This window comes from Sesamum indicum, linkage group LG5 (genome assembly GCF_026168435.1).
Source record: "Sesamum indicum cultivar Baizhima isolate 11 linkage group LG5, ASM2616843v1, whole genome shotgun sequence".
NCBI classification, from domain to species: Eukaryota; Viridiplantae; Streptophyta; class Magnoliopsida; order Lamiales; family Pedaliaceae; genus Sesamum; species Sesamum indicum.
Window position 1 is genome coordinate 17,062,627 of NC_142661.1, and position 121,896 is coordinate 17,184,522.

A 121,896-nucleotide genomic window follows, 5' to 3' on the forward strand; every position below is an offset into this window, starting at 1 on the left:
TTTAAAAATATTTCAAAACTCAAATTTATGATGAAAAATTAATTTAAAAATTCAATTGTTATGTAGTTTATTCAGATTTGTAATTATACTTAATTTCAAAAATTGGTGTGAATAAATATGATGTCCTCTATTCCATTATTGTACTTGACTACAAACATCCTTCAAAATTATTGTTTTTGATATCCAATTGATGCATGTGGGAAGAAATATGCGAATCGCAGAGGGCCCCCCCCCCCCACCCCACCCCACCCCACACCACATTGTGACTCCTACCAATATCTAGTCACCGTAATAATAATTATTAATTAGTTATATATATATATATATGTGTATTTTTATCCAATTTTTTTTATTAATATTAAAAATCTGGTGAATTTTGACTGACAAAAAGACTTATTTGTCAACGACAGTCCTCAATGTGTAGATCTTGCATTTCATTTTATAGGATCGATAATTACATATTTTTTTCAATATCGATAATTATAAAATAAGTCCCTCAACAATATTTAAATTAGAATCAATGATAAAATAATAAATTACAATCAACTTATATAAATAAAATAAATATTTAAAAATTTAATAAAATTCAAACTTAAAATCTCATATTTATTAGTATTTTTAGTGTAGAGAGAACTCTAAAAAAAGTATAATTGTTCATTATGATTAATTATTATAACGAAAAGAAAAAAATCGTGACAAATACAAACCAATCAGGATTTTGCAACAGCTAATGAGCATTGTTTCTGCAAGCGTAGCCAAAACATTAGTTATAGTTAAAAAAATACTTTGTCTATGGGTAGAAATCATGGGAATTTGATTAATCGTGGTAAAAATTTAAATTTTTGCTTTGATTTTATTAACCACAGTTAATGGTATTGATTTAGCATGATTTTATCCTAATTAAATTTTAACGAATCAAATCAAATTTTTTTTTTTGAAAGGAAAATCATATCAATTTCAAGCATAATACATTTATTATATAAATAATTAAATTTTGACTAAAATTAATTGGATTAGAATTTCCCCTCAAAATCATGTGGTGTCGTTTTCTCGGACACATTATGGCCCCCTTTACGTGCGCAATTGGGTCGCACTTTTTTCACTAATCAACTTATCATCTCTGTCTATTTTGCCAGGTGCATTTAACTTCCCCACTTTCTTTTTTTATTTTTAATTGTTTTTTGGCTTTAATTTTATTGTAATTAGTTATTTTATTCCTCATGGCTTTTATAAATAGATTTAGTTTTATAAATAAATTTGAGATCATGAGTTCAGATTATATTTAATGTATGGGTATTTATCTCAATTTATATGAGTTTATTATAATTTATTTTATAATTCTTTATTAGGTAGATGTACTAATCAAGTCGATGTATTTCTTAGTTTTTCAATTATTAAAATATTGACGTAATCACGTAGCGCGTACTGAAGTCCAATAGCACCACAATGGTTGAAGAATTTTCGATAAAATTCTAAAATTAAAAGAGGACTACCCTGCAAAACAAAGATTTAGCTCTTTGATCTCAAGTCAGTGAATCTTTTATTAAATATATAAAGGAAATGCTTGAAATAATGTGAGATTAATGATTGAATATGCTTACAAGATGATGAAATTTGTGTATACTGATGAGAGCAAGAGCATGAGATATATGTTATCAAGATGACTAAATAGAGTGTCCATTTGTATAGGTGTGCAGCCCAAGATTTGGGAAGTAGTTTGGCAAATGATATACTGTTGGAAAGCTGCTCGCATTAGCTAATAACCAAAAAAAAAGGGATTTGAGATTTAGAAAGTGTTATGACCGTTTAAGGAGGTCTTGCCAGCTCCATCCAAGAATCCGAGAATCGATTCACCTGCTGCTTGAGAAGTTTATTTCACTCAGATTACTTGGTCAGTTCGAACTCTTTTTAATATGACTTATCATAGATACCAGTAACCTTGCTCATGGCCAGCAGGACCTGACATATTAGACTGGAAGGTAAGAGTTTACTACCTTAGCTTTGGGTTTTCAGAAAAAATAGTCGAGGGGGCATCATCAGTACTGTTTTAGAAAAGATGATCATTTTAATGTAGTATCCAATAAAAACAAATTTAACTTTGAATTTTACTGGAAATATTTAAATTTGAGGGAAAGATTCCATATAAAAGTCTGAAAATAAATTTTATATTAGGTGAATTTCAAATCTACATGTTTTTTAGATAGAAGCAGTAATTATATTGTTACATCAGTATTTGAATAAATTGAGCAATACATCGATTTAATTAATATTTTAATAAAACTAAGAAGTATAATAAGTTAAAGTAAACTTACAAAAAAATAAAATAAGCTCCCACACATTCTGACGAGATCCAGACTCAAGACCTCAAAATAATATATAGATACCCTTCTCCTTTTCAATCTCTCGTCCATTTCACCTTTTTCAATTTCACTTTGTTCTGTCACCTGAAAAAATAGCAGGATAGTGAACCGCACGAGGGACCGTGGGCTTGTTGATGGGGGCCACGTTAAGTTGGGCCCAAAAGGCAGATTTGCAGGCCCACACACATGGGCTGGTCGTCTACCACTCTCCGCAACCACATAACTAATCATGCATTTGAATTACAATTTTTCCATTATCTTTTTTTTTTCAAAAGAAAAATAGATAATGAAACAATCTATTATTCTTTTCCATGTAAACATCATTACCCGAAGAATAAATATTTAAAAAATTAAGCACATATTAATTTGTGCATCTATCCCCTTTATTTTTTGCAATAGAAACAACATCTCACGCATACAGTGGGGTTTGAACTTATAATCTGAAATAAAAATATTATTGAAAATTTATATTTTTAGGTTAATTTTTACGTGCATATTTTAGACTTCAAAATCATTAAAAAAGTTTCAAAATATATGTTACTTATGTGTACAATTAAACCTAAACTATTTTAAATTATTATTTTAATTTATAAAAACATTAATTTTGTAGTTGTGTGTAAGTATTAATAAAATATACACATGTTTTATATATGTATAATATGCTTCATATAAATATAAATAAAATATATAAATAATATTAAAAGAACCAAATTGAGACCAAAACACCAAGATTTGGGATGACCAAATGATGGATTCAGATGGGCTGGACTTGAGGCATTACCATTTCTAATTAATGAACATAAATAAGTATTTTATTTAATATCATATGTAACAAATAGAATGGAAATATATAGGAGTTTGGTGCATTTTAGGTGGACATGAAACGGAAAAAGATAAGGGAGGGGGAAGGAAGGTTAGGTGGTATCTAAGGTTGGCTAATTGTTGTTGTTAGGGTCCAAAAATCATTGTTGCTTGCCAAATTTGTGTTTGCTGCCAACTATTAAAGACAAAAAAACAGCTCTTCCCCTTGCTTTACCAACATCCCCTAATTTAATAACTATCAACATTTCAGATATTACATATCAATTTAATATTATTTCAACACTAATAAAATTTCTTAATTAGGACATCATGTACTTTCTATTAATTAAAAAAAGGTAAATTACAATGGGCTTTCTTAAAGTTTGTTATAATTACGATACTCCCTCATTGTTTGATAAATTACAAATATCTCTCTGAAATTAATTGTCGTCTTATAAGTACCATCGTGACAACCTAACATAGGAGGTATGATAAAGTTTATCTCAAGCGATGCCACGAAAAATATTAGTGTACGGTAAGAAACTTCTTAGAAGGAATAAGTTAGGTCATATTGCACCAAATATATTGTAATAATACTATTACACTTGTTATGTAATTAATTACTCATTTATTCCTGTAACGGCACAACATTACATATAATTTGATCTACATTTTTGAGTGGAGTGGATGGGCAGCCCTTAAGCGTACGAGGTCATAAACAACGTTAAGGGCAGCTTGGTAAGGAAGTAACGCGTTACAGATACAGATATTCTTAGCTACCAAATGCGTATATGTATATGTATTGTGGAACATTTCTTTCTTGTGTCGTGTCTGTCATCCACCAATTAATAATAATTAATAATGTAAAGTCGTGTTCCATGTCTAACAACAAACAAAGAGAGCGTGTGTGAGTGTTAAGAGCGAGAGATAGAGAAGATTGAATCACGATTCACGAGACCTACCTACTTTCCCTAACTGCCCAATCATTACTCTTATCCACCCCCACCGTTTTAATTTGGATAAATTACGATCTTTTTTTAGATTTATCATATTTATTAATAATTTTTATTATTTAAAAAATTATAAATATATTTTTAATATTTGATGAAATCATGTAATTTTTAAATGAACGTATAAAATCGTCATAAAATAATTTTTTGACCTGCAATAAATTTGTAATACATTAATTGGGATAAATATAAATTTTCATTCAACTTTTGTGCCAATGTTAGCAAATTTCGTCTATTTTATTAATAGCGGGATCTATTTATTGGATGAATACAAACCTCAAAGATACTAAGGACATGATTGATACGTAGGAATGAAATTAAGTGGGAATGTAATGAATAAAACATTTGAATAGCAATCCTATGATTGGAATACATAATAAATTAAAAGGTAGTAAAATTATCATTTCTTAGTTGATTCCATTCACATAATTGATAATTAAAAAATAATTATGAATAATGTATAAAATTATTTTTTAACAAATTTGCTCTTATGTATTTTTTTAAAAATATTTATTCACATTTTATTGAATATGTTGAATTCAATTATACGACAATAATGTCTTCAGAAGTGCGTACGAAGGTTATAAGCAATATATAAAACATCTTATATATTATTGAATATATATATAAAAACTATTTATTTACGAAATAAATAATTATTACCTCGTTAAATATATAAATTATATTTTTTCTACAAAAATATAAAAAAAAATGATTCGAAAAATCAAATGGACTAATTTTATCTAATCAGTGCATCTACTATTATTTATTAGTACTCAGCTAAAGAAAATTTTGAAATTAATAAAATAATAAAATATCAAAGTAATATCACTTTTTTCTTACCATGCATGCATGATTATTTCTTGATAACAGATACAAAAAATACTCAAATTTAATAACAATAAAAATTGAATATTAAAAATTAATACAAAAAAGAAAAAAAAATTCATTCTCTAAATGTTGGGAATAGCTAATACCATAGTTGTAGAAGACTCATGGGAATACGCATTCCCATACCTAGAGAATACCAATCAAGATATAGGAATGAACTTAGGAACGTTCATTCGATTCCCACTCCATTCCTACATACCAATCATACCCTAAATATAATTTATCAAACTACAAAGAATTTACGTGTAATTGTTCCAATCTTAGAGAATGACGTTGTAGTTATCTGAAATTGATTTAATTTATATGCAAGGCTTTGCTTTAAGATAGTGGGGATCAATATTTTTAGATCTTTGCTTTATGAAATTTTTAAAATAATTTTAATATTAAGAAAATTCGATGCATTTAGTCCTCTACTTTATGGGATCTTCAAAATAATCCCAAAATTGAGAAAACTCGGCATTTGGTCCTCTGCTTTGTGGGGTTTATGGAACTAAATGTGTTTAGTTTTTTTCAATTTTGGAACCATTTTAAAAATTCAATAAAGCATATGACTGAATGTGTCGTGTTTTTTTTTTTTCGATTAGATCATTTTGAAAATCACATAAAATAGAGAAGTAAACGTGTTGAACCCCATATCCTGTGAGACTAAAAGTGTAATTTCGCGGATATGCGTACTAGAGCGTCTGTGAAATATTATAAAATTTATCACTAACAAAAAAAATATTGTGCTCTGATCTTAATCGACGAGCTTAGATTCAATGTTCGAATCAGACTCCACACGCTACTAAACCTCATTAAATTGTCTATTTTATTTTAATTGAAGCAAAAAAGAGAATATATAATTTTAAAACACACACACAAAATATATAATATATATTTGATGCAGCTGAGTTTATTAATATTTAGTGGTCCAGCAATATTTTGTTTGACCGGCTGTCCAAAGAACATATAGAAAAGAAAAAGAAACATTTGGGACGTTGTCGTTTCTGAGTCATCCATTTGTTTAAACTATATTAGGCTTCAAAGGAATCTAATCCTCTACCAACTTATGCTTTAACCTATTACTTAACTGCATTTACCAACTTTTTTCATTTCTTCTTCATCTTATTCAACTGTGTTGATTTTGTGTTACATCGCTCGTCTTTTCAATTAATTGTCTGTTGTATTTAACCCTTCATTTTTATTAATTCATAACCCTTTTTTTATGAAGTTGAATTAATTACATTAGACTCCCTAAAAAGATGTAAAATTACACTTTTTTCTATAAAACTTTTAAAATTACATTTACACCCTCTTTGAAAATTCTGCATTTATATCTGATATCCTTTCGTTAGGGTTCAGAGAGAAAATGTTGACAATCCAAAAAAAATATTATATAAGTTTTCAATTTTGCCCTTATTTAACTTTTCCATATTTTAATTTTTTCCTTTATAAGTATAAAATTATTGGGTAAACCTATTTGTGTTATGAAAAATAGACAAACAATCCCCTTATAAAAAATAAAATAGCAATTTACCTCCCTATATTTTTAAAATTGAAACAACTTACCTCCTTAGTCAGGGGCTAAATTGCTTCAATTTTAAAAATAAAGGGGATAAATTACTATTTATTCTTCATATGGGGATAATTTGCTAATTTTTAATATTTAGAGGAGGTAAATTGTATTAAATCCTAAAATTATTTCGTGAGAATAGTAAATGATATGTTAAATTAAAAAATATTTTTTTTTCTTAACGACAGTAATTTCGTCCAAATCATAACGATGAGGGGTGCAAGTATAATTTTAAATTTTTTTAAAAATAAAGTGTACTTTCACACATTAAAAAGAGTTTAAGTATAATTAACTCTATTAAATATTAATAACTTGTGGGTTAGCAAAATGGACGTGGTCTCCCATGAATGATTATTTTTGTTATTATACAAACTTTATCTTCACGTCTACTACGTATTATATATATATATATATATATATATATATATCTTCATTAAAACTCAACCACAACTATATATGATTACACCAAAAAGGTCTCACTTTCCACGCCCCTATTATTAATAATAACTACTAAATTAAAAGGCAACAATTTTAGCATATAAAAAGATAGTGTAAAGTTAGTATCGCAATATCAATCATCTCCAGCTACACCACATTTAAAAAGACGTGGACCCCTCCAGTGAAAATATATAAAAAAAGTTATTTTAATATTTAACTCGAGAACGTTGTAAAAGTTAAATATTTATTGCTGTAGAAAATATAATTAATTAAATTTATATGTACTTTTTTCATTCAATAAATTTTAAGAATTTGATATAAGATTGGTTTAATGAGTAAAAGTATGATTCGATTCGTAAAAAGTTAATAAATTATTTGATTGTGCAGTTCATACTCAAGGGGCTGACGCTGAACGGGACAGTAATAGCTATTTGAGACTTCTTTTGTGAGATGTTTTTTTAGAATAAAATTATATGAGTTGTGTAAAGAGAGAATGAATGATGTTTCGTACAATAGAATATCGATCGAGCTACATGACATGTCAATATATGGTATGATAAAGAATAAAAATTAAACCCCAAATACATTTATGAATAGGACAAGAAGTTGAAATAAAGATTGATAGCAGCATCAGTTACAAACACTGAAAAATATTAGTACATTGCCCATTAGGCCCTTTAACAAATCAAGATTAGCCGTGTGAAATGGGTCAATCAATCCTCGCCGTTGAAATGACGAACCAATTTTGCCTCTGAATGTATGATAATTCTACACCGCTAATCATCACGGATTATTAACAATGGGGAAAAGATATCGAGAAATATACAGCTATACACCAAATATGGGGATGACCACACGCAATCGCACCCCGATTTCCGTTACTTTTTTCAGTTATTAAACACCAGCCGTCGCCGTTACCGCCGCGGTGGTCGCCGTCAGCAGGCGTAGAACTCCACGAGTTCGTCCAATGACTCCGGCTGAGGATCGGCATTCTCGAGCATCCAGAGGAGGTGCTCGAAGAGAACCACCTCGCACCCGACGGTGACCGAGTCCTCGTCGTCGTGCCGCTCGACGAGCTCGCGGAAGACGGGGTGGTCCATGACCTCGGAGCTGATGAGGTAGCGCCGCCGAGACTTGCCGACGTAGACTGGGTGAAGGTCCTTGCCGGCGGTGGCGAAGGATTCATCATCGGAAGAGTGATTGGCGGCGATCGAGCTGGCGTTGGAATTTGCGCGGCCAAGCTTGAAGGACTGCATTTTCTTGAGGACGGACTTGATCTTTGTGAGCTTGCCTCCCTTCGCCATTGTTCAAATTGAGGGCGTGTTTGGTGGAGAGGTTTTTGTCGTTGGAATGGAGAATTGTTGTTGGGGTTTTGAGGGGTTTGAGAAATGGAGAGGAAGGTTCGCTATATATAGGTGGGGGGGGGGGGGGGGGGGGGACGGGGGTGGTGTTGGCGCTGGCCGGGGTAAAACTGTGAAAGATAAGAAAGCGTGGAGTAACATTAAATGGGTCGAACAGGTGGGCCCTAAGGCTTTGTTTGGACTTGTTGAGGCAAAACCATCTGCGGCTTTTGAGTTTCGGCTCTTCTTCATTTGTTACAACAATTTAATTTAAGCGTTTTATTAACTTTTCATTATAAATAGGGCAAACAGCCAAATTGTAATTTTATGAACTCAGAGGTCGTCGGTTTAAAAATCGGTTTATGCGTGGAATGTTATTTTTTACTGAATAGCAGGTGTATTATTTTATTGAATAATAAATATTAATTAGATTTAATTTATTTAATATTATTAATTAGAGTATGATTGTTGTAATATTTTTTGTTAAATATTGTTATCCGATATGAATTGTTGTAATCAATTTAATTTTAATTAATAATAATTTATTGCTCTTAATTTAAAATAAATAGGTAAATTACATACGCTTCTATGATATTTGTCGTAATTATAAATATTTTATTATTATTTAAAACTTATAAATACTTTTTTTATTAATGACCATTTAGTAAATCTATTTTGTCATGAGGAGATATTTGTTAAATAATTAATAATACCAGGAGTGTATTTATAATTTTTCAAGTAACGATAAGGTTATTGTAACTATGACAAACCTTAGGAGAGTCCGTTGTAATCTACTCTTATGACTAATATAAAATAAGTATTTTTTTAATTTACATTTTTTTTCAAAATGTTTGAATTAAAAGCTTTAACATTTTGTCATTCGGACTATGACCGTTTTTACACTTTGATATTTTATTTTTTTCGTGTCAACTTACCATCTCAATTTTATGAGATTTTGCACTTTAACATTTATAACTATTTTTCAACCAAGTTTTTTATCGAAAAAACATCACATGCAGTGCACATATAATATTTAAGGTTACGTGATGGACTATTTTTTTTTACATATACACAGCATGTGATGTTTTTCGGGCAGAAAAATCAACTAAAAAAAAGGCTCATATATGATAAAATAAAAATTTTACAAAGCGAAGATGGTAAGTTAACAAAAAAAAAAGTTTAAATCAATAGAAAAGTATAAAAATTGGCGTAATTCAAATGACAAAATATAATATACCCAATTTAATATAATATCTAAAAAGTTATGATTGGAATAATTAAAGGGTAATTGATCACCAAAAACCCAATTAAGAAATGGAAGTAAGCATGTCAATTGTTGTGGCATATGGTGAGGTGATTAGAGACGTCTTAATCACAAAATTCAATGCAATTAATAATCAATTAAATTAATCACAAAAGTCCACACATAATAATAAATTAGATTTCGGTGGTTGGGGCCCATACCTCCAATATGGGTGGCTTAATTTGTTCTTTTTTCTATTTTGTTCCTATTCACATTTAATTTTTATTTTTTTAAATTAAAAGAAAAAGAGCAGTTTGGTATGTAATTTACAATTTAATTTATGTGATTAAATTAAAAGTTGTTGGAGTTAGTGAAAGCGACAGACATGTGCGACCACTCTTCCAATTATTTATATATTTATAATCAAATTCACACTATACTTTTTTAATAACCGATTTCGGAACTTTTCTCCATCCCAAAGAATTAAGTAATAATCATATATGCCCATCTCTTTCTAGATTAAACAGTAACTACCAATTTTATTTTATTTTTTATTTTATAGGAATTTCGATAAAAAAAAATATAGGAGAACAACAACTACTAGTATATGAGCAGCAGACAGATTTAGATCTTGATTTTTGACTGCAGTATATCAGATATAGGAATTCTAGTCGATGTATAATGGTGTTGACACAGTTCTTCTCGGCAGACTTGTAGGGTGCCGCTTGTTGGAAAATAATGAATGGTAAATTTATTCTGATCAGATCAAATTATTACAAGTGATTTGTTATGATGTATGAACACATGGCAGCTTATGACGCGTGGATGATGGTTGATGGCATTTATTCATCGTTCAACTGTGTTCAGTCAACCGCATATGTTGGATCACTGAAGTTGCGTGTTCTTTGATTGAAATGATGTGTCTATTATGGTGAAATGGTGTGTTTGTTCTAGGGAACGGTATGTCCGTTAGGATGAAATAATGCGGCCATTAAGATCAAAAGTCATAACATTTAATAAAGATCGTTTTTAGTGGACGTCTGGCATCAAAATGGAGCAGTAATTCTATTAAAAATAAAGAGTCCAACTCTTATGTCGACTTTCTAATACACAACTATTGATAATCACTTCAATTTTCACAACATCACTCAATGCTTTCCTATTTTTTATTACCCCAAAAAAGAAAAAAAGAAAGGAAGAAAAAGGTCAAAAATGGTATAACATAAAGTAGGTGAGGAATAATACTGTTAGTTAGTAATTAGGTCAAATGATTCTTTTTAATTCCTGATATTCTTAAAAATTTGCATTGATTTAGTAGTCCTTTTTTTATTTTATTTCTTAAAACTACTCTGAAAATGAATGTGGACCAATTTATTTATAATTTCAATTAATAATTCATATTAAAATCAAGAGAAAAATAGTTTAGATTAATGTTAGTGAGGGCAAACTCTAAACTGGGTCTTGGAGCCTTTTTCTTTTTTTTTTAAAAAAAAAAAAAGTATTTAATTAAGAAGTCAACTAAAAGCTACCCAAAAAAAAAACAAAATGTGGAAAAACAAAATTCTGAAAATGAGTGTTTGAATTTTTTTTTAAAAAGTACTTATCAGTTTTAGTTCAAATTAAATTCATTAGAGTGTTTTTTTAATTTTTTTTTTATTTATGCTTTTAGATAATGAAAATTATGCAGCTTTAAGTTGTAACTTCAAATTATAGATCATAGCGACAACTTTTGCAACTTGTTGATAAGATAAAAAATATTTTAAAATTCTTTATGGGAAACAGACCAAAATTTTCTTTTTTTTTCCCCTTCCCTCTCCCTCTCCCTCCCGCGACTCTTTGATTGATATTTTTTTTTCTTTCTTAATTCTACAGCGTCAATTTTGTTTTATATTTCAACTTCCAATTTTTACTACAGTTGAAATTGCAGGTTCGTTACAAAACTTATTCTCACCATAAAAGCAAAGTTTTGCATCTGACGTTGTTTTTATCCTATTCTTTTCGCGGTATTTGCATATACTTCCAAATTTTATCAAGAATTCTTTAATAATCTAGGAATAATTTTTTCTTACCATAATACCTTAATTTGGGGATTTTCGATGATAGTTATATTTAAATTACCATATTTTTTTAGTTGTAGGAGTACATTATCAAAATTAATTTCAATAAGATTAAAATGATTACCTCTTAGAGTTAGTGAACTAAAATTATAATTTTCCTTTTGTGATATTAAGGAAATGTATGATGTAGAAAAAGTGTAGAAGACTAGAGTGTACAGTAGGAAGAACTTGTCATCGATCACACAAACAGCACTACCCTTGTTCTTATCTCCTTAGTGCAACTTGAAATTCAATGTCCAAATTTTACAGCTAATTAACATATGAAATTCCTTAAGGAGAAAATACAACTAATTACTCCTAAGCCTCTTTTGTCTTGATTTAGGGTTTTCAAACATACAAAAGAAATTCGTGCCGTTGCGTGTCTGAATTTGAGGATGATTATATGGGCTTTTATTTTTGTGTGTGTTTGTGTGTGAGGAGTTTCAGAACGTTGAGATAAATCACTTAATTTGATCGTGTAATCTGCAAGAAAGAGCGTATAAGAACAGTAACGTGAATTTTTTTGTTATAATTAAAGAATGCTTGGGTCAGTAAAATCATAAGAGAGATACAAGACTTACGTCTTTTTATAGTGGGTCAGATCGGTTCCGAAAACCCTATATTTGGAACCTTGAAACTGTAACACGCGGAACCATCCAAGGGCATCTAAGTGGACTCCGTGCATTAGTGGTTACTTATAAATAGTGCCAAACATCTCATTCCTATATACTTTTTGACAGTTCAAATTCTGCTTTTTACACTTAATCACTTGACGTTTAGATCGTTGTTGATTTTACTGTCATAATTATTTTTATTAAAGGATTTCAACACCTCTGACGTCTCATATTGGTTTCAGGACTATTTCCTATGACCCTAAGGATCACAACGTTCAATTGTACGACCTCAATCAATTTTAGTTCCAAAGCGCTTCGAGCAAGCAAGCACTCCAAACACTCAACTAAGGACGTCTCTTTATCAAGTTTAGGCATCATCGATAGCAACAACAGCAATCACGATCAAACATGCCTTATCGAACGACATCATTCATCGCCTGTCGTCTCACAATGCGGTCAAGCATCACATACATCAAGCATGCTCATAACTGCACGGACAGGCAAACCATCGGCCGGCCCGACCTAATGGACGATGAAGGTCTGTATCTTGTCAATTGTTGTCACTTTACATCCCACAAACCAACTAAGAAAAATGTACTACGCATACTCTGTTTGGGGTTGGAATGTTGAGAAGAGTCCATACGTCTCTCTCAGCAAATGAACCAAAACATACATAGCTAGCTGGGAATTGGAAGGTTTCGTGCAGATGGTCCAGACTTCAATTCTTCTCCTCTAAGCTCTAACTCTTGCAATATGAGAGAACACGCATTTAATTTGTGTGTGCATATTTTTATGTGGTCCCACTCTTCTTTTCCTTTGCAAGAGAAACGTTAATTAAATTATTGGGTAAATGAATCAGTAATAAGTCAATTCAAAATAAATATGAGTTTTTTTTATCCTCCTTTTCTTTTTTTCTTTGTCAAATGAGATACTTATTTGTTAGACGAAAACAAACATCAGGGATAATAGATATAATTTTCCAAACCAAAGGGAATCCACGTATAATTACACCAAACATTGGGAGAGAGAGTGTAATTATCCTTATTTCATATTAACCAATACACCAACAAATACTAGGAAATATATGACTTTCGCTATGGTTAATTATCATGATTTAAAAAAAAACCCATAGTGAATTCTAATTTAACTACGACTTTTTTCTAAACCATTAGTCATAGGTAAAAACCATGGCTTATGTTTAGGACATTAGCTAAAGTACGATAAATGTTGATTAATCATAGTTGAAGCTTTAGTTTTTTCATTAAATTACCATGCTTTTTAAGTCTTAGTTATATATAATGTAGGAAATTTTTTTTTTATTTTTTGATGAAATACAATGAAATAACACATAGATATTATATAAATATAAAATAAAATATTCACAAGTCTAACAGAATTACAAACGAGTCGCAACCACTAAATCAAAACTCATCAGAATAAGTGGTCCTGTTGATTGATGATAACAAGAAAAACAACAATGTCAGAACAATAAAACTACATACATAGCAACAAGTAATCGACAAAAAACATAACAAGAAGAATTATAAGCAAACATGTGTGTGTGTTGAATCATGGGATGAACAAAGAGTTGAAATTGGTCAAAACAATGGGGGGAAAGGGAAACAGAGATGGCAGCAGTCCGAATTTGGGCAGAGCCATGTGAGCAAAACATGGACAGTAGCAACCAACATCCCCCTCCACACACACACACAAACACACACTTGATTGATACTGTGTCATCATAGCCCATAACCATCCCATGTGTCTGTACTTCTTGTGATTTATTAATAAATCATGTTCTTTTTATCATAAATTGTAATCCGAATTGAGTTTGGTCATATCCGAATTAATTATATATCAAGTGTAATACATTTATTTCATGATTGATCTGCAGTTTAAGAACAATGACCAATCACATAGTTGCGTGTATCATACTTGCTATATGATTGGTCTCGTTTAGCCAAACCTGATTTGAATAAAAAAAAAATTCCATTTTTCACCAATCTTTCTTTGGTTTGTTTGTGATGTAGCAACATATATAGTTGATTGGATTATAATTCGACGTTGTTCCAACCTAGGATCTGCCCCTACGTGGATGTTCTGTCGTACTTTTATATCACACATTCATGTCACACTAATGAGTGATTGATGCACGTTATTTTTAAAATTTAAAAACAATATAATTAAATTAGATGATAAGCTTATGTGATGAAAAATATTTTACTGATATATGTATATATATATATATATATCAAATATGTATACCATAATTTAATTAAAGTTCATGCATCCATCACTAGCTAGTCTTAGGTGCCATGTGATGATGCTACATTTCTAGCTAGGAAAATGACTAGGGATTAGCATTTATTCACTTGTGTGTGTGTTTATATATATATATATACATAGAGAGAGAGAGAGAGAGAGAGAGAGAGAGAGAGAGAGTAAAAACACACAGAAATGCACATATATGTATGTATGTATCTACGTGTGTATGTATTTGTTTAATGGACTAAAACTATATTATTAATTTCGACATTAAAGGGCAAATGGTAATTAAAATAATGTGTTTTACTATTCTGCCCCTGTTATCATAATATATACAATTGTATTATGTTTATACATCTTAATTTATGGTCTATTTAAACAAATCACCCATATATTTTGCGTAATTATAGAAACGGGAAAAGTATTATTTCAGTCCGCTAAGTATGCATAATTTTAATTTTAGTCCGATAACTATGTCCATTTTTGTTTAGGTCCAGTAACTTACGAAATTGCTTACTTTTAGTGTTCAGGCAGATTTTTGGACAATTTTACCCCTATGAGTGCATATGGACTAAAACTGCCTTTCAAAAGTTGCATAGGAGTAAAATTGTCCGAAAATCTGTCAGATGAATTTATGTAAATAGACTATAAGTTTAAAAAGTGCAGATGTAATTATCACTTGTGCAGTTGAAAAATCACTTTTTAACATTTGATCATAATGGGTATTTCATGGGCAAATTTTTAACAATACAAGATATAGTGATTTAAAATATATATTTAAGTTCTATCCTAATCCAAATCTCGGAATACATGGTACGTAACCTTATCATGAATCATACCACAAATTAAACATCCTCGTACGTGTGCACAACTCGTGTATATATATTAATTACATTAATCTTCCACACGTTCTTAGGGTTAATTAGAACCATATATAAATATCAATGAATAACTATTATTACAAAGTATGATTTAAGAAAAACAAATAAAAAATTGAATAAATTACATTTTGTCATTCGAATGGTGTCCGTTTTTACACTCTGTCGTTGATTTTTTTTTTTTTTTCCTGTCAACTTACCATCTCAACATTAAGAAATTTGCATTTTTCTATATATGACAGTCTTTTTATTGATTTTTCTGCTAAGAAAAACATCATATTCTGTATGTAAAAACTATCACATCACATAACCTTTAAATACCACATGTTCACTGCATGTGATGTTTTTTAAATAAAAAATTTGGTTGAAAAATAGTTATAAATGACAAAATACAAAATTTTATAAAATTAAGATGGTAAATTAACATAAAAAAAAGTTAGGTGCTAAAATGTAAAATCGTTCATAGTTCAAATAATATATATAATTAATCGTCAACAATATGTATGAAATGGAAAGATAATTAGGTAGAGGGTAATGACATGTCGATGATCCTGTCTGGATTAAATCATGCGAGTCACATCTCTTAGGAGAACGTCAAAAACATGATAATATATATATAGGTAGTATGTTTGGATCAATTTCCATGTAAAGTCGGCGCTTTGTCCCCATGATAATGCCTGCCTCCTCACATCAACTAAAAAAAATTTAATTCGGATCAGATTTTGTCGAACTTTGATCACATTTTCTTAACGTACATCAATCACACGACAAATATATTTCACTTGCTATATAATTAGTTCATATATGATCGAACCAAGTCTGGATTATAATTTCTCCATCAGCTATGTCTATACATTAAAATTAGGAAGTGATAGGAGATAATTAGCCTTCACGGTTCTTTTGACCTCCTATATTTCTCCAAACGTTTAAACACAAACCTTAATTACCAATGATGTTTTAGTCTGCTGATCAGATCTGAGATCCCGTAAACTAATTGAAAGTCATGTGTTTGAGTCTTATTGGACGTGTGGGTAGTAATTTGTTTCGTTGTATATGAGTTTGTTATAATTTAATTTATAGTTCATAGTTCATAGTTATATTAATGTATTGATCGAATCGATATATTGCTCAATTATTCTATTTATTGAAATGTTGATGTAATTATTTAATTACTGCTTCTGTAAAAAAAATAAAATAAAATATCTATATGTATACATAAGTGTATGTGTATACAAGTGAGGTCAAACTATTAAATTGAGTTAAAATCATGGCAAATATTGATTAATTGTGACGTCCATAGAATTTTATATATAATCGAGAGATTAATTGGTAACTATTAAAAATTTTTAAATTTTATTAATAAATTATAGATTAAAATTCGGATATATTAAAATTTAAACGGAGTAAATTGAAGTTCATTATGATATTTAAGAGCAAATTATATTAATTAAGAAATTAGGTGGGACATAATGAGCATACCTATACACTAATGTATATATTTACATATTTAATGATAAATTAACATTGTAAATTGATGAATTGCACAATATTTCACATATTCACATGCTCACTCTGCTGCGACGAAACAGGGTATGATAATTTTGATTTTAATTTTTATTAATTTATATAATTATATTATTTAATTAAGTTTATTTTACTAAATGTAGTTTAAATTTACCAATATAATATTTAATCGGAGTTATGAGTTTGACTATCTAAATTGGTGTCAAATTAAATATCCCATTTGACTTAAAAATGCTATCGTTGGTTGATTAAATCATTAGATTTGTTAGACTTAGGCTCCAATTTGTTATATTATTAATTTTTTAAATTGATGTAATTATATATAAATTTTATGTGATTCAAGAAATTATATCTAATGTTCCTGACGTTTAATCTATTTAACAGATAAATCCATTCATTAATCAAAATTCATCGATTTTTTTTTATTTTAGCAAAAATATTGAATGTGAGTTCATAATTACCACCAATTAACTTATTACTAACATATTGCATTGCAGGTCATAAAAAGTCGTAGCTGATGTACAATTTGTGATATTGTTGCTACAGTCGCACCACTAAAAGAAATATGATTTTTTACTACGGTTAATTATCATAGTTAAAAGTAAAAAATCATGATAGGTGCAAATTAACCATGGCTGCGCAACCATCACAAGTAGGTCAAAATATTTGCTACAACTAAAATTTGCGGCAATTATTTTGATCATAGGTAAATCATAGTATATCAAAATTTAAGGTTTCTACATTGGGTGTTGTCTGACCAAAATAGGTACTGGTGATTCACTATAATTTAAATTGTGGTAATTTATAATGTAGGAAATAATAGATTCCTTTTTAAAGATACAAAATCGAGTAGAGTAATCAAGTTATGAGTTTGTGATTATAAATGGATGCGCGTCTGAATTCATTCAACTAGATTACTTGATATATAGCCCAAGTTCATATGTACGGGTCGAGTGGAATTCGTGATGACGAAAATAAATAGATATTAAAAATTAAATTTAAATGAGTAGAAAATGAGCTTATAAATCTGAATTGGATTCACACACTATAAAGAAAGATGGTATTAGGAATTGAAAATATTAAAATTTACACTAAATATATATCTTGAATAACAATAATATTAATCTTGCTATAATAATGATTTTTATGTTTTTATTACTGAAAAAAATTGTGAACGAATTATTATTAATGGTACTGATGTGGGCTATTAGCACATGGGCCCAAGAGTCATTTTCTGATAGGCCCAATGGATCTGCCTAGATTAGGCCCAAGGGGGCACGGCCCAGATTCAGTAGAATCCCAGGATGAAGGGGGTAGACAACACGTGTCTGGGCTGAGATTTCATCTAAATAAAATATTATAAGTATTTAAATATGGTTGCTTATTATTATAATATTAAACATTTACTTATCTTATTGTTTTTCAAATCCTTAATTAAACTTAACTACATAAATCTCTCATGAGCCTTTTAATTCATATCGTACATATATCAGCAAGCACTGCAATCTGTATTGTATTTTGAGAGTGAGATCCATTGATAGGTCAGGAAACTCTAACCCGAATCGGGTATGGTCAGATCTGAAACAAATGTAATATATTTATTGTGTGATTGGTGTATAATTCAGAAAAAATTATCAATTACATGACAAATGTATCACTTATTGTGTGATTGATTTGGTTCAATCAGACCTATTTCAGATAAAAAAAAAAATTAGGACAGGCGTACATATGACAAGCCTTTATCCCTTATGTCAGATATAAGAACAACAAAGGAAAGAGCAAAAACTCAAATTTTGATCTTTATTACAATGATTTTCAGAAGAAACAACAACATAGTATCAATTGTATGGGTCCAAAGCCCTCAGACACACTCAATTCAAAGTCATGAAGAGCAACAGAACATAATCTTCATTCACTCAGCAGCCAGTGGAACAGCTTCAGCCTGAGACAACAACAAACAAACACTTCTCCATCAACATTTTTACATTTCCAACCAAAAACTTCTCATCATATTCATAGTCAAGGCACACAAGCACAACACAATACTCTTACCAATTTGCGGTATTTGAGCGCGTAGAACATTTCAAGGTATCGTCTGATCTCGAGACGGTCGAGCTTGGACACGTACTTCCAGAAACCATAAACTCCGGCCAGCGTCAGTAGCCTGTCCGAGTAAATCTGCCATGTATACCTAGAGAAGCAAGCAATGAAGGGATCAGTTTTGACTTCAATGATCAATTGCATGATGAAGAACATGATTCTAGCTTACTTCTCCATGATACGCTTGAGCCCGCCTGCCGAGATCGTCTCCCAGTGAGAAGGGTCCTTCTTGCACTTCTCAAAGAAGTTAACCAGAGTCTCAGCAACCTGTTCCCCATTGTAGGGATCGATGTGGAAGCCCGACTTTCCATGGACGATGATCTCGGCTGGACCGCCATGGACTGTGGCGAATGTAGGCAGGCCACAAGTCATGGCCTCGACGACGGTCAGCCCGAAGGCCTCGTAGAATGCTGGTTGCACGAACGCCCCTTTCATGTCGGCAATGTAACGGTAGAGTTCACCATTTCTCACACGGTTCATTTGGGAAGAAATCCATCTGAATTGGCCATTCAGGTTGTAGGTTTCAATGAGGCTGTACATTTTTTTCATCTCGGCTTGTTCTTCCAAGTCTTTCGACTCTTTTCTCCTGTCGCCTCCGACCACAACAAGGTTAACCAGTTCCCTCAGTTTTGGATTCTTGGCGTATAGTTCGACAAGTCCCGTTAAGTTCTTGACACGGTCCAACCTCGCCATGGTGAATAAGATCGGCTTCTTCTTGTCTTTCAGCACACATCTATCAAATTCAACTTCTTAGGATTTACCATCATATGACAAAGAAACATCAGCTAGTACTGCATAAGGACGGTAGCTTACAGATGTTCCTCATTCTCAACATCGCTAAACAGAAGCTCCTCGATTTCAGGGTGGTATGATGTGAGTCTCTTTTCCTTCTCCGTATACGGGAAGTAGAGGTTCATATCAGCTCCCGGAGAGACAATGTTGAATTTCGGGTCGAAGACGTTGATGCCATGGACAACTCGGTATAGACCAGGCATTGTGAACGCCATGTGGCTCTCGTATTGTCCGACTGTGTCCTTGCTGAAAACATGCGAAGAAACAAAGATTAGGTACACACAAACATTATGTTAGAGATTTTTTATGAGGTATAAAATGCAAACCTTCCAGCAATCTCTTGGAATGTGCTGGTAATGATAAAGTCGGTATGATTCATCGCATATAGATCAGCAGTAAACTGGCACGAGAAGTGATACTTATCATCGAATTTTTTCCAGTAAATGTCTGAATCAGGATATTTAGTTTTCTCCAATGCATGAGCAATGGTACACTGCGAAAGAAACATACAAGAGCAAAAATTAGTCTGCGGACAGTGAATGAGAAAACATTAATTCTGAGACCACATGTAGCTAATAATACCTGTGTCACACCTAACTTGTGAGCCAGCAAGGAGGCTGCAAGATTACCCTCACTGTAGTTGCCGATGATCAAATCTGGCTTGGCCTGCAGTTCTGCAGTAATCTCTTTGGCGACATCCTACAAAACAGTTTAACTCTATTTTAGCATTCATCAATGAACATATAAGCAGTGATGTAAGGACGAAACAACCGTCTCACCTCAGTGAATGTTTCCATGTAAGGCCAAACCTCAAAACGAGAGATCCATTTTCGGACAATTCCCTTCTCAGTTCTAAACGGGACACGTATTATGTGGGAGTGCTCGGTCCCAAAGACTTTCTCTAGCCGCTGACCGCAAGTGGTTCCAACTGCATCCGGGAGCAACCGAGTCACCTGTACACAGCAACAACATCGAGCCTTAGAAAAACGAAAAGACAAAAGTGAAATCCAGCATCATTTAAAATTGCACCGGGGAACTAACAATGAGAATGCGCGGCTTGATATCAAGGCCTTGCTCCTTAATACGTTTGAGCATTTCACGCTCCAAGGCGGGAACTTGATCCAAAATGTAGACAACCTGAAACATAAGACAGGAATGCTCATGAGCATCTGAAGAACTAAATTCCTACTGGGATGTAAATCGGGATCTTTGTCCATACCTGGCCACCGGTGTCCGGATAACCTAAGACGTTTTCTTGAGCAAAGTAACCGTGGGGGGACAGAATGACAACGTTGAAAACCATCGGAATTCTTCCAAGGAATTTCTCTAGTGTGCAAGAATCTGGAGCTTCGAGAAGGTCGAGGAGCATGGAGATCATCTCCGACACTCGCTCTGCTTTATCACCCCATCCTCTCTCCAGGCCAATCTCCTGGAACTTGTGCTCGAAATCTTCATATGGGGTCTCCGGTGGAAGGGTTGAGAGATACTCCTCTGCCTTCCGCAGCACACCTTGCAGAGAATTAAGGTTCCGAATTCTGTCATTCAGCATCATCGTCTGCAAGGACAAAAATCAAACAACCGAATTTAGTACAAAATGTTGTCTGCCAATATACCGGGGATTATTATGTTGTCTTCTCTTAATTATCGGAATCAAATTCACCTTGCCCTTGTAATGATGCATTCGGAGGAAATCAAGAAGAGGGGTCATGCTATCCCTATCATGAAACATTTTTGCCGAGAGATGTCTGTTGAGAAACTCGACTCCATTACCAATCGACTTGGTGAGAGTCGGCTTGGGAAACGAGGAGGTGAATGGTTCAAAATCCAATTCAAGAACGAAGTTGTCATTGGAGCTGGTGTTCAAACAAGACAATCAGATCAGGACAGGGATTATTCATAGTACAAACAAGATAATAATCCATGAATCAAGAAGCTTACGTTCCATTGACAAGCTCTTCCTTAAACTGCAGGTATTGGGACACGGACACTTCCTCGACAACTAATGCATTAACATTGACTCGTACGTATTCCCAAACACCCGGCCTCAGCCGAATCGCAAGCGCGACCCAAGGAGGCAACACAATTGCTTCCTACAACCGCAAGTTACATTGACAGTCAAAAAGACAGTAAGGGATGGAAACAAGAAAACAGGGGATGGTCTGAATTTTACCTGTGTGCTCTTGAGGACTTCTTTGAAGGCATGATCCTGCAGTTTTTCCTTGTCAGCTTCGCAGATTGCTTCGAATTCAGACAGAAGCTGATGAGGTTTCAGAATCCCTTTTCCATGGCCTTCGATCCTGCAAGAATAGTATATCCGTTAAGCAAAACATTTCAATCAACTGATCAATCAAAGATCATCTGTAAAACCCCATGAAACAAAACAAAGTAAAAACAGTAAATTAAGACTTCATTAACCATTTCACCTCGACAGAAACAACAGTATCTCGTTACGATGAGCAGCAAGAGTGGCATCCAAGCGCTCGCGGAGGCTGTGGACTCGAGTCAGAACAGGATCAGCCATTGCAGGTTACTGATGATCAGTTAAACAGATTCTTGCAAGAGTTTCAACTGTAAGACAATTGATAGTTAGAAAAAATTCAGGAAACGCATATTTATACGAAGAAAAATAGCGTGATAAGGAGGAAATGGGCCAGAGTTTAATGAATGAACCACCCTAATCTAAAATTCCTAGAAACTTCTAGCAGGGCCACAACGTACTATTATTGAATTTATCATCGTAATGACAATTATTAGACATCATACGAAATGGGATAAGCAAGTATTCGCGTGCAAAACATGATTATTTCACATGGCTGCATCAAATCAAATTCTTGTAAGAATGCAGCAAGAGACCAACGTTAGTGCTCAAGAATGTTAAACCCATTGATCAGATCTAAACAAATCGGAGAAAATGGGAAACCCCGTTTCCTCCATTAGCAGAAGAAATCAAGAACAAACACCAGCAGACAAAAGTCACAAGCCCAGAAAACCTCAAGTAAAGAAAAACAAACATGGGACTTTTGTTTTATTTCACTACCTTAAACAGACAGCAAAAAAGAACCAATGAAAGCTCAATCCCACCGAACCAATGGGATGAAAAAGAGCAAAACAAACAAAAGGGACACTGTTGAAGAGCAAAAACGAACGAGCTGATGATGGAGAATGAAGCCCATCACTCCCCCTATATATACCCAAGAATCAACGAACAGTAGAGGGTTAAAAATCATTCTTAAAACAATCCACACAGTATGTAAGTAAACCGTTAATTTCAATGGTTTCTGGTGGAACAGTAAGAAAAAAAAACTGGTGGCGGGCCCTCTGGAAATCGTGAAAGTGAATCTTTCTTTATTAGCATTTTGTTTGTTAAATGTAAAATCCAATACTGTTGATTAGTGATTACGATCATAATCCAACACCTGTTATTTCTTGAGTTGGTATTCAGCCAATCGAGTGGACCCCATTCGGGCATTTGTTTGTTCTTGATCATGATTTCTATCCACTTTCCCTTTTTCTTCTTCGCCATTCTATTACAATATTATAGTATACTGTGTGTGCGATGGCGACTTGTGTTGGTGGGGTGCATATATAATATAATCGTCACTGACTTTTTACGTCGGAAGAACAAAGAATTTCTCTTTTTTCCTCCCGTTGATTACGAGTTGATGTATGGGATGAGAGGTGCACGTGTACGGACGGCATTTAGTACAAGTGTTGTCAGAACTTTCCAAGGTTACCTTACTGTTGTTCTCTTTCTTTTTTATTCTTGATGATGATGATGATGCCCGTTGGTCTTGGCGCCTAAGTTGGCTTTGACAGAAAGGGCATCTTTGTTACTACATATGGATAAAGTCTAACCCACCCTCAACCTGCCAAAAGAATAAAATAAAATAAAATAATAATTACATTTACACTCTTTATTTATTATCTTTTTATAAAAATTATTTTTGTCTTTTCAAAAATTATAGAAACTACCCCTCACAGTCTTTAAAATTTAAAAATGCCATGTTGACTAGGTTAACTTTTAAATTAACTTTTTAAGGGTATAAATGCCCTTAGAGGTATTTTTTTTTTATCAAATAGAAGGAGTCAAAATAATATTAAATAATTTAATATTTTAATTATTAAAAGGTGAAATTTTATTTAGAGATTCAATAAAAAAAATATAATAATTTATATTTAAATTATAAATTGGTACAAATAATAAAAAAAATTATATGTGGTCATATTACTCATTTTTCATAAATATTGATGATTACATGAACACCTCTAAGGGCATTTCTGTTCTTGAAAAATTATTTTAAAGGTTGACCTAATTAATAGGAACATTTTTTGGTTTAAAAGGCTATCACGGGTGGTTTCTGTAATTTTTCAAAAGGCAGGGGTGGTTTGTGTAAAAAGACAATAGGTGAGTGGTGTAAATGTAATTATCCCAAAAAACGTGTTTTCAAATTAAGGCCAGTTACACTTATATCCCTCTACAAAATTAAATTATATCTTTTTTAAAAAAAAATTGAAACTATAATTACACTCCTTTAAAAAAAATTATGGGTTTATATCTGATCCACTCCCGTTAAAAATTGGATGAAAAATGCTTATGTAAGCAAAAAAAATTACAAAAAATGATAGAGAGCTACTTATAAATTTTGACTTAAATTCAAAAGCACAAGCTATAAAAGTATTATATTTTAAATACTTGCAGACACCCCTGAGTCTGATATGATTACATGATACTCGTAGTAAAAATCGATTTTATTTTGATATAAAATTTAATAAGGAGATTGACCAATAGTATGAAAAATGTATCGTATGTGCTACGTAATTAATTAATCATATTAGACCTGATCTAGATAAAAACAAAAAAAAAATAAAATCAGCTATAAATTATTTGATTTGTTGAGTGGAGCTCAAATATACAAATAATTAAAGGAGTTTCAAATTACATAAAAAAAAATACTTATTTGGCATCATTAACTTCCAAATAATGTAAAATTAAAAAGAATCTAATTTTTCTTGTTAAAATTCTCATATGCCCAATCAAACTAAATAAATTATCTTTTTTATAATTACTAAATAAATTAAATTAAATTGGAGAAATATTTCTTCTTTGAACGGATCATGATAAAGCTATCAAAATAGGTCATTATGCATACCTATTATGCATAGTTGGAATGCAAATGTGAGAATATGCTGCTCACTCCTAACTGGTAATTAGGCACAACATGCAATAAAGTCAAAATTAGGAGACCAATTTCAACATATTTCATTTGCATAACCTTTTAATTTCAAGATTGCAACATTTCCTACGTACCCCACATAACAACTATTTTCCACACTCTCTTTTTTTTTTTTTTTTTTGTATAAGAATGATAAATAACATAATATAATATATGATAATATTCAAGATTCTATTGAGTACATCAATAATTTTATTGCAAATAAAGAAATAATAAGCAATAAACTATAAATTAATGTGTAAGCAACAAACACGTCACTAGAAAAAAAAAATACTATTGACTAAAATATTAGTGGCTATGGCTAAAAAGCATGGTAAATAATTATTATTAACCACAGTTACGTAAAACCAATGCAAAAAAATTAGTTTTTCCATAATGAAAAAATTATTTATTACAACTAAGAGCCATGGTAAAAGCATTTGTTATGACTTATAGCCTGACAAATATTTTAGCCAGCCTTGCAAAATCCACGACCAACATCCATTGCATGACCATGATCAATAACTAATGACTGTGTATTATTATAGTCATAGTTAAATATTATATTTCTTATAGTGCGCGTACGTGCTCCAACTTGAATTTTCTACCGCTATCAAGTGAAGAGTTTCGAGGCCTTGGCTTTTACAATTAAGATAAATACCTCGTTAGCATACTTTCAACTCATAGTTCATTTCAACGTACGTAATAAAATTAAAATTACGGTGATTTGCTTTTTAAAAGAAAAGGTATTTTTTAAAAAAATCAGTATTTGTTTGATATATTCAAAGAAGTAAATTCTTTACCTAATCCAAGTTCCATAATTCCGTACAATTTTTATGAAGTCATCGTATTTCTCTCATATATCCTAAATTGTTGCTAAGAGATTTCAGGAGTTGGTGGGGACAAGAATCTTACTTCAATTCCAAGTCTTGGTGGGGAACATTGAGAACCATTTTGTCCTTCACCCCGCAATCTGGAAATACCATTATTATCATATTTGAATCCAATACTCGTTTGTTTGAGTTCTGATACTATATTAAACGATTATTTTATTTAAAAATTTAAAATATTAAAAAAAGATTATCTAGTATTTAATATTTTAACAAAAATTACAATATAATGATACCATTTCATAAGTTGATTTATCCTTCAATATTCATTTGCGTCGAATCATTACGCATGCATAATACGTCATTAATGTAGTAATTATTCGATTTATGAGACTTATAACATAAGATCATAGGCATCGATCAGAGATATTAAATATTAAATTATTCAGTTGTAAATTCGATTTATGCGTCTTACAGACTAATTAAGATATGGAAGGTATCAGTTTAAGCTATTAATTATTAACCAATTCACTTCTTTATTGGATCATCAGGTGATTATTTAATTAACATGGTATCAAAATTAAATTAAATAAATGTTTTTGTGTTCAGATTTTACTGCCATCAATTAATGAAACAAAGAGTTCGCGTGCAACATTCGATAAACAAGAACACCACTTGCAAATGAGGGAACGTGCTAGAGATATTAAATATTAAATAAATTTTCTCTGTAATAATTTAAAATTTGAGATAAAATCGGCATTCAGCCGTAAATGATTTTGAATTCCGGATAAGTGCTTTATTTGATTTTTAATTTCAGTTAAAATATCTGAAAAATACATTTTTCCTTCACTTTAACATACTCATTTCTACTTCAATTTTGATATTTTTTTAATATATATATATATATATTTACCAAATTTAAGTTCCAATCATATCATGAAGCATTTTAGGAAAACAAAGTGGTGAATTTTGGTATTCCACAAAAGTTGAAAGTATGAAAGAAGTGAAAGTATCTTTTGCTTTGGGTGTTGAATGGTACCAACAATTCCCTTCACATTCTCATCTATGCTTTTCCATTTTGAATAAAATGAAAGGACTTGCCCACTTTCCTTTTCAATGCTAAATCATTAAATGCATTATTGTATCAAAATATTAATAATTAAATTAAATAAATAAAATTATAAATTTATTATATCCACGACAGGTCGAAAAGAAACTGAAAATATATATGAGAAATTCCCACGTTTATAGGGTACTTAAAAAAATTACAATAATTAACCAATTAATAAGGTATATTTTTTAGTCTCGTAAATATGAAAATACATCTATTTCGATAGTTCTTTATTATTTTTGTATATACTCTTTAATTTTAAATCATTAATATAATAACTAGTCTTTAATATTTTAATATAATGAATTATGTAACCATATAATAAATTATATTTATTGCAAAAAAAACATAATAATTAATTAAGTAGCTATTAAGAAGAATGTTATCAATATAATGAAATAAAAGCACATTTTCTTTTACAATATTCTCTTTTAATTACCTAAGTGGAAATAAGTAATTTAGAAATATGTGAATTATGGGTTACACACACACACATATATATATATATATATATATATCAGTTTGAATAGGGCATGGGGAAAATCCAATTACCCACTCTTGGGGTATGTGGGGCCACTAATTTTAATGACTTCAATTAGAAGGGTTGGTGGGCCCACAATAATCAAAATTTTGTCCCTTCATTACCCTACAATTAGGGAATAGAGAGACATTTAGGGGAATTATATCAAGAATTGAGAATTCCACTATGTTTGGATCATTTCTCTATCCTCCAACATTCTTTTGGTAATTAGTGAGCCTTGTGCCATAAGACATAAAAGGGTAATTACTTCTGATTTTTTTTTTCTGAGAATAATGGGGAAAAAGTATTTTTTTTTTAATTTATGCTTTTAAATTATTTAAATTAAAAGTTATGAGAAGTTCTTTATCAATTTTTGTAAATTATTGGTAGGAAAAATAATACCTTTTGTCCCATAATTTAGTAACTTTTAACATTTGGTTTTATAACTTTTAAAAAGTAGTATTTTTAGTTCCATGATATCTTTTTTATATTTAAACGAAAAATGCACATGGCCGTTAAGGCCTTTTACCATTTTGGTCCAATTGATTATGTAATTCTTTTTTTTGTTCAATAACTTTCAAAAAGTAACTCTGATGAAAATAAAAAGTGTCATAGAGCCAAAAGTGCTATTTTTCAAAAGTTACAGAACTAAAAGTGAGATTCTCGTAACCAGTGGTGATATTGTACATTTTTTTCTTGCAATACTCCAACTTTATTTGTTGTTTTCTTCCTCTTCCACTTTTCACTTTTATTTTCAAATATGCCCGACTTTCACTATACCTAAATTCACAACTTTCTTTGTTCTTACTCTCACTATAAAAGCATATGTTATTACAAATGCTTCTTGCCTTATTGTATAGCTGATATATATAGTGTAAGAAGAGAAACCAATTATATAGCACTGGCATAGTATTTATTCTATATATGATTGTTCGGATCTAACCAAACCTAATTTAAGTATAAATTCTCTTTGATTTTAGTTTGAATTTAGGAAATTTTAAGAATGTTATTTACATATCACTTCAAATGGGAAATTTCTTGCCTAAATCTGATATAATTACACCCAATCAATCATATTTATAACTTTTATTGTATTTAATAATGTGATACATTATTTTTTTTTTAACTTTACATCAATTAATATTTTTTTTGTAACTCAATCCAAATTAATATTCTTTCCCCCCAACAAAATTGTAGATTCAAATATATCATTAAGCATCCTAGATAAGGAAAGTGATCATGGAATTTTATGGTGCTAGGGAAAGTGATAGCAATTGAAAATATCTCTCTTGTATTATGTGTTACATAATAGTACTAATATTCCCCTCCACATTGTAATCTATGTTTTTTCCCACATATTAAAGAAACAAAAGAAGTTGCCTATTCATTTTTTAAAAGCTAAATAATCATCATTATATCAAGAATTAATTAAATATATATAAGAAAGTAAGAATATCTCATCAATTTAATAAAATAAAATGATATATTATAGGGAGAATTCATTATTGGCAAACAAATTCATGAAAGGGATCTCAAATTCCAAGTCCCAAGAATTTGAAATCAAGAAATTATATATATATATATATATATATATATTATTCATCGATATGTAGATGATAAACCTATGTTTATACCATCAATACGGATGTCTGGTGATCACGTGTCAAATTCTTCACTTAGATGCCACGAGGTTAATTCTCACTAAAAATGTGTAGAGCTCGTCATTTTATGTGGATGTATTATAAGATATTTTTATCTTATTCATAATTAATGCTTGATCCAACAAAGGGACCACGGTGATCAAAGTGAATAATGTTTCAACAAGATTTGACAAAAGAGACATTTTGTGGTGTTTAGATTCCCTTAATTAGGGTCTATCAAAAAAAGGAAAAATTCCCTTAATTAGGGCAGCCATAATGTGTGCACAAATTTTTATATAAACCATTCATGTCTTTTGAAAAACCACACATACAACCACCAGAAACGTCAAACCATTTATACAAACTATCCTTATTTTTGACAGAATTACACATACTCTTTCAAAAAATGTCAACATCGATCATTACAAAACTACTTTTGTTTTTTTACTATTAAAAATAATTTTATAATTATACAAAAAATATATACAAATAATTCGTATAAATAAATCAAAGATCATGAATGTGAAGATAATCATCCCCAAATTTCTGACAATTAGTGAAGGTAGCTGTGGTTAAATTTCTTGAAATCATGATGCATCAACATTGATAGCAAGTAATACCAACATTTGCTCAAACAACTTTTTGGGGTGAAAGTTGAAACTATTGGCTAAGAGCTCAAATCTTATCACACGACAGCTGCGAAGCATTAAGACAAGCACATGGCCAACACAATTTCGGGTTATTTCATATTTGATTGAACGTGTCTTGTTTTGCTTTTTTTTTTTTTTAATTATGATATATATCATATTCAAATTAAATAAATATTATGAATTTGAATTTTATTGTCATTCATTTATTAATAAAAAAAAATCTATACCTGTGGGTTAAAATATTAATATTAAATAATTATCTTTTTCATCCATTTAAATTTTTAGATGAGTTGATTAAATAACATAAATGGCAAGTGAAATTTCTACTTCTCATTCTGTTTTAGCAATTGTCATTTGTACGTAAATTGAGCAGGTTTGGCAGCTTTGTCCTACAACAAGTCATCTCATTATTTTAAGGGTAAATTACATTTTTGTCCATTGATGTTGGGACAAAATACATAAATACTCTGTCTTTTTGTAAACTTAGAGCCACATCCTTTGAATTATAGTTGTAATTACAATTACGTTCTTTATTCAAAACTAAAGCTCATGCAAACGGGCTTATGTAATATTGAAAATGAGCAAATTATCCTTTTATAAAAAATAAATAGCAATTTATCCTCATGTATTTTAAAGAATGAAGCAATTTATCTCCCTGTCTAAGAAGGTAAATTGCTTCAATTTGAAAAACATATAGAGGTGAAATCGCTATATTTTGAAAAATATAAAGGGATAAATTATTATTTTATTTTTTATAATGGGATTGTTTGTCTATTTTCTATAACACAGGTAGATGGGTTGCAATTTACTCCACACAAACACTCCATGAAAAAACATTAGGGTGTCCATGTAATTTATCAAAAGATAACAAATATTTGTATAATTGGACATAACTTGAGGGGTGTTTATGTAATTTACTCTTATTTTGGATTGTGGGTTTTGATGGTTTTTATGTATACATGCACGTGTGCGTAGTTTGCTGCCCACTTGTCTTACAACTTCTTCAAGTCTTTCCAGACGGAGTCCAATGACTTAGAGTTGCATGCATATGAGAGACAACGTTAGTTCTTTCATGCTGATGTTACTTTATAGGGGAAAAAGAATTTTATTTTTCGTTCACTAATTTATATTCGATATTTTTTTAGTTCTATAGATTCTAAAAGATAGTCTTTTTTTTTTAAAAAAGAAAAATCTCATTTTCAACATTTTACCAATTTTCGTTAGGAAATTAACGTAAAAAAGTGTAACATGGCCATTTCTCTCCATACCAAAAAGATAATCACCACGTGACTTGCAAGTGGTTTTTACCGTCAATTTTCTAATAGGAGTTGACAGGAAAATTAAAAATGAGTTTTTTACGAGTTATGATATTATTTTAAAAATCCCATAAGCAATGGTATTGAATACTGCTTATTTTATGAGTTATGATATTATTTTAAAAATATCATTATTTTTTAGCTGTTAGGGATCATTTATGTAGTTATGCAAAAAATAAGAATAATTTATTTAAATAAATGATAGATAATGGGCGTAAATATAATTATTCTTAACAATGATTCCAACTTAACCTCGATAATATTCCTAGTGATGATAGTCAGAATTGATGCAGAAGTGATTGCTTCTTGATGTATCATTTTTCGAAACTTTCAAGTCCCTTTTAGTGATTTAATTCCAAAATACCTTATCTGTGAAAATTTTAGTACGATCACGTGTTCCTAATTAGGGATCAAAAGAGTAAAAGATTGAAGGAAAATTGAATCTGATTCGGATTTTGTTGTGGATGATTAAAAGCAGTAAAAGAATTTGGCATTTTCTTACACGCTCAATCTGAATTTAGTGGGTGTTTGGCTAAGTTGATAAACTCTCAAAACAATTGACAAAATTTTATTTTAAAGAGCTTATAACATTAAAAAAATTAGATGTTTTGGATCGTATAAGTTTTTTAATCTAACAATTATAATTTTGTTAGTGTTTCGTTTTTGTCCTTCATATAATTCATGTTTTTTTACCTCCATCAGATTGTTTGTAATAAAAGTACAGAGAAAAATATGAATACATATCTTAACGAGAATAGTAAGCATAAATTAGATCTCACAACATTTAGAAAAATCGAGCAATCATCATAACTTAATCGAAAAATAAGAAAATTAGCCTAACATGCTAATAGAAGAATACACTAATGAGAAGTGAAATTCCGTTAACAATTTGGCAATGTATTAAAACTAGAGAGACGTAAAGAGATAGAATGAAAGAATAATAGATGGTTTAATAGGTGTGAGGTGCTTCCCTATTCATACTATTAGCACCTCATGGATCTAGACATTAAAGAGGGGTAGGTACATAATTGTTTCTAAGAAAATTAACAAATCAATCCCTTGCATTAAGCAAGTCTTCAAAATCAATCAGCAATCATTCCTTTTTCCTTAGCAAAATTCTCTCCTTTTCTTTTCTTTCCTTAGCAAAAGTTGGGTTTGGGCTGCAGAAATAAACCAAGTGTGCTCATGAACTCTTGAGGGCCCAAAATAATTAAGGAGGCCCAAATAGAAGCCCGACCCGTATTTTTCAAAATCGTCCGCTGGTGCGGGTCACAAGGAAACGGCAAAAATAGTAAATTAGTACTATACTAGCCGTTATCAATTTTCATCAATTTCAAAAAATAGAAAGAAATAGAGATATAGAAACCCCTGGGTAATAGTCTCAGGAGCTCTCTTCCCTATCCATTTTTGTAAAAATTCTCCTGAAAGGAATTTGCTCATACAAGTCAAAAAGAAAAGAGTAATCACGTGCTATTTTCTTGATCGCAGTCTTGAAATCTTGGGTTTCCTCCGGTCAATGTTGCCGCTGATTTTCAAGAATTTTGAGGGTGTCTTCTGAATGTAAGAGGATAGTTTCTTGATCTTTTTCTCGGGGATTGATGCATTGTTTTTACGTTTCTGCTTTTTCTTGCTCTTGTTCTTCTTCTTATTTGAGTAGCTGTTAGTCTGAGATTGTTTGAGTGTTGAAGTGTTTGGTTAATTTCCTGAATTTGAATCTATGTTGCATTGTTGGTAAAGAAATTCGGTGTTCCTGGAAAACGGGTTGCATTTTTTATACACCTCCTCGCGGTTTTATTTTTTATTTTTTTTCTTTTAGAGGAACCAAACATGGGAAAGTTGGTGTTCTCTGTTTTTTGTTCTTTTAGTGAAAATGGTTTTTAACTGTTTCCTCTTGATTGTTATAAATTTAGAATCTTGATTCTGTGGAATCATCTGGGTCTTGTCATTTTTGTGACAATAACTTAGTTTTGATAATCATCTGTTTTTTGGTTTTGATTCCGTGAAGAGCGATCGTGTTTGCTCAAGATGACGATAGGGACACCAGTGACACCGTCATCAAAGATCAAGAGGACAACACCGGCATGTACTCCTGGCGGTCCAAAAGTACGAGAGGAGAATATTTTAGTGACTGTTCGGATAAGGCCACTGAGTTCAAAAGAACTAGCTGCTTATGATCTTGTTGCGTGGGATGTCACTGATGAAAATATCATTGTTTCGAAGAATCTATATCATGAGAGGCATGGAGGACTTTATAAATTTGGTATGTTAATACTAGTTCACTTATCATAAATTTGTGCCCGACCATAAAATTACTCATTCATGATAATTGGAAATTCAGATAAGGTTTTTGATCCAACTTGCTCCACACAAAAAGTTTATGAAGAAGGCGCCCGAGATGTTGCTTTATCTGCTCTTAGTGGAATTAATGGTAAACGATAGATGGTGTATTTTGATTAAAGAAAGCAGTTTTGTAAAATAAGACTTTACTCTACACATTTGGTTGCCCTTATTAGCTTTCAATATTTCGTCTTCAGCGACAATCTTCGCATACGGGCAGACTAGTAGTGGGAAGACATTCACCATGAGGGGCGTGGCGGAAAATGCTGTTAAGGACATTTATAATCACATCAAATTTGTAAGATATATTGATCTAAGGATCAATATGAGACTATTTGTGGGTGTATTAACAATTTGGTTGTCAAGTCTGAAAATATTGTTTTGTTTTCTGACAGACTCCAGAGAGAGAATTTTTGCTCAAGTTCTCTGCTTTAGAGATCTACAATGAAACTGTTGTAGATCTCCTGAACAGGGACTCGGGCCCGCTTCGTCTGTTGGATGATCCTGAGGTGACAACACTAATATTTGCATATAGAATCATCTCGCTAGATTTGTATCTTAAATTCTCCATACGCGTGCAGAGAGGAACTATTGTGGATAAGTTAACTGAAGAGGTTGTCAAAGGTGATCAACATTTGAGGCACCTAATAAGTATTTGTGAAGGTATGCAAGAGCCAAATTCTGTAATTCGTTTATTTCTCTAACTTAGGCTTCTTCTTGGATACATTTATTCCACTATTTATCGTTCCACTGTCGCTGAGAGTAATATATTTGCTGCTGTCCAAATTCATATGCTTGCAGCGCAAAGGCAGGTGGGTGAAACTGCTCTGAATGATAAAAGCTCAAGATCACATCAGATAATTAGGCTGGTACGTTTAAATTGTTTGACCCCAGAAATTTGTATCATACTGGTGTATGATGATTGACTAGATAATGTCAAATGTCGGTGCCGTGATTTATCTGAATTTACAACATATTTCCCTCTATATTTCCAGAAGTTTATCTCATTATTATGATTTTCTGTCCAAGTGATTAGCAGTATACTTAATCCATTTCAATCTTAACTGATTAAATTGTTTTATCTATTATAATATCCCACTGCTATGTATTACTCCCAGGATGTGCTTTAAATTACTGTACGTGGCAGCTTTCAGTCACTCACAGTCCCCATCATCTTTTCTTGTGCCAATTTCTTTCACAGACATTATAACTAGAATGGATTCATCAATTTCCAGAATTCCGTTGAACGTAGTATTTAAATTTTGTCGATAAACAGTGAGTTATCTGAACATTGCTTCTGCAATTGCTGTATTTTGTTTGTTTCTTACTATTATAAATATTGAACAGTTTAGTCAGCTTATAGGAATACATGTTGTTCTGATCTGACTGTTAGACATTAATTTCGTAATCTATTTCATGTAGTATATGAAAGGTTACTGAGCAACGAGTAAGATTTGTGTATTCTATCCTGTTTTAACACCTTTTGTTTTCCAGACCATTGAGAGTAGTCTCCGAGAAGACTCGGAGTGCGTGAAATCCTTTTTAGCAAGTTTGGTGCGTACATTTTTTACCCTTACTCCAGATTGTTTAGTTTCTTGTGAGCATTGTTGGATCATTTAATATTAAATAGCAGTACTATTACAGAATCTTGTGGATCTTGCTGGGAGTGAGCGTGCCACTCAAGCAAATACAGGTGGTACAAGGTTGAAGGAGGGGAGCCATATCAACCGAAGCCTGCTAACATTGACAACCGTAATCAGAAAGCTAAGGTGTGCATGTTTACAGCTCTAAGCAGCATATATAAAGTGTGATTTGAGATTGAAAGAAAATGCATCATAAACACAATCAAATATTAGTTTCAGAAAAGTTTCATCCAAGTACTTAAAGTGTTATTCTTGCATGCGCATGATTCACTAGACTGTATGTGAATTGTCTATGCTGCATCAGTTCTACCTTTTGATAAGAGTATGTCGACAGAATGCAACTGCAGCAGGAACTGAGGGACGAACAGACATGACACCTTTCTGTTTGTTTGGTTTGCAGTGATGGAAAGCGAAGTGGTCATATTCCCTACAGGAATTCAAAACTCACGAGGATATTGCAGACTTCACTTGGTGGAAATGCACGAACAGCAATTATTTGCACTATGAGTCCTGCTTTGAGCCATGTCGAGCAATCAAGAAACACGCTTCTATTCGCAACAAGTGCGAAGGAAGTTACAAATAGTGCCCGGGTGAACATGGTATTGACAAAAACTGCCCAACTCACGCGAAGTGCATTTTCTCGTTGCCCATTGTAAAACAAATTTAACTTAGCTGCATACTGTGGTTAACATCTCTTGTCCTTCGGAGTCTTCTCATGAATCATTCTGAGGCATTGACTATATTACTAATCAAATTAATATTTTATATTACGAATGAAATTTTGGCTATATATCATTGAGCACTATTAAAGGGTAGCTATGACTGCAGGACTGATTTCATATTCACAAATTTAAATCAGTGTCTTCTGATCGTTAATCTCATTTATACGCAGTTTCTCTTATCTGATAGGTCATTTGGACATGGTCAAATTTAAATCTGTTGCAAGTATTTCAAATATAAGTTCAATTGTTCATTATTGTCCTGCATCTTCTGGGATAGAAGTATTGTCCAAGCTATGAGCCATCTTGAAATTTTAGGTTGTTGAAAAGAAGCAACTGGTAAAGCAATTGCAAGAGGAAGTTGCCAGACTTGAGGCAGAGCTCCGAAGTCCCGAGCCATCTGACTCTTCATGTTTAAGGTCTTTGCTGAGGGAAAAGGAACTGAAAATCCAGCAGGTATTATAAGCTTCATACTTTAAGAAACTTTAAGGAACAAATGTTTAAGGTCTTTGCTGAGGAAAAGGAACTGAAAATCCAGCAGGTATTATAAGCTTCATACTTTAAGAAACTTTAAGGAACAAATGTTTAAGGTCTTTGCTGAGGAAAAGGAACTGAAAATCCAGCAGGTATTATAAGCTTCATACTTTAAGAAACTTTAAGGAACAATTTGAGAAATTTCGCCTGAAATTTTTCCCAAAGAAATAAAAAATTAGTGTAGATTCAGTGAAAGCAAATTCGTTGCTCTTAAGCTCATTTTCTCATATCCATTACAATGAGTTTCTATTCGACCGATATCAAACCCCTTGAAATGTATGGGTCCTGATCACTCTTTTACATGCAGATGGAGACAGAGATTAACGAGCTGAAACGCCAAAGAGACATTGCACAATCTCAGCTTGAGTTGGAAAGAAGCTCTCACAAGGAACAAAAGGTATGCCTATATGTAGAGCTGTGCGCTCTCTCTCTCTATCCACATCTGCATGAATGTATCTCACCCTCTCTATCCACATCTGCATGAATGTATCTCACCGTATCTATGTGATCATTATATCCACCCCCCCCCCCCGGGGTGCACATGCTTCTCTGTGTTATATTTTGTTCATATTTCAGGCTTCAGATCATCATGGTCCTTCGTGTCAAGCCGTTAAGCGTCTCTCTTTCACCACTGAGAATGACTCGCTTACTCGCAAATGTGATTCAAAAGTCAAGACGAGAAAGATGGGGAGAAAAGCAGCAGCTTCTTCAGGAATGTTGGTCAATGAAATAAGAAAGCTGGAGATGAGGCAAAGACAGCTTGGTGAAGAAGCAAACCGTGCGTTAGAGCTACTTCACAAGGAGGTTGCTTCTCAGAGACTTGGGAGTCAGGATACTGCCGAGACAATTGCAAAGATGCTGTCAGAAATCAAAGTCATGCATGCAACAAGTTGTAGTTCAGAAGAAGTTCAGATAAAAGGTAAACCTACCTTGAGAGAAGAGATTGCTCGTTTGAACTCCCAGGAAGGCAACATCATAGTTTTAGAAGAGAAGCTTGAGAATGTTCAGAGATCCATAGAAAAATTAGTTATGCATCTTCCAACTGGTGGCGACACTCCTGAGGTAAAGACTTCCTCGAAAAAGAAAAAGGGCCTCCCATTCAGCTTGAGCAATACAGCCAACATGCCGAATTTAATACGATCTCCTTGCTCCACGTTGTCTTCTTCTCACAAATTAGTAGAACACGAAATTGAAAATAGAGCCCCAGAGAGGAACAATGTTATTTCTGGTCTTGAAGCAATTGCCCGGCAAAAGAGGACACCTAATGGTATAGAAAGTTGTAGTATCTCAACAAGGGAGAATAGCCCTGCACAAAAGCAATCAAGCTCTATAAATATGAGGAAAATGCAGAAGATGTTTAAGAAGGCCGCTGAGGATAACATTCAAAGCATTAAGGCTTATGTTACAGAGCTGAAAGAACGGGTTGCGAAGCTACAATACCAAAAACAACTTCTTGTTTGCCAGGTAAGATTCTGTTAAGCATTTCCCTTCTATATTATGATTGATAAATCTCAACATGATGTGGTTCGACATCTAGTCATCCCTTTTTTTTAAAAAGTTTTCATATTGTCAATAAAGTAAAACTTACTTACTTGAAATTTAAGTTTTACGGGACAATGCTCAATAATCAGTCATAATACATTGCTTCGTGGATGAGCGATTTGGACAATTGCGCATTTGTTGTTACTGCTTGTCAAATCTTTACAATTTGCTTTCGTCATAGCTGAGTGGTCTGATTGTCTTAGGTGTTGGAGCTGGAGGAGGCCAATGAGGCTTCAAGTAGCGATGAGGCCGAGATAATCGATCAACCTCACATGCCATGGAGTGTAGTGTTCGAGGATCAACGGAAGGAGATCATAATGTTGTGGCACGTCTGCCACGTCTCAATTGTACACCGCACTCAGTTTTACTTGTTATTTAGAGGAGATCCTTCTGATCAGATATACATGGAAGTTGAACTCAGAAGGTTGAAATGGTTGGAACAGCACCTGGATGAGGTCGGCAACGCCAGCCCCGCCCTCTTAGGCGACGACCCTCCTGGCTCAGTATCGTCAAGGTACATTCAAATTTCTCTACAGATCAATACTTTCCGTTCTCTTTGAACCTCTTTGTATGATCACCTACCATCTGTTGCTCTATTTGAATCCAGCATCAAGGCCCTTAAACAGGAGAGGGAGTATCTAGCAAAGAGAGTGAGCTCAAAACTGACGACGGAAGAAAGAGAGCTTCTGTACCTGAAATGGGACATTCCACCTGAGGGGAAACAGAGGAGGAGACTGCAACTTGTGAACAAACTGTGGACCGATCCTCTGAATATGGAACATGTGAAGGAAAGTGCAGAAGTGGTGGCTAAGCTTGTGGGGTTTTGTGAGTCGACGCAGCCCGTTTCAAGGGAGATGTTTGAGCTCAACTTTGTACCTCTTAGTGACAAGAAGACATGGATGGGTTGGAACTTGATATCCAACCTTCTACATTTGTAAGCACACTGGTGAATATAGTGAAACATGATAGCTTTGTTTTGATGATGCTACGGGGTGTTCAACAAAATTGTCGGGCAGCCCCAATCAATCGGTCCAACCTAAACCGTACCGCAAGTAATGGACTAAGGATGGATTGGGTTGATTTTGAGCTAGTAAAAGAAGATCATATTATGATGATTGTTGGGTTGGGTTGGATTTGGCTTGAACTTTCAAAAAATCTCAAAATTGACTGGGGCTAAAAAAATTACCCAAGTTAGTCCAATTTATGTCACGTACACCCTGATATGATGCCTAATGGTGGTGTTCTCCACGCTTTAGCACCCGGTGCAATGGCAATCACCAGTTTAACCTGGGGGTGGTGATTTAGCAGCAATGGGCAGCAAAGTGGCTTTGTACCTATTCCGCTAGGAACCGTGGATTTTTTGGTACATCATACCCATGCACTTACGATTCATTTGTATCTATGGGGTATTAGGCATCAAAAATTTGGATTTTTATAGACAAGGAAGAATAAGAAATTTCCTACCCACCCATTGCGTGAATTTACCTCCTATCCAGTTACTTCATTCTTTGAAGTTTTCTTATGGCAATTAATGCAAATAAAATAAACCAATGTGTCAGAATAACTTTATTTAAACTAAAATGTGAATTCTAGCTTAAAAAACTACTAACTTCAGCTCTAAATTTCACTAATAACAGCTGTATTTGTATTACTAGTGCTTTGATTTAAATATTTTTATATCTATTGTCGAGTGTAAAATTTATGTGAAATATATTTTTATTTTTGAATAAATTACATGTATATATTTTGATTTCAGCATCCATCTAAAAATAAATTCATTTCATTAGCATTCATTAAGTTTTTCATCCAATTTGAATTAACCAAGATAGCCTTTTGAGTTATAAACTATAATTTTATATATTTTTTTTATAATGTTCTATAATATTTTATATATGAACTAGTATGCCTTATGGATTATCTACTTTACTCATCCTCAGTTTTTTTTTACATATTTTTAAATGTTTTTCCAAAAAAAAAATAAAAAAATAACAAAGATAAAATAATGATACATCTCGAATTTCAGGGACTATATAATTATTTTCTTTTAAGAAGGATATTGGTATTTTTGCAAACGAAGGACTGTTTATAATTATTACAAATTTTAGAGGGGTTTAGCTAAATATATTTATTTATCCCTGCTATAAATTCATATTATTTTATTTTATTGGCAACAATATAATGAAAAATTGAAATATTTGAACTAGAAGACCATATCGAGGAGAAGGGTGTATTAGTCTTTTTGCTGCTACTCTATAATACATCATATCCTAAAAGCCCCTACCCAAAAAAAAAGGCCCCACCTTGCAACTGTACTAATCCTTTTAAGTTACCAAATCAAATTTCCCCAATTCCTAATTTAGGGTTATACACAGAGATGGGAAGAGAGATGAGCAATGCGGCGACGAATCAGAACCAGCAGTCGTCGCTGTCGCACACGGTGGAGCAGCTAGTCGCTGTGAATCCCTACAACCCCGACATCCTGCCCGATCTCGAAAACTACGTTAACGAGCAAGTAAGCTCGTGTTTTCGTCTCTAGGTTTTCGTATCTGAAAATTCGCGTATTTTAGTTTTAGTTTTTATTTTCTGATATGGGATTCTTTTCTTTTCGTATTAAAAAATGGGAACTCTTTTAATGTGTAATTGTAGGTGTCGTCGCAGACCTACAGTTTGAATGCAAATCTTTGCCTTGTGCGTCTTTACCAGGTAACTTTTTATAATGTCGTTTAACTGAAATTTGTTTTCTGTTTGATGTGTTTCACTGTCAGTAATATTTTGATTATTGAAATTGTAAAGTATTATGTGTTTTTGAAAAAATGCAGTTTGAGCCGGAGAGAATGAGCACCCAGATTGTCGCCCGCATTTTGATCAAGGTACTACCTGAAGGATATAAAAACACATAAAGTTGTCTCCTTTCTTGTTTTTCCTCTTTTTTTAGTTAGTTTATCTGATAGCTCATGTTGTATTACTTTCTGCAGGCTCTAATGGCAATGCCAGCACCTGATTTCAGCCTTTGCCTCTTTTTAATACCTGAAAGAGTAGTATGTGATTGTTCTTGAATCTAAAATCTAATATCTATTACTTACCAGCAGCCACATATGCCTCAAGCTTTTCATTTTCAACTGAATTGGCTGAATTGGCTTGGGATAAGACAAATGCTTCCATTTCAGTATGAAGTGCCATGCTACAAAAAAGTCATGATTGTTTGCAAATGAGGTCAGGAAACCATTTCCCAAGTGCTAAATAGCTCCCAATAATGTGTTGCTGAGCTGTTGCCTTTAGAAAGACATTCGAATCCCTGGAGACTGCTTAGAGTGATCTAGTGAAGTTCATTTACTTGTAAACCAGAAACCTGTAAGTGTTGTCATTGGTTCCTGTTTTATAACAGTGAGGATGAGCAGTTCAAATCCACTGCTAGCTAGTTGAGAATGGGGACCCCAAGAAGCACATAGGAAATCTCATATCACTAATAGACAACTAAGGGACTTATAATATGCCATTCAGATCTTTTCTCCTATATTATGTGTTCTTTGTGAACCAAGATGCTGTCTCTTGTTTGTGGTCCAGATTGTACGCTGTTCTGTGTTCCTTTTGCGTCTAGTATTCTCTTCAAACTATTGTTGCACATATTGTGGACTTCCATAATTACTTAGTAGTCTTCTGAACTTTTCATGTAATTGCTCCCTATTTGTATTTGCATTCATTGAGAATTAGGTTAAGCCATTGATATTTTGATTTATTCTAATTGGTTGACTCTTCTTTCTCTTCTCTGGCCAGCAAATGGAGGAACAATTTAAGACTCTCATTGTTCTCTCGCACTACTTGGAGGTACTTTTGGCACCTTCTCACTTTTGTTGCTGTTATAGAACAATGATCTCATCATGTCCCTCTATCTTCCTATACAGACTGCTAGATTCCGTCAGTTTTGGGATGAAGCTGCTAAGAGCCGCCACATATTAGAGGTTGTACCAGGTATGTGGAATTGAGAGCCATTTGGGTGTTCTTGTCCATGTCGCGTTAAATTTATGAACTTCTGCCCCCCTTTCTTCCCTCTCTCTCTGTCTTTGGGGCGGCGGGTTGGGGGGGTCACACATGGGAACAGAACCAGTTGTGAGTATGGATAGATTTGACTGCTATAACATTTATAATTTAGAACAGTGTAAGAAAGACTTCCTAATATGCTCTCTACTTATCCTAGTGGTATATTGACCAGTAGTATCTTTACTAGGGACCTGCAATCAGAGCGTGAGTTAACACCGTCTGATCTGGTCATTATATGTTAGGTAAATTCTATATTGCTTCTTACTTACTTTTGACCAGAATTGTTTACTGTACTTGTACAAGATATGAAGTTAACACCTACAACTACAGACAATTTGGTCTAGTTATGCTTCATCCAGTATACTATCATAATCCTAATACAATTTATTTTACACAAGGACTTCAGTTTATGATATTGTCCTATGTCTTCTGTTTCTCTGTAGAACAGGAATTCTTACCCCATTATATCTGTGTACCTGGTATCTTTATTCTCTTCTTTTTGTTGTTCCTGAGGTCCCTATTCTCAACGCCCACATGTTAACTAACAGGTACGTGTGAATTGTACAGGTTTTGAACAAGCAATTCAAGCATATGCCGTTCATGTCCTTTCGCTAACATACCAAAAAGTTCCGAGGTCCATTCTTGCTGAGGTATGGCATTATTCCTAGAATTATCTTTTTTACCAATGTGAAAATCACCAAATTCAGGTGTAGTTTAAATTCTTAATTCATACTCTGAGCTACTAGACGAATTGAAGTTTTTAAGTGTTTCTAGTTGATGAATTATTTCTCAGGCCATCAATATTGAAGGCCCATCTCTGGATAAGTTCCTCGACCACCAAATTGCCAACTCTGGTTGGGCTATTGAGAAGAATCAGGAGAGGGGCCAACTCATCATCCTCCCTCCTAATGAATTCAACCATCCCGAGCTTAAGAAAAGCACAGCAGATGGCATTCAATTGGAGCATGTTGCTCGAATCTTCCCCATTCTTGGTTGACCTCTGCGAACAATGGAACTTAGTTAATATTTTCACTTTCTTCTTCTCCTTTTTTTTTCCTCTATGCGTGATGATAGGATCAATATCCTATTGAGTGTTATGTTTCTGCTCCTCCCAACTACATCTCTTTTGAGCATGCCATTATTCATTGGTGTGTGTGATCGCCACTTATGGGGCTTCAGAATTGGAAGTTCTGCAGTCTAACTTAACATATCCCATCACCAATCTACGGAAAACAATAGCCCCATATCCCATACGCATCAAGTTTCAAAGCTTATTCATATCTCCTTTTTCTCCAGGAGGGTGATGAAACTTCAACACATCCAGCATACGGAATGCAATAATATAATATAAACATAATGGGAAACATCCATTAAATGTAAAAGACTACTTTAGAGAATGAAAGAGGTCAATAGCTTATTTCGATCAAGTCTAAAATACATTGAAAAAGAAGGCTGAACCACGAAAAGGAAACCTGAATATCAACTAGTCCGATCAGTATTCACGAGTCTTATGCTAGAAACTTATGGGGGCTGTCCACTGTCTTTATGAAGCTAAAACCACAAATAAATGTAAAGAATCAATGCCCTATTACTGATACACAAGTGCAGCTCCCAGCTTGGTTTCATATTTACAAGGACGGATCCCTGGAATCCATTCACCAAGTAAAATAGTAAATTTAAAAGGACGATAATTAGAAAAGAAAACCCAAAAAACAAAAGGGAGGAAGAGCCTCAAAAGAATTTTATAAGTGTGGACTATTTACTCATTCAAGGTAAGATATCAGGGCCCGACCTGGGTTTCCAGGATTGAACTGTTGCAAATCACATGGCAGAACACAGGGCAGCTCTTCCTGAGAATATCAACCCCAACTTGCAAGGATGCCGGTATAATATATTTCTTATCTCATTGACTTGATTTCTCAATATACCTAATGTCAGTCGTCCATGAAAGTACCTTGCAAGATGATCTGGAACCTACTGCTAAAAGAACGGGGGACTGAAGTAACCTCCTCAATGACACAGTCCTTCCCCATATGTCACCCAATGCACAAAACTATCTGAAAATTCCTCAAGACTTTCATATTTATGAACTTCACCATAACACAAGTCAGTTCCAGTGTGTTCACTTCCCTGCAAATTTAGAACAGCACCAAGGATGCATCAAATATCTAATCATGACAATGTAGGGTAGAAGGCATGGGGGAAGACGAACATTATTTAATAAAGCAGAATGGCATGCAAATTTAGAGAAAATGTGCTTATTCTCCACATCTAGCAGCCACAAAGCACTGATACTTTTATGTCACCCAGGTAACTTAAACACAACGGTGTTGGTCATGTTGGGGGGTTGCAAGAGCATGCATAGTGCTGGAGATTTGACTGAAGTGATGTGATAGGCTTCGCCAGACATCAAAGAAATGTTGAACATACAATGACCTTTGGTTTAGGACACTTGATAAATTAAAGCAGATCTTTCATGCAGACAAATTAAGTGAAAACAAAAAATTCATGAGAAAGAAGAGTAATAGTACTTAGGATATCCTGTATGACAACTAAATAAGCACTAGCAGGGGAGATGTATCCTGTGCCTACATGTATGAATCAAAGTATCTTTCTACCTCAGATATTTTGCATTCTATAAGATTCTTATGACAAATTCACCAGAAGTCCAATAAAGGGGAGTTAGCTGAAAAGGGGAGCCATTGCAAGAGTAATTTACCACCATTTCTGGTGGCTCCTAAATATACACTTTTTTCATTCGATACATTCTTTTACCTTGCTATCAGATACACCTCAATGCTCAGTTGTTGGAAGCTAAACAAATGGATTGTGAAAAGATACTAACCCTCATGATAGATCCGCATTCACTTGTGGATGGGGTTGTCTCTCCCACCATTTCATTGACGACATTTTCTGATGACAGAGCCGCAACCGAAGAGGCTGTCAGTGGTGACCTGAGCATGAAAAAGTGTAGATGAATTCATCAAACTAATCCTTCAACTAGCATCATAACCAAGGCAAACTTAGATCATCCTCTTGAGATGTGATTCACTAATAATGATTCTGAATTTCATATCGCATAAAAATGTCCCAGGAATTAAGGAGGTTAAAATCCAGGACAAATGAGAGCAGTAAAGAGTACAAGGCAAGATGATCTGTTGAATTCAAAGGGGAAAATATAAGTAGCTACGTGGAAGTGTTACTAAGGTACTACATTGTGTAGACAAAATTACACGAAGAAGACTCAAAAGTTGGAACTCAGATGCTGTTAGAGACCTAAAGACCTTTTTCAAGATCATTGTCAAGAACCGTAGGACATTTAGCAGAGATACAACAAAGAACCAGAAATAACTTCAAGTTGAACTCAGTAACTACATTATGCATAACCTGTGAATCACAAACAGAAACGAGACACATGAGGTTCCACATTCAAAGTTAGTCAAGTTATGATGAGTAAGCCTACCCTACAAGATGAATAAAAACTTGCAAGAATCTAACAGGAATACAATTAGATGTGGACATAAGAAATAAATTCCACAAATAAGTGACACAAGTTGAATATACCAAATTGAGATCCAATAGTACAATTTAGAACTGACGTCTAAATGTAGTCAAAGGGAAATCCAACAGTCTTAACAGATTCTACTACATTTTAAACATGTTCTCACCCAGGCGCTGTAGCAACATGGTCCTGGGATTGTACTTGCAAAGTCAGAAAAGAGGTGCTAACTTCTTTACAATTAAAGAGGTTCAGTAGTTACCCGAATAAAACGATGAAAACAAAATTTGATTTGCTCTCAAAAAAAGAACTACCTTTCCAACAACTCTTCCTCCCAGGAATTTGCAGAGGAAGAGAGCCAATCTAAGTCAACAAAGTTGGAGCAATCAACTGCATCACCATTTTCATTTTCAAGGTATCTCTCTCTTTGCATTTCAGCAAAAAGCTCCCTAGGCATTGGAGGAGTATGTCTGCAGAAATGAAATTAGTACATCTCATTTTTGGTTTCATCTCACAAGGAATAAGAAAGATAAAGAACTACAAGGGAAATTGAAAATAGATGGTATTCAGTTCTCAGAAAACAATATCCACAAACCATCCAGCAGGCATATTTTATGTTCCAATAGATATAGGAAAAACATCTCCAACCAGAATTAGCAAAAAAGTATATCACAATGTTCACCATTGAGTCTATATGGGAACAATGAGGACATTAAGATGCTCTTGACAAAACAATCAGAAAACGCAAACATTAAGGATACAACCAAGTCTATAAAACTTGAAGCATACATAAAACTACTAGTTGTGCTTGTGTTCCAAGTAAACCTAAACGAAGGATAACACCCATGATACTTGATGAACATAAAACAGGACAGCTTTAAGATAGTCTTTCATTCAGGCTTGGAGTGGATTCACACACTCCCTAACAGCTTAAACCCTAATGTACCATCAGCCACCACTTGACTAATAATCCTTCTGCAGGTTAGCACAAAGCCAAAGTCATCATCCGAGTCCCTCCTCCTGTTCGGTCACTTGATTGGTCAACACACACATTTGCTTTAAGTATACATCTAACTATATGTAATAGCATTTCGGCGGTGGCCTGGGTCTGCGGCTGGGATTAGGAGAAGATATCACAAAAGAAAAAAGAAATAGTCCTCCATGTCTCAGGTCTGCATTGGGTCCTTGGATGTAGGACCTCAAATCTGGTGGGGACTGCATATGAGGGACTATTTAAAGTTTCGGTGGTTCTCAGCTGCACGTGGACCTCAGGATGGTCACCCTACCCATTTATAGCCCTAGTCACAGTGGTAATAGGAGGGACCATAATAGATTTATCCATCAGATGATCAGAACTATGGACTACCATTTAGGATAAATTCCAAACAATGGGGAAGATCGGATTGCTCCAGTGGAGAGTTCAATTACCCACTTTCTAGAATACCTCAATGCCAAGGTTGAGTAATCCTACTGTATTGATAAGTAAATAATCCTACAGTAGTCCGATTATTAAAAACTAAATTACCTGATAGAAACTAAATTGACTCGTTAGAAAAGTAAAGCACCTTGAATATGCTAAGTCGCTTTCCGAAGCTGATATTTCTGGTGTTGACTCGGTGAGCATTTTAGTTCCTCCTTTTGATTCACTTGGAAAATCTTTACTGATATCTGAGGCAGATCCGACTGAGTGGCTTTCACGAAGAATGGAACCATCTGACCATGATCTTTGAAAAAGAGACCTACACATGTCAAACACTAGTGTCAACATTAGTACGAGGCAGGGCCGTATACAAGACTATAAATCATCAATTATAACAACATTACGAAAGTAAAATGTCAATCATTATCAAATAAGTGTGTAACTTTTGGCCCTTGCAGGGTCCAAATATCGACTCATCAGCTCATTACAGTGTCAGGGCCACTTACTACTTCCACGCCACTACTAAATGAATCTTATGCCCCTTTCTAACATCAAGAATCATTATGACATGCAATTAAAACAGAAATCCCTAAGTACTAAAGCAAATAACAAATTCCAAGGAACCAATTCTACTGCATGTGTTTTGATTAATACTCCAAACATACCACACTTGAGAAAATCCTAGTCATACTGATTAAAGGCACATAAAACTTAGTAATATACTAGTAGTTGTCATAGTACTGCCTACATTTTTATATCACATAATTATCATTAATGTGATAGGTGAAGGAATACCCTAAATATAAGACTTAAAAGCTTGGTGAGATTTGGCGTAACTACATTGACACCCCAAAGAAAAGACTAAAAAGAAACTTAATGTGTGAAATTGCTTCACTGTACTTATGAAATTCTGGAAGCAATGAACAATTCGCCAAGTAATACTATCAGGAAATTGTTTGTGAAATGTCACAAGACAAGAACTACTTGAATTTTGACATGCACTGTAGATAAACACAACATAAATAAAGCCGACTGAAGGATCAACCAACCATGAGCAAATTGATTCTGTGCATCAAAATTGACAAAAACCATAATTGCATTATCAATTGCGGAAGTTGCAACATATTTAAGATTGAGAATAAGCTAAGAAGTCCATAAAAATAGAAGTTGCAAAACGATTTCGGAAGACTAGTATATATAGGATGAGGGACCCAACCAAATTGAAGTTTGCAAAAATCGAGTCTAGAAGCTTTCTAATATAACAATAACTTTTCTCTGATCGACATTGTAAGAAGATAAGATTTTCTTTTTACCCTCAAGGTACCAATTATCACTAGTGATATTCCTTTTTGGATAAATGATCTTTACAGTATCGAAGTCAAATTCAGAACGGGAGTTGAAAACTTGGAACTTTGCAACAGAGATTTTGTGACAGGTCAGGATATTTGATTCTCTAATATAAGGGAGTTCTCATCAAAGCCTTAGCAATAAATTTCTCCCTAATTTTACAGAGTTCTCATCACTCGGGAATTTGAGAGTCAAATGATAATATAAATGGAAAAGAAAGCGACTTAGGGTCTCTTTTTCCTGATATGCATGAATTCCTGCAAATCTTCCCCAAATCCTGCAGTCCCACTCTAGGTAATACCCCCATCATTGAGATTATATCCCCAAATTTCTCCAGTCAAAAAATTCTCGATCAAGTTTTGTTTTGATTTCCTCCTGCGAATTATTGGTTTCACATGTATTATCTTTTAGAATGTGAGGAAGCAAGCAACAGCAGAAGACAGTGTAAAGATAGCATATTGCATTCTATGTGAATAAAGAGTGACTTTCAATGGTAGTCTGAGGCCTTCAAGAACAAATATGCCGTGAAGGATTAAGGTTGTCATGGCTGTCCTCATGCTACGGCATTGGGGTCGCATCGGCGACAGCTCTGAGCACTATTGGCATGGGCCATGAAGGGAGTCATATTAAAATCTTAACTCAATTTTAGGGCATGGAAGCCCATCTGATTAGAATATCTATAGATCCTAGACAAATCTCACCAATTGTTTATTTAAATTAAAAACCAGATGTCTGCCAAAAACATCCAGGGAAAGTTAGGTAAGGTCACCAGGTATGTAGATAAGGCATGCAGCAATCTAGCAGATATTTAGCCACCACCACCGAATATTGATATACCTTCCATTTTCATCAACATTTGTCTGTCCATTCCTTCCCACTTTGTAATGCTGGTCAGAACTCAGCTCCCACACATCAGGTTTACCTGGTTGAGGTTGAAAATACCCCAAAAATCTGCTCAAAATGCAAAAGAAAAACTAAATAATGTGAACACATAATTTGATTGGACAGGAAGAATCTCATACGACAGCCAACACAAGTAACAAACAATTTTGGAAAGGACAAAATTAGGCTCCACGCATACCGATACCCTACTCAATGGGTAAAGGCTACCCTAGACCCATGAGATTAAATGAGTGGGTATGGCTAGGGTCTAATAACCTCAAATACCCATGGTATAGGTAAATGCTTAATAACCTAAAATACCCATGGGAATTAAAATATTCTAATGCCCTAAAACTTCCATTTGTCAGTTAATTTAAAATTATTGAATTTGTAAACTTTTAGGAAATCAATCAACTAGATTTATTTAACATCTAAAAAATTTTAAATACTATATAATCATTTCAGAACATATTTTTTTTATGTTGACTTTTACCAAATTTACTAGAATTTTTCATCTTTGATTTCTAATAACTCAAAATTTACTTTCTCATAAAATTAATCAATATATATTTGATAGGTTACGAAATAAAAAAGCATGAACGGGTAAATTAGTTAACTTGACTAATATATATAATATAAGATGTGTTTGAACTCAAATTGTCAAAAAATCATTAAATAAAAGTTGGGTACAAATTTAAATGAATAAGAGATTTGACCATAAGTTAGATATGTTATCATACATAACATTTATTTTTATCATTTCTTAGGTTTTCATTCTACTATGAACTTAAGCCGATTTCATAGTCGATTAATATTGGTCCATCATTTTGATAAATTTACGATCATTATTAAATTTCTAACTAATTAATATTGATCCATCATTTAGACAACGTCATGATCATTATTTATATTTCAATGATGATTAATAGCACCTGTTGAACATTTAATAATTAGTTTTATTTGATCAATCGACAGGTCATAAAATGCCTACTAGTAAGGTAACTTAGTGACATATTCTTACAATATCACCATGAGAACACATAAAAATTGCATCATCTATTTTAATAAATTTCATTATTTGACCTTAATGTAAATTTAAAATTTGAGAAAATTTATTATGAAACATATCGTAAAGGAAAGGACAATTGAGTAAGACCCAAACCATAACCCTACTTTTTAGGAATAACTTGGGTAAACCAAATGGTCATTCTATCGGGTAAGGTATGGGTAGCCAGAAATCACTATGGGTATTTGCTGGGTATGGGTCCAGGTAGCTCACTACTCTGCCAATTGACAAGCCTAGACAAAAACCTCTCTAGCTCCTGCAGGAGAATTCAGGGGAGAGGAGCAAATATAACAAACAAATTTTGTAAAGAACAGAAACCTTTCTAGTTCCTTGAGGAGAATTCAGGGCAGAGGAGCATATATGACAAACAATTTTGGAAAGAACAGAACCCTTTCTAGTTCCTGCACAAGAGTTCACGGGAGATGAGCCAATTATCTAGCCTGCTTAAGGCGAAGTCCTTACCAATCTTTTACCTATTTAATCTCTATCCACATGTAAAGTTCCAAAAGCACATTTAAATTCATCAAAAAAAAAAAGAAAAAACCACACTTACACATTAATGGCATTTTGTTTCTCTGCATCCATATATGCATTGCTGTAGTATCTTTGTAGAGTTCGAAAAAATTCCTGCGACTGTATTGCAGCTTTCCACTGACCTCTTCTTTCAGAGAAAATCTATTGTGAATTAAAGTTTGGAAATGTCAATAGCTGCATTAAAAACATCTTAACTAAAAAATGAAATAGCTACTAGAAAAGAATGCCCACCGAACTCAATTTGTTTATTCAGTTGGTGAGGACACTCGGCAAGACCACAGAACAATTTATGTTAGAAACACACCAGGTTTAAGATGATAACACAGTCAACTCAAGTCAAGTCTGGCAGGTCCCATATCAATTTTACTGGATAAGCGACCAAGTACCTTGACTAGCATAAGCCTGATCACCAAGCATGTCTAGGATTTAAAACTTAAAATGTTTTGATGGTTAAAGGATATGGCGATACAATTTTAAAAGAGAAATTGAAACTGCATTCACTTCTACAAGTTCGGTAGTTTACACAATCCTCTGTAGCAAAACCTAGAGGAACATCTTCTAGCCAAGAGTCAATATACCCTTACATAAGAGTTGAAATCACCAATTATCTTCCTCTCAGCAATTACATGAAAGTTTTAAACAGAATCTTTGATATTAATGCCACCCACCTCCAGCAGCTTCTTAGTTTCCAGATAATGGTCCTACTATTGCATCACATGGCTTAGTTCCAAATATACCATCAACCGGGAAATGGGAAAACACAAGTTTACCTAATATACCCAAACTAAAAGCAGAACTCATGCATTAGCTAACCTTGTTGTGCGCAGCTGATCCACCATATTGATGTGCAAGAGTATCACCCATTCTCTCATAACAACCCATCAGTTCTTCAGCCAATGGATCGTCCAGGTCTATTCTTGTCGAGGTTGTTACTCCTAAGGCACAGAGCTGATGCCCTAAAGCAGCCAAGCCATAAGCATATTGTGCCACATTTGTGCGGTCCAAACAATCTATGCAGTTAGTTCGGAGCACCCCCTTTTGAACCATTGGTGGCTTAACAGAAGGATTACCGTTATCTCCAATGCCATTGCCATTGGTTCCACTGGATTTTCTGTCTGAGTTACCTGACTCCTCATTTTCATCATAGTTATGCTCTGCCATATGACACCTCGGATTTTTTGGGGCAGACATATCAGGAGCAACAACATTCCTGTGTCATACAAGCATTTAAAACTTACACTCTGCATCCTGTACCAATTCATAGTAACCAAATTGCCTAAATTGGTTTATTCAGTGATTTTTGACAAAATCAATTATGTGCTCAAAACATACCTTCCATCTTACTGACTTCTACACCTTTTTCTATTTTTTTTTAATTTGAAGGCGCAAGAGTTAACCTCTGTATACTCGGAACACTATCATTATGCAGCACTCGGGCGAGCAAGCTAAACATTCTTCATGACAGAAGTGTCTATTCTTATTTCCAAATTTGATGTGCTTCCACTTTTAGGGCCAGGAACAACCAAAAGAACATAACAGGTATTATTTGAGAGTTGTACACTAAATTGCCTAGCCCTAGTTACACTTATTTTGGTATAGCCATCGGCTTAAAGAAAATATGCTCAGCTTAAACAAGAATCAACCAAGCTAACAAACTGAAGATATAAACCAAACAAAAATTCTTCAAAACTGCCATTAAAGGATGAATTGCTAAGAGTAAAAAAAATTGTTAACATGCTTAAAGCAAAATGATCAGACTTACTCTGAACTAGACCATTTAGGATGCCCCTCTGACAGTAACATAGGTGTTACTTGACAGTAGAAGAAACCTGTCAGCGTCAAAGCATATGCAGCCACCTTTCCCAAAAGTAGCAACACATTTGTAGCTTTGCTGATGGAAAAGTGAGATTAAAAGAATTACAGATCAGAACCACAAACATAAGCTGCAGTACTACGAAGGATTGACATTAGATACCTCCGCGAATGTTTATGCAAATCCCAATGAAGAAATTTAAGTCTGTTCTCCTCGGACAGATCTTTATTGATTACTTCAATGGCGTTGGCAAACTCTGAACGGAGAATAGATTCTCGAGGCTTCTTTTCATTTGTCTGTTGATAAAAATTTCCATCAGGTGGTTCATATGATTGTTTCATTAAGTGGCCATTTCAGGAGAACAAAGAACCTTGAGCTGATTGCCGCCATTCTTATACAATCTTCTTTGGCTTAATATATTTAAGACGCATAAAATAAGAAGAAACATTGCAAACTAAAACATTAAAGTGCAAGCCAAAACTATAAATTCCCCTTACTTTGATCAAATTCAAAATAATGATTGGATTTCCATATCTCTCCACAAGATGCTCAAAATGAAGTCTAGTGGCCTCATAAGTTTGGTCCCTCTTTGACACTGAGAAACAAGAATAATTACACAGAGTAAATACACCCGTACTAAATAAAGTTGCAAAAGTCAAATTAGTTTACTTTTTTCTTCTGGCAACGGAAAGTTATATGACAATTACACAATCATACATATAATATCAGGCTTAAGAATTAGACGTGAAGTTTCTTGTGACCAGAAAAGTGGGATTGAGCCACGATTTTGAACCACAGAACTAATTTGCATCGGCACTCCTTCAGGAACATCCTCAATTACAATCTGCTCAGTCTCAACATCATTTGCCACTCTTCCATTCTCGTTGACACCTCGTTTAAGATATCTACATAGACAGAAATTTGAAGCTTGGTGATCAACAAACTAACCAAATAGCTAACACCTGAGTAACGGAACAAAATAGCAAAGAAAACCAATTTGATCAGGCAAGTATTAAGATGGTAAGAGTTAAAACATCAGTACTGCCAGAATTTATTATGCTCGGCCGTATCTCGAGTCTCAACGAGTAACACAAGTGCCAGGCATATATGGACCACCAGGCGTCTTTGGAGTGTTGCACCACCACAACCAATAAAATAAAAGATTAATATTCACAGATCAATTATGGAAGTTGTAAGAGCTTGAACCACAACATAATGGCAATAGACAGCTATCTAGCATATCACCAAAGCTACAGCAGGTGCATAGAGTATTCATCCACGCTGATTTGAAAAGACAAGAGTATTGCGGAGACAACAATTGTGGAAGTTGTAGAAGCGCAAACCATAACATAATGGCAATAGACGTCTTTCAGCTATATAACATACCACCAGAGCTACAGTAGGTGTATGGAGTATCTATCTACATTCATTATCAACAAAGACAAGCGTAAATTGCAAAGACATAATTTGCATGCAAGGGCATTTTGAAAATGAAAACATTACGCTTGAAATCTGAGTAGTTGTTAGAATTCAGATGGCCAGGCGGTAAGTGATTAAGCAATGGCCATTAACTTAGACAACTCGATATTCACCCAAAATCAGGTTGCCAAGGGCCAATCAATTAATAATAGGAAAGCGTATGTTTGAAGCTTATTTCTGATAAATTTAGGCAATCTTTAGTTAGCGCATGCTTCATGCTCAAACACAGACATACTACTATATAACATTTTGTTCTGCATTACTTATATTCCCACCTCATCAAGAGCGGCACCCTGAGTTAAAACTTCTGTACTTTATATGTAGCTTCCATCTTATAATATATAAGACCTTAAGCTCACTGCCAGTTACAACTATATCAACTGGATTAAAGGGACTGCAGCAACCATTACTCTACAATACTTATGTCTCAAAGACAGTTTGGATTTTTGAACCCAAAATGTAATCTTCCCCATAGAGTTCTAGCTCATGCAAATCAGAAACTTGATGATACATCTGCATCACATTTTATCCCCAAAAGTTTATTGAATCCGACAACTTTAATATGACAAAAGTCCAACCTAAAGACAAGTGAGCACATCATATATCTAGTCGAAGTTCTGCACAAGTTGCTGGTGAACGTGGAAGTGAGAAATGAGGATTGGAAAAAAAAATAAAAATTAGTTCTTTTCTTCTCTGTGGGAGCCAAGGTGAATGTTTAATCTAGGACTGCTCTATGAAAGAAGTCAGTATGCAGCTGAACCATCAGAAAAGGAATATTCAAGTTGATTACAAAACAACATAATAAAAATTCCAGAATGACATGTGAGTATGTCCATTCATGATACAATAAGTTTACATACTATACGGAGATGACAGATATTTCCTACAGACAATTTATCAAAAGATAACTCAGTGGCCAAGCAGTACACTCCTTGTTGGATCCCATGGAATGATGCCTCAAGCATGTGATTAATTATAAGTCAAAACAAAATAACACCTCAGCATACGTGTTTGGAGTAGAATTACTAACAGATAGCTTATGCATAATTGTTTTCTGACCTGGTACCAGCATAATGCCGTGAACGCCTTGCAATTAGAGTCAACCGAAGATCCCGCCCAGATAAAGAAAGTGTTGCCTGGATTGCATCAAGCGTAAAGCAAACATCAAATCAAATTCTTAATGATTAATGATACCATCCAGCTGGCAACATTGAATCATTAGAACACACACTCTCCATAAGGAAATAACTTGAGAAGTCTTTATAAGTTGATTGTATTGGTGAATTATGGAACTCTACATATAATTTAGCTAAATAACAAATGTCAAAAAAGTAAGGCTTGAAGTTAGAGAAGAACCTTACCTGTCTAAAAAAGCCATAAACCAATGCGACAGTCCATATAGTATTCTGAAGAATATTACGTATTCCACGAGTCAGAAACTCATTCCAGACGAACATGGTTTCATATAACACTTGCCCTGTTTTTCTTTCACACATATTTTTCTGGACACTCCTCATAACATGGTAGGAATAACTAAAGTAGAAGTCCTTGGTAAGATCCACCATACACAAGAGTTTCTTGTATCTGTGCAAACAACAATGTTAGCAACCAGAATCAGCCAAAACCAGAAGCAACCAAAAATTTCTTACATGCAGATAGGAACATAAAATTTGTAAAAAACCAATATATTTACGGCCTAAAGTGCCATGTTAATTATTGACTCTATTTATTAAATTACTCTAGCAGAAAGCAATAATATAAAATCAAGTGAAAACCTGAACAAGTATGAACATCTGAAGACAATTTGAAATGACATAATACCATTCGCATATGGTTTTGATGGGCGGTTGTATAAGGATGTCCTCACCTGTAATAGATGTTTAAGTCCATACCATAATGCAACTGTTATGAAACTAAATCTTAACTTGCATAATCGCTTAGCTCTGAGACCACAACTAAAGGCACTAATACTCCATTATATTTTGACTACCATTTCTTTTTGATCGGGAAATACTTCTAACTGAAAATAGTGCAAATAAAATTTAATGGTTGTATAGACTGAAATCCATTAACTAAAGGGAAGTATCGAATGGAGAAGTAGAGAGAGCAGTAGTGATCAATCTAGAGCGTAATTTACAGGACATTACAACTTCAGAAGTGGGTGGCTCTCACATTTGGTTGCCAAGCTTTCAACTTTTTCTAAGGCATGCCAAATTATTTGAATTTTAGGAACCTTACCGCAGCCAACTTGTTTCATTTTTCTTAGTCTTTGTTTTAAAGATATTTCAAAATAGCAAAAGATGTTTCAGATATATGTTTCTGCTTCGCGTCTTCTAAAGATTAGTTTCAAGAAAGATGGAATATAGTCATTTACACATTGTTTCTACTTACTTCCAAAGTTTCCAAGTTAGTGTCTACCACAAGGTCAAGGAATTGAGTCTGCTCATAGAAAAGAGTATGAGAGACTAGAATACCAAACATATCTATTCCCACTGTAGCACAACTCGTGGAAACTTGTGCCTCTCTTTCTCCACTGTAGCAAATCCACAATTGTCTCTCTTCAGAATGTTAAATCTGAATACCAACCCTGCCGACAGTTTTCTAATTCAAGTAACATAATCTCCATAACCATCATTATATCAGCACATCATGGAAGAAGCAAGGATATAAAAAAGAGCTTGGCCAGATGAAGTTATTGTCCAACTTATCTGCAAGGAAATTATATTCCTAGTCTCTTATGCAATAGTTGATTAAATTGGTAAATCTATATTTGCATAGTGAGGTTAAATGATGGTATCTAGGACGTGAGCTGGTAAATAAGATCAAAGATGGATACAATATATTTACTTGAATAAGAGGAACATAACATACCTAATCTAACCTAACCGTTATTCCTAATAAGGCACCCATAGAAATGAATTCCAAATCTTCTTTGATATAGACGAACCCCGAGTACAAAGTTTATTCTTAAAACAGAGAAGACGTAGAAATATGCAAAAAAAAAATCTAAAGGTGATAGAAGGAAAAACATTAATAAACGGTTACAAGAAATGCGTGCTGTCTTTACTCTCTAAGGTTACAAAACGGCACATGAACAAGCACATTACAAATGCAGAAAGGCAATAACCTGTTCTCGTTCTTATAGTTAACCATGCTGGATATAACAGCGGAATGTGGCAGCGGAATTATCTCACTTTTGGAGATAGCATATATATTGTGACCACAGATTACACCAATCTGCCTCCTTTTTGTTATGAGTAGCATGTAGTAAGGCCCTAGAAATTTAATGAATCCTGAGAAAAGAAGGAAAGAGAATTAGATGATCAGGGAGTACCAGCCTTTCTTTGTGTAGGACAGAATTGACACTCATTAATCTACATACCAACAATACCATAACATGTAGTGACAAATTTGAGTCCTCCTGTAGCCCTATTGCCTTCGTGTATCCTTCTTAACAGATCAGAGCACTCCCTTTCCGTATATGTGGTAGAATCTTCACAAATGTTAAGCTCCAAGGGTTCCAACCTGTCAATTTTCAAAATTTTCCAGTATGTTCTACTTTTGTCCCTTCCTACCATATAAAAGTTCTGCAATGAAAATTAGAAAAACAATCAATTAAAACCAAAACAATTTGTCAGCAATAAAATTAAAGCATACGTACTATTCGCAGACTCTAATTCATATAGCATGTGTAAGAGACAAGTAACTCAAGATTCTATGCACTAATTCTAACTACAAAGTCTGTCCCCAGGCCATTGTAGCTTTTTAACTGCATAATCAGACAGCTTGAAATCTGTTGTGGCCAAAAGACCCTGGCATGATATCACAAAGTCCAGCCACGGCACAGATGACAATTAGATAATGATGACAACAAATAAGATTAGTAGAACTGGCGAGCCACATAGCTCACAAGGGCCTGAAACATTTACATGGTTGTACCACATTAACATGACATTGAGCATCCCTCATTCTGAACTAGTACAAGAAAGATCACATATCAAACTAGTAAAGATACTAACAACTATCAACCCAAAAGATAATTATATACCGATCGAGTCTCATAGAGCCTGAATTTCTGCATGAATCCCTCAGGAGGCGGCGAAGGAGGAGGAGAAGCTGAAGAATCATGCGGTACTTCCTGCCATTGTGGCCGTGCATTCCCAGATAAATCTTCCATTGATATTTTTTCTTGCGCGATCCCCGAGCCTCGGGCTCGGGAATCAATCACTTGGGCATTCAATTCTAGTCCAATTCTTTCTACTTTCTCTCCCAACTTCTAAACCCCATCAGCTCCCCTACAGGTTGCTTCAGATATAGCATTACCCGGCAAACAATGGAAAACCAAAGCTCATAAAAAGAACCCTCAGAAAGCCTTGGACTTTTCCGTTTTGCTTCTCTAATTCCAAACCCTAATTCCAATTTGTTGCGTAAATCACCAAAACGCAGCAGCTGATCTTCGATCAGGGTGTCAAGGATTTATAAATCGAGTGATAATCAAACAAAAACTCAAGATTGTCCCCAAAAGACAATCCAAAGCAAAAGGGATTCCTAAATTATTCAGAAACTCAAACAATGAAATATAGATGCGCCTGTGATAATTGCGGATGTACAGAGAGAAGGGGGCGAGACGAAGGTTGTTTCCAGAGAAGGTTAGAAAAATGTGGATATAGAGAAATAGCTGGACAAGTAATTTTTTTCCTTTTTAATACAAATGACGATGATTATGATGTATGGAGATAGATTTTAATTCATTTTATTAAAATTTTAGAGAGAGAGAGAGAGTCTTAGATCTGCAGGGGCCAAATGAAAACTTATCATATACTTATAAAGTAAATTGCATTTGTAACATAACAATATATCTACATCCATAATTGAAAAAAAAGAAAAAAAAAATTAACCAGATTTTATGAATTAATAAACCCGTTCGAGTTCAGAATTAGGTTAGGTTGGCGGTGGATTTGAGGCGATCCAAGGGTCGCTTCGAATTTGTTATGTTATCATCCCACGTTCCAAACATGTATAGGTAGTATTAAAACCCTACATATTGATCTTACAAGAATACTCGTTCCAAAGAAAAACTATTATCGAAACATATAAAAAATTATTTGGACATGTAACCAAATTATTTTGGCAATTCTTAACACGAACAAGTAAATAGGTGGAAACAAGTTGCTCAAAAGGGAACAAGAATATCATATTCAACCATTGTTCAAACAGAAACTCGTCTTACATTGTTGCTATTGTTAACCATACTCCGATTGTCTGTACTTAGCATTATGGAACACAAATCACAACGACGTATTACAATAGGAACAAAGAAGGACATGCTAGGGTCTTTTATTTCCATACTTAGAGTTAAAATGGCATACTCCGTTTAACTCATTCATCAATTAGTAGGACTGTTCACTTTACGGGTAATAGATAATCAATCGTTCAAATCAGTATTAAAAATTTGGTATGTATTGTAAGTCGATTTGATATTCGACACAAGATATTTTAGAATTTTGATATTCAATTTGGTACTGATATTTGATACCAGTATATCGTATCTGAAAGTTTTGAGGTTTTTCCGTTCATTATTCTTACGTTTTGTGGTCTGGTTACATTCAGAAAACAATTGTTACGTAATATATAATTGTGCACGAAGGTTAGAGAAGGCGTGTCTTTACATATTGTGATGATACTTTATAGCTCTTCTTTCCTCTTTGCACATAATGGTGCTTGATCATTCAGCCGCTTCTCTCGTCAGTGTGTGTAGAGCTAGTTCCTGTTACTAAACATATTTAACTTCATGTAGAATTAGGTGCTAATTTGGATGGAATTTGTCTTTATATTTTACATTCTTCATGATTGCTTTATGAATGAATATAAACAAACCTATACTCGAAATTTGGAATTAGGCAACATGTTCGATGTTGAGCTTGGAAAGATCATATTGATGTGGCCCATGACTAGATCAGTTCCCGTTGTGTAAGGTATTACCCACTACGGCAATAAATAATGATGTTTACAACTCGATCGGTGCCTCATTGCACGAGTTATTATTCACTCTGGTTTTATACGAGCCTTATGGTTTTGTCCTGAAAGACAGCTCACTAGGAAGAGAAGATTTTGGGGTTTATAAACCTTTCAAGCTTTTATCTGCAATCACTATAGGACGTTTGCCTACATCAAATATTTTGGTGCTTTCAAATTTCAACTTCTCTTCTCCTATGTCTAGAGCAAATTGCTAAGGATTGTTCTTGCACTTTGGGGGTAGGAAAATGGTTTTCTCATGATATTACAACCACTGTAGTGGTGCACATAAGTAAAATTGATTGTCCTTTTTATGAGGTATTTGTTTTGCTATTTCCCTTTCTGGATAGTAGGCTTTGTTGTGTATGAGAATCTTTTACTTTTGTTTTCGAGCAACAGTTTATTGTCAATTTCGATAATTCAATTGCTAAAATCATGTCAAATGATGATCGGGAGAAGTTGTAAAGAAGAAGAAGAAAGACAAAAGTAGGGTATTCAATTCGATTTAACTGAATCGAATTGAATTTTCAATTCACCGTTTTTAAAAACCAAAAATCAAACTGAACAATATTGATTCGGTACGATTTTTTTGGTTAAAAAAATGAAAAAAATGATTTTGTTTAAAAATATAATATAAATAATTTTAGTATTTTTTAATTTTATTCAAAAAATAAATGTACCAAAATATCAAAATCTAAAAAATAAAATGTATAAGAAAAAGAATATTTACTAATATAATTCAAAATTCGTAACAAAAGAAAAAATATAATATATAATAATATATTTTAATATGATATAATTAATAAAATAATATATATAAATCGATTTTCGATTCCTGTTCGGTCACCTAACAGTTATGCAAAAAAACAAACCGAAAATCGAATTAGAAAAAAAATGAAAACCAAATCGAATTTTGGTTCGATTTTCGATTCCAACCAAATTTTTAATTCGATTCGATTCAGCTGGTTTAACCGAACTGTGAACATCCCTAGACAAAAGGTGCTTTCAGCATGTTTATGCTTCAGTTTCTGAGTTTTCTACATGTAATGTAATATTATGGAAAAAATTACCCCCTATAATATGTGAAATAAGCAAAAAACTCATATATAAAAAGATAGCAAATTACAACATATGTTTTGAAAAATAAAACAAATTACATCCTATCTAAATCATTCTTAGGGGGATAATTTAATTTATCATTCAAAACACAGGGAGTAATTTGCTAAAAAGAATGCCAATTTCCGTTAAATCTAACTAATGGTATTAATTTTTTCAAAAATGATCGTTACACTCTTACTTAATATATATTATCTTTTATTTTAGTAACCATTAGATATGTATTGATTACATTGAGCCGTCAGATCTAATCAATTAATCTTGACAGTTGGATTTTATTGATTAAAAATATATATTATAAATAAAATTATTTGAAAAAAAAATTAATCCCCACCCCCACCAGCTGGCTACCCCCAATCACCACCACCCCCACCCCCAACCCCAACCCCCACTCTCGCCGCCTCCTCCCTCGCCCCCGGTGAAACCCCCTATTGCCTCCCTCCTTCCCCCACCATCCCCGCCTTTGCTCTCCCCCCAAAGCTGAGCGACAACATTGTCGCACTTCTGTGGGCGACGACGATGCAAACCCCAGACCCCTTAGTCTGAGCAACAGTGTCGTCGTCACCATATTTTTTTTAATTTTTTTAGTTAATTTCAATTATATTAATAAATATATTTTAATTAATTAAAAATAATTAAAAATAATTATAATAATTAAATATATATTTTTAGTTAATTAAAAATAATTTTAAATTTAACAATTATAATTTTTAACTTTCAGTTTTAACAATTATAAAACTTATTTAAATTTAAGTTTAATTTAATATTTGAATTTAAATTATAAAATTTCAAAAATTTATATAATTCTTTTCATATTTCTAAATAAATATATTTTAACAAAAATTTTTTTTGAATAGATGAAAATACAAAAAAACACTCAAAATAAACAAAAGATTATACATATAAAATATATAAATACCATGAGGGTATTTTAGTAAAAAAAATATTAAAAAAATAAGGTAAAAAACAGTTAAAGATCATCTCCAAACACACAAGGAACTTGTAATGCACCTTTCATCAATTACCAATGAAAGATGTGTTTTTTACTGATTTTTACAAAATATAAGGAATCTTTTAGCCTTTTTAAAAAAAACACAGCAAGTTTTAACTTTTTCAACAAAATAGATTTGGGTAAATGAATTTTACCCAAAAAAAAAAAGAAAGTGACGTTTGAGCTGAAACAGACTCTTTTCTTCTTCCACCACATCAAAAACCTCAAACAAATACATTCACTCTGGTTCTGATAACTCAAAACCCAAAAATCCTTTCTCAAAATTCTGCAAGAACACCCCAAACACTCATGCCACATTTATTACTATACGTCGTACCCAGACTCCACAACAAATAGCATTTTCACATCAAAATCCCAGTCAAACCTCCAACAGTTGGAGTGGATAATGATCATTGATCAACCAAGATTTCAATGGCAACAGAGGTTGTGGAAATCCTAACTATCCCAGATAGTGCAGCCGACGACGATGAAATCTCCGTTCTGTATGTCAGACCAGTTCCCATCAAGAAAGGCACCAGCAGACTCGACGCCATCCCAGTTGAGAATTATCCTCTTAGACCCAAAGGGGTGATCGATTTATCCCAAGACTCCTTTTATTTTAATGATGAAGTGAAACTGCTGTACTCATTCACAAAAACTCGGAATAGGGTTTTCAAAGGCGAGTCTTCCAACACAAAATCACCCAAGGAGACTGAGTTAAGCATCCCTTCAAGTTTAACCTTCATGTGCGAAATTTGTGCTGATGAGAAGCCTGTTAATGACCTGTTCCGAGTTTTGGGATGCACTCATTCTTACTGTTCAGAGTGCATGGGGAAATATGTGGCCTCCAAGTTGCAAGAGAATATTACTGCTATTAACTGCCCTGTTTCTGGCTGCAATGGGTTCTTGGAGCCTCAACATTGCCGTTCTATCCTGCCAAAGCAGGTTTTTGACAGATGGGGCGATGCGTTGTGTGAGGCTGTGATTCTGGCGTCGGAGAAGTTTTATTGCCCGTATAAGGATTGTTCGGCTTTGTTGATCGATGACCAGAGTGTGGACAATGAGGTTATAATGCAATCTGAATGCCCTGATTGTAACAGGCTTTTCTGTGTGCAGTGCAAGGTTCCTTGGCATTCGGACATGGCGTGCTCGGATTTTCAGAAGTTGAAGGAGGGTGAGAGGAGCAATGAGGATATAATGCTGATGAATCTTGCCAAGAGTAAGAAGTGGATGAGGTGTCCCAAGTGCAAATTCTATGTTGAGAAGTCATCGGGTTGCTTGTTCATGAGATGCAGGTTGGTCTGGTTGTTCGACTCTCATCACTTTTACTTATTAACTTGGCCCTTGGGTGTTTCAAATGTGAATTATACATGTTTTCTGTTGTTGTTGCTGGTAAAGTGTCAGCATACTACTGTCAGAATTACTACTTAAATTTGACCAAAGTGGATTACTTGTTTGAAGATCAGTGAAGAAGCAATCTTGCTATAGGTAATTGTTAGACACTCCCCATTTGTGACGGTCAACTATGCTTTCGTTTGAATTTTCAGTTTTGGGCTGAATGATCATAATTACCATATATGAGTTATACAGTGCTCTCTAAGATGGAAAAGTTTAAGATGATAATCTCTTCGAGTCTTGATGTTTTACAAAGCTACTACACTGCTTAGTGATTGGAAAAATCTATGTCTGTGAATTAGAGGATGCAACTACTTCTGAAAACTCAAGCTACCAGCTCTCACTTTATTGAAGACATGTGATCATCCCTTTTTTCGTGATATTCTCTGCTTCTTGTTACTGCATTTTTGTCATATGGCTACAAGATTGATGATATAAAGCTGATACTTAAAATGCATACAGAATTTATAATACTGTACAATCGGAGAGATCCATAATATGTGCTATCTATGTCGGAAATTTGATATAATCATCTGTTGCTCATATTACTATTTTGACCAACCATCAATATTTTGCATCTGCTACAATTTCAATAGTGAACCTGGGTTCAATATCCGCTTCTTGTGCGTTATTCATCATGTATTTTAGCTAAAAGATTTTAGTTTTCTGAATTATATGTTATACAATTATCAATGTTTTGCAAGGCTTTTGAATAATCTATCTTAAATGGGTCTATAACTCTTACTAGAATGAACATTAAATACACCGTGCTTTATCCGCCAACCCCATAGTTGGGACTAGCTGCCATTTTTTCCCCCTTTAATATCTTGTTCTGTTGATCTTAGGTGTGGATATGCTTTTTGCTACAACTGTGGAGCTCAGCTGCAGACAGAGCACTACTGTCGTGATTGCAAGCACTAAATCCCATATAGTTATTGCTTCATATCTTAGAGGTGCAAAAGTTGGTCAGTCGATGATGTTTCATATACATGACTACATTGAAAGATCAAATGTGGGACTCAATTTCTTCAAAACTGCTCTCTTTTGACATCATGGACAAATGAAGGTCCTAGGAGGTGGCGTACTATATAAGTTCCGCCGTCTAAGTATATATATATAGATAGATAGACATGTTCCAACTTATATATGAATTTAGCATGAAGTGGAATAGCTACGGATAATTCATCAACTGATCTTTTGATATTGCTGGATGGCCCTTGAATGTTCGGACCAATTGTCATATCAGAACGCCAACTTGTGAACCGCTTTGAAAATAGTATGTTAATTACTGTGCAAATAGTCTAGCAGTTTGTTTTCCTCGTCAAAATGGCAATTAGCAGAAATGTTCTTTTTATAATTAGCAAGGCAAAAAGCATGTCCTTTCATTACTTCATCTAAAGTTCCATTGTATACCTCTCTGAAACTTTCCTATTATAAGTTGGATCTAATTTGTTACTATTTTTAATTATATTGATGAATTACTTAAATTAATATATTACTAAAAAGTGACTTGTGAATTGGTTAATCAATCATGGGACTGTTCTAACCATCCTAATTATTTAATCAGATTGATGTGTTCTAGGATTCAAATTTAAATTGGTTAAGCCAAACCAATGGCATTGTGTAAATTACCCTTATCAAGGTCATTGATTCACATTCCAATCAAGTGATGAATCATAAAATAAAAATATAGTTTTAACTGTTGTATTACTGCTTTACATTAACTAGATGGAATTTGCATCAGTGTTTTATAAAATGGTGATAAATTGATTTTCTGGCACAACCACCTACAACTGACATAATTGTAGATAAAAATTCTTGGATGGATCAAACAGAACAGTCATTTTTATCTACCACAATTGGTTTGGAGATTAGTAGATGATCTACAGGAGAGCTCCTTATGAGTACCTGTAGAACCACCTTTTATGTGGTAAGAAATGGATACTTTCAAATCCCTGACATTGAACCGTACAGGCAATACTCACAACAGAGCCGCAATCATACTGCAGTCGCATCGGTATCAAAGAACTGAAGATCAATCTGTTATTCTTGAATTTTCTTCCAGGTCCCGAGCAAAAGATTAACTCAAAGAGTTGCTACAAATGTGAACATGTATATTTTTCCTATAAATTTTTCTATATGAAAGCTGGAAATGAGAAAACATCTCCTCAGGTGTGGGTCACTGTGCATCCGCTGGAACGAGCAACTACAATTTCATGATCGCCTCATTACCGCTTACCAGGTTACCATCTTAAGTTTACAGAAAGAATGTTGGGAAATCCTAATATACAAAAATTATAGGTACATTGGCACTCTCTCCCTCTCTCTTTCTCTAAACTGACCAAAGAAACAACAATATCGGAAAGCAACCCCTAGGACCTGTGTTACATGAGGTTGTCTAGTTGAGCTTGCAAATCTTGTATTGAAATCATATTAACAACATTGTGTATGTCTTCAGGAGAATACTCTGATTTCAACAGAGAATGCACTTGAGAATGAGCTTCGACAATGTTGGTCCTGCAATTAGGGTCGAAACAAGTTTCATCAACATAACTCAACTTGTACTGTGGACAAAATTAATGCTATCCTGTACTGGAGTAAACTGATTTTTACAACACTATGATTTCAGCCAAAAGTCTAATCGAAAAGGTTGAGTGATAAAAGGCGTCACATCTTGATTCAGATTAAGCTGGCTTACACTAAAGTTCAAAAGTATTATAATAAAGATGATAATAGCACATTAAGTGGGAAAAATATCATACTTAATTGGTTTGAAAAGTATAGCTCGCGTTGCAGGGTTCTGAAGATAAAGCTTCATTTTACCCATTACTTTTGGCAGCTCTTGTTGAATAGCTGAAGCAACCTGTCATATAATCAATTGCATGTTCATCACTGTGTCCCAAGACTGTGCTAGGACAATTTTGTGGGTAAGAATTGTAAGCAATGCAATGACCGGCACAAGAAATTAACTAATTTTGAGCTCCACTAATTATTCAGAGTTTGAACATGAAGCAGAGGAAATTAATTAATTGAGCTCAAATTATTCAGAGTTTGAATATTAGCAAAAGAGTAGGTACAAAGATGAGAGGGAATACAAAGAATTCAACTATCTTGAAAGTGTGGTGACAGGGCTCTGGAGAGACCAAAAACATCTTGCTAGCCAAAACTAGAAAAGTAAAAAAACATGCATACCTTCTGGACAAGTTCGGCAACCTTTTCGGGAGTAGCAAAAGCCTGATCTTTGAGAGGCTTAGTAAGGGCAGACTCCTTCTGATTTTGACTGCCGGCGGATAAGGCAACTTTGACTGCAGTGACCTTCACAGATGAATAATTTTAAGTAAAGACTATGCCAAGAAGTATGACTTAAATATTGACGTAAATTGTAACATAGATATGAGTCGCAAATATGAAAAGTCCAAATATGTGTTAGAGATCACTGTGCACTTCCATTCCTCAAGCCAAAACCACCTCTTTGCCCAAACGTGTGGTCAACTAGTGAATGTCTGATGCCAATTTAGGCTGTCATCCAGCTACATCCTACACTCAAGGTTGGGTCATTCTATATCTCTCTCAGTATATACGATGATTTTTTCCTTTCAAGTAGAATACCACGTTCAAAGTAGCTTACTCATATCTCATGAAATGCCTTTTCCACAAACTGTTTAGTCTGCGTGATATGAGTCTATATTGCTATATAATATGTTCAAAACCAAGTATCCATAAATTCGCTGAGACATAAAACACAACAGACCTTGGTGACGAAAGACAACATAGGGTCCACAACCAGTTTAGTCACTGACATAATAAACTCCTCGCAAGTCGCTTTCAGGCTTTTCTCTAACTCCTGCATGTCAAGTGGACATCAACTGAGAATGATCATTAAACAACATTCTATTCAATTATGTATGATAACTTAGCATATACAATCTTATTACTAGAAATATTCAAAGGAAGCATATAGAGGCGCGGATGTAATGGTACTGAAATATTCAACACGTATCTAACTCAATCTCCCAATTCAGAAAAATAATTAAATATGGAAAAACTTCTACATTGACTTTGAACCTTGGGAGGCAGATAAGAATACAGAATCCAAGTCCCTTAACAAATGAGAGACGGGGTAAGGTACCTTCTTGGCATCTATTTGACTTTCCAACACTCGTGGAGAGAGAGTTCTAGCCAAGGAACTGGACCTTGACCAATCAAATAGGGAGGCCTGCCCTCTAAGAATCCGTCGCAAATGCTCCTGGAAATGTAATTTAATACATGTGATTATCATCACCACTAAAATAAAAATATCCCAATTTGTAGAATCTCATGGCTAATTTTATTAATCTTTTAAGATCATAACAGCCATGAATTCCAGTTACACTTAAGTGTGTTAAGATTCTTCCACATCAATCAAATTAGTCAATAGTCTCAGCTAGTCACTGGTTGCCTAACTACAGAGATGAGTGAAGTTTTCCAACTTCTTGATAAACTAGAAAAATTAGTAAGCACTCAGATATTTAAGCCTGTATCAAGTCCTCATTTTCAAAAATGAAAATGTATGACATTTTATTTCCACTGCTAAATTGAATCGAATGTTATTCAGGTGCACAAACAATTGTGAAGCACAGATAATGAGAAGTTGTGATTTTCATGAATGTAAAACATAGAGAAAGATAAAGTCGTGATTTTTTATGTTAATCAGCCCCGCAGAATAAATCCAATCATGACACAAAAATTATAGATGGTTATTGAATATTGATGGAGACAAATACATTATCCATGTTAAGAGCAATCACTCAATATATGAAGAGCGAGCCCAGATTATAATCTTCAATATAGATCAGCTTCAATCATGTGCTTTTCAAATAATAAAACATGATATTTTGATACTCAAGAAGATAATCCGCATCAGGGGAAATCAGTACCAGCAGATGAGAGAAGTCAAGCTCTTTGTGTGTAACTGAGAATTCGATATCAAACGGCGCAATCTGCAAATAAACTACTCGTGTAAGTCAAAGAAACACTGTTTATCATTGTCAATAACTAAAGATAAAACATTACCTGCTCCCTAAGGATAAGAAGAAACTTTATGAGGAATAGCTGCCCATCCATTGCGCTTGATCTTTTTGCGATTAGTTTGCTAGCTTTCTGCACAATCACATTACTTGAGTGAGAATTGTCAAAGAAAATGCACTGGACATGAGAGTACGAACACAAAATAGAGCATAAAAGTCTGGCTAGTTCATATCAAGAAACAGGCTTCCAGATGTAAAAAAGCAAAGTGAGATGCATTGATCTAGGAATGAGTGTCAATGCTAGGAGAAGAATTCCAGAATGGTAGCAGCTCATTTTGCTACCAAACCCAATTCACAAGGGCAGCTATTTGCTTGTTGAAAATTCTAATGTTGTGTTCCCCTTCTCTATCTCCAACAAAAATGAAAACTTAAAGAACTCGCCTGAATGGATAACGAGCAAACTTCAACTGCTTCCTGATAAAAAAAGTGAAAGTAATTAAAATTTAACACATACTCAATCATATCACACAGGGAAGACAGCCAACTATACCTGAGCCAAACCAGTAAAAACTGCTGGTTCTAGGCAACGATATAGTTTGGACAAACAGGATATAGTTTTCTCAAGTGGAGGGTACCAAGTCCTGGAAATATCTGGGCTCTGAGCACTCTGCGATCAGATATGAGAGGTAAACATTACTAACAATTGATTTTGTATTTTATTATTATTATTTATTTTATAGACCAACTGATTTTGTATTCAAAATGAATAATATTCAAGAAAATAAGGTACGTGTGCAGACAGAGACAAAGGCGGGTTGTTGGCGTCCAACTTTGAACTTTGAAATGGAATAAGGGGTAATCTGAGGCCAGAAGGTCTGATCAAACCTTCCAGCAGGCAAAAAAGACAATAACACAGCAAACCTGAACTATGGGGAAGGCAACGACTAACAGCAGCAAAGTACACTAAAGCAACAAAAAGCATTGTAAAACAACATCGAAACACCTTCATAACGCAGACAATGAAAAATGATAGGTTCTTACAGATGATGTCTCCAACTTTGTCTCGGCTGATTGCTCCAGCTTAGCAGGATAGTCTAGATCTTCATCCAAAGGAAGAAAATTTGCAATCTACAATAGAGACAGATATTACTTTTTCTAAGGAACAGCAATTCCTATAGATTGCTAAAGAGTATCTCAAGCAATTTTGAAGGGATACGGTTCCAGTTTTTCCTCTTTTTTGGTTGGTTCAGGGATTTTTTTCTCACTCATTTACATATTTTCATTTGAAAGTGAACGTCCAAAGCCGAACTTAAGAAAAGGCTGGTTCATGTCCTCCATTCCTCTAATTAATGAAATTCAGCTTAAAGCCCCCGTCCCCGTCCCCCGGTGTCTTCTCCATCTCTGACCATTTTTCACATGTCCATTCATCAACAGTCAATACTTTCATCATCCTTCCAGTTCCAGCAAGCAGAGATCAAAATGACATGCAAAAGAATCAATACTCTTATCGCTTCAAGCCATCTCTTCCAGTATCCAGATCCGCAAATCAATCCATTCATTATTAGATTTGGAAAAGGAAGCAAAAAAGAATCAACTGAAACTTTTTGGCAAGCCTTATTTTGCTCACAAAGAGGCTCTGCTCACTAGCAAGAGATTCTTCCTGTAGGAAACTCATGCTTACATAGACAAGGAAAGGGGACCTCAAACATTTAATGGATAATTACACTTCGCTCCCCGAAGGTTTGGTGTAACTACACGTACACCGACTGTAGTTTGGGAAATTACATCTAGCACTCCTGAGGTTTGCTTCCATCTAACAAATAAGTCTCTCGGTTAGTCAAAATTCACCGAATTTGTTGATATTAACAAAAAAAAGAAAAAAATCTATATTTACCCCCAATTGACTTATTATTGGCTTATTGCGTGTCAAATAAATCTTTGTATAACCAAATTACCCTCATAAGTCTTCACACGTTATTAATGCATGTTAGTAGATATATCTTCACCATTATAAGAATAGTTTAGTCCGGAAAAAAATCGTTTGACCCGCAATAAGTTAGTAATAAGTCAATTGAGGGTAAATATCAACTTTCATTCAGTTTTTTGTTAATATAGCAAATTCTATGGATTTTGACCAACGAAGGACTTATTTGTTAGACGAAAGGAAACCTCAGGATTGCTAGATGTAATTTTTCAAATCACAGGGGGTCTACGTGTAATTACACCAAACATCAAGGAAGTGGAGTATAATTATCCCAAAAATTAATTACACAAAGTCCACAAAAAATTGAATGTCTTACACTGAAGTATGTGGACATATAGCTACCTATCATCCCTCAACCAACAATTAAGGTTCTAAAACTACCTTTACCTGATTTTCTTCAAGTTCAGAAATTTTCTCCTCTAGAATTTATCATAAATTACTTGAGCCCTGTCTTAGCTTGATTGTCTTTCTTACCCTCCTTTTCTTTCAACCCCAATCCAACTCTCAAACAAAACAGACAACGCATAAAAGTGTAATTTGGAAACAAGAAAGAAAAGAAAATAGAAGTAAGCCTAATACTTGTCCAGGATGCAGTAGTTACCTCATCGCGAATGTGGGTTCTAGCACGAAAAGTTAAACGCTCATGAACATCTGCCAAGATCCTTTCCAATGTTGGGCGTAATCCCGCTAGCGACTCGCCCCGTCTACTTACTTGTTCTGCTAGGACTTCAACTTTAAGGATATCAACAAGTTCGCAAAGAATATCAAGGTTTGCTTCATGAATAAGTTTTGGACGTAATGTATCATACAAGTAAGTACACCTGCCATAAATGAAGAGCTTGAGTTGGGATTCCAATGTGAAAGAGTATCTAAGGAGCTTGTGCTTCATGTATGGGAGAAACTATATAGCTAAATAAAGCACCGCTCACTTCTGTGTGAGAGAAACATATTGACTCATAATGCAGAACAAAATTTGGTCCCATGTGCAATTAATGATACATAAATTAACACATGGAGGAAATAAGAAAAACTATCAAAGCTTGTCCACAAAATAACTTAATCCTCTTATGAGGCAAATAATATATTATAAGTAATGGTGAAGGAATGTCTGCTATGGCTTTCCAAACATGAAAAACGAAAAGGAAAAGGAAATCTGTTAGTAAGAGGAAAGTATCAACAGCAGAGAACCCTCAAAAAATGGGCAATTCAATGTCAGTTGCCAAATCGCTCAATTATATTTCGTACAAAGATGCTCAATCTGATCGAGAGACCAGGGAAAGAAAGAGCAATGCTATTGACCGACCCCTTTTTCTCATTTTCTTTGAAGTCCGGAATCATTGGACAAAAGGAGGAGAAGAAGGAATTCGACTTGAGCAAGATCTGGATGATTCATAATTTCTTTGTGGATAAAAGGGGAAAAGATAGAAAAGGCTCCTAATTTACAGTATCAGACAACAGGGTCTAATACAGACCCCTGATATCTTCACTTGGTATATATGTTCTTTATTCTTGTCCAGGTTATATTGAGAAAATTCTTGTCCTCAAATATTTCATCCAATGTCTACTGCAAGAATATATCTGTCCGTAACATGCATAAGTGTAATACCAATTCGAACACAATCTCTATTCATGAACTTATTATCATATTGAAGAGGTAATAGCAATGGCAACAAGAAGGCGGCTTTAGAAGTCATTATATCTAATTTGATTGTTGTTCTTACTGATAATTTCCATCTTGAATTATGTGTTAACCTTTTGTGATGTGAATGTAATTTCTCATTCAAAGTAGGGATTCCCCTCCACGTTACAGCAATTTGAATGATAAACCATATTATCGATCAACAGAGACTCTTACAACAACAAAGTTTTCAAAGACCTCCCATAGCTAATTGGACCATGACTGTGTTCAAAGATCACGTGTTATGCACCAAAGAAGGATGAGTTTTCTAGCTCCATTTGGAAACTAGAGAGAGCTCCATGTTGCTCAACAGATATCTAATTTTCAGGACAAAATAATCAGCAGTTATTATCTGTTTGACTTTGAAATGAAGGAAAAATAAGAGAAACAGATGCATAAAACATCATAAAATTAAAATGACTTACAGTGGATCTATTAGAGGAGCCAAACTCGAAACATCCTCTGAAGATGAAGGGAAGAAATGATCAAAGAGTTGATGCTCAAGCTGACACACCTGCAATTTCATTCATCACTAATAATCATTGACCAGATATCTGCCACTTACCTCTTAAGGTAAAAAAAGAGTTAGTTGGCTCCAATATGTTAACTTTGTCACAAGTCAATGATTTAATGACCTAGTATCTTCAAGAAATAGGAGTAGATAAATCCAATAACACAAAGTCATCCAGATAACCAGTTTTGCATTCACAGATAGTGGGAAAATATGAAACCTTTTCAGAAACTGTGACTACCTCATAAGCTGTATGCTATGCCAAGAGATTAAGCATTGAATTATCAGGAAAATATTCTCAGCTTGATCGAAAAGGAAGTAGAAATAAAGAACAAAGTAGTTGACCAGGCAAATTATATGATGTATTTTTCTATTGATATCCCTATATTCTTGTGATATGATACTTGTTGCTTGGGTGTATTTACGACATTTTAGATGCTTTTATGGAATGAAGAAAGTTGCAAAAAAATGGCTAAAATGTGAAAAAAGGAAATATTTTTTTTTTTTTTAATTTTTCACATTTTAGCCATTTTCTTGCAACTTTGTTTCCTTTCATAAAAGCACCTCAAATGTCATAAATCCATCCAACAACAAGCATCATGTCACAATAATATAGGAATATCAATAAAAAAATACATTATATAATTTACCCTAATCAGTAGTCCTAATTAACTTCACCAGAGGCTGAAATGTTTCTCTGAGCAGGAATCGTGGAAGTGATAAATACTAAAGAGGGATGACCATGTTCGTCGGTGTTAAGTTTCTTTGTATTCCTTATCAAAGAAAACATTAAAGTACATCCACTTGAACGAATTTTCTTATAGGGTCTCGCTTGAGTGATGGGCTTACCAAGATGTATATCAGTTAAATAGTGATACCCTAGAGAGACCACGATTGAAAATAACAGCCTATTTGGTCTGATACTCTTGCACCATGGGGAGGGGCAGAACCACAAGTACTTGAGTAAGACCAAGTGAACCCATTGAGCTTCAAATGTCTCTTGTGTGACAAGGAAAGAAAGATCACCATAACTTCTGGTTTTGGCCCCTCAAAATAAAACCATCCAACTTCTACTATATTTACAGAACAGTTATAAACTAATGGAGTGTAGGATAACCTGCATCAAATATGCACAACCAGATCTAGTCAATGACGGCAAGGCTTCTTTCTTGGAAAATTCAGAGATCCGTTGATGTGCTATGCCCCTCACCTGGAGCAGAAGATAAAAAGAATAAAATAATAGAGAGAACCAATATGAACAAAGAAAAGAAATAAAATCTACTTGAGAGAAAGTAATGGAGGGGGAGGGGACCGGGGCAACATAGAAAGATGTAATTCAAACTCACCAATGAAAGCCTCTGTTCACAGTAAAGTTTGTGGCATTCCGTGAGTAACTGGACATATTCCTTTCTTGGTTTTCTACTTTCAATTTCCTCCAATACCGGCTTAAGCTGCAATTTGCACATTTTTTAGCCAAACCGAAATTTCATCCACTGTTCAGCCCTTCATTCAGGTTGAAGAATGGTGTTTAAGAAAAATGCAGAGTGAACAATATTACCTCATTTGCTGCTGCCTTGAACCGGACATATATTACAGATGCCTCCACACCCTCAGAGACCGACGCTTTGTTTCCGGCACTGCTTCTTATTGCTGCCTGGACCTAGAGTGAAACAAGAAATTATAATAGACAGATCCATTTTTTAATATTAAAAACACAAAGATCCAAGTTCAAAGCAAAAGCAGAGCAGGTGTACCTGAGAGGAAGTGTTCTTCAAAACAGAAAGTACATGAGTGCGGATCATTCCTAAAGCTCGAGACTACGCCAAGTTTAGAAAGAAGTTTTAGGTTTTAGAACCAAACGTTGGATCTACTAGTCAAGAACTAAAACTTCCTAATACACATGCTGCTTAGGATTTAGCTATTGGATAGTGTCCAGACCTGAAGTTGTCGGAACTTGACCAAGTAAACATTGCACTCAGCATACTGTGGGTTACTCTCAACATACCTACATACAAAAGGATTTCAAAAGATCAATACAATGGATTTTGGAATCAGATATTAAATGTAATAGCATTCCCCTGGCAAGCCAGGACCCTTCAATTTATTCATGAACCAACATACTTCAGCATCATGAGATGAGTATATTCATGTCAAAAAGCAGATGGTGATATACAAATACTGCCTTCACAACTCTTAACTGCACGTGATATACAAGCAGTACAAAAGAGGACTGACAGTTTTTGCAAGAAAATTAATATTGTTGTATTTAAATAATGTTACTTACGAGATGCAGTCATCAACTCTTTTAAGCAAAGGGAGGAAATTCTCATGTGCTACATTCATGCTTGGAGAATAAAAACTGGCAGCAACCTGCATACAGGACGAATTGCCAATCATGAAAATATGATGTGTCATTCGTGTTCCATATTTATAGTCTAATTTAAGCAGATGTGTATGAGAATAAGTCAAATGAGAGTACTCATCCAGATCCCAACTTGGAAAGAAAAAGGATATGATCGTATATCAATGAAGCTGAACAAGCTCGAGTTTGACTCATTTCTACGAGATTACATATTTGTTTGTCAAGTAAATGGGGAAGTTTAATTTTTTATGACTTATTTGCCTCTTGGGCCAAGCTTGGAACAAGATTTCCAACTCCAGTTCACTGGTGATGAAGATTATACAAGCATCTAAGAGTTTTTATAAATACTGACTTGCTAATACACCTCGTCAGACAACCTTGGACGTACTTTTTAAATCTCAGAGAGAATACACAGTTATGAATGGGCTTTCATGTGAATGTTTGCACATGAAAAGAAGTTTAAGGTCTAACTCATACGATAACATTCACCAATACTTCATTTTAGTTACTTATAAAACCTTTTTGGTTTTCAATTGATTTTTTCAGCAGAATTTCTTTCGGAAAGCATGAAATTTTTCAATCTCACAATGTAATGCCCATCAACTTCAGTAAGTTAACCACATTAATAAAGGAGGCAGTCAATTAATAATGCATCTAGGCGGTAAATACTGTAAACACAACAAGATAGGGATCTTAAGTACAATATTCATATTGTGCATCCTATAGCTTCTGCTAATCCTTTTCAAATTGCAGTGAGAGATAGAATAGTTGAAGCAAAATTAACAGTTAAACCCTAATGCCAAATGTACAAAATGCCAAAACGCATCAAAACAATGAATTCAGGCCAGATAAAATCATAAGCGAGATGACAAAAACCAAAAGACATTGGAGATGCATTCAGCTGGAAAACAATACACCTTTGGATGGCATTGCATCTCAAATGCTCCATTATCTTGCATAGAGTAAGTATTGTAGAAGATAATGTTGTCACATAAAACAGGGATCAGTTCACACAAACAATTCACATAGTTAGATTAGGTGTGATGAATGGCGTGCAAAACCCGAGACCAAAAAGAATGTTGATCAATTCAGCAAAAAGATGATGGCTAATTACATAAAGTATACATCAAAATATTAAATAAAAAATAATCTCTGCAATGAAGAACCAAGAAATGAGAAATAAAAGGCTGTTCAGAGATGGATCATAGATTTTATTCATATGAATCCTGCAAACTGGATACCAAATTTTGACATATCAGGATTCTCTATGCTTCAAATTTTGGAGAAATTCTGGTGGTTGGCCGAATGTGAATGGATGGAAGGATGCAATATTCTTCAAATTATTTTGTTTAACTCTCAAGAAAACTTGAAGCTTTATGTCTGCAACTATGTAGAAAAATCTATTCATGCTATGGGGCTGTTTTGACTTTTCAGACATTTTTTACATCTTCAAGAGAACAATCTGAAAGGTAGACCATTAATACAAAATTCAAGACTAAGAAATCCCCTTAAATTATAGAATGATTTTGTTTATTCACAGAATATGTTTTATCACGCAAAGACAGTATATTCTTTTTGCTTTCTAAACTAAGCAAATAAGCAGTGTAGGTAAAGTATGATAGTTGGCATACAGATCCACCTGCTGCATATTTTGCAAGCAACTGAAATTCTATAGTACTCCAGAACGGTTGAATGTCAAATATGAAAAATCATTAAAGTAATCTCTAAGTAAAAGACATGCAAACCTTACATTCTCCAGTTCATCGAAGTAGTTGAGCTTAGCACGAAGTGATTCGGCAAATTCAATTAGCTTTTGCTTCTCTATTAGCTGCAAAATGAAGAATAAAAGGAGCAGGGTGTAGTCAATAGCCATAAAGTTTATGCCCACAGCTTTCCTTATCTATGATCCATATTTATCAATTTACGGGGATAAAAGATAGGTGGCCCTTACATCGATTACATGGGACTATGATGGGTAAAGGTAAAACCTACCAACCATAATTCAAATGGATAATGATGCTTTGTACAATGGGACTTTCAAAGATAACTAACTTCTTCACAGTAGAAACTTTTCATCAATCTTAAATACACACTTACAGAAAACAAAGTAAAGCAGCATAACTTACCAGTCGATCGCATGCATCATGCAGAGTTTTTGTCTTCGTCGCAACAGCCTGATGCTGCAGTTGTAGTTCATTAAATAATTCAAGGGTTTCGTCCACCTGCATCAAGTCATTTAAATAATAGTTTAGTTGATAAAGATGGCAGGAACATGGACTGAATAAAGACTGAGGAGAGTTCCATAAAGTGCCCATGAGAACATAAGAATATATCTTGCCCGATGGAGTATAGTGTCACATGTTTGTATTCGCTCTGTTAATGTCCTCACGTAATGCTGATATTTCTCTTCAGTCTAAAGAAAGAAAAGAGCATGTGAATAGTGTAACACAAATCATTTTCAACCAAGGGAAGCATGAGGAGACTAAAAAACTGAGGTAACCTCTGATTTCATGGCTGCTTCAAGATCAGTAAACCATTTGTAGAACTGCAATAAAGAAAGTGAACCAAAAAACTATATATTAAAAGAAATCAGATATAATTTTCGGATAAGACCAAATCTAGATAAAGTCAGCAAAACTCAAACAAAAACTACTGTCAACAAATTATCCGAAGGACTTGTACTCCTAAATTCTTATTATGAATCTTAGAGATAAAGGTCTCCACAGCTTAAATTAGAATCTGGTGTGTACCTCTGGTTGCTTAAGCCCAGCTCTTAATCTTTCCAATTTAAAATGTTAGGGTATATTAAAAAGGACTATGCAAATCAACTATAGTTTCTCTAACTATAAAGGCAAAATTTCTTCAATTATATATAAGAACCCATCCGTAATATCTCTAACTACTTAGAGCTTGATTTCTAGATTTCTATATCATGCAAATCAAAGTTCAGCAATCAAGCAACTACATATATCCTCAGAAATTTGGTCATGAATACCAGAAGCACACAACAGTAAATCAAAACACCAGGCACCTGGTTTGTATTGACCAGAACTGCATCAATAGCCCCTGAATCCTCAGTACTGCTGTGCTTGGTAGAAATAGACATGCCATTTTCCAGTCCAGCTACTTTTTCTTGTGCCTTGTGATCACCGAATAACAAGAAAGGAACAAATAAAAAGTCATTCAAATTTTAAAAACAGATTATTGGGGAACAAACAATCTATTGGCAGAAGACTTACTAAATTTGGAGGAAAAGGTCTTTCAGCAACAGCATGGGAAAGAGCTACAATTGCCGCCTGCTGTTGCTCTGTCAATGGAGCATTCTAATAAATGGGGAAAAAGTATAGTCGAGTTAGCAAGGACAGGCAAATTCCAGACTCTATATACGCAATGTACATACGTAGGTTTATAATTGTATACATTGATCAAACTGAAAAACAATGAAGCCATATCAATTTTTAAGTTAAAAGGAATGTGCTGTGTAGATCAAATTACGTCCAACATCACTCATGAAACCAATTTCAGTAAAACAAATCAACTTGTTGTGCAAACATATAACATAAATGGGGCTGGACATTGCGAGATCCAATGTAGTTAAAAACGAACTAAAGAGCAAAGGCAGCACCAGATCTATCAACGCCGAAGCATCAAAACAGTGATCAATTCAAAAATTAAGCATACAGATCGAATTGGAAGTAGGAAAGAAATCGAAAAACCTGTTCCCAGGTGGAAGCGAAGTTGTAGCCTTTGGAGATCGCACCAGATTTGGGGAGGCTGGGCTTTCCCGGACCCGCTGTCCCGGTGGCGGCAGCCATATTCACTCTTCAATAGTGATTAAGATAATTTAACAATCAACAATTTGCTCCGCCTGAATCTCGTCCCTCAGCCGCAGAGCTCCGACGTTGCTCGTACTGAGCAATGATTGGAGATGTTATTCTCTCGGCAGTTGGCAAAATCAAAGTGTTGAGAGAACCATTACGGCAAGGTTTTGCATCAAAATCGTACACTGAGGAAGCTCCACTGGATTGTTAAAAGTGTAGGAAAACCGTGCAAACGGTCTGTGTGCTCTTTCCCATTTTTCATTTTTCTTGTTCCGTTTTATGAGTATTAGGTAATTAGCATTTTACACCCTCAAAACACACCTAATTTGCGTATACACCCAATTTATTGGCTTCATCTAACTAGTTAGTCTTTTTCCCACAAATTATTTCATCCTAAAATTGAATCTAACAGATATAGACTAAAGTCGTTTTTCTCATAAAAAATACGAACGAAATCCAACTGAGAATTAGAATGCAAAATAAGGTAAAATCGCAAACTTGCTCCCAAAATTAATTTTGTTCACGTCATTACTGGTTGATTGTAGGTGAACGAAAGTGTCACGTGTAAAACAAGTGAAAAGGAAAAAAACAAAGAAAAATAAAAAACTAAAGCAAAGGATTATTGAGGACCGAGTAGTAGAAAAAGAGTTTAAAATTTAGGAATTCTTATGTAAGGATGTTGTTAGTTTGTTTGAACTTTTGAGAATGTTGCTTTTCTTTTGAGAATGGGATGAAAGCAACCAATAAAACTAGACAGATAATCATACACTATCACCTGCAAGTTCTGTGGAAAAACGTGACATAATGATAAAGGGTGTAGAGTGCAAACACCATACGAAATAATTTGAAGAAAAAATTATTATTAATTTTAAAATATTTGCAATTACTTCTCTCTTTCACTCCTCTTTTCCCATCACTTGAATCAAACCAACCATTAATTACTTATAAAATATCATAACTCAAATTCAAATATTCCTTGAAACATTAAAAACATCAACATTTTAGTTTCAGGGTGAAAGACTAGAAACACTACCATGCAACCTTATATTCATTAACTTTTTTTTGTCTTTTTTAATGAATCAACTTTACTAACAAAATAGTATTTCCCAAAAGCTCAAAAGGAGAGGAGTTCTCTCCAAGCTTTTATAAAACAGTACATCAAACAATATGCTACATTGATGACAACAAAATTTTTTATCCAAGCAGGAAAATTTGATTTTCCTTCCCAGTTTGTTTGAAACAGAGACAAAGCCCATCATCATGAGTAGAAGATCTTGAAAGATCTAAGCTAAAGCTACTTGTGCAAAACAAAAATTTTACTGAAAATTTCAGGCTAATAGTAATCAGTCCTTCACATCTGTTACGCCATCTACGGATATCTGAAATCTTGCTTCAGCTTCAGCCAAACATGGAGAACTGATTACTTTGCATATTCGCTCCTCTCCTCTGCCTTTCCGCAAAGCTAGCCTGTCAGCAGCAGGTCATACTTAAGCAACAGTGCCCCGTGGGTTAGCAAGAACCAAAGAGAGCATATACAAACCTCGTTGTAGTAGCGTGGGCCATAATGTTGCCACCAATGGGTTTGATTTGTGGCCCAGCGAAAATGGCAGAGCCATCCACTTGAGCAACTACTTGGTTGGTTATAACAACAGCAACGCCAAACTAGATATGTGAAGAAATGGTTTAATCCATAACAGAACTATATGGTACTTTGTTAGCCGTCTACATCTGCTCAGTCTCAATCTGGAAATGGTTTTCCATTAAAGGACAGAGAAACTACCTCATCTGCTAATTTCTGTAGGCTCCTCAAGAACTTTGCGAGATGCATTTGCCTCGCTGATAATTCTCCCCTTCCTGAAAAATCTGTCCTATAAAGAGCAGTAGCACTATCTACTATCATGAGAGCAAACCTGCATGAAGAAAGTGTGTTATGACAGTTGGCCTTAGCATAAAGCATGGAATCCTGTAAAACAGATTCATGTCTACAAAACTGGTGCATTAAGCAGAGCTTGATGCTTTTCTATGTAATCAGTGCAAGAAACTATGCTGTCTTCTGTCAAACAGGATTTTTAGTTTTGAATTTGATATCAATTGACCTGCGAAAGGTGCATGCTTGTCCCATCACATTCTTTTAGAAAATCTCATCTCAATAAACCCCATATGTGATTTTCAAAAGGAGGTACAAGGACAACAGTACCTTACATAATTGTCAGTAGTTGATAAGTTAACAAGAGAATTCAATTTTATGTCCTATCTGTATAATAGAAACCAAGAGTTGAAGAATATTTGAGGAAAACATTGCACAAACATGAAATCCCTCAATCATTGACCTTGAAATTGGAGTAAAAGCATCAACATCTTTCCTAGGGAACCACCTAATATAAGTGTAAAAACTGGGTCATACCGGGTTTCCACCATCATGGACGCAGCTTCAAGCAGCAGCCTGGATTGATGATCAGTGTTATATGCTCGAGCATAGGCCACATTCTCCAAAACATCAGCACCATTCAACCCGAACCTAATTGTTTACAGTTCTTACAGATGATTTAGGCAAACTAATGCAGTGCACAAACAGATGAGAATTGTTTAATTTCAAGGAAGCCAGTCTGACCTGTCTGCTATTTGTAGTAGTCTCTGTGGCCTGAATGTCCCCTCTGCATCAATGTACATAGCTTTTCCCTCCCCACCACCTTGGTCTAATGGGAGCTGAACATAATTGGAGTTGCATGTTTGGTAAGCTTAGAGGTATAGATATGAACTTATACCAAGCAAATAATTTTATTTTCTGATTGAAACCATGTTTTTACCAACTGGCTGGTGAACATAACATGAACAATTAGAATGTATAAATAGTTCTGAGTTGAATTTCCTTCATTTATATCCTCAAAAAATTTCACTTGATTTAGTATAATTCACAAGTTGCAATGAAGCTTTTCTAGTTGAACAATTGGTCATGTTTATTAAATCAAGATGATCTTACTTGGCAAGTGACACAGAGTGTATGGCATAGTTGAGTCTTTCCAGAACGGAACTCCCCATATAATTCAGTTATAGACCCAGTTTCAATTCCTCCTGTCAAAAAGACAAACTACATGAATTGCAAACTGCAAGATTATAAATTGTAGCATGTCGTCAACGGGAAACCACCTTCTAAAATTTTGTCAAGTTCCTTTGACCCAGAAGTTATTTGAATTATTTCAAGCCTCTGAGCATGTAGTTGGCTGGCACTTGTAAAGCCCAGTGGCACCAGCTTTGAAGCTGTAGATAGTTATCACAAAAGAGAAGTAAAAATAAAGCTGTTGATTTCAAATTTAGCAGGACTTCAACAAATCACAAGAATATCAAATCTTGAACAAGAAAAACATGCCTGCCTCGATAATCTTATCTACTTTTGCATCACTAATTCCTTTTATTTGCAAAAGCTCCTTCCTTGGAGAGTATGCCACAGATTCTACAGTGCACAAGCCAGCATCTTTGAGCTTTTTAATGTCAAGGGCAGAAATGCCTGATGCCTTAAAGAAGAACAGGTAAAGCAAACATTTAGCAACCAAAGATGTTCGTGTTCTGACACAATCATCAATAATTACATAGATCAGCAACCTTAAGTCTTAAAACACAAGGGACTATAAAATTGAGCAAACTTTTGTTGCTAAGCTAGGAAATTGGTCACAGCCATTGGTTATGGAAAAGAGCAAGATCATTGGATCTATCCTACTTACCCCATCAGAAGAACCCAATGAATTTTTCTAGTTTGTTCCACTTGCCTATACTGATTGAAGAAACTACATTAACAATATTAAGCTCCACCTTGGTAAGAGAGGCTGCCTAAAATCATAGCAACATTTATTTAGACTGTGTTCGATAGAAGGAAACTGGATCCTTTTCATGGTATCCAAATTCTACCTAATAAAACATAACATCACTCAACTTTACCGAATAAATATGGCAAACCAGGTATTCTATAATCCCTGCTATCATTGTCACCAACATCGATTTGTTTATCAAGTAAACCAGTTTCTCAAGTTCCAACAGATTCATGAACTAGCAGCAGACCAATCAATTTTTCAAACTATGAAACCACATAAAAAGAAGACAAACAGAGAACACTTTCAAAATACATCATCGACAACTAGAAGCAGCTATCAATGAATAACATCGAGTGAGTTCAATAACTAAGAATATCTCAGAGCATCAAAATTTCCATCTTTATGAAATCCAAAAACCCTCTTGGTTCAAGAACTCAGAAACAGTATCAAGAAGTTGCATCTCTGATAGTACCCTATTCTTTTCACACCTCCAAACGCAGAAAAGGCTCTGGGCTTAGAAAGGTCACCAAATTCCAATAACATAATTCTTAAAAAGCACTAAGCAAGAATGAAAAATTTGAAGGACCCCTTTTCCTCAAAATCATAATACAAGAGCGGAAGACTGAAGATCAATAAAAAGAAGCCCATTTTGTCAATCCTGATCAATGAGACGGAAATTCTGTCGCCCAACGCCATGAGAGAGAGGGAAGAAAATAACTTCTCCAATTCAAACCATAGTTTCAGAAACCATGGAATGGAAAAAGGGTCTTCAGTTTCTACAATATCTTGATGAATTAAAAGAAAACCCAGAAACGAAGAGAAGAAACCATCAAACTGAGAGAAGGTAATCAGATGATTGACCTGAAGTTGCTCAACAGGAAAAGGGCCATGCTGAACATCTTCTAGTTCCTCCTGTTGCTCCTGCTGCAACACTTGCTTTCTCTGCTGCTCCATCAATGGCGTCCCTGTGTGTCAATGAGTGTATCTCTGTGTGTGTGAGAGAGAGAAAGAGAGTGTGCGTGTGTGTGTGTGTGTGTGTGAGAGAGAGAGAGAGAGAGAGGGAGACAGGTTTTTGAAAGTGTTTGGAGAGGCGCCAAAAGCAGAGGGGAAAATTGCAAATTCAGATCAGTTGGTAGCTGAGAAACTTGTTCGCTAAGCCTTAAGCTCAACTCTTTGGGCCTTTACAACACTGCAATTTCAGGCCCTAGTAAATCTAACAGGCTTGGGCATGTTCCTGGGCCTGGGCTTGATTAGGTCTGATCGAATTATATATTTTATAAGACTATTTAATAAAAATTAACTTTGTTCACCTCAGTGTAATCAAATTTAACATTTGAAAGATTGGACCAAACCCACGTCTTGAGGTGGTATTTGCTGTCATAATAATAGTATGAATAATATCGAGCCTTAGTTATAATAACAGGTTTTAATCTAACGAAGTAAACATTAAACTAGCCTGTATTGTCAGTCAAAATACTTGCTAATCCAATGATGTAAGCATGCCCTTAGAGGACACATACAAGCGTCTCAATTATATTCATAATTCTTTTGAAAATGTGAAGTTATATCTTTTCTTAAAAAAAAAAATACTTGAAGCCCATGATCTCAAGTTCTACCAATATGTCGGTACCAGTCTATTCTAATTATAGTTGTTGATCTACTGATATAGTAGTTATTTGTTAACTATACATATTTAATACTGATAATTGACATTACTGATTTACATACAAAAGAGGAATCAATGTATAATACAAATTGTACAATACGCCCATTTGACTTACTATTAACATATTGTAGTTCAAACAAATCTTTTATAATCAAACTATCTGTAAGGGTAAAGATGTACCACCTCACATATATTAGTGCATGTGAAGATATATAATGATAGTTTGGTTAGAAAAAAATTAGTTGACCTGCACTAACTCAATAGTAAATCAATCGATAGTAACTGTGGTGTTTGTTCAATATTAATAAATTTCGTAAATTTTAACTGTACTGTGAATATAATTTGGAAGCTTTCTATTTAAATTGTGTGTCTGAGCCTCTCAGGTAGACGTTAGATCCCTGCTTGGTGTATTTGGATTTGTTAAGTGTATATTTGGAGGTGTTTTACTGATCAGATGATGTGTTTAACTTTAACTTCTAGAATCCTTTTCAAATAAGTAGATGGGATGAATTTAGTCAAATGAACTTCTTGTCTTCTTCCATCTTGTCCGGAAAAAGAATAAAGAAAAAAAAAGTCTTCACGAAGAATGTAGGCGTCAATCAATATCACTTCATAGCTCTGGGCGTAGTAGTTTTGTAAACTTGTTTTCTATTATATTTTAACTGATGCAGTTGTTGATGTGGAATCATTTGGACTTCAAACAGATAACATTTAAAGTTATTACATATAAGGTTGATGATTGTTTTTCTTTTTATTTTCTTTGCCCGTTTGATCTTTATATTTTAACTATTCTGACTATTTTCACTTTCATGATAGGTAGTGTCTCGTATCACAAAGGCTCAAGTGTTGTTGGCGGTGGAGGGAGAAAGGGAGTGAAGTTGGTTGTTAATATTTTCCTTTTTTACGGTACGTAGATTGTATTTTTAAATTTTATGTTTGCATTTCTAAGTTTGTTTGTGCATATGAACAATTCAATATGTTGAAACTTTTTTTTGGTACCTACCAATGCAATTTTATTAGTTTTACCACACACATACACACACGCATATATATATGTATTGGGATGTAATGTTGTTATTGATTTATTTTATTGTCTTCATTTTTTACTTTATATAATCTATTTAATTAGTTTATTTTGCGCCTAAAAACTGCAGCAACAGTAGAGGGAGAGAAAGAAGAAGAGAGTGCTAAATAGAATAATAATCGGGACCAGACGCAACCCAAAAGGCCGGGTCTGACATAATGAATTTGTGAGTATTGGGTCGGGTTGGGGCTCATACACCACTTATTAGATCCTGAATTTAGGTAGGATATTTCATACCCAACGACAGATCTACATATAATGCACTATACCTCGTAAAAAAGTAATGTAATTATCTCAAATTTATTGAAAAAAATATAAATATTGTACCAAATAAGTACATAGGAGAACTTGTAATTATGCATTTGAATATTTGTAGCTAAGTCCCTTTTGGCTAATAGTCATTTGACAATTATGATCCCAAAAATAGTGTCCCATCCAACACTACAACTTGCAGCCTCACATCAACCTGCAAATCAAATGGCTCCTTTATTTCTTGATGTTAACTAATACTCTATTATTGGATGATGAAAGCTCAAGTTAGCTTAGCAAATTGAATTATATATATTTTTAATCATAAGATGATGCTGTATTTCTTGGTTTACTCTTTGAAAAATATATAATTAAAATGTTTCTTTCAATGAATAAACTGAGTGAATTTTATACAGATGATTTACATATATTATATATATATATATTAGATGAAAAATGAGACACAACATTAATTCAATGAAGAAAGAGATGTAGAAAAAATGCTATTTTTTTTTTTTTTTGTAATTGTATGGAGTTATAATTGTTAAGACATGATATTGAAATATAAATTACAAATAAAAAAGGGATAATGACACTTACTTTTATTGATTTATGATTTATTTACATAAATTAATTATTCGTGCATTTTGAAAAAAAATATATATACATTTATAAAGAATACTGACATCATTTATACAAATCATTAATGGTTTTCAAAAAATTATATATACACCGCTCAGAAAAGGTCAACGGCATTATACAAATTATTATTTTTTAGTTGTTAGATGGGTAGTTTTTATAACTACATAAAAAAATATGGGTGATTTTTATAAATAGATCATAAATTAGGGGCGTAAATATAATTATTCTAAAAATTAAAGGAGTAAGTTTGTTGTATTTTTGCTTCTAATTATAAGCATCCAAAGAAATCAACCAAAACATTGATATGAAGTCACATATATACATTTCACTCATATTCTCAAACAGGTTGGGCACAGAGAAAGATAAAGAAACATCGATCTTTACATGTATATCATGGAAGTTGCCACACATAGTCACACACATTCAAGCTTAAAACAACATCACGTCAATCAAGAATCTACACTTTTTCCTGTTTTCAATTAAAATCATCAATGGAGGCCCGCAACGAAAGTGACCCCAGTTGAAGGCAACCAGGAATTCCCACCAATGAAACTAGCAACCGTGAATTTCGTGGCCTCCGGCGTACCGATGACATGAAATCCAGGCCAGTTCACCCTGCCGGAAGTCTCGGCTCCAGGCCCCATATTCTCGTACTCAGCAAAATACAGTGTTTTGTACGTGGACCCGCCGGCGCCCTCCCACTCCACCCAGCCCCGGGCCGAGATCTCCCCGTCGATATTCGACTGCATGACCACCGCCCTGGAGTACGGTTTCCAGGGCCTACCCAGATAGGAGTTGTACTTGTCTCTGACGGGGGAAAAGTCGGACCCGACTGTGATCTTACAGTTTTGAACTGAGAAGCCCGTGTTCTGTCCTGGATCGCTGCGCCCGTTCGCCAGGATTGCATTGAAGGCGCCGCCGCTACGTGGGCGGCGGAGGACCAGATTACAACTCTGGAACACGGCAGCAGCGTTGCCGAATATGAAGTCCACAGTGCCGTAAACGTCGCACTCACGATAAAATTGACGAAGGGCGAGTGCATAGAGCGTGTCCTGGTAACCGGCGATGCTGCATCGGTATAGCACGGAATTGTCTGAGGAGATGGTTAGCGCCACTGCTTGATGGCCTTCAGGGCCTGCCGTGTTTTCAAAGCCGATATCCCGTGCTATGAAGCCATCCCCAGTGATTGCTGTAACGTGAAAAAGGTTACTTTACTTTGATATAAACGCACATTAGTTGTTATTTTCGTCAAAATATAACTATAATCCATTAAGTGTGGTAAAAAGCTTAACTTTTTGCATCGAGAATAGAATTTTTAGAGAGAGAGAGGGAAGAGAGAGAGAGCTCACTGAAGGTGGCTGATCCTCGTAGAGAAGAGCCCTTGGCTACACTACTACCTCCAGTGATGATAGTAGAGTATTTTCCATCACCAATTAAGGTAATCCCATCTTTGTTCGTGTTGATTTTCTCATTATAAGTACCAGACTTCACATATATCACGAAACGACGACCTCCACTGGCAGCCTCGATCGCCTCGGAGACTGTTTTGAAGTTCCCACTCCCATCTTTCGCAACCACAACATCTGCTTTTATTTCACTACTTTGGAGCAATTTTCTGTCCCTGGCCGATACCCAATCGGGAAAAACTGGTCGTGCAAGAAGCCGGCGCCCTGGAGGAGATTTGCCTGTCGGGTTTCCAGCGATTCTGTTCACCAGAGCCAGCGGGTTGCTAACCAGTTCAGAAAGATAGTCCATTTTCTTGTAAATTTCTTCAATGTACAAATTTGAGGGCACATGCTCCTCGATTGCGTCCTTGCAAGTCTGTTGGAATGTTAGCGCTGCACTGAGCAACGTTTGGACATCGACCTTGTGCTTGCTGGGAGATTTTTGAAGCAAATCTAGCGCCTGGTTAAGCCTTTTGAGCGACATTTCCATGAGTTCGTTGCATTCATCTGCGTATGCATACATGTTATGTGCATAAAGATTATATAATTTAATTTATTTAAATAAATGTTTTATATATTAAATGAAATTGAAGATGCAATAAAATTTAAAATACTAAGTGCTTCGATCATAAAGGTGGTCTTAGTGCTTATAAACAATACATGTTGCGAGTCTCTAATGTTGACAAAATTTACGGATAAAATGAACTAGTAGAGATCGGATAAACGCCTCACCTAGGCACATTTAATGTTCATAAATACAAAAGAAAAAGAAGAAAATAGGAAGTTTATTGTCTTTATCAGGCTAACAATAAATTCTTTAATTGCATTTGCACTTATGAATGTGAAGCATGAATTCGAAATCTCTAGTAACAATTTTTTCTTTTGATTTGTTTATATATAATTCTGAAATAAAAAAAAATTCAAACCCTTCGGCTCTCAATTTGAACTATGTTAAGTTTCGAATTTTTATAATATAAAGTCATTGAAATTGTTTCCTTCAAATCATTCATTCAAATTCAAATATAACGTAAGGTTTCAACTGATCGTTGACAACTAATATCTCATACAAACTCCGATCGATACGAGCAAATGACCCCACATCAAGAACAATATATCCTGGGAAAATAATATACATTATAGAAACTAAAACTTAATTTCCGACAAATAGAATGGATGAACTAGTAGTAACATAGACATGAGAAAGAAAAGTTGGCAAACATTACCGACAGCCATCCGGGTGGGTTGAGCCCCGGGGGAGACAAAATGGGAGCTGATGAGGCTGTGATCAGGCAGGCGGGACTCGGAGATTGTCCTGTTAACAAGTGCAGACAGGACATCAACTGTTCGATTCCCTGGCCCTAAACCTGTCAGGGTTTGGACACACAAAGCTGGAAACCTTGTGTACAAACATTGATTTCTCACGTAACCATCCTTTGCTGCCCTGGACTGCCCTACACTCAAAGTTGATATTGCTAAAACCAAAACAACAATGCATTTTAAGGTTGCCATTAGGCTTTAAAAGAGAGCTAATGTTTGGCTGCAACTCTTTCCTTTTCGTGACTATTCAAGGTTGTACGATTGAATGGGAATAAGTGCTTGGGCTTTTATAGGGGACCGGTGAGACGCAATTAGGCAGAATTTGAATTTTATATTTATATATTACGCGTGTAAAACTCATGTTGTTAATATATTTAAACGGATTCATGACATGCATGCTGAACTTTTTGTAAGAAATATTATGTTTTGGGTACATAATTTAACAGTTTATACTTTTCAATTATACAATCATTCAATCTTATACTAGAATCGATCGAAAATTTAAAACAAAAAGAGAGTTTCGAGTTAATTTAATTCAATCTGATTATAAATTATTCACAAAAATATTGGAATGATTTCTCCAAACCAAAAAAACAAAAAAAGAAAAAGAAAAAATACAACTAACATGTGAGAGAGCATATATATTAGAAATAATTAATCTTAAATAATTATAGCCATTAGTTAATAATTTAAAATAGAAATCAAGTGATCATATCTATCTATGAGTTAGCTTGTGGGTCAATTTGTTTTGAGCTTGATACCTAATTATATTTCACTTCAATCACCAATCACTTAGCCCTCACCCATTTTGGATAAGCTTCTATTTCCCATCATCACTCTAACTAACCTATTCCATGCCTCCCTCTACTCACTCTTGACGTGAAATAGCACTCGAAATTAGTTCAGAGGCTAAATTCTACCCCTAATCAGTCTAAATTATAATATATTTGTCGTGTCAACTATTTATAATTCAAAAAAACTGATTACGATAAGTATAATATATTTATTATGTGATTTGTTCGATCTGCATAAACTCGATCTGGATAGTAGGTTTCCAAGCTTGGAGATGCTACGTCTTTCTCTTCGCTTTCTTAAAATTAGCCGTCGTGGTCCGCCGTTCCTGCATGTATATAATAATTAAGTATCCACGCTTTTAAATATGTTATATATGAGAATAAATAATATAAACCAACAGGTCAAATTTAAAAAAAAAAACAGAAAAGAAAACCAACTTAAAAGTATTATTAACACAATAAGAGAATTGATGTAGTGGTATCACAAATCGCCGTTTATAAGTAAAAATGTTGTTTCTTTTTATATTAATAGATAATAACGATGAGTTAGATTAATTTTTTTAGTAAGATAGCGTTAGGGTGGCTCATTAAAACCGTCAGTTGAGAGACCTAACCATTGGATTGCAGATCATTATACTCACATATATATTTCACAATCTTATTTTTATTTGAGTACTTAACAAAAAAAATTAAATTATTTTTTTAAAAAAAGACGTATATAATAAGATATACTTTTTTGGGTATCTTCAAGTCAAGTCAAGTTTTATTTTTTCTAAAACAAATTAATATCCATTTAGGGTACATTGTATCGAGCACTTTTGATGTTTGATACAATTATAAACATCTCATCATTGTTTGAGAAATTATAAATCCCCTGATAATAAAATCCGTCCATAAATTGACACCATTAGAGTTTCATCAAATTTAAATTAAATTTCATTTAAATCTTAAATTAGAATTATATATATATTTTATAATTGCGTCATCCAACATAAACATAGTTATATTATATATTATAAAAGTATTGATAATTTTTTAAATAATAAAAAAGTATTTATAGGGAGCTGAATGTAAATTATCCTATATATTACTAACTTCCAAGCACCATCTTTGTCCATCATTTTAGCCTTTGAAATTCATTGGTGGTTATAGGAAATTGCTGAAGGTACTGAAGTTTTGAAGCAACTTGAACCAACTGGAGTTTGTAGATTTGCTGAAATAGTTTATTTACTAAAGGCGCATTTTTAGAAATGCACTTTGCAAATTTGGGTAGTCTGCTAGATTATAAGGAGGTCGTTGATAGGATATTGTGTATTTTTTATAGTGAGTCCAATCTCATGGAAAATGAAAAAACAAACAACAGTGTCAAGGTCCTCTGCATAGGCAGAGTATAGAAGTATGGAAGCAATAGTCTGTAAAATTACACGGGTTACTTATCTTCTTCAGGATTTACGGGTTGAGGTTTCTACACCTATTCCATTTTTCTGTGACAACAAAGCGACACTACACATCATAACAAATCCTGTGTTCCACGACAAAACCAAACACCTACCAACGTACTTAGTCTCAAAAGCAACACATTGCAAACATATTCACCAAGCCATTGTCTAGTGTTCCTTTCTTACATTTCCGTTCTAAATTGGGCTTGATTGTCCTGAATGCAAGTCCAACTTGCAAGGAGGCTGCTGAAATTTTGAAGCAACCTGAAGCAGCTGGAGTTTTGCAGATTTGCTGAAATAGTTTATTTACTAAAGGTGCATTTTTAGAAATGCACTTTATACTATTCGTTTGCTTCTGACAGTTAGGGGAGTAGTTTCTTTAGTTTGTTAGGATTAGTCAGTTTATCAATTAATTAGTTAGTCAAATTATCCATTATTTAAAGAATGTTTTAGCTAGAAATGTTGCACAGAGCACTTCCTTTGATGAAGTCTACTACGTCTTTTTGCAATCATAGCAGAAATGTCAAATTAGGCTGTGAGTTGCTGCTTGCCAGCTAATTTTATATATTCATCCGTCCAAAATTTAGGGTCGCTCATATAAATTTATATTTATATAAACTTTAAATTATTATATTAACACATAATAATAATATTTATAAATTTATATTTATATATAATATTGAAATAAAGTATTTGGAATTTTTTAACTTATTATTAATTTATTGCATGTTAAATAATTTATATTTATATATAGTATTGAAATAAAGTATTTGAAATTTTTTGACTTATTATTAATTTATTGCATGTTAAATAATTTTTTTTTGACCAAACTATTCTTGTATATTTTCATATGCTAGTGCATGTGAGGAGGCATATCTTCACTCTTATAAGGATAGTTTGATCAGAAAAAATTTATTTGATCTGCAATACGCCAATAAAAAGTCTATCGGGGGTAAATATGATTTTTTTTTAAATATTTTTTGCTAATATCAATAAATTCGATGAATTTCGACTTACAGATGGATATATTTGTTAGATGAAAATAAACGTCAAGAGTATTAAATTTAATTCTCTTAAAGTTAGAGAAAATCTATATGTAACCACACTAACCCTTCAAAAAGAACAGTATAATTATTGTTTTTTTTTTTTTTTTGAAAAGTCTTAATCCAAGATGTCATGTTCATGACAGGATTAATATTATTGCTCACTAATAAGTATGAAAACCACATTAATTAATCCGCTTTAACATATCTAGTTTGTTAGGACGTTTGTATCAATGTGAACGCCCAGCAAAATCATGTACCAAAAATAACATATTTTCTCAACATATGTAATTATTATTTTGGGGAAATTAGCAACAACTCTTATAAAATTTAACATAATTATAAATATTTTTCGTTATTTGAAAAACTATCGATACCTCTCTGATACTTGATAAAATTGTGTAATTCTTGGATGGTGGCTTGAAATGATCGATGCTGCCCCTTTATTTTATTTTTTTTTTAAATTAAAAACTTCTGAAAAATCAGAAAACTTGGATGGAGAAATTTCGAAAATTGTAAAAAATTATCCACTTTATCTATAAAGAAGTTTCTTAAAATTTTTAAAAAATAATAAAGTTATCATTTATAGTCCATAAGGATATTTTGATCAGTTCATTTTAAAAAATAAATAAAAACAATTCACGAATTTGGCTGAATATTGAAAGATGGTTAAAATTAAAAAAATATATATTAATAATTTTTAATAATAAAAAAAGTAAATTTTGAAAAAACTAATAGTAAGTTACGCTCTTATTTATGGATAATTGGTTAGGAGTTTGATGATAAGGTTTGTGGGTGTCATGAATTAACCAATCAACTCCAATTTCAATTTATCCAAAGTCTTTGGGACAGTGACAACACAGAAAAAGTTCATTGCCCTGTAAGAAAAGCTTCAAATGACATTAGATGGCATCTTTTATCACATTTTAATACTGAATTTCAGTGGAAAACTAAATATTCATAATTGACGGGCGTCCCTTTTGAAAACCATCGTACATAAATAATTGTCTAAATCAAAATGAGATAGAAGATCGTTTACCATATGTACGAGACTAAATAGTCGCGTACAGTTATTTTTGTTAATTGCATCAAGTGATAAATGCAGGACAACATCGTCCGAACACTTGATGTTATTACGTTAATGTACGTGTCATTAAGAATTAGAAATAACAACTTACAACGATGTAATTTTCATTGCCACTTAACTTGTGAAATATTATTATACGTAATGTAAAAAATTGTATTTTCAATATATCCTTTCGCGTCAATTTTGACCATAGTTAGTCTGAATTATTTGAGGACTGAGGTACGTGTAAAAATACTGTATACAGGAAGTAGATAATTTAAAAATGGGATAATTATACTGTTGTTTCCTGAGATTTGGTTTAGTTATATGCAGACTTCTTGTTGTTTGAAAAATTACATCTATCACCCATAAGGTTTGTTTCCGTCTAACAAATTAGTCCATTTGTTAGTCAAAATTCATCGAACTTGTTGATATTAATAATTAAAAAAAATCTATATTTACCCCCAATGACTTATTACATAATAAAAAAATCTTCTTATGACCAAATTATCCTCATACGTCTTTACGTATTAATGCATGTGAAGAGGTATATCTTCACTGTTATAAGGGTAGTTTAGTCTAAAAAAATTACTTGACCTACAATAAATCAATCGAGGGTGAATATCAATTTTCATTCAGTAAATTTTGACTAACGAAGGGATTTATTTGTTAGACGGAAGCAAACCATAAGAGTGTTAGATGTAATTTCTCAAATCACAAAGAGTTTACGTATAATCATACTAAATATCAGAATATATACTGGGACGATTACTCGTTTAAAAAAATTTACGTGTAATTACTTGTTTAAAAAATTTAGAATATATACTGGGACGATTTTTGTATATATTGAGTAATAATGAACCATTGAATTTGGTAAAAAAGGTTTCCATGACGTACGTAATATTTTGAAACTGAGATATGAAATTTAATTAAATTAATTATTGGAGGATTAGGCATTAATGTGTGAGAAATAAACATGAGTGGAAGACATGCATGCGTGATAGTTATGATAATATGTAGGTCCTCATAATAATGTTAGTCACAAAGAAAATGATACACCAACTATATATATATATATATATATATATTTTAAAATAATCAAATTCATAATTTTAGTATTTCCTAGTCCCAGAAATAAATAAATAAATCGCATTTGCTTTATTTTCTGAGTTGTTTAATTTTTAAATTTTTTTTAATTAACTACATTAAATTTTAATATTAAGGGTAAATTACATCTTATCATTTGAATTATGCCTCTTTTTATATATATATGCCTTTTTTTATTGATTTTTCTGCAAAAAAAATATCACATTCTCTGCATATATGAAAAATATCACATCACATAATTCTTAAATATCACATGTGCATTGCATGTGATTTTTTTGACAAAAAACTTGATTGAAAATTATTTATAAATAGCAAAATGTAAAATTGCGTAAACTTGAGGTGGTAAGTTAACATAAAAAAATTAGATGCCAAAGTGTTAAAACGATCATAATTCGAATGTTAAAATGTAATTAACCCTAATATTAATGATTAGAAAATTCAAGTATATAACAATTTATTAAATATATATAATCAGACCCTAATTTAATGATTAAGGTTGAAGAATTACAAACAAATACAACATTACGAATTCGAGTATGAGTTAAAATTTTATTATTATTATAATTTAGGTTTTTTTTTTATATCAATTTAGTATCTCAACTTTATAAAATTTGTATTTTGTCCATATGATCACAATTTTTCTGTCGGAAAAACATCACATTCACACATATGATATATTACCCAAAAATTGCTCTTAATTATCAAATGTGCAGTGCAGTGCATGTGATATTTTTTCGATAGAAAAATTGATTGAAAATTAGTCATATAAAGCAAAATACAAATTTAACAAAATTGAGATGATAAATTAATACTAAAAACAAATTATAAAAAGGACATAATTCCAATAGCAAAATATAATTTAACCTATAATTTATTATCATATTGTTCTTTGTAATTTGATTGTTATATATTGAGAATTAATATATTGATCGTTTTTTTTTAAATATTGATATAATAATATAGTTATGGCATTTATTAAAAGAATTATCCTCAACTCTAGAAAGATCCCATTTTATCAAATATTAATTTCAATAATTGAGTTATCATGATCATATATTAGTATAATATAATAATAATAAATTTTTAAATGAGTGGGGAAGTTAATATTTGGATCGTCTAATATAATAATGAAGTGGAAATTAATGTCAAATCCTATATTAGAGCATTATTTGCAGCACAATCACACGAAGCGATAATGAACATAATGTCTGAACTAACGACCACCACATGTTTTACGTACAAACAAAGAAGAAGCTGTTAGAAGACTCATTTCTATTCCTTAATCTTCTATACTAATATATATAGATCTATATTTAAAAAAAAATATTTATATTTACAAACGATGGTTAGTAACGTCGTAATATCAATTTTTGAATATAAAAATTACACCCCCAATTAGATAGTTTTAAAATTTTTTGTAACTATCTTTTTTATTTCTATAAGAAAAATTTAAGTGAAAGTGATGAACTATTATTTTTTAAATAAATCGATTACGATCATCAATATTAAATATTTATATCTAACAACAGCCGACAATTATAACAATTATATACATTAATTTGTGAATTCAAATGCAAGTATAATCGATACCCATAAAAATAATGTCTAATTTAACTTTTTTAGATAATAAAAAAAAGTCAATATTTGTTTCGGAAATACCAAAATCGTCCTTTCTTAAAAAAAATAAATGAAGTTGTATCTATTAACAATGTTGAATCATTGTTGCATAACTTGATATATCTCAATTTATAATGTACAAACATTTTAAAAGATTATTTTCTACAGTGTCGGACATATATCAAATACCAACATAATGTTAATATGCCTCCGAAACATATTCGATACGATATTTGCTGGTCCCAGAAAAAGAAAAAAGAAAAAAGAGGAGATACACTTGGAATTAAGTACTTACACTTAATACATATTTATTATAATTTAATATTAATTTTTTATTCTTTATTTTATGTTTTAAATTATACCCTCCAATTTCAGAGGATTTATATAAAATAAAATATATATTATAGTCATGTTGGACTGTTTTTGTTTATAATAATAATAATAATAATAATTTGTGACTTGGACTGGAAAATAAACTGTTTAGCTCCGAGTTTCGTATGATTGGGCCTTAGATGGTCTAATTGCTGAATGGGCTTTTATGATACGTATGTGGTGCTCGTATAGATATATATTTAATATATTTATACATAAGATTCTTTATGATTTACAAAATTATATTTAGTACTTTTGAAATTAATTTTTATCTGATAAATATTTCATTTCAGTAGTAGAATTCACTTGATTTGTTGATATTAATAAAAAAAATTAAATAAAAATTTATATTTATTCTCGATTGACTTATTACATGAATAAAAAAATATATGGTAAATTACAACTACCTCTCCTGAGGTTTAACATAATTACAAATACCCCTTCATTATTTAAAAAATTATAAATACCCCCCTCAAATTGAAAATAATTATGTAGCCTCTGGAGGATGAAGAGAACATTATTATTTTAATTGCTGAATTTTTTTAAAAAATAAAAAAAAAAGTATGTGAAAAAATATAAAAAAATTTGAGGGTGGGTACGCAAAATAAATAATCTAGAGAGAATATTAATTCATAAAAATATTTTAAAAAATTATAATATATATCATTATAATTTATAATTTAAAAGAGCATTTTGGTGAATTCATTATAAAAATTGGCTGAAAACCTAACGGAATGGGATCGTTGTTAACTGGATATTAAAATCAGAAGTTATTTATAGGCTTTTAAATAATGAATAGATATTTATAATTATGCTAAAAATCAGAGGGAGTGGTTATAATTTACCCAAAGATTTAATGTAGTTGATAGAAAAGAGTATATTACAGTAGTTTGTAACGTAAATGATAAAAATATAGAAGAGGTAAGACAAGAATGATGTAATACAAGAATCTTGTTGAGTGTGGTTATACATATATAAATAGGTTTGATATTAATATCATTTTAGTAATCATAATGATCATCTGTATGAACAATTCTGTGTATGTCAACAATCTTACGCAAAAATGCAACTACTTTACTCAATTTACAGGTACAATACTTTCAACCAGACATCCCGAAACGCACAGGGACATCAGCATTCTTGATCCAGCTTTCGCCCTGCAAGAACGGACCCACTGTAAATTCCAGGGCCTCCTCCTTCTTGATAGTTTTGTAGCCAGGCCACTTCACCCTCCCCGACGTGCTCGACCCCGGCCCCTTATTGTTGAATTCCGCGTAATACAGAGTTTTCAGTGCGAAATCTCCCTCCCACTCCATCCATCCCTCCGCCTGAATGAAATCGCCGATTTCTGTTTCCATGATAATAGTCCTCGAGTACTCCTTCCAGGGTCTGCCGAGGTAGCTCTTGAACTTAGCCTTCTCAGGCTTCAGGGTGTCGGCTGCCAGAATACGGCAGTTTTGTAGCACGATTCCTGTCGTTTGCCTCTTGTCAGTCCGGCCTTGGGCCGTCACGATGTTCTGCTGGTTTGCCATTGGCTTCCGCACGTAGATTAGGCAGTTCTGGAAGACGGCTGCTGCGTTGCCGAAGATGAAGTCGATGGTGCCCGTGATGTAGCAGCCTCGGTAGAACTGTCGGTGTGTTTGAGCGTACAGGCTGTCCTGGTACCCTTCCATTCTGCAGTTAAGGAAGATTGATCGATCTGATTGAACTCTGAGTGCCACTGCCTGATGCTTTTCCGGGCCAGCAGTGTTTCTGAACCCCAGGGATTGAGCCATGAATCCATCTCCTATAGCAGCTGCAAATGAAAGCAATCGAGTTTTGGTCTCAACAGGTACAAATAAAATCGGAAAATTCTTAGTCCAACTACATTTGGCATAACCAAATTAATTACAAATATGATACACTTGCCATATAATTTGTCGGGAAATTCTTGCTCGAATCATGTTCGGTCAAACCTGAACTAATCACATATGGCAAGTGTATTGATTGGTGGACAGTTCAAGGAAAATGACCAATCGCACAGCTAGTATATCCGGACAAGAATTTTCCTAATTTGTCACTTTCCGTGAGCATTCGTCACTTGTCATACAATTGATTTAAACCAACCAAATTCGATTTGGTTCCAAAATGACTTAGATTATTACCAAACGAAGCAGTCTGATATGTTGGTACTCCATCTACATAGTTCTTGCTTCCAGTGATGATGCTCTTCTGCGAACCCACACCGTACATTGTAACATTTACCATTTTCTTGGTAATGATAACATTTTCATCATACACGCCTTCTTTGATGTAAATCACGTATCTTCATCAGCATGAATTCAAACGGAAGCCACAGAGAAAAAGAAGATAATTAGTCATTACGAAGAAAGCCGGATCATAACTTGACAAATTGGGATGAAACCAAAGGCAAGATGATGAACGTACCGTCCCGTGTATTTCTCAGGCATCGCCTTCAAAGCTGCAGCAATGGTAGTAAAATTGCCGCTACCGTCTTTTGCCACCGTTACATTTGGAGTAAATTTTGTCGCATCAGCTTTAAGCGCCCTCCGGTACTCGTGGTGACCCATCCATGCAGGGAATCCAGCTTCATCCATGCCCAAAAGTTTCCGTTGCGATTGAACTGTTTTAAGGGTGGTGGAAAGTTCAGCGACAATTGCAAGAGCATTGCTGCCGTGTTCCTTAGAAGTGTTCAAAAGCTTCTGCATAGAAGTCTTCTCTTCCCCGTCAGGGAACCCGTCGATGCACGTTTGCTGATAAGTCAACACGGCGCTGAGCCAATTGTTTATCTCAGGTGTTATGGATGACAGCTTTCCCATATCTTTCCCTTTAATGAATGCAGAAGAGCTGTTGAGTTCCTCCTTGGCATCCTCCAGGAGCTCTAAACAGTCCTCGAACGCCTTCTTCTTCAATGGGCCGTTGAATTTGAGGTCCGACGCTTTCTTGACGGCCTTATCGATCTCATCAGAGGCTGCAGAGAATGCAGCCCGGAGGATATTCTCATGCAGACTGGTGGAACTTGGATTCACGGACTTGATGGACTTGAGGAGGCTTTCTTCGCAGGTTTTCTGGTAGTCGGTGGTGGCGCAGACCGTTTTCACAACCTTTTCATTCTTCTCGTCCGACTTCTCGTCCGAAGCGACGGCTTTGGGCTTTGGAGGGTCCTTGTGGCTTTCCTTGGTGTTCACGTCCTGGTTGTTCTGGTGGAGGACGACGGCCACTGCAGCGGCAGCAATGAGGAGGATTAGGACAGACAACGTGACAGCGATTATGATCTTCTTCTTCTTCTGTCGACGTTCTTCCTGCCGGCGCTGGGAAATCAGGTCGAAATCTTGAAATGCCATTGAGGCTGGAGATGAATTCTCTCTGCCTCGGCTCAAACCAAGGCAGGATTATTCCTTGTATTCTTTTTTCTTTCTTTTCTTTTCTTTTTTTGGTATATATTAAGTATTACTTTATATTTATTTTTAATTGATGATAATAGTAAAGCTGTGCATGGACTATGGAATGTGCCATTGCAGACTCGTACTTTAGCAAGTGAGGGTCTGGATTGGAGAGATTTTAGGACCAACTGACATACATTTCGATTCAGTTAAGATGGTTATGAAATGGATGATGCCCATTTCTTTTACTCCATTCCTCCCTATTTTTCTTCTCCTCCCCCTCGTTTCTATGTTCTGAAAACACGCCTTGCCTATTATAGTACTTCGGAATAGGCAATGATTTTTACTATTATGAGATTGTGATGATTGCCATGAAAGATCCGTGGTATACAGGATGCTGGTTTATGTTTGTTTTATAATCAAATAATAAGCAGATATTAATAGATGAATCCTGTTAGTAGGTACTGTTTTATTCTATTCGGATCGATTTAGAACGCAAGGGTTTGATCCGACTCATTTTCTTCGTCTTCTTCTTTTTTTTTTTTTTTTTGTGTGTGTGTGTGTTGGTTTAGAAAATGTAAATTATTTGAGTTTACATTTATATCAAAATCAAAAGGTGAAAATTATAGAATAAACAGTGTAGTTCTCATGTGTTTTTACTGAAATTACAATAATGTTACCAAATTTATTTACTATTAACATTTGGTAAGTTCCTAATTGATGAAATAAAAATTTAGTCATTTGAACTCTTAATTGATTCAGATTCACCATCACTTCAATATCATAAGTGACTAATATTCTTAACAATATCGAAATGATGAATAATTAGTTATTAATTAAGAAATCATCCTTTTGGAGGAAAGAAATATTGGAAACAAATAAAGATGATTTAAGTGTGAAACATGTTGTAACTTCAATTAAGCTTCTTAGGTTACATTCATATATTTAGATGGGATAATTATTTATGTCCCCGACTTATGATTTATTTACATAAATCATTCATATCTTTTCGAAAAATTATATATACACCTATTAGAAATGTCACCATTTATACAAATCATCCCTACTATTTTACTACAGCAGTGATTTCTATGATTATGCATAGGGGTGGCTATTTACCCCGAGACCTAGCAAAACTTGCCTTGAGCTTGGCCCTAATAGAGCGAGTCCAGTTCTAAAATATAGAGATCAGAGCAGATAATAAGTCTTAAAAATAAGGAGTCGTCCGTGTCCGGAGTGAATCTCATATCCACATGGACCCTCCTATAGAATTAATTTATAGGTTACCCCGTAGGATTACTTATATACATATATACATTTACATATTTTACGAAGTAGTTTTCCATCCCAAACCTCAGGTCTGCTTCTTTGCACCCCAGCCCCAAATCGGCTTCCGCCATTCTCAATCTCTCTTCAGCTTCTCCTCTCTATTTCCGCCTCACCTCTTTTCTCTGCTTCGTCCCTTCTCCTCCTCTCTGCCTCTCCTCTCCTCTCCACTTTGCCTCGCCTCACCTCTCATCTTTGCTCGCCGCCTCTCTACTTACTTTTCTTATTTTTTTTTGGGAGGGGGTTCTACCGGATAGGCCCGCCCTAATGAGTTTTGTATTGAGGCGGGTTTTGGGGAAGGGACTCGAGTCCTTCCCAAAGTTGGCAGGGCGAGTTCTCAATTCAATCAAGCCCTTTCTGTTATCATCTCTAATTATACAAAATATAAAAATAATTTATGTAAATAAATCATAAATTAAAAATATAAATGTAATTCTCCCTGTATATGTATTAAAACCTTCCCTCCCCAATACTTAACACGCTGCTGACTATCTCTATGATGTACTAATAAATCTCTCTAAATAAAGTTTGATCATGAACAAAGTAGTAATTTTTACACACATTCTTGAAAATGCCCTCCATCATAGTAATAATGACTGGATAATTAGTTAAACAAGCAATCAAGGCAATGATTAAACACAAATTGTTTCCCAACTGCATATTTTCATCCAAACATAAGCGCCCACCCACTCCCACCATAAAAATAAAAAAGAAAAAAGAAAGCCCCATGCATAAGACCGTGAAAAATTTAATATCAACTCCCCTCACCTAAAAAACAAACACTATGTATCTATATAGTGGAAATAATCATCTTTTCTCCCTTAGAAAATTTTGGCCCTCAAACTCCGAGGCCCGCCGTGTACCTGACTCCCGTCGAAGGCAACCAGGTATTCCCAATAATGAACTGAGACACCGTGAAGTTATTTGCTTCAGCGGAGCTATTAAAGACACGGTAACCGGGCCATTTAACACGGGCCCCCAAGCCAGAACCTGGGCCGTAGTTCATATACTCACCATAGAACAGCGTGTTCAATGCGAAATCCCCGTTCCACTCTAGCCACCCCTCGGGCCTCACAGCGTTGCTAATGTACGACTGCATGATAACAGTGCGAGAATACAGTTTCCAGGGCCTACCAAGGTATGTCTGGGTGGAATTCGATACGCCGGGCTCAGCTGAGATGTTGCAGAATTGGATGGAAAAGCCTGTGTTTTCGACAGGTTCTTTTCGACCCTGAGCTGTGATCGTGTTTTTCTGATTGGGGAGGCCTTTCCGGGCCTGGATTTGGCAGTTCTGGAATACAACGGCACCATCTCCGAATATGAAGTCGACAGTCCCGGTGATTATGCATTCCCTGTAGAACTGGCGCTGGGAGTGGGCGTACAATGTGTCCTGGTATCCCCTGATGGAACAACGGTATAGAACTGACAGGTCGGAGTCGGACCGGAAGGCAACGGCCTGGTGCTTTTCGGGGCCTGCCGTGTTCTCGAATGTTATGTCCCGTGCTATGAATCCTTGTCCTTTAACGGCTGCATTTGTCGCACGGCAGAAGATCAATGAGTTCATACTTTGACTAACAATAAAATCTAGAAAGAGGGTGAATTTTGACTAGGGAACACTGTTCTTTTCAATTTATTTTAAGGAATATCTATCTGTTTTTTCAATTCTTTTATAACCTCTATACTTCAGAAAATATGAAAAAAGACCTAATTATGTATAGGACATACAGCAAGTTACATTCCATTCAATGCTTGTAAAAATCATCTTTTACATAATTTCTCGACACAAAATCCATGTTGGTCATAAGATCAATGCATATCCCGACAACATATGAAGCCATTTTTTGAAGTGTCCTTATTTTAAAGGAACAATGTGACGCCCTTAGAATGACATAGATTTCATAGATATAAAAGTCAAGAAGGCCACAGGAACATGCAAAAGGCTGTCGAAGTATGGGAATTCTAATAATTGTGTTTCTCCAAATTACAGATAGTGGTTCAGGAGAGAGTCAAGATTTACGGGTTCTGAAATAAATAACATTTAAGCAGAGATGATGGATCAGCTGACCAACATGCCAGGAGACATGTCGCGTGTGCTCCATATGGATATTTGTAAGTACACTGATGCACACAATGCAATAAATTCTTTTATTGACCTCTAACTGTACTGGATCTAACCACACTGTTGACGCCATGGAACAAATGTCTAACTCCAACATATAACAATTAATATCACATATCTACATTAAATGGAGCAGAAATTGTAGACTATTTCAACAATGCATTGGGGGGCCCTGCCAATTGAGGGGCGAACAACGGTCAGAAAATGGTGAACTCACTATTTTTGCTGATGTTGAAACTTGTGACGTTCAACTAAATAATTAATAATTTAAGGATTGGTCGTCATACTGATGGTTAAGACATAGATTTCAATGACACTAATGCTCAAATAGGATTTAGAATCTACTAGGCAAAGGGTATATGGACGAATTGCAACGATAATATTGTGAATTAACTTGGGACAAAATCTTATTCTTACCAAATGTCGCAGAGCGGTAAGTGGTCCAGCCATCGATAAAGTTGCGATTGCCAGAAATGACTGTAACATTGACGCCATCTCCAATCATCATAATGTTCCATTTTTTCTTACTAATCTCCACATACTCCTTGTAAACGCCTCTCTTAAGATATATAACAAATCTTCTGGTGCTGTACTCAGGAGCTGCCTGAACAGCATCCTTGATGCTAGTGAAATTCCCCGTGCCATCAGCTGCAACCACCACGTCCGCCATGGCGCCGTTGGCAGCCTGGAGGAGATTCCGGTCATGGGACCTCAACCACTTCGGAAACTGATGATCATCAGCAATAAGTTTCCTACCACCACGTCCACCGCCACCACCACCACTGCCGCTTCCCTTACCACCACCAGGGCCGCTAGACGGGGAACCCTTAGGTGGGGTAGTCGGAGTTGTCTTCACATTGGAAAGAATATCATATACTAATGAGGTCACTTGGTCTAGGCTGCCAGCAATCAAATTCTTGACAATGCTGTTTGTGCCATCAAGGCCTTCCTTGCAGGTATCTTGATTGATGAGTGCTCCACTCAGCCACGTTTTCATGTCAGCACCCACGTTGCCGGTGCTATTGTCTTTGCCTGTAGAGGGGATAAGGCCAATTCCGTTAGTATTTTGGCTGAATTATGTTCAAAAGTATTATAAATAAACAATTTGCAGCATTGCGAGTTTTAACTTGTCTCAGAATATATGCAGAGTCTCGGAATCGCAAATTTGGGTATAGATCTTAGTACCTCCATTTATAGCCAATCTTTGGACAGAAATATATATATAAAAAAAAATAGCCGAAAAAAAAGGACAAAGTATCGCTTTTTTTAATTTTCAGAAAATTAGGCAGAATCAATTTTTGAGAACTCGTATATGCAATTAACTTTAATTCTTTTTCTTAAAAAAAAGAAAAAACACATAACGGTACGTGCTTTTTGAAGGGCAGTTCTATGTATTTATATTTTTTTAGCAGTTTAATTAAATTTAATTGCAAAATAGAGTTTTGAAAATATGATTCAGCCTACTTTTTTTGCAGCTACTTTTATTTAATTTTCTCCAATTTTTCTCGTAGCTGCGTATTATCATGTATGATATTTATGGTCATAAATTGGATAGCACTTTTAACAAGGAAACACGTTCGGTTGTATATATAATTGGAAGATTGGTATTTTGGTTTATGTACAAGATTGCGTGGCATGAAATGTAAAACAAAATATCAATTTCAAACAATATTTTTAGGTCTCATATAGACTAAGTACCGTCATTGTCATGAAAGATCTCTTTACTGTTTGAAATTTACACCAAGATTTGAACATATAAAGTGAAATATAAATATGATATCAACTCGATATAGAAAATTGATATATACCGACCGACAATAATATCATATTAACCCCTTCTCAATAACTTAGTACTTGCCATCCAAAGAAATTACTCTATTCGAGCAAAGGTAGTTTGTTAATAATGAAAGTATTATTCTCATTGATGACAAGCAGTTAGGAACCAGCTTTGATCAATCTTTCGTTTAAAGTTTAAACCCTTAATTTGTGATTCTTTAAATAAACCTTTTTCTTGAGCACAACATTTTCTTCCCATGATTATGACTTCACATGCACAGTACTTAAGACCATATGTATGACACCAAAAGTGCTAATTCTGTAGCCATTTCTTTTTCAGTTACATCAAAAGAGCAGGCAGAGATTAAAGTAGCGCAGCACAATCAAAACTTTAGGAAAAGCAAATAAATGGAGAAAAAGTAGAGAAGGTACCATTCGGATTCTGAGATACAGAGAGCGTCCAGCTCAACTGGTCCATCGAGAGATCCATCAAATCAAGGCAGTCGGAAATTGCATTCGTCAGCCGGAAGTCACCGAACCCTCCGGCGAACTGCGACACCATCGAAATAACCTGCCCGATTATGTTTATAGTAGACCTCACAGTCCCCACAAACTCCGACGCCGGAACTCCCAAATACTCCGAGGGAACAAAGTCCGACGACGACGACTTCCCAGCAGTGAAAGAAGCACACAAAAGCACCACCAGGAACAGTGTTTTCAGCAAAGGAGATCCTCCCATGTCTGGAAAATGTAGTTATATGTGTTTGTACACGTAGATGAGGGTGGTTATGCGAAGATCTGATGATTTGTTGGTGAAGAATGCATGTAAAAAAGGGTGAGTTTTGGATGTTTGTGCGTGGGAGGGAGGGAGATTGATTGAATAAATAGGGGGTCAGTGTTGTGGGGATGTGGATATGGCTGAGTTTTGGGGGAAATATATACGGGTGGGTGTGGGGTGGGGGGCAGGTGGGGGAGTATTAATTAAAGCAACATCAAATCCATTTGCATTCAATGTTTAATTATTTTTGCACGATAACGCAATTAAGAAAAAATACCATCATCCTTAAATAAAATAGAAGATATAATATAATTTTGAAATAAAAAACTCAATTTTGGATTAAATTTTTATTATATTTATTTATTCTTTTTAATTTATACATATTATGTGTATAAAAATTTAATTGTCTATTTTCTTAGAAAATAAATAATACTTATATATGTATATATTAAATAAAATTGAATTTGAAATAAAATGTACATAAATATGGATATATTTTGCATAAATTTGAATTATTCAAACATATAAATATCAAATAATATGAATTATGTGGATTTGCATGCAACAACAAGTAACTCTTTACGCGTTAATGCATGTTAGAAAATATATTTTTACCCCTTATAAGAACGGTCTGGTTTGAAAATATTTATTGGATATGTGATAAATCAGTTGATGATAAATATAGATTTTCATTTAATTCTTTTTGTTAATTCCATCAAACTCGTTGAATTTTACTTAACTTGTGGATTTATATGTTAGGCCAAAATAAATATTAAGAATGCTAAATATAATTTTTAAAATAATAATAAATTTATGTGTAATTATAACAAATATTAAAAAATGCATCGTAACTATCCTAAAAATAAAACCCCCCAAAAGTTAAAATTTTAAAAAATGACCGGCAACCGGGAAAGGACAAGCTCACTTAGGTGGTGGCACGCACTCCTAAGATGCGCGCCCGCCTTGGAGTCGCAGGAAAAGAATAGGAATCCTACCGTTCGCACTCCCACTCCCACTTTGGTGGTGACCGCCGACACACCCTCTTCCCCGTCTTTGTAAATTTATAGGTATTTTTGGTCACACTTTTATATTATATTAATATATAATTAATAAATATATATTTAATTAAAATATAATTTAATAATAAGAATGCCATACATATATTGTGGCGAATTATATAATAATACTAAACATGACGGCAAGGGTGGTTTGATCAAAAAAATATTAGTTAGACCTACAGTTAGTCAATTGAGTATAAATATGGATTTTCGTTCAATTTTTTTATTAACATCAGTAAATCAGTATATTTTTTGATATAGAAAAGATCGTTTTGTGTCAAGACAGACACAAATATAAAGGGTATTAGATATAAGTTGTAATTTCTCAAATTATAAGAGATTTATATATAATTATACCAAATTTCAGAAGAAATAAGTTAAATGTGTATTAAAAAATAGAATTAATTAATGATGCTTTGGTATGCTTCCACAAATATGCATTTTGAAAAAATTAAAGATTGGAAAGTGTTAATATCAACAGCATTTAATGTGGTCTGGTGGCAGGAACCGGATCCACCCAATCCATAAATTCTATTAAATTAAGGAATTATAGTTTAAATTAATTAAATTAAATAAAAGTATTTGAAAATACAATTTCTGCTTATACTTTTCATAAATCAAGCTAAAAAACTGTAAATTAAGGCATTTTTGTAAATTAGTTACTTCTTTATGATTCTTTTATTCTAACTATTTTTTGTATATTTTGAAAACATTCATCCCAATAATGACTAAAATCTATCCGTCTATCGAAATAATTATGTAATCTTATAAAAAATCTGGTACTACACAACCTTTTTATCAAATATTTCCACGTCAATTTTATTAATATATTAATTTAGTAATATTATAATTGCTAAAAGTGTAATTTTATATACATATTCAATAAAAAAATTAATTACATAATTTAATTTAAATTAAAAATTAGTATAAGTAATAAAAAACTATACAGGGTCATATTATTTATCCTCATAAACATTACTTTGACATCCTCTCTATTTTGGTAATTACAAAACACTCCTGGGGGAATTTCTATTATTGAAAATTAAGTTAAAGTTTGACCAATTCAACAAGGGGTATTTTGAGATTTTAAAATCTGTCAAGGATGGTTTCTGTAATTTTTTAAGAAGCATGCGTGGTTTGTATAAAAAGATAATAGGTAAGGGGTGTAAATGCAATTATCCCAATTTATTATACTAAGTGGAGATATTAATCAGCCTTGTGTTTTATTTTTTATACGATTTTAATATAATTTCCTTAGAAAAGAAAATGTATTATCCTTTAAGTTAAGGGGTTTAATGCAATTTACCTCTTTGTGATATTGTAAATGAACGAATTATCCACTTATGAAAAAAAATTAATAGCTCAATTGCGTCATTTTAAACCCAACTATTTTAATAAAGTTAATTACTCTATGTCATTTAAATTTAAATTTTTATATTGCCGAAAATTAAGAGAATATAGGTAGCAATAAGTATGGTAATTTAAATTTGGAAGTAGATATGACTACCGTACTATTTATTTTAATATAAAAAAAATAAAATCATAAGTTAATTATTTATTAACAAATATGTAAAATTATAGCCAATATTGATTAACCATGATTAGTCGAAACTTCAGTTCTCGTGTTAGTTTTGTCTGACCGTGATGGATAATATTAATTTACTACGATTTTTAAATCGTAGCGATATATAGCGTAAAGAATAATTATTTTCTTTTTGAAATGAGATAATTTCATTGTTAAGACTGAAGCCACCGTGGATAAAGTCGAGGTTGCGGGTTCTAGTCCCACCAGACACGTGGACATTTCACACTTTATGTAAGTCTATTATAATTTATTTTATTATTCTTAATTACATTAATGTATTAATCAAATATATATGTATATATATATTTTAAATAAGAAGTTGACTTCTATGAAACAATTGATCAAATAAAATCTGGTCCGTTCATTTTGATCATATTATTCAAAATGTTGGCTGTACGTAGATATAAAATAAATAAGATCTAATAGTAATTCATAAATTTAAATTAAAAAAATATTTATTGTTAAAAAATCACACAAAAAGCACGTGCGTTGTACCATTTGTGTGATAGGGATTTTTTTGGACTATTTTGAAAATAAAAAAAGTTCATTTGTATCTTTGTATCTGAGTTTAAAGGCAATAATCGGTACAAAAAAATAGAAAATTAGCGATAAAAAAATTAAGTGATAAATTTAATATTGTCACTAATTATATATATAGTGACAAGAATTTTTATTTTATCACAAAAATAAATTTTAAATTTTAATAATTACTATTATTTTATCAAAATTATTATTAGTAAGATTTAGTGACAAAATAATTATTGTAACTAATTAAATCTAGTTAGAATTTATATTTACAGAATCAAATTTGGAATTATGAATTCAAATGTATAATTATTTTTTAATTAATTATGTCATAATCAATTATGAAAAGAATGGAAAAGAAAAAAGAAAAGCATGAAAATGGTCCGGAAAATCAAAATTAGATAATGAAAGGGATAAAGAATCACATGCAACGCGGAAGCATCAAACAGTCTTTACGTCCATGTCAATACCTATATATTTATTTCTATTCCGAAAGCGGGCCCACAAAAAACGCGTTTATGATTTTGAGTTGGACCAAATAGTAAAAAGCGTGTGCATATGTAGGGCTACAGATGCCTTGAATCGAATCGAATATATTATCGTTTAAATTTATTTTAATTATTATAAAATTTTATTTTTTTATTTAAATTTAGTTTAATTATTCATTTAATTAAACACAAACGAATTTTTAATTGGATCAAACATGAACCAGACTCGAATAATTAATATTTTTAGTATATTTCAATATTTTTTCACTAATGTCCCTTCGAGATAGGGATCATATTGCTGTTGAGATTGTCTAGAAAACCCCTTACTGCATTCACTTTCAAGCTGTGTCGTAACGATGGGCATGCGTCGAGCAAAGTCTACAAACTTTTGTTGTTTGTATTTGTCCTATATTCAATTATTTGTATTTAATTATATTAAGGATTTGCGTACTTACGTAATGGGTTGGGCCGATATGACCTGTCTAATCCACCAACCTAACATAATAGTTTTAGATGAATTAAAACATGATAAAATCTGAAAATACCCATTGCGAGTCGTACAAATGTATAAATACTGCTCTACAACTAAATTTCAAGTATAATTTCATGTTAAACTTTATTCATCTTTTTCTATGATCCATCGACCATATCCTCTAATTTGATTGTCAACGTATTTTTATTGTGGACGACCCCAACGCCTTCTGAAGTGTATGCATTATACATTTGAAGTTTTAATTCCCATAACTCGATAACAAACACTAATCATACAACCCTAATCACTAATAATTTGTACGATTAATATTATTGATATAACAATACATATCTAATTAATTAAAACAAGGATTTTTAGTCTCTTTGATTGGATATATTTGATGCAATGATTCCTTCGGTCAAGAGCTTATAAATCTAACTATTAAGATGTCGTCAATTTGGTTCTACGAATACAAGTATTTATTTTTTTTATAAAATAGTATTTGTTTATTTCAAAATTACTAATTTATTGAAAAATATTAATGTATTTTGTATTTTATGTTGTAATATAAGTATATTGGTCGAATTTAAAACATCGATCTATTTTTCTAAAAATTAAGAGCTTATAATTATTTTCAGTTTAAGATCTTTGCTGGGAGCCCAATGGGGTGGACTTCTCGTATTGACCCATATTTTCTTTTGATAATTTTTATTATTATCAAAGTTTTATTCTATCAAGCCCAATGGGATTTTAGTATTTTCTTAGGGCTCAATTTAATTTGATCGTTAGGAAAAATTCTTATCAAAATTTAGTAAAAGTTTACTGGAAAAAGTACTCAATATGTAAAAGTTGATATATTAGTGGGCTGATTTTTTTATTTTTTTAGAGTAAACTACTGTGGAGTATACAACAACTCCTGCTATGCTATACAGTAGACAACATTCTACGCATATGCAGGATTCGAACTTATAATTTCTATGATCATGTGACCTCAATTTCGCAAATTGAGCTAGACCTCATTAGTTTAGTGGACTGACTTACTAAATCATTTTTTCATAAAACTAAAATCACCGTGATTTCAAATTATAAAATTTTCAACCATTACTCAAAAAACTAATAGTTATCATTAAAATAGAGTAATATTCGTATATTCATGTAATTCGAACATGTAATTTTTTATTATGGAACTAGAAGTCAATTCCTATTTGTTGATTTGGTGTCGTTTATGTCCATTTGCACAGACTTTCTGGTGAAACCCTTTAAACTTATGGTAGGGTACAATGATTTCGTTCCACCCACTTGATTTAGTACTCTTTTATTTTTTCCTTTTTTTTTTTTTGTGATTTGGCAATAAAGAGGGTAGCAATATTATATTTCAAATTTGAAACTTTGATGTTCAATTGTATGAAAAAATTTTGTCCCAATCAACTTTAATTGAATCCATCTAATCACAAACCAATTGTGATATACTTGCTAAGTGATTAGTTATTTTTTTTTAAATTGTATCCCAATCACACAACAAGTATATTACACTTGTCGAATGATTGGTTCAAATTTGATCGAGCTGATTCTGCGCTAGAATTTTTCCAATTATTGATATGTTAGGCATTTAATTAAAAGATTAGCAAACATTGGTTCTGTCAAGGTAGTATGATGAAAGTTAAGGGGTATTTGCAAACATTTATTTCAAGTGTTTAACAGTTTATTATTAAAAATAAATATAGAAGATTTTTTTAACAATTTTTTATTTTAAATTAAATTAATTTCAAAATTATGAGTAGCTTCTTACTAATTTTTATAATAAATTAGAAAATTGTGATATTTATTTGTTTTTTGAAACATGTAAACTCAAATTTTTATTTTTAAACACATTGGACTTTTATCATTGTTTAAATTACAATCTTTTATATAATTTATTTCCAAATGCCGCGGTTTCTTATTAAAACTTACTGTCGAACAATCAGTCTTAAACAGAACCGAATTATTCACCGGCGTGCAACCTGGAAACGGATGCGCATCAAAAGATATGAGCATATTAACAACAATGCCGCTGCAGCATCCAATGGACTAGGGATTAATTCGTCAAAGCCCGAGAGAAAACGGAAACCCTGTGGCCCCCAGCCAGTTCCCGCCGGCGATAAACCTCCCGGCCGTGAAAGGTTGAGCCTCCGCCGCACTAGTTAGTACTCTGAACCCCCTCCAGGTCACCCTGTTCGATGTTCCGGCGCCAGCGCCCGTGTTCTGATACTCGGCGTAGAACAACGTGTTCAACGCAAAATTCCCATTCCACTCGTACCATCCTGCCGGGTTGATGACATTGCTTATATCGGTCTGCATGACGATGGTCCTGGAATACTCCTTCCAGGGCCTACCGAGGTAGGTCGGGAAGCTGCTCTGCACAGGCCTCAGATCGGAGGTGGCCCCGATTCTGCATTTCTGGATGACGATTCCAGTGTTCTGGTTGGGATCGTCGCGGCCTTGGGCGGTGACCATGTTGCGCTGGCCGGCATTTGGGCGACGGGCATGGATGTCGCAGTTTTGGAGGACGGCGGCGGCGTTGCCGAAGATGAAGTCGACTGTTCCGGCGATAATGCAGCCAGTGTAGAACTGGCGGAGGGAGTGAACGTAGAGAGTGTCCTGGTAGGCCAGCATGTCGCACCGGTAGAAGGCACAGAGATCAGCGTTCACGCGGAGGGCTACCGCCTGGTGCTTCGACGGCCCGGCAGTGTTCTGGAAGGTGATGTCCCGGGCCAGGAACCTGTCGCCCACTACCGCTGTTTGTAAAGGAAATTAAATTAACCAGTCTGCATGCACTATTACTACTGGTAAGAAAATCTAAGTGTTATTTCAGATTCTTCATAGCATTGTCTCTTGAATTTTACACATAACACACACTCAAATATATTTAAAATATTATCTTAAATATAAATTAATTTAAAATAATATTTTACACATATTATGAATATAGGTAAAATTATACTTTTAGTCTTCTATTTTATCAATTTTTTAAGATGATATTAAAATTAAAAAAACTCGATACATCTAGTCATATGTCTAATTAATTAAATTTATAACGTAAAAAAATAAACGACAAGATTATGTGCGATATATGTGTTTGTTACATTGATTGCCCACACAATTGATGGACAAGCACAATGCACATTATAATATATCTTATTTGTATAATTTAATATGTATATATATATATATATATCCTTTTTCCACATGACATGTACATATCATATCATATAAAATATATGAATAATTATATTTATACCCCTTATCTATGATTTATTTACACAAATCATCCATATAATTTTTATAATTACAAAAATCACTCATTACAATAAAAAAACAAAATTAATTTGTAAAATGATGTTGATGTTTTTAGGATCATATGTGTAATTTTTGAAAAATAAGATAAATTTATGTGAATGACATCGAATTTATGATGGGTATATATGCAATTATCCAAAAAGATATAAATAATTTATGTAAATAAAATATAAATTATAAAAATAAATATAATTATCCCAACAACATACCACATGATTCCAAAATTCTAATAGAAGTTTGGTTGGGTTGGTAGATATGTATAATAAAGGTCATTTATGGGAAAAAAAAGGATGATCACAATTATGTAGTTCGTACGTGGACTGGCTATTAAAGCTTCACATGGAACATGTTATATGTTTTCTTGGTCACTTCATGCTAGCTAAGGACATCTTATTGTACTATTTATTTTATTTAATATATACACTTTATGTGCACAAAGATTACATTATATATTCCTTCCATAAAAAAAATTATATTATATATTTTATTTTAAATATAATTATAAACGTAATGTCCATATATCAAATAAAATTAGTCGTCCTGACATATTATCCATACGTGCATATAATAAATAGTTTTTATGCTGTAAACATATTATAGATAAATAAATTATATAAGTAAACATATCATGTTTTAAAAAATAAAAAAACAAACAAACTTAAAGGTATTGTCCACGCAACAAAACGTCATGTTTGTGAGTGCAAAATATATATTTTTTTATATAAGTATAAATAAAAAATATAATAAAGTTTTTATAAAGAATAATTCAAACTTGTCTTGTTGTATAGGTTTATAGCGACAAAAACCATGTAGGCCAAAGGTCAAATACATCATTTTCCTGTCTCCAACTCAAATTATAATAATATAATTTTTTTTATTCAAATCAATCAAACTCGAAGAAACTTAGAATTTTGATATAGCATACTCAAATAACAATCTTTTGAATTAATTAGAGGCACCAAAAATAGGTTTAATTTAAAAACGATTTAAATTGACATGATGATCATAAGAGTGTAGGGAGGACTAACCAACGGTGGCGGAATTGAAGGTGGTGCTACCATCCACGACGTTCCGGTTCCCGGTAATGATGGTGGTCGTCCGCCCATCTCCGACGAACATTAAGTTCGTCTTACTCCTCGGGATTTCCACGTTCTCTCTGTACACTCCAGCTTTAATCCTAATCACGTACCTCCTGCTGCTTCCTCCCGGCGCAGCCGCCACCGCCGCTGAAACCGTCCTAAAATTACCACTCCCGTCAGCCGCCACCGTGACATCAGGAGTCACCGTCGAGGCCTGAAGCAGACGTCTGTCTCCGGCCGACAACCATTCAGGCCACTCAGAGTTGGTATTCTCTCCAAGCCTCCTCTCCGGCGAAGAGTACGAATTCTTAGCCATTTCAGTATCCGTCAAATTCTTGATTATGGCCATCACATTGCTGACAAGCCGGAAAACGTGCATCTGCCCGACGACCAGAGCCCGGCGGACCACCTTATCAGCTTTATCGTGGGAGAACCCATCGAGGCAAGACTCCTGATTCGTCTGCGCCGCGCTCAAAAGGATCATCAGATTCTCTTTATGATCGGCCAAAGAGTAGTTCTTGAACCCGAAATCTTTCAGTTCGGCGGCGCTCCGCCGGAGCTCATCCAGCGTGTCGTCGATCATTTCCAGGCAGTCATGGAGCGCTCCCTTCTCGCGGGTCGTCAGCGACTTGCGGCTGCGCCCAAGTTTCTTCACGGTGAAGTAGTTTCTCTCCACAGTGGAGATGGTGTAGTTGAGAGCAGTGATTAAGACGTCCTTGCTGCTCTTTATGGCGACCGAGGCTGCCGTGGCTGCCGCATTAATGGTGGAAACACACAGTTTCGGGTACAATGTGGCGGCGCAGGTGGTCTTGACCACCGCATCTCCGCCGTGGTTGGGGTGATTCTTGTGGGATTGGACAACTGCGATGGATATAACGGCCACCACCAGCAGAGATGCGAATGCTGTCAGGAGGAAGATTTTTGGGTTGGTTTTGTACTTTCGTGGCTGCACATTTTCCATGGCTTCCGGGAAAATAGACCAATGCAGAGGAGTGGTATGTGTGCTTTGTCGGTGGTAAGGCAGAAAGCCTATCTAGTAAGATTTCTTGCAAAATTGTATAATCGTCTGTCCAATATAAGACACGGGGAGGGTGGGCCGTTATTGAGAAAAAATCTCCCACGTGAAACAAAAAATTCTACAGCCTGTTTAAAGGGGTGGAATGGAATGATATCTTTTTAGTTTTTGTTCTTTCATTTTTGAAGGTAATACACAAAATGATTGATTTTTGTGTTGCAAACTCTATTTTATTTTTTTAGTTTAATATTAATATATTATGCCTGTGAAGATGACATTATATTATACATGGTGTGTAGATGTTGAATAAAATAAAAAATGAAATAATGTTAGCAACAAAAAATTTGATTCGAGAAAATGTTAGTGGGATGAAATTGATATCTGTTGCGTGAGATTTTCTATTAATATCTTGTATGAGCATTACAATTTTATCTTAAAAAACATCTAGCTAAGGTGAGAAAATTTTAAAATTGCTGCAATAATTTAAAAATTAAGCCGAATAAAAAATAACTAAAGGCTTAACTGTCAAGAAATATTCCATTTGACAAAACTCGTCGCGAGCTTGCCCTATCTGGTCTTTGGAAGCCCATTAAACATAATTACTTACGTAATGGGTTGGGTCAATATGACCTGTCTAATTCGCCAACCTAACATAATTGTCTTAAATGAGCGGACACATGGTAAAATCTAAAAATGCCCATTGCGAGTAGTACAAATATATAAATAGTGATCTACAACTAAATTTTAGGTATAATTCCATATTAAACTTTATTCATCTTTTTCTATGATCTATCGACCATACCTCTAATTTGATTGTCAACATATTTTCATTGAAGACGGCCCCAACACTTCTGAAGTATATGTATTACGCATTTCAAGTTTTATTTCCTATAACTCGATAACAAATACTAATCATACAACGCTGATCACTAATAATTTGTACCATCAATATTCTTGATGGGAACCCAATGGGGTGGACTTCTCGTATTGACCCATTTTTTTCTTAATAATTTTTATTATTATCAAAGTTTTATTCTATCAAGCCCAATTTAGTTTGATTTTAGGAAAAATTCTTATCAAAATTTACTGGAGAAAGTACTCAATATGTAAACCTTGAAAAATTAGTGGGCTGATTTTTTCTTTTTTTAAAGTAAACTGCTTTGGAGTATACAATAATTTTTGTTATACAGTAGATAATATTCTACGCACATTGCAGGGCAATCTGTGACCTCTAATATTATGTGACTTTAATTTCACTAATTGAACTATACTTAATTAGTTTAGTCGACTGATTTATTAAATTATTTTTTTGAAAAACTAAAATTATCGTGATTTCATATATATGGTAATAAATTTGTAAAATTTTCAATGATTACTCGAACAACTAATAACTATCATTAAAATAGATTAATAGTCGTGTATTCATGTAATTCGAACGTATAATTTTTTGATTATAGAACTAGTAGTCACTTCCTAATTCTTGATTTGGTGTCGTTTATCTCCACTTGCACAGACCTTCCGGTGAAACCCTTTAAACTTATGGTAGGGTACAATGATTTCGTTCCACCCACTTGATTTAGCACTCATTTCTTTTCCTTTTCTTTTTGTGATTTGGCAATAAAGAGGGTAGTAATATTATATTTTGAATTAGAAACTTTGATATTTACGTTTATCGAAATTTTTTGTTCGAATCAGGTTTAATTGAATCAATCTAATCATAAAGTAATTATGATATACTTACTAAGTGATTAGTCATTTGCTTTAAATTGTATCCTAATCACACAACAAGTATATTGCACCTATTAAGTGATTAGTTCAAATTTGGTCGAGCTGATTTTGCGCTAGAAATTTTTCAATTATTGATATGTTAGACATTTAATTAAAAGATTAGCAAACATTGGTTCTGTTGAGGTAGTAACATGAAAAGTTAAGGGGTATTTGCAAATGCTTGTTTTAAGTGTTTAACAGTTTATTATTAAAAATAAATATAATAAATATTTTTTTAACAATTTTTATTTTAAATTAAGTTAATTTAATTTCAAAATTATAAGTAGCTTCATACTAACTTTTACAATAAATTAGAAAATTGTGAATATTTTTTTGTTTTTTGAAACATTCAAACTCAAATTTTTATTTTTAAACGCGTTCAAAAAAAATTTTGATAAAGGTAAATTGCATAAATAGATAAAGGAGAAATACAACAATATGGTTCAAGCAGTCGAGGCCCGTCAAACCAAGGAATCCTCCAAAGTCGATAAAGAGGACGTGTACTAACTACTGAGGTGAGGGTATGGCTAAATATGATATGTCTAATCTTCTCAACTACAATCGTAGCAAGTGCGTCGTATGAACGGCTAGTATGCTGAAAGATTTGTTGATTCCGGTCTTGCCATAAGTGATACACTAACGATGCCAACAGTGCGCGGTATGAGGCGTTGAAGTATTCGACTTTTATCATTGTTTAACTTACAATCTTTTATACAATTTATTTCCAAATGCCACAGTTTATTATTAAAACTTACTGCCCAACAATCAGTCTTAAACATAATCGGATTATTCAGTAGCGTGCAACAGAAAACTGCACATCGAAAGATATGAGCATATTAACAACAATGCCGATGCGGCATCTGATAGACTAGGAATTAATTCGTCAAAGCCCAAGAGAAAACGGAAACCCTGTGGCTCCCAGCCAGTTCCCGCCGGCGATAAACCTCCCGGCCGTGAAAGGCTGAGCCTCCGCCGCACTAGTTAGCACTCTAAACCCCCTCCAGGTCACCCTGTTCGACGTTCTGGCGCCGGCGCCCCTGTTCTGATACTCGGCGTAGAACAACGTGTTCAGCGCGAAATTCCCATCCCACTCGTACCATCCTGCCGGGTTGATGACATTGCTTATATCGGTCTGCATGACGATGGTCCTGGAATACTTCTTCCAGGGCCTGCCGAGGTAGGTCGGGAAGCTGCTCTGCACCGGCTTCAGATCGGAGGTGGCTCCGATTCTGCATTTCTGGATGACGATTCCGGTGTTCTGGTTGGGGTCGTCACGGCCTTGGGCGGTGACCATGTTGCGCTGGCGGGGATTGGGGCGACGGGCTTGGATGTCGCAGTTTTGGAGGACGACGGCGGCGTTGCCGAAGATGAAGTCGATTGTTCCTACGATATTGCAGCCGGTGTAGAACTGGCGGAGGGAGTGAACGTAGAGAGTATCCTGGTAGGCCAGCATGTTGCAACGGTAGAAGGCGCAGAGATCAGCGTTAACGCGGAGGGCTACAGCCTGGTGCTTCGACGGCCCGGCGCTGTTCTGGAAGGTAATGTCTCGGGCCAGGAACCTGTCGCCCACAACCGCTGCGTGTAAAGGAAATTAAATTAACCAGTCTGCATGCACTATTATTAATCGTAAGAAAATCTAAGTGTTATTTCAAATTCTTCACGGCATTGTCTCTTGAATTTTACACAGAACACACTCAAATATATTTAAAATATTATCTTAAATATAGGTTTTAAAAGAAATAATTCAAACTTGTCTTGTGGTATATGTTCATAGTGACAAAAACGATATAGGCCCAAGGTCAAATACGTCATTTTCCTATCTACAACTCAAATTATAATAATATAATCTTTTTATTTCAAATCAAATTTGATGTAATTAAATCAATCATAAAACTAAGTGTATTATATTTATTAATTATTATACAATTTATTTCAACTTGTCCAAACTCAAATAAACTTAGAATTTTGATATAGCATACTCAAATAACAAACTTTTGAATTAACTAGAGGCACAAAAAATATGTTTAATTTAAAACGATTTAAATTCACATGATGATCATAAGAGTGTAGGGAGGACTAACCAACGGTGGCGGAATTGAAGGTGGTGCTGCCATCCACGACGTTCCGGTTGCCGGTAATGATGGTGGTCATCCGCCCATCTCCGACGAACATTAAGTTCGTCTTCCTCCTCGGGATTTCCACGTTCTCTCTGTACACTCCAGCTTTAATCCTAATCACGTACCTCCTGCTCCTTCCCTCTGGCGCAGCCGCCACCGCCGCTGAAACCGTCCTAAAATTACCACTCCCGTCAGCCGCCACCGTGACATCAGGAGTCACCTTCGAGGCCTGAAGCAGGCGTCTGTCTCCGGCCGACAACCATTCAGGCCACTCAGAGTTGGTATCCTCTCCAAGCCGCCTCTCCGGCGAAGAGTACGAATTCTTAGCTATTTCAGTATCCGTCAAATTCTTGATTATGGCCATCACATTGCTGACAAGCCGGAAAACGTGCGTCTGCCCGATGACCAGAGCCCGGCGGACCACCTTATCAGCTTTATCGTGGGAGAACCCATCGAGGCAAGACTCCTGATTCGTCTGCGCCGCGCTCAAAAGGATCATCAGATTCTCTTTATGATCGGCCAAAGAGTAGTTCTTGAACCCGAAATCTTTCAGTTCGGCGGCGCTCCGCCGGAGCTCATCCAGCGTGTCGTCGATCATTTCCAGGCAGTCATGGAGCGCGCCCTTCTCGCGGGTCGTCAGCGACTTGCGGCTGCGCACGAGTTTCTTCACGGTGAAGTAGTTTCTCTCCACAGTGGAGATGGTGTAGTTCAGAGCAGTGATTAGGACGTCCTTGCTGCTCTTTATGGCGACCGAGGCCGCCGTGGCTGCCGCATTGATGGTGGAAACACACAGTTTCGGGTACAATGTGGCGGCGCAGGTGGTCTTGACCACCGCATCTCCACCGTGGTTGGGGTGATTCTTGTGGGATTGGACAACTGCGATGGATATAACGGCCACCACCAGCAGAGATGCGAATGCTGTCAGGAGGAAGATTTTTGGCTTGGTTTTGTACTTTCGTGGCTGCACATTTTCCATGGCTTCCGGGAAAATAGACCAATGCAGAGGAGTGGTATGTGGGCTTCGTCGGTACCAATGTAGAAGCCGATGTAGTAAGATTTCTTGCAAAATTGTACAATCGTCTGTCCAATTTATAAGACACGGGAAGGGTGGGCCATTATTGAGAAAAAATCTCCCACGTGAAACAAAAAAAATAATTCTACTGCCTGTTTAAAGGGGTGGAATGGAATGATTTGTTTTTTTAGTTTTTGTTCTTTCAATTTTGAAGGTAATACACAAAATGTTTGATTTTCTTGGTTGCAAACTCTATTTTATTTTTTTAATTCAATTTAATATATTATGCGTGTGAAGATGATATTATGTTATACATGATGTGTGGATGTTGAATGAAACAGAAAATGAAATGATGTTTGCAACAAAAAATTTGATTGGAGAAAATGTTAGTGGGATGAAATTGATATCTGTTGTGTGAGATTTTTTATTATGATCTTGTATGAGCATTACAATTTTATCTTAAAAAAATATCTAGCTAAGTTGAGAAAATCCTAAACTCGTTGCAATAATTTAAAAATTAAGCCGAACAAAAAATAACCAAAGGCTTAACCTTCAAGATATATCCATTCAATAAAACTCGTCACGAGCTTGCCTTATTTGGTCTCTAGAAGCCCATCAGTACACTAGATACGATGAGCTCAATTTTTACTAAATCAAATATTACGAGCCAATTACATCCATTCATAATATACTCACATAAAATAGTGAACTATATCTGTGTTTTCAATGATATTCAAACTCACACATTCAAGTGGAGCAATAGGGCTTCAGCCACTAGGCTGATGTACTTCTTGAAAGCTATAGTGTTCATCATAAAATTACTGTTACTGATCAAAGCATTTGTTATAGTTTTTATATATATATATTGGAAAAATCATCTAAATAATTAGCCTACTGTGTATGAGGGATATTTACGGAGAAATCTAATTAATTAATTAAATTAATATAATAAAATTTTAAATTATATATACAAATTCATGTGTTTCCACAATTAGTTTCTATTTATTATATATTACTAATTGTATGTGGCTCATTCGAAGTACGTGCACAAAAATTTAAAGCAATTAAATATTATTTATTATTGTTTTTATAGAAAAAATGATAACATAAAGATAATTATTACAAAAAAAAAAAATTTGAAAGAGAATATTTGGAGTAGGACAAAGAGAAAAAATATTAACTAAAAATAAATAATTGTATAAAAAATAGATTTTACTACTTATAGATAGTGAGGAATAAGTGAAAGTTAGTGGATGGAAAAAAAATTTAAAAAAATAAAAAGAAAAAAATTAGCATATCACAAATAAGAACGACGCGAAAAAGTTACTATCCTTTAATATATAGTATAGATTATGTTGAAATTCAATGTTCGTACATGACAGTTAAGTTTCCTCATTTTGTATTTTAGGAAATTTAGAGGTGCAATGGCCAATTAAATAAATAAATAATGAATATTATTTTAGTGACTCTTACAAAATTTGAATACCAATTAAATTA

At 34.0% G+C, this 121,896-nt stretch overlaps 13 protein-coding genes and 1 long non-coding RNA gene across 18 annotated transcripts; 3 read left to right on the forward strand and 11 right to left on the reverse strand.

Moving 5' to 3' along the window:
• Positions 1-7,658: 7,658 nt before the first annotated feature.
• LOC148788177 (SAUR-like auxin-responsive protein family) lies at positions 7,659-8,451 on the reverse strand. Its single transcript, XM_088880423.1, has one exon. The coding sequence runs from the start codon at positions 8,354-8,356 to the stop codon at positions 7,988-7,990; it is 369 nt and encodes a 122-aa protein (XP_088736549.1). The 5' UTR covers positions 8,357-8,451; the 3' UTR covers positions 7,659-7,987.
• Positions 8,452-18,788: 10,337 nt separating this feature from the next.
• Positions 18,789-23,101, reverse strand: LOC105161960 (sucrose synthase). Of its 2 annotated transcripts, none has more exons than XM_011079844.3 (14): positions 22,942-23,101; positions 22,328-22,472; positions 22,075-22,201; positions 21,843-21,994; positions 21,565-21,757; positions 21,124-21,459; positions 20,946-21,041; positions 20,684-20,857; positions 20,487-20,603; positions 20,231-20,397; positions 19,926-20,150; positions 19,282-19,845; positions 19,065-19,203; positions 18,789-18,954 (listed from the first exon to the last, which is right to left on the reverse strand). In XM_011079844.3, exons 2-14 carry the CDS (start codon positions 22,423-22,425, stop codon positions 18,925-18,927), a joined length of 2,418 nt encoding a protein of 805 aa, XP_011078146.1. In that variant the 5' UTR covers positions 22,426-22,472; positions 22,942-23,101; the 3' UTR covers positions 18,789-18,924. The 2 variants fall into 2 exon arrangements, with proteins under 2 accessions (XP_011078146.1, XP_011078147.1); XM_011079845.3 differs by lacking the exon at positions 22,942-23,101 and adding an exon at positions 22,762-22,900.
• A 9,427-nt stretch (positions 23,102-32,528) lies between these two features.
• On the forward strand, positions 32,529-39,074 carry TES (ATP binding microtubule motor family protein). Of its 2 annotated transcripts, XM_088880657.1 has the most exons (15): positions 32,529-32,744; positions 33,190-33,444; positions 33,523-33,612; positions 33,719-33,819; positions 33,917-34,030; positions 34,103-34,184; positions 34,323-34,390; positions 35,016-35,075; positions 35,166-35,290; positions 35,565-35,763; positions 36,202-36,339; positions 36,725-36,814; positions 36,994-37,881; positions 38,163-38,473; positions 38,567-39,074. In XM_088880657.1, exons 2-15 carry the CDS (start codon positions 33,210-33,212, stop codon positions 38,895-38,897), a joined length of 2,832 nt encoding a protein of 943 aa, XP_088736783.1. In that variant the 5' UTR covers positions 32,529-32,744; positions 33,190-33,209; the 3' UTR covers positions 38,898-39,074. The 2 variants fall into 2 exon arrangements, with proteins under 2 accessions (XP_088736783.1, XP_088736782.1); XM_088880656.1 differs by having other exon boundaries at positions 33,917-34,184.
• Positions 37,115-38,169, reverse strand: LOC110011974 (uncharacterized). The gene is made up of 3 exons (XR_002287061.2): positions 38,010-38,169; positions 37,347-37,723; positions 37,115-37,252 (listed from the first exon to the last, which is right to left on the reverse strand). It is a non-coding gene; the product is annotated as an uncharacterized LOC110011974 (long non-coding RNA).
• A 1,172-nt stretch (positions 39,075-40,246) lies between the features above and the next one.
• On the forward strand, positions 40,247-43,112 carry LOC105161962 (eukaryotic translation initiation factor 3 subunit K). The gene is made up of 8 exons (XM_011079848.3): positions 40,247-40,471; positions 40,606-40,662; positions 40,779-40,829; positions 40,935-40,997; positions 41,734-41,784; positions 41,862-41,928; positions 42,565-42,647; positions 42,791-43,112. Exons 1-8 carry the CDS (start codon positions 40,334-40,336, stop codon positions 42,992-42,994), a joined length of 714 nt encoding a protein of 237 aa, XP_011078150.1. The 5' UTR covers positions 40,247-40,333; the 3' UTR covers positions 42,995-43,112.
• Positions 43,113-43,367: 255 nt separating this feature from the next.
• On the reverse strand, positions 43,368-58,750 carry LOC105161964 (phosphoinositide phosphatase SAC4). 2 transcript variants are annotated; one of them, XR_847813.3, is made up of 17 exons: positions 58,086-58,750; positions 57,420-57,624; positions 57,165-57,330; positions 55,399-55,621; positions 55,097-55,173; positions 53,276-53,463; positions 53,056-53,153; positions 52,721-52,854; positions 52,508-52,636; positions 51,559-51,955; positions 50,765-50,886; positions 49,101-49,214; positions 47,062-47,235; positions 45,811-45,966; positions 44,843-44,951; positions 43,790-44,127; positions 43,368-43,641 (listed from the first exon to the last, which is right to left on the reverse strand). XR_847813.3 is itself a non-coding variant. In XM_011079850.3 (16 exons), the coding sequence occupies exons 1-16, from the start codon at positions 58,212-58,214 to the stop codon at positions 44,008-44,010; spliced, it is 2,541 nt and encodes an 846-aa protein (XP_011078152.1). In that variant the 5' UTR covers positions 58,215-58,750; the 3' UTR covers positions 43,368-44,007. The 2 variants fall into 2 exon arrangements, 1 of the variants encoding a protein (XP_011078152.1); XM_011079850.3 differs by having other exon boundaries at positions 43,368-44,127.
• Positions 58,751-62,388: 3,638 nt separating this feature from the next.
• On the forward strand, positions 62,389-64,851 carry LOC105161963 (RING/U-box superfamily protein). The gene is made up of 2 exons (XM_011079849.3): positions 62,389-63,454; positions 64,400-64,851. Exons 1-2 carry the CDS (start codon positions 62,592-62,594, stop codon positions 64,473-64,475), a joined length of 939 nt encoding a protein of 312 aa, XP_011078151.1. The 5' UTR covers positions 62,389-62,591; the 3' UTR covers positions 64,476-64,851.
• Positions 64,852-65,572: 721 nt separating this feature from the next.
• LOC105161966 (sec34-like family protein) lies at positions 65,573-79,187 on the reverse strand. 2 transcript variants are annotated; one of them, XM_011079851.3, is made up of 25 exons: positions 78,812-79,187; positions 78,335-78,418; positions 78,127-78,234; positions 77,596-77,640; positions 77,434-77,508; positions 77,222-77,317; positions 76,846-76,923; positions 75,018-75,103; positions 74,672-74,738; positions 74,488-74,550; positions 74,292-74,393; positions 74,080-74,184; positions 73,851-73,943; positions 72,648-72,736; positions 71,146-71,365; positions 69,602-69,688; positions 69,111-69,227; positions 69,002-69,034; positions 68,607-68,693; positions 68,471-68,533; positions 67,684-67,800; positions 67,306-67,398; positions 66,747-66,869; positions 66,317-66,417; positions 65,573-66,071 (listed from the first exon to the last, which is right to left on the reverse strand). In XM_011079851.3, the coding sequence occupies exons 1-25, from the start codon at positions 78,908-78,910 to the stop codon at positions 65,939-65,941; spliced, it is 2,364 nt and encodes a 787-aa protein (XP_011078153.1). In that variant the 5' UTR covers positions 78,911-79,187; the 3' UTR covers positions 65,573-65,938. The 2 variants fall into 2 exon arrangements, with proteins under 2 accessions (XP_011078153.1, XP_088736741.1); XM_088880615.1 differs by lacking the exon at positions 66,317-66,417.
• An 831-nt stretch (positions 79,188-80,018) lies between these two features.
• Positions 80,019-83,838, reverse strand: RAD51 (RAS associated with diabetes protein 51). Its single transcript, XM_011079852.3, has 9 exons — positions 83,584-83,838; positions 82,284-82,428; positions 82,064-82,174; positions 81,897-81,988; positions 81,528-81,622; positions 81,321-81,434; positions 80,697-80,826; positions 80,457-80,578; positions 80,019-80,383 (listed from the first exon to the last, which is right to left on the reverse strand). Exons 1-9 carry the CDS (start codon positions 83,674-83,676, stop codon positions 80,260-80,262), a joined length of 1,026 nt encoding a protein of 341 aa, XP_011078154.1. The 5' UTR covers positions 83,677-83,838; the 3' UTR covers positions 80,019-80,259.
• Positions 83,839-86,662: 2,824 nt separating this feature from the next.
• On the reverse strand, positions 86,663-89,393 carry LOC105161968 (Plant invertase/pectin methylesterase inhibitor superfamily). Its single transcript, XM_011079854.3, has 3 exons — positions 89,032-89,393; positions 87,713-88,315; positions 86,663-87,552 (listed from the first exon to the last, which is right to left on the reverse strand). The coding sequence occupies exons 1-3, from the start codon at positions 89,315-89,317 to the stop codon at positions 86,852-86,854; spliced, it is 1,590 nt and encodes a 529-aa protein (XP_011078156.1). The 5' UTR covers positions 89,318-89,393; the 3' UTR covers positions 86,663-86,851.
• An 8,129-nt stretch (positions 89,394-97,522) lies between these two features.
• LOC105161969 (putative pectinesterase/pectinesterase inhibitor 45) lies at positions 97,523-100,132 on the reverse strand. The gene is made up of 3 exons (XM_011079855.3): positions 98,991-100,132; positions 98,708-98,868; positions 97,523-98,358 (listed from the first exon to the last, which is right to left on the reverse strand). Exons 1-3 carry the CDS (start codon positions 99,905-99,907, stop codon positions 97,664-97,666), a joined length of 1,773 nt encoding a protein of 590 aa, XP_011078157.1. The 5' UTR covers positions 99,908-100,132; the 3' UTR covers positions 97,523-97,663.
• Positions 100,133-101,834: 1,702 nt separating this feature from the next.
• On the reverse strand, positions 101,835-106,084 carry LOC105161970 (pectinesterase/pectinesterase inhibitor PPE8B). The gene is made up of 3 exons (XM_011079856.3): positions 105,600-106,084; positions 103,809-104,423; positions 101,835-102,799 (listed from the first exon to the last, which is right to left on the reverse strand). The coding sequence occupies exons 1-3, from the start codon at positions 105,904-105,906 to the stop codon at positions 102,111-102,113; spliced, it is 1,611 nt and encodes a 536-aa protein (XP_011078158.1). The 5' UTR covers positions 105,907-106,084; the 3' UTR covers positions 101,835-102,110.
• Positions 106,085-111,985: 5,901 nt separating this feature from the next.
• On the reverse strand, positions 111,986-115,621 carry LOC110011249 (pectinesterase). Its single transcript, XM_011079857.3, has 2 exons — positions 114,438-115,621; positions 111,986-112,847 (listed from the first exon to the last, which is right to left on the reverse strand). Exons 1-2 carry the CDS (start codon positions 115,447-115,449, stop codon positions 112,156-112,158), a joined length of 1,704 nt encoding a protein of 567 aa, XP_011078159.1. The 5' UTR covers positions 115,450-115,621; the 3' UTR covers positions 111,986-112,155.
• A 2,366-nt stretch (positions 115,622-117,987) lies between these two features.
• Positions 117,988-120,458, reverse strand: LOC105155220 (pectinesterase-like). Its single transcript, XM_011071090.3, has 2 exons — positions 119,352-120,458; positions 117,988-118,845 (listed from the first exon to the last, which is right to left on the reverse strand). Exons 1-2 carry the CDS (start codon positions 120,361-120,363, stop codon positions 118,154-118,156), a joined length of 1,704 nt encoding a protein of 567 aa, XP_011069392.2. The 5' UTR covers positions 120,364-120,458; the 3' UTR covers positions 117,988-118,153.
• Positions 120,459-121,896: the final 1,438 nt, after the last annotated feature.

Bases quoted from the DNA above. Each gene is read 5' to 3' on its own strand.
- LOC148788177 (XM_088880423.1), bottom strand. From the start codon at position 8,356: ATGGCGAAGGGAGGCAAGCTCACAAAGATCAAGTCCGTCCTCAAGAAA.
- LOC105161969 (XM_011079855.3), bottom strand. From the start codon at position 99,907: ATGGCATTTCAAGATTTCGACCTGATTTCCCAGCGCCGGCAGGAAGAA. The intron at 98,869-98,990 runs GTACGTTCATCA...ATGCTGATGAAG, and splicing joins CCTGAGAAATACACGGGACG to ATACGTGATTTACATCAAAG. The intron at 98,359-98,707 runs GTAATAATCTAA...TTTCATTTGCAG, and splicing joins ATATCAGACTGCTTCGTTTG to CTGCTATAGGAGATGGATTC.
- LOC105161960 (XM_011079844.3), bottom strand. From the start codon at position 22,425: ATGGCTGATCCTGTTCTGACTCGAGTCCACAGCCTCCGCGAGCGCTTG. The intron at 20,398-20,486 runs GTATTATTAGCT...TTTCTTTCGCAG, and splicing joins ACAAGTTAGGTGTGACACAG to TGTACCATTGCTCATGCATT. The intron at 19,846-19,925 runs GTAAGCTACCGT...TGAATTTGATAG, and splicing joins GTTGAGAATGAGGAACATCT to ATGTGTGCTGAAAGACAAGA.
- RAD51 (XM_011079852.3), bottom strand. From the start codon at position 83,676: ATGGAGCAGCAGAGAAAGCAAGTGTTGCAGCAGGAGCAACAGGAGGAA. The intron at 82,175-82,283 runs GCATGTTTTTCT...AACTATCTACAG, and splicing joins AGATAAGATTATCGAGGCAG to CTTCAAAGCTGGTGCCACTG. The intron at 81,989-82,063 runs GTGGTTTCCCGT...TCTTTTTGACAG, and splicing joins ACTTGACAAAATTTTAGAAG to GAGGAATTGAAACTGGGTCT.
- TES (XM_088880656.1), top strand. From the start codon at position 33,210: ATGACGATAGGGACACCAGTGACACCGTCATCAAAGATCAAGAGGACA. The intron at 35,291-35,564 runs GTGTGCATGTTT...TTTGGTTTGCAG, and splicing joins ACCGTAATCAGAAAGCTAAG to TGATGGAAAGCGAAGTGGTC. The intron at 38,474-38,566 runs GTACATTCAAAT...ATTTGAATCCAG, and splicing joins CCTGGCTCAGTATCGTCAAG to CATCAAGGCCCTTAAACAGG.
- LOC105161970 (XM_011079856.3), bottom strand. From the start codon at position 105,906: ATGGGAGGATCTCCTTTGCTGAAAACACTGTTCCTGGTGGTGCTTTTG. The intron at 104,424-105,599 runs GTACCTTCTCTA...TCCCCTCTACAG, and splicing joins TGTATCTCAGAATCCGAATG to GCAAAGACAATAGCACCGGC. The intron at 102,800-103,808 runs GTAAGAATAAGA...CGACAAATGCAG, and splicing joins TTACCGCTCTGCGACATTTG to CCGTTAAAGGACAAGGATTC.
- LOC105155220 (XM_011071090.3), bottom strand. From the start codon at position 120,363: ATGGAAAATGTGCAGCCACGAAAGTACAAAACCAAGCCAAAAATCTTC. The intron at 118,846-119,351 runs GTTAGTCCTCCC...CTTTACACGCAG, and splicing joins CTTCAATTCCGCCACCGTTG to CGGTTGTGGGCGACAGGTTC.
- LOC110011249 (XM_011079857.3), bottom strand. From the start codon at position 115,449: ATGGAAAATGTGCAGCCACGAAAGTACAAAACCAACCCAAAAATCTTC. The intron at 112,848-114,437 runs GTTAGTCCTCCC...CTTTACAAACAG, and splicing joins CTTCAATTCCGCCACCGTTG to CGGTAGTGGGCGACAGGTTC.
- LOC105161964 (XM_011079850.3), bottom strand. From the start codon at position 58,214: ATGGAAGATTTATCTGGGAATGCACGGCCACAATGGCAGGAAGTACCG. The intron at 50,887-51,558 runs GTTAGCTAATGC...AATTCACAATAG, and splicing joins GATCAGCTGCGCACAACAAG to ATTTTCTCTGAAAGAAGAGG. The intron at 49,215-50,764 runs GTAAGTGTGGTT...CATTTTGAGCAG, and splicing joins AAACAAAATGCCATTAATGT to ATTTTTGGGGTATTTTCAAC.
- LOC105161963 (XM_011079849.3), top strand. From the start codon at position 62,592: ATGGCAACAGAGGTTGTGGAAATCCTAACTATCCCAGATAGTGCAGCC. The intron at 63,455-64,399 runs GTTGGTCTGGTT...TGTTGATCTTAG, and splicing joins TGCTTGTTCATGAGATGCAG to GTGTGGATATGCTTTTTGCT.
- LOC105161966 (XM_011079851.3), bottom strand. From the start codon at position 78,910: ATGGCTGCCGCCACCGGGACAGCGGGTCCGGGAAAGCCCAGCCTCCCC. The intron at 72,737-73,850 runs GTTATCCTACAC...ATGAAATTGCAG, and splicing joins GTTGTGCATATTTGATGCAG to GTGTGTCAGCTTGAGCATCA. The intron at 67,399-67,683 runs GTACCTTACCCC...CTTGACATGCAG, and splicing joins GTCAAATAGATGCCAAGAAG to GAGTTAGAGAAAAGCCTGAA.
- LOC105161968 (XM_011079854.3), bottom strand. From the start codon at position 89,317: ATGGCAACCTTAAAATGCATTGTTGTTTTGGTTTTAGCAATATCAACT. The intron at 88,316-89,031 runs GTAATGTTTGCC...ATGCATACGCAG, and splicing joins ACCCACCCGGATGGCTGTCG to ATGAATGCAACGAACTCATG. The intron at 87,553-87,712 runs GTGAGCTCTCTC...TTCACGTTACAG, and splicing joins ACGAGGATCAGCCACCTTCA to CAATCACTGGGGATGGCTTC.
- LOC105161962 (XM_011079848.3), top strand. From the start codon at position 40,334: ATGGGAAGAGAGATGAGCAATGCGGCGACGAATCAGAACCAGCAGTCG. The intron at 40,663-40,778 runs GTAACTTTTTAT...GAAAAAATGCAG, and splicing joins GCCTTGTGCGTCTTTACCAG to TTTGAGCCGGAGAGAATGAG. The intron at 41,785-41,861 runs GTACTTTTGGCA...CTTCCTATACAG, and splicing joins TTCTCTCGCACTACTTGGAG to ACTGCTAGATTCCGTCAGTT.